Source organism: Clavelina lepadiformis, chromosome 9, assembly GCF_947623445.1.
Source record: "Clavelina lepadiformis chromosome 9, kaClaLepa1.1, whole genome shotgun sequence".
In the NCBI taxonomy this organism is placed as follows: Eukaryota; Metazoa; Chordata; class Ascidiacea; order Aplousobranchia; family Clavelinidae; genus Clavelina; species Clavelina lepadiformis.
In genome coordinates, this window is record NC_135248.1 from 8787729 (window position 1) to 8906873 (window position 119145).

Here is a 119145-nt window from a genome sequence, read left to right on the forward strand (position 1 = left end):
ACGGGTCTCAAAATGTTTATTAGAGTCTAATAAGTAAATAATAAAAGTATAACAGTTAACCAATAAAAGGTTTGTCTGTTATCGTTAAAGGAACTTAACTAAAAAATTTGCACTATACATTAGTTATATAGGTCCTAAAAAGTGCCTTGTCAACTATATGGTGCCAAATGTGCAATTCACATTGCAAAAAGTTCTAACGTGTCTCAAAATGTTTAATAGAATCTAATAAGTAAATAATAAAAGTATAACAGTTAACCAATAAAAGTTTTGTCTGTTATCGTTAAAAGAACTTAACTAAAAAATTTGCACTATACATTAGTTATATAGGTCCTAAAAATTGCCTTGTGAACTATATGGTGCCAAATGTGCAATTCACATTGCAAAAAGTTCTAACGGGTCTCAAAATGTTTATTAGAGTCTAATAAGTAAATAATAAAAGTATAACAGTTAACCAATAAAAGTTTTGTCTGTTATCGATAAAAGAACTTAACAAAAAAATTTGCACTATACATTAGTTATTTAGGTCCTAAAAAGTGCCTTGTGATCTATATGGTGCCAAATGTGCAATTCACATTGCAAAAAGTTCTAACGGGTCTCAAAATGTTTATTAGAGTCTAATAAGTAAATAATAAAAGTATAACAGTTAACCAATAAAAGGTTTGTCTGTTATCGTTAAAAGGACTTAACTAAAAAATTTGCACTATACATTAGTTATATAGGTCCTAAAAAGTGCCTTGTGAACTATATGGTGCCAAATGTGCAATTCACATTGCAAAAAGTTCTAACGGGTTTTAAAATGTTTATTAGAGTCTAATAAGTAAATAATAAAAGTATAACAGTTAACCAATAAAAGGTTTGTCTGTTATCGTTAAAAGAACTTAACTAAAAAATTTGAACTATACATTAGTTATATAGGTCCTAAAAAGTGCCTTGTGAACTATATGGTGCCAAATGTGCAATTCACATTGCAAAAAGTTCTAACGGCTCTCAAATGTTTATTAGAGTCTAATAAGTAAATAATAAAAGTATAACAGTTAACCAATAAAAGGTTTGTCTGTTATCGTTAAAGGAACTTAACTAAAAAATTTGCAGTATACATTAGTTATATAGGTCCTAAAAAGTGCCTTGTGAACTATATGGTGCCAAATGTGCAATTCACATTGCAAAAAGTTCTAACGGGTCTCAAAATGTTTATTAGAGTCTAATAAGTAAATAATAAAAGTATAACAGTTAACCAATAAAAGGTTTGTCTGTTATCGTTAAAAGAACTTAACTAAAAAATTTGCACTATACATTAGTTATATAGGTCCTAAAAAGTGCCTTGTGAACTATATGGTGCCAAATGTGCAATTCACATTGCAAAAAGTTCTAACGGGTCTCAAAACGTTTATTAGAGTCTAATAAGTAAATAATAAAATTATAACAGTTAACCAATAAAAGGTTTGTCTCTTATCGTTAAAAGAACTTAACTAAAAAATTTGCACTATACATTAGTTATATAGGTCCTAAAAAGTGCCTTGTGAACTATATGGTGCCAAATGTGCAATTCACATTGCAAAAAGTTCTAACGGGTCTCAAAATGTTTATTAGAGTCTAATAAGTAAATAATAAAAGTATAACAGTTAACCAATAAAAGGTTTGTCTGTTATCGTTAAAGGAACTTAACTAAAAAATTTGCACTATGCATTAGTTATATAGGTCCTAAAAAGTGCCTTGTGAACTATATGGTGCCTAATGTGCAATTCACATTGCAAAAAGTTCTAACGGGTCTCAAAATGTTTATTAGAGTCTAATAAGTAAATAATAAAAGTATAACAGTTAACCAATAAAAGGTTTGTCTGTTATCGTTAAAAGAACTTAACTAAAAAATTTGCACTATACATTAGTTATATAGGTCCTAAAAATTGCCTTGTGAACTATATGGTGCCAAATGTGCAATTCACATTGCAAAAAGTTCTAGCGGGTCTCAAAATGTTTATTAGAGTCTAATAAGTAAATAATAAAAGTATAACAGTTAACCAATAAAAGGTTTGTCTGTTATCGTTAAAGGAACTTAACTAAAAAATTTGCACTATACATTAGTTATATAGGTCCTAAAAAGTGCCTTGTGAACTATATGGTGCCAAATGTGCAATTCACATTGCAAAAAGTTCTAACGGGTCTCAAATGTTTATTAGAGTCTAATAAGTAAATAATAAAAGTATAACAGTTAACCAATAAAAGGTTTGTTTGTTATCGTTAAAAGAACTTAACTAATAAAATTTGCACTATACTTTAGTTATATAGGTCCTAAAAAGTGCCTTGTGAACTATATGGTGCCAAATGTGCAATTCACATTGCAAAAAGTTCTAACGGGTCTCAAAATGTTTATTAGAGTCTAATAAGTAAATAATAAAAGTATAACAGTTAACCAATAAAAGGTTTGTCTGTTATCGTTAAAAGAACTTAACTAAAAAATTTGCACTATACATTAGTTATATAGGTCCTAAAAAGTGCCTTGTGAACTATATGGTGCCAAATGTGCAATTCACATTGCAAAAAGTTCTAACGGGTCTCAAAATGTTTATTAGAGTCTAATAAGTAAATAATAAAAGTATAACAGTTAACCAATAAAAGGTTTGTCTGTTATCGTTAAAAGAACTTAACTAAAAAATTTGCACTATACATTAGTTATATAGGTCCTAAAAAGTGCCTTGTCAACTATATGGTGCCAAATGTGCAATTCACATTGCAAAAAGTTCTAACGTGTCTCAAAATGTTTAATAGAATCTAATAAGTAAATAATAAAAGTATAACAGTTAACCAATAAAAGTTTTGTCTGTTATCGTTAAAAGAACTTAACTAAAAAATTTGCACTATACATTAGTTATATAGGTCCTAAAAATTGCCTTGTGAACTATATGGTGCCAAATGTGCAATTCACATTGCAAAAAGTTCTAACGGGTCTCAAAATGTTTATTAGAGTCTAATAAGTAAATAATAAAAGTATAACAGTTAACCAATAAAAGTTTTGTCTGTTATCGATAAAAGAACTTAACAAAAAAATTTGCACTATACATTAGTTATTTAGGTCCTAAAAAGTGCCTTGTGATCTATATGGTGCCAAATGTGCAATTCACATTGCAAAAATATCTAACGGGTCTCAAAATGTTTATTAGAGTCTAATAAGTAAATAATAAAAGTATAACAGTTAACCAATAAAAGGTTTGTCTGTTATCGTTAAAAGAACTTAACTAAAACATTTGCACTATGCATTAGTTATATAGGTCCTAAAAAGTGCCTTGTGAACTATATGGTGCCAAATGTGCAATTCACATTGCAAAAAGTTCTAACGGGTCTCAAAATGTTTATTAGAGTCTAATAAGTAAGTAGTAAAAGTATAACAGTTAACCAATAAAAGGTTTGTCTGTTATCGTTAAAAGAACTTAACTAAAAAATTTGCACTATACTTTAGTTATATAGGTCCTAAAAAGTGCCTTGTGAACTATATGGTGCCAAATGTGCAATTCACATTGCAAAAAGTTCTAACGGCTCTCAAAATGTTTATTAGAGTCTAATAAGTAAATAATAAAAGTATAACAGTTAACCAATAAAAGGTTTGTCTGTTATCGTTAAAAGAACTTAACTAAAAAATTTGCACTATACATTAGTTATATAGGTCCTAAAAAGTGCCTTGTGAACTATATGGTGCCAAATGTGCAATTCACATTGCAAAAAGTTCTAACGGGTCTCAAAATGTTTATTAGAGTCTAATAAGTAAATAATAAAAGTATAACAGTTAACCAATAAAAGTTTTGTCTGTTATCGATAAAAGAACTTAACAAAAAATTTGCACTATACATTAGTTATATAGGTCCTAAAAAGTGCCTTGTGAACTATATGGTGCCAAATGTGCAATTCACATTGCAAAAAGTTCTAACGGGTCTCAAAATGTTTATTAGAGTCTAATAAGTAAATAATAAAAGTATAACAGTTAACCAATAAAAGGTTTGTCTGTTATCGTTAAAAGAACTTAACTAAAAAATTTGCACTATACATTAGTTATATAGGTCCTAAAAATTGTCTTGTGAACTATATGGTGCCAAATGTGCAATTCACATTGCAAAAAGTTCTAACGGGTCTCAAAATGTTTATTAGAGTCTAATAAGTAAATAATAAAAGTATAACAGTTAACCAATAAAAGTTTTGTCTGTTATCGTTAAAAGAACTTAAATAAAAAATTTGCACTATACATTAGTTATATAGGTCCTAAAAAGTGCCTTGTGAACTATATGGTGCCAAATGTGCAATTCACATTGCAAAAAGTTCTAACGGGTCTCAAAATGTTTATTAGAGTCTAATAAGTAAATAATAAAAGTATAACAGTTAACCAATAAAAGGTTTGTCTGTTATCGTTAAAAGAACTTAACTAAATAATTTCCACTATACATTAGTTATATAGGTCCTAAAAAGTGCCTTGTCAACTATATGGTGCCAAATGTGCAATTCACATTGCAAAAAGTTCTAACGTGTCTCAAAATGTTTATTAGAGTCTAATAAGTAAATAATAAAAGTATAACAGTTAACCAATAAAAGGTTTGTCTGTTATCGTTAAATGAACTTAACTAAAAAATTTGCACTATACATTAGTTATATAGGTCCTAAAAAGTGCCTTGTGAACTATATGGTGCCAAATGTGCAATTCACATTGCAAAAAGTTCTAACGGGTCTCAAAATGTTTATTAGAGTCTAATAAGTAAATAATATCAGTATAACAGTTAACCAATAAAAGGTTTGTCTGTTATCGTTAAAGGAACTTAACTAAAAAATTTGCACTATACATTAGTTACATAGGTCCTAAAAAGTGCCTTGTGAACTATATGGTGCCAAATGTGCAATTCACATTGCAAAAAGTTCTAACGGGTCTCAAAATGTTTATTAGAGTCTAATAAGTAAATAATAAAAGTATAACAGTTAACCAATAAAAGTTTTGTCTGTTATCGATAAAAGAACTTAACAAAAATTTGCACTATACATTAGTTATATAGGTCCTAAAAAGTGCCTTGTGAACTATATGGTGCCAAATGTGCAATTCACATTGCAAAAAGTTCTAACGGGTCTCAAAATGTTTATTAGAGTCTAATAAGTAAATAATAAAAGTATAACAGTTAACCAATAAAATGTTTGTCTGTTATCGTTAAAGGAACTTAACTAAAAAATTTGCACTATACATTAGTTATATAGGTCCTAAAAATTGTCTTGTGAACTATATGGTGCCAAATGTGCAATTCACATTGCAAAAAGTTCTAACGGGTCTCAAAATGTTTATTAGAGTCTAATAAGTAAATAATAAAAGTATAACAGTTAACCAATAAAAGGTTTGTCTGTTATCGTTAAAGGAACTTAACTAAAAAATTTGCACTATACATTAGTTATATAGGTCCTAAAAAGTGCCTTGTGAACTATATGGTGCCAAATGTGCAATTCACATTGCAAAAAGTTCTAACGGGTCTCAAAATGTTTATTAGAGTCTAATAAGTAAATAATAAAAGTATAACAGTTAACCAATAAAAGGTTTGTCTGTTATCGTTAAAAGAACTTAACTAAAAAATTTGCACTATACATTAGTTATATAGGTCCTAAAAAGTGCCTTGTGAACTATATGGTGCCAAATGTGCAATTCACATTGCAAAAAGTTCTAACGTGTCTCAAAATGTTTATTAGAGTCTAATAAGTAAATAATAAAAGTATAACAGTTAACCAATAAAAGGTTTGTCTGTTATCGTTAAATGAACTTAACTAAAAAATTTGCACTATACATTAGTTATATAGGTCCTAAAAAGTGCCTTGTGAACTATATGGTGCCAAATGTGCAATTCACATTGCAAAAAGTTCTAACGGGTCTCAAAATGTTTATTAGAGTCTAATAAGTAAATAATATCAGTATAACAGTTAACCAATAAAAGGTTTGTCTGTTATCGTTAAAGGAACTTAACTAAAAAATTTGCACTAAACATTAGTTATATAGGTCCTAAAAAGTGCCTTGTGAACTATATGGTGCCAAATGTGCAATTCACATTGCAAAAAGTTCTAACGGGTCTCAAAATGTTTATTAGAGTCTAATAAGTAAATAATAAAAGTATAACAGTTAACCAATAAAAGGTTTGTCTGTTATCGTTAAAAGAACTTAACTAAAAAATTTGCACTATACATTAGTTATATAGGTCCTAAAAATTGCCTTGAGAACTATATGGTGCCAAATGTGCAATTCACATTGCAAAAAGTTCTAACGGGTCTCAAAATGTTTATTAGAGTCTAATAAGTAAATAATAAAAGTATAACAGTTAACCAATAAAAGGTTTGTCTGTTATCGATAAAAAAACTTAACTAAAAAATTTGCACTATACATTAGTTATATAGGTCCTAAAAAGTGCCTTGTGAACTATATGGTGCCAAATGTGCAATTCACATTGCAAAAAGTTCTAACGGGTCTCAAAATGTTTATTAGAGTCTAATAAGTAAATAATAAAAGTATAACAGTTAACCAATAAAAGGTTTGTCTGTTATCGTTAAAAGGACTTAACTAAAAAATTTGCCATATACATTAGTTATATAGGTCCTAAAAAGTGCCTTGTGAACTATATGGTGCCAAATGTGCAATTCACATTGAAAAAAGTTCTAACGGGTCTCAAAATGTTTATTAGAGTCTAATAAGTAAATAATAAAAGTATAACAGTTAACCAATAAAAGGTTTGTCTGTTATCGATAAAAAAACTTAACTAAAAAATTTGCACTATACATTAGTTATATAGGTCCTAAAAAGTGCCTTGTGAACTATATGGTGCCAAATGTGCAATTCACATTGCAAAAAGTTCTAACGGGTCTCAAAATGTTTATTAGAGTCTAATAAGTAAATAATAAAAGTATAACAGTTAACCAATAAAAGGTTTGTCTGTTATCGTTAAAAGGACTTAACTAAAACATTTGCACTATACATTAGTTATATAGGTCCTAAAAAGTGCCTTGTGAACTATATGGTGCCAAATGTGCAATTCACATTGAAAAAAGTTCTAACGGGTCTCAAAATGTTTATTAGAGTCTAATAAGTAAATAATAAAAGTATAACAGTTAACCAATAAAAGTTTTGTCTGTTATCGTTAAAGGAACTTAACTAAAAAATTTGGACTATACATTAGTTATATAGGTCCTAAAAAGTGCCTTGTGAACTATATGGTGCCAAATGTGCAATTCACATTGCAAAAAGTTCTAACGGGTCTCAAAATGTTTATTAGAGTCTAATAAGTAAATAATAAAAGTATAACAGTTAACCAATAAAAGGTTTGTCTGTTATCGTTAAAAGAACTTAACTAAAACATTTGCACTATACATTAGTTATATAGGTCCTAAAAATTGCCTTGTGAACTATATGGTGCCAAATGTGCAATTCACATTGCAAAAAGTTCTAACGGGTTTTAAAATGTTTATTAGAGTCTAATAAGTAAATAATAAAAGTATAACAGTTAACCAATAAAAGGTTTGTCTGTTATCGTTAAAAGAACTTAACTAAAAAATTTGCACTATACATTAGTTATATAGGTCCTAAAAAGTGCCTTGTGAACTATATGGTGCCAAATGTGCAATTCACATTGCAAAAAGTTCTAACGGGTCTCAAATGTTTATTAGAGTCTAATAAGTAAATAATAAAAGTATAACAGTTAACCAATAAAAGGTTTGTCTGTTATCGTTAAAGGAACTTAACTAAAAAATTTGCAGTATACATTAGTTATATAGGTCCTAAAAAGTGCCTTGTGAACTATATGGTGCCAAATGTGCAATTCACATTGCAAAAAGTTCTAACGGGTCTCAAAATGTTTATTAGAGTCTAATAAGTAAATAATAAAAGTATAACAGTTAACCAATAAAAGGTTTGTCTGTTATCGTTAAAAGAACTTAACTAAAAAATTTGCACTATACATTAGTTATATAGGTCCTAAAAAGTGCCTTGTGAACTATATGGTGCCAAATGTGCAATTCACATTGCAAAAAGTTCTAACGGGTCTCAAAACGTTTATTAGAGTCTAATAAGTAAATAATAAAATTATAACAGTTAACCAATAAAAGGTTTGTCTGTTATCGTTAAAAGAACTTAACTAAAAAATTTGCACTATACATTAGTTATATAGGTCCTAAAAAGTGCCTTGTGAACTATATGGTGCCAAATGTGCAATTCACATTGCAAAAAGTTCTAACGGGTCTCAAAATGTTTATTAGAGTCTAATAAGTAAATAATAAAAGTATAACAGTTAACCAATAAAAGGTTTGTCTGTTATCGTTAAAGGAACTTAACTAAAAAATTTGCACTATGCATTAGTTATATAGGTCCTAAAAAGTGCCTTGTGAACTATATGGTGCCTAATGTGCAATTCACATTGCAAAAAGTTCTAACGGGTCTCAAAATGTTTATTAGAGTCTAATAAGTAAATAATAAAAGTATAACAGTTAACCAATAAAAGGTTTGTCTGTTATCGTTAAAAGAACTTAACTAAAAAATTTCCAGTATACATTAGTTATATAGGTCCTAAAAATTGCCTTGTGAACTATATGGTGCCAAATGTGCAATTCACATTGCAAAAAGTTCTAACGGGTCTCAAAATGTTTATTAGAGTCTAATAAGTAAATAATAAAAGTATAACAGTTAACCAATAAAAGGTTTGTCTGTTATCGTTAAAGGAACTTAACTAAAACATTTGCACTATACATTAGTTATATAGGTCCTAAAAAGTGCCTTGTGAACTATATGGTGCCAAATGTGCAATTCACATTGCAAAAAGTTCTAACGGGTCTCAAAATGTTTATTAGAGTCTAATAAGTAAATAATAAAAGTATAACAGTTAACCAATAAAAGGTTTGTCTGTTATCGTTAAAAGAACTTAACTAAAAAATTTGCACTATACATTAGTTATATAGGTCCTAAAAATTGCCTTGTGAACTATATGGTGCCAAATGTGCAATTCACATTGCAAAAAGTTCTAGCGGGTCTCAAAATGTTTATTAGAGTCTAATAAGTAAATAATAAAAGTATAACAGTTAACCAATAAAAGGTTTGTCTGTTATCGTTAAAAGAACTTAACTAAAAAATTTGCACTATACATTAGTTATATAGGTCCTAAAAAGTGCCTTGTGAACTATATGGTGCCAAATGTGCAATTCACATTGCAAAAAGTTCTAACGGGTCTCAAAACGTTTATTAGAGTCTAATAAGTAAATAATAAAAGTATAACAGTTAACCAATAAAAGGTTTGTCTGTTATCGTTAAAAGAACTTAACTAAAAAATTTGCACTATACATTAGTTATATAGGTCCTAAAAAGTGCCTTGTGAACTATATGGTGCCAATGGGCACATCACATTGCAAAAAGTTCTAACGGGTCTCAAAATGTTTATTAGAGTCTAATAAGTAAATAATAAAAGTATAACAGTTAACCAATAAATGGTTTGTCTGTTATCGTTAAAGGAACTTAACTAAAAAATTTGCACAATGCATTAGTTATATAGGTCCTAAAAAGTGCCTTGTGAACTATATGGTGCCAAATGTGCAATTCACATTGCAAAAAGTTCTAACGGCTCTCAAAATGTTTATTAGAGTCTAATAAGTAAATAATAAAAGTATAACAGTTAACCAATAAAAGGTTTGTCTGTTATCGTTAAAAGAACTTAACTAAAAAATTTGCACTATACATTAGTTATATAGGTCCTAAAAATTGCCTTGTGAACTATATGGTGCCAAATGTGCAATTCACATTGCAAAAAGTTCTAGCGGGTCTCAAAATGTTTATTAGAGTCTAATAAGTAAATAATAAAAGTATAACAGTTAACCAATAAAAGGTTTGTCTGTTATCGTAAAAGAACTTAACTAAAAAATTTGCACTATACATTAGTTATATAGGTCCTAAAAAGTGCCTTGTGAACTATATGGTGCCAAATGTGCAATTCACATTGAAAAAAGTTCTAACGGGTCTCAAAATGTTTATTAGAGTCTAATAAGTAAATAATAAAAGTATAACAGTTAACCAATAAAAGGTTTGTCTGTTATCGTTAAAAGAACTTAACTAAAAAATTTGCACAATACATTAGTTATATAGGTCCTAAAAAGTGCCTTGTGAACTATATGGTGCCAAATGTGCAATTCACATAGCAAAAAGTTCTAACGGCTTTCAAAATGTTTATTAGAGTCTAATAAGTAAATAATAAAAGTATACCAGTTAACCAATAAAAGGTTTGTTTGTTATCGTTAAAAGAACTTAACTAAAAAATTTGCACTATACATTAGTTATATAGGTCCTAAAAAGTGCCTTGTGAACTATATGGTGCCAAATGTGCAATTCACATTGCAAAAAGTTCTAACGGGTCTCAAAATGTTTATTAGAGTCTAATAAGTAAATAATAAAAGTATAACAGTTAACCAATAAAAGGTTTGTCTGTTATCGTTAAAAGAACTTAACTAAAAAATTTGCACTATACATTAGTTATATAGGTCCTAAAAAGTGCCTTGTGAACTATATGATGCCAAATGTGCAATTCACATTGCAAAAAGTTCTAACGGGTCTCAAAATGTTTATTAGAGTCTAATAAGTAAATAATAAAAGTATAACAGTTAACCAATAAAAGGTTTGTCTGTTATCGTTAAAAGAACTTAACTAAAAAATTTGCACTATACATTAGTTATATAGGTCCTAAAAAGTGCATTGTGAACTATATGGTGCCAAATGTGCAATTCACATTGCAAAAAGTTCTAACGGGTCTCAAAATGTTTATTAGAGTCTAATAAGTAAATAATAAAAGTATAACAGTTAACCAATAAAAGGTTTGTCTGTTATCGTTAAAAGAAATTAACTAAAAAATTTGCACTATACATTAGTTATATAGGTCCTAAAAAGTGCCTTGTGAACTATATGGTGCCAAATGTGCAATTCACATTGCAAAAAGTTCTAACGGGTCTCAAAATGTTTATTAGAGTCTAATAAGTAAATAATAAAAGTATAACAGTTAACCAATAAAAGGTTTGTCTGTTATCGTTAAAAGAACTTAACTAAAAAATTTGCACTATACATTAGTTATATATGTCCTAAAAAGTGCCTTGTGAACTATATGGTGCCAAATGTGCAATTCACATTGCAAAAAGTTCTAACGGCTCTCAAAATGTTTATTAGAGTCTAATAAGTAAATAATAAAAGTATAACAGTTAACCAATAAAAGGTTTGTCTGTTATCGTTAAAAGAACTTAACTAAAAAATTTGCACTATACATTAGTTATATAGGTCCTAAAAAGTGCCTTGTGAACTATATGGTGCCAAATGTGCAATTCACATTGCAAAAACTTCTAACGGCTCTCAAAATGTTTATTAGAGTCTAATAAGTAAATAATAAAAGTATAACAGTTAACCAATAAAAGGTTTGTCTGTTATCGTAAAAAGAACTTAACTAAAAAATTTGCACTATACATTAGTTATATAGGTCCTAAAAAGTGCCTTGTGAACTATATGATGCCAAATGTGCAATTCACATTGCAAAAAGTTCTAACGGGTCTCAAAATGATTATTAGAGTCTAATAAGTAAATAATAAAAGTATAACAGTTAACCAATAAAAGTTTTGTCTGTTATCGATAAAAGAACTTAACTAAAAAATTTGCACTATACATTAGTTATATAGGTCCTAAAAAGTGCCTTTTCAACTATATGGTGCCAAATGTGCAATTCACATTGCAAAAAGTTCTAACGTGTCTCAAAATGTTTAATAGAGTCTAATAAGTAAATAATAAAAGTATAACAGTTAACCAATAAAAGGTTTGTCTGTTATCGTTAAAAGAACTTAACTAAAAAATTTGCACTATACATTAGTTATATAGGTCCTAAAAATTGCCTTGAGAACTATATGGTGCCAAATGTGCAATTCACATTGCAAAAAGTTCTAACGGGTCTCAAAATGTTTATTAGAGTCTAATAAGTAAATAATAAAAGTATAACAGTTAACCAATAAAAGGTTTGTCTGTTATCGATAAAAAAACTTAACTAAAAAATTTGCACTATACATTAGTTATATAGGTCCTAAAAAGTGCCTTGTGAACTATATGGTGCCAAATGTGCAATTCACATTGCAAAAAGTTCTAACGGGTCTCAAAATGTTTATTAGAGTCTAATAAGTAAATAATAAAAGTATAACAGTTAACCAATAAAAGGTTTGTCTGTTATCGTTAAAAGGACTTAACTAAAAAATTTGCACTATACATTAGTTATATAGGTCCTAAAAAGTGCCTTGTGAACTATATGGTGCCAAATGTGCAATTCACATTGAAAAAAGTTCTAACGGGTCTCAAAATGTTTATTAGAGTCTAATAAGTAAATAATAAAAGTATAACAGTTAACCAATAAAAGGTTTGTCTGTTATCGATAAAAAAACTTAACTAAAAAATTTGCACTATACATTAGTTATATAGGTCCTAAAAAGTGCCTTGTGAACTATATGGTGCCAAATGTGCAATTCACATTGCAAAAAGTTCTAACGGGTCTCAAAATGTTTATTAGAGTCTAATAAGTAAATAATAAAAGTATAACAGTTAACCAATAAAAGGTTTGTCTGTTATCGTTAAAAGGACTTAACTAAAACATTTGCACTATACATTAGTTATATAGGTCCTAAAAAGTGCCTTGTGAACTATATGGTGCCAAATGTGCAATTCACATTGAAAAAAGTTCTAACGGGTCTCAAAATGTTTATTAGAGTCTAATAAGTAAATAATAAAAGTATAACAGTTAACCAATAAAAGTTTTGTCTGTTATCGTTAAAGGAACTTAACTAAAAAATTTGGACTATACATTAGTTATATAGGTCCTAAAAAGTGCCTTGTGAACTATATGGTGCCAAATGTGCAATTCACATTGCAAAAAGTTCTAACGGGTCTCAAAATGTTTATTAGAGTCTAATAAGTAAATAATAAAAGTATAACAGTTAACCAATAAAAGGTTTGTCTGTTATCGTTAAAAGAACTTAACTAAAACATTTGCACTATACATTAGTTATATAGGTCCTAAAAATTGCCTTGTGAACTATATGGTGCCAAATGTGCAATTCACATTGCAAAAAGTTCTAACGGGTTTTAAAATGTTTATTAGAGTCTAATAAGTAAATAATAAAAGTATAACAGTTAACCAATAAAAGGTTTGTCTGTTATCGTTAAAAGAACTTAACTAAAAAATTTGCACTATACATTAGTTATATAGGTCCTAAAAAGTGCCTTGTGAACTATATGGTGCCAAATGTGCAATTCACATTGCAAAAAGTTCTAACGGGTCTCAAATGTTTATTAGAGTCTAATAAGTAAATAATAAAAGTATAACAGTTAACCAATAAAAGGTTTGTCTGTTATCGTTAAAGGAACTTAACTAAAAAATTTGCAGTATACATTAGTTATATAGGTCCTAAAAAGTGCCTTGTGAACTATATGGTGCCAAATGTGCAATTCACATTGCAAAAAGTTCTAACGGGTCTCAAAATGTTTATTAGAGTCTAATAAGTAAATAATAAAAGTATAACAGTTAACCAATAAAAGGTTTGTCTGTTATCGTTAAAAGGACTTAACTAAAAAATTTGCACTATACATTAGTTATATAGGTCCTAAAAAGTGCCTTGTGAACTATATGGTGCCAAATGTGCAATTCACATTGCAAAAAGTTCTAACGGGTCTCAAAACGTTTATTAGAGTCTAATAAGTAAATAATAAAATTATAACAGTTAACCAATAAAAGGTTTGTCTGTTATCGTTAAAAGAACTTAACTAAAAAATTTGCACTATACATTAGTTATATAGGTCCTAAAAAGTGCCTTGTGAACTATATGGTGCCAAATGTGCAATTCACATTGCAAAAAGTTCTAACGGGTCTCAAAATGTTTATTAGAGTCTAATAAGTAAATAATAAAAGTATAACAGTTAACCAATAAAAGGTTTGTCTGTTATCGTTAAAGGAACTTAACTAAAAAATTTGCACTATGCATTAGTTATATAGGTCCTAAAAAGTGCCTTGTGAACTATATGGTGCCTAATGTGCAATTCACATTGCAAAAAGTTCTAACGGGTCTCAAAATGTTTATTAGAGTCTAATAAGTAAATAATAAAAGTATAACAGTTAACCAATAAAAGGTTTGTCTGTTATCGTTAAAAGAACTTAACTAAAAAATTTCCAGTATACATTAGTTATATAGGTCCTAAAAATTGCCTTGTGAACTATATGGTGCCAAATGTGCAATTCACATTGCAAAAAGTTCTAACGGGTCTCAAAATGTTTATTAGAGTCTAATAAGTAAATAATAAAAGTATAACAGTTAACCAATAAAAGGTTTGTCTGTTATCGTTAAAGGAACTTAACTAAAACATTTGCACTATACATTAGTTATATAGGTCCTAAAAAGTGCCTTGTGAACTATATGGTGCCAAATGTGCAATTCACATTGCAAAAAGTTCTAACGGGTCTCAAAATGTTTATTAGAGTCTAATAAGTAAATAATAAAAGTATAACAGTTAACCAATAAAAGGTTTGTCTGTTATCGTTAAAAGAACTTAACTAAAAAATTTGCACTATACATTAGTTATATAGGTCCTAAAAAGTGCCTTGTGAACTATATGGTGCCAATGGGCACATCACATTGCAAAAAGTTCTAACGGCTCTCAAAATGTTTATTAGAGTCTAATAAGTAAATAATAAAAGTATAACAGTTAACCAATAAAAGGTTTGTCTGTTATCGTTAAAAGAACTTAACTAAAAAATTTGCACTATACATTAGTTATATAGGTCCTAAAAATTGCCTTGTGAACTATATGGTGCCAAATGTGCAATTCACATTGCAAAAAGTTCTAGCGGGTCTCAAAATGTTTATTAGAGTCTAATAAGTAAATAATAAAAGTATAACAGTTAACCAATAAAAGGTTTGTCTGTTATCGTAAAAGAACTTAACTAAAAAATTTGCACTATACATTAGTTATATAGGTCCTAAAAAGTGCCTTGTGAACTATATGGTGCCAAATGTGCAATTCACATTGAAAAAAGTTCTAACGGGTCTCAAAATGTTTATTAGAGTCTAATAAGTAAATAATAAAAGTATAACAGTTAACCAATAAAAGGTTTGTCTGTTATCGTTAAAAGAACTTAACTAAAAAATTTGCACAATACATTAGTTATATAGGTCCTAAAAAGTGCCTTGTGAACTATATGGTGCCAAATGTGCAATTCACATAGCAAAAAGTTCTAACGGCTTTCAAAATGTTTATTAGAGTCTAATAAGTAAATAATAAAAGTATACCAGTTAACCAATAAAAGGTTTGTTTGTTATCGTTAAAAGAACTTAACTAAAAAATTTGCACTATACATTAGTTATATAGGTCCTAAAAAGTGCCTTGTGAACTATATGGTGCCAAATGTGCAATTCACATTGCAAAAAGTTCTAACGGGTCTCAAAATGTTTATTAGAGTCTAATAAGTAAATAATAAAAGTATAACAGTTAACCAATAAAAGGTTTGTCTGTTATCGTTAAAAGAACTTAACTAAAAAATTTGCACTATACATTAGTTATATAGGTCCTAAAAAGTGCCTTGTGAACTATATGATGCCAAATGTGCAATTCACATTGCAAAAAGTTCTAACGGGTCTCAAAATGTTTATTAGAGTCTAATAAGTAAATAATAAAAGTATAACAGTTAACCAATAAAAGGTTTGTCTGTTATCGTTAAAAGAACTTAACTAAAAAATTTGCACTATACATTAGTTATATAGGTCCTAAAAAGTGCATTGTGAACTATATGGTGCCAAATGTGCAATTCACATTGCAAAAAGTTCTAACGGGTCTCAAAATGTTTATTAGAGTCTAATAAGTAAATAATAAAAGTATAACAGTTAACCAATAAAAGGTTTGTCTGTTATCGTTAAAAGAAATTAACTAAAAAATTTGCACTATACATTAGTTATATAGGTCCTAAAAAGTGCCTTGTGAACTATATGGTGCCAAATGTGCAATTCACATTGCAAAAAGTTCTAACGGGTCTCAAAATGTTTATTAGAGTCTAATAAGTAAATAATAAAAGTATAACAGTTAACCAATAAAAGGTTTGTCTGTTATCGTTAAAAGAACTTAACTAAAAAATTTGCACTATACATTAGTTATATATGTCCTAAAAAGTGCCTTGTGAACTATATGGTGCCAAATGTGCAATTCACATTGCAAAAAGTTCTAACGGCTCTCAAAATGTTTATTAGAGTCTAATAAGTAAATAATAAAAGTATAACAGTTAACCAATAAAAGGTTTGTCTGTTATCGTTAAAAGAACTTAACTAAAAAATTTGCACTATACATTAGTTATATAGGTCCTAAAAAGTGCCTTGTGAACTATATGGTGCCAAATGTGCAATTCACATTGCAAAAACTTCTAACGGCTCTCAAAATGTTTATTAGAGTCTAATAAGTAAATAATAAAAGTATAACAGTTAACCAATAAAAGGTTTGTCTGTTATCGTAAAAAGAACTTAACTAAAAAATTTGCACTATACATTAGTTATATAGGTCCTAAAAAGTGCCTTGTGAACTATATGATGCCAAATGTGCAATTCACATTGCAAAAAGTTCTAACGGGTCTCAAAATGATTATTAGAGTCTAATAAGTAAATAATAAAAGTATAACAGTTAACCAATAAAAGTTTTGTCTGTTATCGATAAAAGAACTTAACTAAAAAATTTGCACTATACATTAGTTATATAGGTCCTAAAAAGTGCCTTGTGAACTATATGGTGCCAAATGTGCAATTCACATTGCAAAAAGTTCTAACGGGTCTCAAAATGTTTATTAGAGTCTAATAAGTAAATAATAAAAGTATAACAGTTAACCAATAAAAGGTTTGTCTGTTATCGTTAAAAGAACTTAACTAAAAAATTTGCACTATACATTAGTTATATAGGTCCTAAAAAGTGCCTTGTGAACTATATGGTGCAAAATGTGCAATTCACATTGCAAAAAGTTCTAACGGCTCTCAAAATGTTTATTAGAGTCTAATAAGTAAATAATAAAAGTATAACAGTTAACCAATAAAAGGTTTGTCTGTTATCGTTAAAGGAACTTAACTAAAAAATTTGCACTATACATTAGTTATATATGTCCTAAAAATTGCCTTGTGAACTATATGGTGCCAAATGTGCAATTCACATTGCAAAAAGTTCTAGCGGGTCTCAAAATGTTTATTAGAGTCTAATAAGTAAATAATAAAAGTATAACAGTTAACCAATAAAAGGTTTGTCTGTTATCGTTAAAAGAACTTAACTAAAAAATTTGCACTATACATTAGTTATATAGGTCCTAAAAAGTGCCTTGTGAACTATATGGTGCCAAATGTGCAATTCACATTGAAAAAAGTTCTAACGGGTCTCAAAATGTTTATTAGAGTCTAATAAGTAAATAATAAAAGTATAACAGTTAACCAATAAAAGGTTTGTCTGTTATCGTTAAAGGAACTTAACTAAAAAATGTGCACTATACATTAGTTATATAGGTCCTAAAAAGTGCCTTGTGAACTATATGGTGCCAAATGTGCAATTCACATTGCAAAAAGTTCTAACGGGTCTCAAAATGTTTATTAGAGTCTAATAAGTAAATAATAAAAGTATAACAGTTAACCAATAAAAGGTTTGTCTGTTATCGATAAAAGAACTTAACAAAAAAATTTGCACTATACATTAGTTATATAGGTCCTAAAAAGTGCCTTGTGAACTATATGCTGCCAAATGTGCAATTCACATTGCAAAAAGTTCTAACGGGTCTCAAAATGTTTATTGGAGTCTAATAAGTAAATAATAAAAGTATAACAGTTAACCAATAAAAGGTTTGTCTCTTATCGTTAAAAGAACTTAACTAAAACATTTGCACTATACATTAGTTATATAGGTCCTAAAAAGTGCCTTTGTAAACTATATGGTGAAAAATGTTTAATTCACATTGCAAAAAGTTCTAACGGGTCTCAAAATGTTTATTAGAGTCTAATAAGTAAATAATAAAAGTATAACAGTTAACCAATAAAAGGTTTGTCTGTTATCGTTAAAAGAACTTAACTAAAACATTTGCACTATACATTAGTTATATAGGTCCTAAAAAGTGCCTTGTGAACTATATGGTGCAAAATGTTTAATTCACATTGCAAAAAGTTCTAACGGGTCTCAAAATGTTTATTAGAGTCTAATAAGTAAATAAGAAAAGTATAACAGTTAACCAATAAAAGGTTTGTCTGTTATCGTTAAAAGAACTTAACTAAAACATTTGCACTATACATTAGTTATATAGGTCCTAAAAAGTGCCTTGTGAACTATATGGTGCAAAATGTTTAATTCACATTGCAAAAAGTTCTAACGGGTCTCAAAATGTTTATTAGAGTCTAATAAGTAAATAAGAAAAGTATAACAGTTAACCAATAAAAGGTTTGTCTATTATCGTTAAAAGAACTTAACTAAAACCTTTGCACTATACATTAGTTATATAGGTCCTAAAAAGTGCCTTGTGAACTATATAATGCAAAATGTTTAATTCACATTGCAAAAAGTTCTAACGGGTCTCAAAATGTTTATTAGAGTCTAATAAGTAAATAATAAAAGTATAACAGTTAACCAATAAAAGGTTTGTCTGTTATCGTTAAAAGAACTTAACTAAAACATTTGCACTATACATTAGTTATAAAGGTCCTAAAAAGTGCCTTGTGAACTATATGGTGCAAAATGTTTAATTCACATTGCAAAAAGTTCTAACGGGTCTCAAAATGTTTATTGGAGTCTAATAAGTAAATAATAAAAGTATAACAGTTAACCAATAAAAGGTTTGTCTGTTATCGTTAAAAGAACTTAACTAAAACATTTGCACTATACATTAGTTATATAGGTCCTAAAAAGTGCCTTGTGAACTATATGGTGCAAAATGTTTAATTCACATTGCAAAAAGTTCTAACGGGTCTCAAAATGTTTATTAGAGTCTAATAAGTAAATAATAAAAGTATAACAGTTAACCAATAAAAGGTTTGTCTGTTATCGTTAAAAGAACTTAACTAAAACATTTGCACTATACATTAGTTATATAGGTCCTAAAAATTGCCTTGTGAACTACACATTGCAAAATGTTTAATTCACATTGCAAAAAGTTCTAACGGGTCTCAAAATGTTTATAAGAGTCTAATAAGTCAATAATAAAAGTATAACAGTTAACCAATAAAAGGTTTGTCTGTTATCGTTAAAAGAACTTAACTAAAACATTTGCACTATACATTAGTTATATAGGTCTTAAAAAGTGCCTTGTGAACTATATGGTGCAAAATGTTTAATTCACATTGCAAAAAGTTCTAACGGGTCTCAAAATGTTTATTAGAGTCTAATAAGTAAATAATAAAAGTATAACAGTTAACCAATAAAAGGTTTGTCTGTTATCGTTAAAAGAACTTAACTAAAACATTTGCACTATACATTAGTTATATAGGTCCTAAAAAGTGCCTTGTGAACTACACATTGCAAAATGTTTAATTCACATTGCAAAAAGTTCTAACGGGTCTCAAAATGTTTATAAGAGTCTAATAAGTAAATAATAAAAGTATAACAGTTAACCAATAAAAGGTTTGTCTGTTATCGTTAAAAGAACTTAACTAAAACATTTGCACTATACATTAGTTATATAGGTCCTAAAAAGTGCCTTGTGAACTATATGGTGAAAAATGTTTAATTCACATTGAAAAAAGTTCTAACGTGTTTCAAAATGTTTATTAGAGTCTAATAAGTAAATAATAAAAGTATAATAGTTAACCAATAAAAGGTTTGTCTCTTATCGTTAAAAGAACTTAACTAAAACATTTGCACTATACATTAGTTATTTCGGTCCTAAAAAGTGCCTTGTGAACTATATGGTGCAAAATGTTTAATTCACATTGCAAAAAGTTCTAACGGGTCTCAAAATATTTATTAGAGTCTAATAAGTCAATAATAAAAGTATAACAGTTAACCAATAAAAGGTTTGTCTCTTATCGTTAAAAGAACTTAACTAAAACATTTGCACTATACATTAGTTATATAGGTCCTAAAAAGTGCCTTTGTGAACGATATGGTGCAAAATGTTTAATTCACATTGCAAAAAGTTCTAACGGGTCTCAAAATGTTTATTAGAGTCTAATAAGTAAATAATAAAAGTATAACAGTTAACCAATAAAAGGTTTGTCTGTTATCGTTAAAAGAACTTAACTAAAACATTTGCACTATACATTAGTTATATAGGTCCTAAAAAGTGCCTTGTGAACTATATGGTGCAAAATGTTTAATTCACATTGCAAAAAGTTCTAACGGGTCTCAAAATATTTATTAGAGTCTAATAAGTCAATAATAAAAGTATTACAGTTAACCAATAAAAGGTTTGTCTGTTATCGTTAAAAGAACTTAATTAAAACATTTGCACTATACATTAGTTATAGAGGTCCTAAAAATTGACTTGTGAACTACATAGTGCAAAATGTTTAATTCACAGTGCAAAAAGTTCTAACGGGTCTCAAAATGTTTATAAGAGTCTAATAAGTAAATAATAAAAGTATAACAGTTAACCAATAAAAGGTTTGTCTGTTATCGTTAAAAGAACTTAACTAAAAAATTTGCACTATACATTAGTTATATAGGTCCTAAAAAGTGCCTTGTGAACTATATGATGCCAAATGTGCAATTCACATTGCAAAAAGTTCTAACGGGTCTCAAAATGATTATTAGAGTCTAATAAGTAAATAATAAAAGTATAACAGTTAACCAATAAAAGTTTTGTCTGTTATCGATAAAAGAACTTAACTAAAAAATTTGCACTATACATTAGTTATATAGGTCCTAAAAAGTGCCTTGTGAACTATATGGTGCCAAATGTGCAATTCACATTGCAAAAAGTTCTAACGGGTCTCAAAATGTTTATTAGAGTCTAATAAGTAAATAATAAAAGTATAACAGTTAACCAATAAAAGGTTTGTCTGTTATCGTTAAAAGAACTTAACTAAAAAATTTGCACTATACATTAGTTATATAGGTCCTAAAAAGTGCCTTGTGAACTATATGATGCCAAATGTGCAATTCACATTGCAAAAAGTTCTAACGGGTCTCAAAATGTTTATTAGAGTCTAATAAGTAAATAATAAAAGTATAACAGTTAACCAATAAAAGTTTTGTCTGTTATCGATAAAAGAACTTAACTAAAAAATTTGCACTATACATTAGTTATATAGGTCCTAAAAAGTGCCTTGTGAACTATATGGTGCCAAATGTGCAATTCACATTGCAAAAAGTTCTAACGGGTCTCAAAATGTTTATTAGAGTCTAATAAGTAAATAATAAAAGTATAACAGTTAACCAATAAAAGGTTTGTCTGTTATCGTTAAAAGAACTTAACTAAAAAATTTGCACTATACATTAGTTATATAGGTCCTAAAAAGTGCCTTGTGAACTATATGGTGCCAAATGTGCAATTCACATTGCAAAAAGTTCTAACGGGTCTCAAAATGTTTATTAGAGTCTAATAAGTAAATAATAAAAGTATAACAGTTAACCAATAAAAGTTTTGTCTGTTATCGATAAAAGAACTTAACTAAAAAATTTGCACTATACATTAGTTATATAGGTCCTAAAAAGTGCCTTGTGAACTATATGGTGCCAAATGTGCAATTCACATTGCAAAAAGTTCTAACGGGTCTCAAAATGTTTATTAGAGTCTAATAAGTAAATAATAAAAGTATAACAGTTAACTAATAAAAGGTTTGTCTGTTATCGTTAAAAGAACTTAACTAAAAAATTTGCACTATACATTAGTTATATAGGTCCTAAAAAGTGCCTTGTGATCTATATGGTGCCAAATGTGCAATTCACATTGCAAAAAGTTCTAACGGGTCTCAAAATGTTTATTAGAGTCTAATAAGTAAATAATAAAAGTATAACAGTTAACCAATAAAAGGTTTGTCTGTTATCGTTAAAAGAACTTAACTAAAAAATTTGCACTATGCATTAGTTATATAGGTCCTAAAAAGTGCCTTGTGAACTATATGGTGCCAAATGTGCAATTCACATTGCAAAAAGTTCTAACGGGTCTCAAAATGTTTATTAGAGTCTAATAAGTAAATAATAAAAGTATAACAGTTAACCAATAAAAGGTTTGTCTGTTATCGTTAAAAGAACTTAACTAAAAAATTTGCACTATACATTAGTTATATATGTCCTAAAAATTGCCTTGTGAACTATATGGTGCCAAATGTGCAATTCACATTGCAAAAAGTTCTAGCGGGTCTCAAAATGTTTATTAGAGTCTAATAAGTAAATAATAAAAGTATAACAGTTAACCAATAAAAGGTTTGTCTGTTATCGTTAAAAGAACTTAACTAAAAAATTTGCACTATACATTAGTTATATAGGTCCTAAAAAGTGCCTTGTGAACTATATGGTGCCAAATGTGCAATTCACATTGAAAAAAGTTCTAACGGGTCTCAAAATGTTTATTAGAGTCTAATAAGTAAATAATAAAAGTATAACAGTTAACCAATAAAAGGTTTGTCTGTTATCGTTAAAGGAACTTAACTAAAAAATGTGCACTATACATTAGTTATATAGGTCCTAAAAAGTGCCTTGTGAACTATATGGTGCCAAATGTGCAATTCACATTGCAAAAAGTTCTAACGGGTCTCAAAATGTTTATTAGAGTCTAATAAGTAAATAATAAAAGTATAACAGTTAACCAATAAAAGGTTTGTCTGTTATCGATAAAAGAACTTAAAAAAAAAATTTGCACTATACATTAGTTATATAGGTCCTAAAAAGTGCCTTGTGAACTATATGCTGCCAAATGTGCAATTCACATTGCAAAAAGTTCTAACGGATCTCAAAATGTTTATTAGAGTCTAATAAGTAAATAATAAAAGTATAACAGTAAACCAATAAAAGGTTTGTCTGTTATCGTTAAAAGAACTTAACTAAAACATTTGCACTATACATTAGTTATATAGTTCCTAAAAAGTGCCTTGTGAACTATATGGTGCCAAATGTGCAATTCACATTGCAAAAAGTTCTAACGGCTCTCAAAATGTTTATTAGAGTCTAATAAGTAAATAATAAAAGTATAACAGTTAACCAATAAAAGGTTTGTCTGTTATCGTTAAAGGAACTTAACTAAAAAATTTGCAATATACATTAGTTATATAGGTCCTAAAAAGTGCCTTGTGAACTATATGGTGCCAAATGTGCAATTCACATTGAAAAAAGTTCTAACGGGTCTCAAAATGTTTATTAGAGTCTAATAAGTAAATAATAAAAGTATAACAGTTAACCAATAAAAGGTTTGTCTGTTATCGTTAAAAGAACTTAACTAAAACATTTGCACTATGCATTAGTTATATAGGTCCTAAAAAGTGCCTTGTGAACTATATGGTGCCAAATGTGCAATTCACATTGCAAAAAGTTCTAACGGGTCTCAAAATGTTTATTAGAGTCTAATAAGTAAATAATAAAAGTATAACAGTTAACCAATAAAAGGTTTGTCTGTTATCGTTAAAGGAACTTAACTAAAAAATTTGCTCTATACATTAGTTATATATGTCCTAAAAATTGCCTTGTGAACTATATGGTGCCAAATGTGCAATTCACATTGCAAAAAGTTCTAGCGGGTCTCAAAATGTTTATTAGAGTCTAATAAGTAAATAATAAAAGTATAACAGTTAACCAATAAAAGGTTTGTCTGTTATCGTTAAAAGAACTTAACTAAAAAATTTGCACTATACATTAGTTATATAGGTCCTAAAAAGTGCCTTGTGAACTATATGGTGCCAAATGTGCAATTCACACTGAAAAAAGTTCTAACGGGTCTCAAAATGTTTATTAGAGTCTAATAAGTAAATAATAAAAGTATAACAGTTAACCAATAAAAGGTTTGTCTGTTATCGTTAAAGGAACTTAACTAAAAAATGTGCACTATACATTAGTTATATAGGTCCTAAAAAGTGCCTTGTGAACTATATGGTGCCAAATGTGCAATTCACATTGCAAAAAGTTCTAACGGGTCTCAAAATGTTTATTAGAGTCTAATAAGTAAATAATAAAAGTATAACAGTTAACCAATAAAAGGTTTGTCTGTTATCGATAAAAGAACTTAAAAAAAAAATTTGCACTATACATTAGTTATATAGGTCCTAAAAAGTGCCTTGTGAACTATATGCTGCCAAATGTGCAATTCACATTGCAAAAAGTTCTAACGGATCTCAAAATGTTTATTAGAGTCTAATAAGTAAATAATAAAAGTATAACAGTAAACCAATAAAAGGTTTGTCTGTTATCGTTAAAAGAACTTAACTAAAACATTTGCACTATACATTAGTTATATAGTTCCTAAAAAGTGCCTTGTGAACTATATGGTGCCAAATGTGCAATTCACATTGCAAAAAGTTCTAACGGCTCTCAAAATGTTTATTAGAGTCTAATAAGTAAATAATAAAAGTATAACAGTTAACCAATAAAAGGTTTGTCTGTTATCGTTAAAGGAACTTAACTAAAAAATTTGCAATATACATTAGTTATATAGGTCCTAAAAAGTGCCTTGTGAACTATATGGTGCCAAATGTGCAATTCACATTGAAAAAAGTTCTAACGGGTCTCAAAATGTTTATTAGAGTCTAATAAGTAAATAATAAAAGTATAACAGTTAACCAATAAAAGGTTTGTCTGTTATCGTTAAAAGAACTTAACTAAAACATTTGCACTATGCATTAGTTATATAGGTCCTAAAAAGTGCCTTGTGAACTATATGGTGCCAAATGTGCAATTCACATTGCAAAAAGTTCTAACGGGTCTCAAAATGTTTATTAGAGTCTAATAAGTAAATAATAAAAGTATAACAGTTAACCAATAAAAGGTTTGTCTGTTATCGTTAAAGGAACTTAACTAAAAAATTTGCTCTATACATTAGTTATATAGGTCCTAAAAAGTGCCTTGTGAACTATATGGTGCCAAATGTGCAATTCACATTGCAAAAAGTTCTAACGGCTCTCAAAATGTTTATTAGAGTCTAATAAGTAAATAATAAAAGTATAACAGTTAACCAATAAAAGGTTTGTCTGTTATCGTTAAAGGAACTTAACTAAAAAATTTGCACTATACATTAGTTATATATGTTCTAAAAATTGCCTTGTGAACTATATGGTGCCAAATGTGCAATTCACATTGCAAAAAGTTCTAGCGGGTCTCAAAATGTTTATTAGAGTCTAATAAGTAAATAATAAAAGTATAACAGTTAACCAATAAAAGGTTTGTCTGTTATCGTTAAAAGAACTTAACTAAAAAATTTGCACTATACATTAGTTATATAGGTCCTAAAAAGTGCCTTGTGAACTATATGGTGCCAAATGTGCAATTCACATTGAAAAAAGTTCTAACGGGTCTCAAAATGTTTATTAGAGTCTAATAAGTAAATAATAAAAGTATAACAGTTAACCAATAAAAGGTTTGTCTCTTATCGTTAAAAGAACTTAACTAAAACATTTGCACTATACATTAGTTATATAGGTCCTAAAAAGTGCCTTTGTAAACTATATGGTGAAAAATGTTTAATTCACATTGCAAAAAGTTCTAACGGGTCTCAAAATGTTTATTAGAGTCTAATAAGTAAATAATAAAAGTATAACAGTTAACCAATAAAAGGTTTGTCTGTTATCGTTAAAAGAACTTAACTAAAACATTTGCACTATACATTAGTTATATAGGTCCTAAAAAGTGCCTTGTGAACTATATGGTGCAAAATGTTTAATTCACATTGCAAAAAGTTCTAACGGGTCTCAAAATGTTTATTAGAATCTAATAAGTAAATAAGAAAAGTATAACAGTTAACCAATAAAAGGTTTGTCTGTTATCGTTAAAAGAACTTAACTAAAACATTTGCACTATACATTAGTTATATAGGTCCTAAAAAGTGCCTTGTGAACTATATGGTGCAAAATGTTTAATTCACATTGCAAAAAGTTCTAACGGGTCTCAAAATGTTTATTAGAGTCTAATAAGTAAATAATAAAAGTATAACAGTTAACCAATAAAAGGTTTGTCTATTATCGTTAAAAGAACTTAACTAAAACCTTTGCACTATACATTAGTTATATAGGTCCTAAAAAGTGCCTTGTGAACTATATAATGCAAAATGTTTAATTCACATTGCAAAAAGTTCTAACGGGTCTCAAAATGTTTATTGGAGTCTAATAAGTAAATAATAAAAGTATAACAGTTAACCAATAAAAGGTTTGTCTGTTATCGTTAAAAGAACTTAACTAAAACATTTGCACTATACATTAGTTATATAGGTCCTAAAAAGTGCCTTGTGAACTATATGGTGCAAAATGTTTAATTCACATTGCAAAAAGTTCTAACGGGTCTCAAAATGTTTATTAGAGTCTAATAAGTAAATAATAAAAGTATAACAGTTAACCAATAAAAGGTTTGTCTGTTATCGTTAAAAGAACTTAACTAAAACATTTGCACTATACATTAGTTATATAGGTCCTAAAAATTGCCTTGTGAACTACACATTGCAAAATGTTTAATTCACATTGCAAAAAGTTCTAACGGGTCTCAAAATGTTTATAAGAGTCTAATAAGTCAATAATAAAAGTATAACAGTTAACCAATAAAAGGTTTGTCTGTTATCGTTAAAAGAACTTAACTAAAACATTTGCACTATACATTAGTTATATAGGTCTTAAAAAGTGCCTTGTGAACTATATGGTGCAAAATGTTTAATTCACATTGCAAAAAGTTCTAACGGGTCTCAAAATGTTTATTAGAGTCTAATAAGTAAATAATAAAAGTATAACAGTTAACCAATAAAAGGTTTGTCTGTTATCGTTAAAAGAACTTAACTAAAACATTTGCACTATACATTAGTTATATAGGTCCTAAAAATTGCCTTGTGAACTACACATTGCAAAATGTTTAATTCACATTGCAAAAAGTTCTAACGGGTCTCAAAATGTTTATAAGAGTCTAATAAGTAAATAATAAAAGTATAACAGTTAACCAATAAAAGGTTTGTCTGTTATCGTTAAAAGAACTTAACTAAAACATTTGCACTATACATTAGTTATATAGGTCCTAAAAAGTGCCTTGTGAACTATATGGTGAAAAATGTTTAATTCACATTGAAAAAAGTTCTAACGTGTTTCAAAATGTTTATTAGAGTCTAATAAGTAAATAATAAAAGTATAATAGTTAACCAATAAAAGGTTTGTCTCTTATCGTTAAAAGAACTTAACTAAAACATTTGCACTATACATTAGTTATTTCGGTCCTAAAAAGTGCCTTGTGAACTATATGGTGCAAAATGTTTAATTCACATTGCAAAAAGTTCTAACGGGTCTCAAAATATTTATTAGAGTCTAATAAGTCAATAATAAAAGTATAACAGTTAACCAATAAAAGGTTTGTCTCTTATCGTTAAAAGAACTTAACTAAAACATTTGCACTATACATTAGTTATATAGGTCCTAAAAAGTGCCTTGTGAACTATATGGTGCAAAATGTTTAATTCACATTGCAAAAAGTTCTAACGGGTCTCAAAATATTTATTAGAGTCTAATAAGTCAATAATAAAAGTATTACAGTTAACCAATAAAAGGTTTGTCTGTTATCGTTAAAAGAACTTAACTAAAACATTTGCACTATACATTAGTTATAGAGGTCCTAAAAATTGACTTGTGAACTACATAGTGCAAAATGTTTAATTCACAGTGCAAAAAGTTCTAACGGGTCTCAAAATGTTTATAAGAGTCTAATAAGTAAATAATAAAAGTATAACAGTTAACCAATAAAAGGTTTGTCTGTTATCGTTAAAAGAACTTAACTAAAACATTTGCACTATACATTAGTTATATAGGTCCTAAAAAGTGCCTTGTGAACTATATGGTGCAAAATGTTTAATTCACATTGCAAAAAGATCTAACGGGTCTCAAAATGTTTCTTGGAGTCTAATAAGTAAATGATAAAAGTATAACAGTTAACAAATAAAAAGTTTGTCTCTTATCGTTAAAAGAACTTAACTAAAACATTTGCACTATACATTAGTTATATAGGTCCTAAAAAGTGCCTTGTGAACTATATGGTGCAAAATGTTTAATTCACATTGAAAAAAGTTCTAACGGGTCTCAAAATGTTTATTAGAGTCTAATAAGTAAATAATAAAAGTATAATAGTTAACCAATAAAAGGTTTGTCTCTTATCGTTAAAAGAACTTAACTAAAACATTTGCACTATACATTAGTTATATAGGTCCTAAAAAGTGCCTTGTGAACTATCTGGTGCAAAATGTTTAATTCACATTGCAAAAAGTTCTAACGGGTCTCAAAATGTTTATTAGAGTCTAATAAGTAAATAATAAAAGTATAACAGTTAACCAATAAAAGGTTTGTCTCTTATCGTTAAAAGAACTTAACTAAAACATTTGCACTATACATTAGTTATATAGGTCCTAAAAAGTGCCTTTGTGAACTATATGGTGCAAAATGTTTAATTCACATTGCAAAAAGTTCTAACGGGTCTCAAAATGTTTATTAGAGTCTAATAAGTAAATAAGAAAATTATAACAGTTAACCAATAAAAGGTTTTTCTCTTATCGTTAAAAGAACTTAACTAAAACATTTGCACTATACATTAGTTATATAGGTCCTAAAAAGTGCCTTGTGAACTATATGGTTCAAAATGTTTAATTCACATTGCAAAAAGTTCTAACGGGTCTCAAAATGTTTATTAGAGTCTAATAAGTAAATGATAAAAGTATAACAGTTAACCAATAAAAGGTTTGTCTCTTATCGTTAAAAGAACTTAACTAAAACATTTGCACTATACATTAGTTATATAGGTCCTAAAAAGTGCCTTGTGAACTATATGGTGCAAAATGTTTAATTCACATTGCAAAAAGTTCTAACGGGTCTCAAAATGTTTATTAGAGTCTAATAAGTCAATAATAAAAGTATAACAGTTAACAAATAAAAGGTTTGTCTGTTATCGTTAAAAGAACTTAACTAAAACATTTGCACTATACATTAGTTATATAGGTCCTAAAAAGTGCCTTGTGAACTATATGGTGCAAAATGTTTAATTCACATTGCAAAAAGTTCTAACGGGTCTCAAAATGTTTATTAGAGTCTAATAAGTAAATAATAAAAGTATAACAGTTAACCAATAAAAGGTTTGTCTGTTATCGTTAAAAGAACTTAACTAAAACATTTGCACTATACATTAGTTATATAGGTCTTAAAAAGTGCCTTGTGAACTATATGGTGCAAAATGTTTAATTCACATTGCAAAAAGATCTAACGGGTCTCAAAATGTTTATTAGAGTCTAATAAGTAAATGATAAAAGTATAACAGTTAACAAATAAAAGGTTTGTCACTTATCGTTAAAAGAACTTAACTAAAACATTTGCACTATACATTAGTTATATAGGTCCTAAAAAGTGCCTTGTGAACTATATGGTGCAAAATGTTTAATTCACATTGCAAAAAGTTCTAACGGGTCTCAAAATGTTTATTAGAGTCTAATAAGTAAATGATAAAAGTATAACAGTTAACCAATAAAAGGTTTGTCTCTTATCGTTAAAAGAACTTAACTAAAACATTTGCACTATACATTAGTTATATAGGTCCTAAAAAGTGCCTTGTGAACTATATGGTGCAAAATGTTTAATTCACATTGCAAAAAGTTCTAACGGGTCTCAAAATGTTTATTAGAGTCTAATAAGTAAATGATAAAAGTATAACAGTTAACCAATAAAAGGTTTGTCTGTTATCGTTAAAAGAACTTAACTAAAACATTTGCACTATACATTAGTTATATAGGTCCTAAAAAGTGCCTTGTGAACTATATGGTGCAAAATGTTTAATTCACATTGCAAAAAGTTCTAACGGGTCTCAAAATGTTTATTAGAGTCTAATAAGTAAATAATAAAAGTATAACAGTTAACCAATAAAAGGTTTGTCTATTATCGTTAAAAGAACTTAACTAAAACCTTTGCACTATACATTAGTTATATAGGTCCTAAAAAGTGCCTTGTGAACTATATGGTGCAAAATGTTTAATTCACATTGCAAAAAGTTCTAACGGGTCTCAAAATGTTTATTAGAGTCTAATAAGTAAATAAGAAAAGTATAACAGTTAACCAATAAAAGGTTTGTCTGTTATCGTCAAAAGAACTTAACTAAAACATTTGCACTATACATTAGTTATAAAGGTCCTAAAAAGTGCCTTGTGAACTATATGGTGCAAAATGTTTAATTCACATTGCAAAAAGTTCTAACGGGTCTCAAAATGTTTATTGGAGTCTAATAAGTAAATAATAAAAGTATAACAGTTAACCAATAAAAGGTTTGTCTGTTATCGTTAAAAGAACTTAACTAAAACATTTGCACTATACATTAGTTATATAGGTCCTAAAAAGTGCCTTGTGAACTATATGGTGCAAAATGTTTAATTCACATTGCAAAAAGTTCTAACGGGTCTCAAAATGTTTATTAGAGTCTAATAAGTAAATAATAAAAGTATAACAGTTAACCAATAAAAGGTTTGTCTGTTATCGTTAAAAGAACTTAACTAAAACATTTGCACTATACATTAGTTATATAGGTCTTAAAAAGTGCCTTGTGAACTATATGGTGCAAAATGTTTAATTCACATTGCAAAAACATCTAACGGGTCTCAAAATGTTTATTGGAGTCTAATAAGTAAATGATAAAAGTATAACAGTTAACAAATAAAAGGTTTGTCTCTTATCGTTAAAAGAACTTAACTAAAACATTTGCACTATACATTAGTTATATAGGTCCTAAAAAGTGCCTTGTGAACTATATGGTGCAAAATGTTTAATTCACATTGCAAAAAGTTCTAACGGGTCTCAAAATATTTATTAGAGTCTAATAAGTCAATAATAAAAGTATAACAGTTAACCAATAAAAGGTTTGTCTCTTATCGTTAAAAGAACTTAACTAAAACATTTGCACTATACATTAGTTATATAGGTCTTAAAAAGTGCCTTGTGAACTATATGGTGCAAAATGTGCAATTCACATTGCAAAAATATCTAACGGGTCTCAAAATGTTTATTGGAGTCTAATAAGTAAATGATAAAAGTATAACAGTTAACAAATAAAAGGATTGTCACTTATCGTTAAAAGAACTTAACTAAAACATTTGCACTATACATTAGTTATATAGGTCCTAAAAAGTGCCTTGTGAACTATATGGTGCAAAATGTTTAATTCACATTGCAAAAAGTTCTAACGGGTCTCAAAATGTTTATTAGAGTCTAATAAGTAAATAATAAAAGTATAACAGTTAACCAATAAAAGGTTTGTCTGTTATCGTTAAAAGAACTTAACTAAAACATTTGCACTATACATTAGTTATATAGGTCTTAAAAAGTGCCTTTGTGAACTATATGGTGAAAAATGTTTAATTCACATTGCAAAAAGTTCTAACAGGTCTCAAAATGTTTATTAGAGTCTAATAAGTAAATAATAAAAGTATAACAGTTAACCAATAAAAGGTTTGTCTGTTATCGTTAAAAGAACTTAACTAAAACATTTGCACTATACATTAGTTATATAGGTCCTAAAAAGTGCCTTGTGAACTATATGGTGCAAAATGTTTAATTCACATTGCAAAAAGTTCTAACGGGTCTCAAAATGTTTATTAGAGTCTAATAAGTAAATGATAAAAGTATAACAGTTAACCAATAAAAGGTTTGTCTGTTATCGTTAAAAGAACTTAACTAAAACATTTGCACTATACATTAGTTATATAGGTCCTAAAAAGTGCCTTGTGAACCATATGGTGCAAAATGTTTAATTCACATTGCAAAAAGTTCTAACGGGTCTCAAAATGTTTATTAGAGTCTAATAAGTAAATAAGAAAATTATAACAGTTAACCAATAAAAGGTTTGTCTCTTATCGTTAAAAGAACTTAACTAAAACATTTGCACTATACATTAGTTATATAGGTCTTAAAAAGTGCCTTGTGAACTATATGGTGCAAAATGTTTAATTCACATTGCAAAAAGATCTAACGGGTCTCAAAATGTTTATTGGAGTCTAATAAGTAAATGATAAAAGTATAACAGTTAACAAATAAAAGGTTTGTCTCTTATCGTTAAAAGAACTTAACTAAAACATTTGCACTATACATTAGTTATATAGGTCCTAAAAAGTGCCTTGTGAACTATATGGTGCAAAATGTTTAATTCACATTGCAAAAAGTTCTAACGGGTCTCAAAATGTTTATTAGAGTCAAATAAGTAAATAAGAAAATTATAACAGTTAACCAATAAAAGGTTTGTCTCTTATCGTTAAAAGAACTTAACTAAAACATTTGCACTATACATTAGTTATATAGGTCTTAAAAAGTGCCTTGTGAACTATATGGTGCAAAATGTTTAATTCACATTGCAAAAAGATCTAACGGGTCTCAAAATGTTTATTGGAGTCTAATAAGTAAATGATAAAAGTATAACAGTTAACAAATAAAAGGTTTGTCTCTTATCGTTAAAAGAACTTAACTAAAACATTTGCACTATACATTAGTTATATAGGTCCTAAAAAGTGCCTTGTGAACTATATGGTGCAAAATGTTTAATTCACATTGCAAAAAGTTCTAACGGGTCTCAAAATATTTATTAGAGTCTAATAAGTCAATAATAAAAGTATAACAGTTAACCAATAAAAGGTTTGTCTCTTATCGTTAAAAGAACTTAACTAAAACATTTGCACTATACATTAGTTATATAGGTCTTAAAAAGTGCCTTGTGAACTATATGGTGCAAAATGTTTAATTCACATTGCAAAAATATCTAACGGGTCTCAAAATGTTTATTGGAGTCTAATAAGTAAATGATAAAAGTATAACAGTTAACAAATAAAAGGTTTGTCACTTATCGTTAAAAGAACTTAACTAAAACATTTGCACTATACATTAGTTATATAGGTCCTAAAAAGTGCCTTGTGAACTATATGGTGCAAAATGTTTAATTCACATTGCAAAAAGTTCTAACGGGTCTCAAAATGTTTATTAGAGTCTAATAAGTAAATAATAAAAGTATAACAGTTAACCAATAAAAGGTTTGTCTGTTATCGTTAAAAGAACTTAACTAAAACATTTGCACTATACATTAGTTATATAGGTCTTAAAAAGTGCCTTTGTGAACTATATGGTGAAAAATGTTTAATTCACATTGCAAAAAGTTCTAACAGGTCTCAAAATGTTTATTAGAGTCTAATAAGTAAATAATAAAAGTATAACAGTTAACCAATAAAAGGTTTGTCTGTTATCGTTAAAAGAACTTAACTAAAACATTTGCACTATACATTAGTTATATAGGTCCTAAAAAGTGCCTTGTGAACCATATGGTGCAAAATGTTTAATTCACATTGCAAAAAGTTCTAACGGGTCTCAAAATGTTTATTAGAGTCAAATAAGTAAATAAGAAAATTATAACAGTTAACCAATAAAAGGTTTGTCTCTTATCGTTAAAAGAACTTAACTAAAACATTTGCACTATACATTAGTTATATAGGTCCTAAAAAGTGCCTTGTGAACTATATGGTGCAAAATGTTTAATTCACATTGCAAAAAGTTCTAACGGGTCTCAAAATGTTTATTAGAGTCTAATAAGTAAATGATAAAAGTATAACAGTTAACCAATAAAAGGTTTGTCTCTTATCGTTAAAAGAACTTAACTAAAACATTTGCACTATACATTAGTTATATAGGTCCTAAAAAGTGCCTTGTGAACTATATGGTGCAAAATGTTTAATTCACATTGCAAAAAGTTCTAACGGGTCTCAAAATGTTTATTAGAGTCTAATAAGTAAATGATAAAAGTATAACAGTTAACCAATAAAAGGTTTGTCTGTTATCGTTAAAAGAACTTAACTAAAACATTTGCACTATACATTAGTTATATAGGTCCTAAAAAGTGCCTTGTGAACTATATGGTGCCAAATGTTTAATTCACATTGCAAAAAGTTCTAACGGGTCTCAAAATGTTTATTAGAGTCTAATAAGTAAATAATAAAAGTATAACAGTTAACCAATAAAAGGTTTGTCTATTATCGTTAAAAGAACTTAACTAAAACCTTTGCACTATACATTAGTTATATAGGTCCTAAAAAGTGCCTTGTGAACTATATGGTGCAAAATGTTTAATTCACATTGCAAAAAGTTCTAACGGGTCTCAAAATGTTTATTAGAGTCTAATAAGTAAATAAGAAAAGTATAACAGTTAACCAATAAAAGGTTTGTCTGTTATCGTCAAAAGAACTTAACTAAAACATTTGCACTATACATTAGTTATAAAGGTCCTAAAAAGTGCCTTGTGAACTATATGGTGCAAAATGTTTAATTCACATTGCAAAAAGTTCTAACGGGTCTCAAAATGTTTATTGGAGTCTAATAAGTAAATAATAAAAGTATAACAGTTAACCAATAAAAGGTTTGTCTGTTATCGTTAAAAGAACTTAACTAAAACCTTTGCACTATACATTAGTTATATAGGTCCTAAAAAGTGCCTTGTGAACTATATGGTGCAAAATGTTTAATTCACATTGCAAAAAGTTCTAACGGGTCTCAAAATGTTTATTAGAGTCTAATAAGTAAATAATAAAAGTATAACAGTTAACCAATAAAAGGTTTGTCTGTTATCGTTAAAAGAACTTAACTAAAACATTTGCACTATACATTAGTTATATAGGTCCTAAAAATTGCCTTGTGAACTACACATTGCAAAATGTTTAATTCACATTGCAAAAAGTTCTAACGGGTCTCAAAATGTTTATAAGAGTCTAATAAGTCAATAATAAAAGTATAACAGTTAACCAATAAAAGGTTTGTCTGTTATCGTTAAAAGAACTTAACTAAAACATTTGCACTATACATTAGTTATATAGGTCTTAAAAAGTGCCTTGTGAACTATATGGTGCAAAATGTTTAATTCACATTGCAAAAAGTTCTAACGGGTCTCAAAATGTTTATTAGAGTCTAATAAGTAAATGATAAAAGTATAACAGTTAACCAATAAAAGGTTTGTCTCTTATCGTTAAAAGAACTTAACTAAAACATTTGCACTATACATTAGTTATATAGGTCCTAAAAAGTGCCTTGTGAACTATATGGTGCAAAATGTTTAATTCACATTGCAAAAAGTTCTAACGGGTCTCAAAATGTTTATTAGAGTCTAATAAGTAAATAATAAAAGTATAACAGTTAACCAATAAAAGGTTTGTCTGTTATCGTTAAAAGAACTTAACTAAAACATTTGCACTATACATTAGTTATATAGGTCTTAAAAAGTGCCTTGTGAACTATATGGTGCAAAATGTTTAATTCACATTGCAAAAAGATCTAACGGGTCTCAAAATGTTTATTGGAGTCTAATAAGTAAATGATAAAAGTAAAACAGTTAACCAATAAAAGGTTTGTCTCTTATCGTTAAAAGAACTTAACTAAAACATTTGCACTATACATTAGTTATATAGGTCCTAAAAAGTGCCTTGTGAACTATATGGTGCAAAATGTTTAATTCACATTGCAAAAAGTTCTAACGGGTCTCAAAATATTTATTAGAGTCTAATAAGTCAATAATAAAAGTATAACAGTTAACCAATAAAAGGTTTGTCTCTTATCGTTAAAAGAACTTAACTAAAACATTTGCACTATACATTAGTTATATAGGTCCTAAAAAATGCCTTTGTGAACTATATGGTGAAAAATGTTTAATTCACATTGCAAAAAGTTCTAACGGGTCTCAAAATGTTTATTAGATTCTAATAAGTATATAATAAAAGTATAACAGTTAACAAATAAAAGGTTTGTCTGTTATCGTTAAAAGAACTTAACTAAAACATTTGCACTATACATTAGTTATATGGGTCCTAAAAAGTGCCTTGTGAACTATATGGTGCAAAATGTTTAATTCACATTGCAAAAAGTTCTAACGGGTCTCAAAATGTTTATTAGAGTCTAATAAGTAAATAATAAAAGTATAACAGTTAACCAATAAAAGGTTTGTCTCTTATCGTTAAAAGAACTTAACTAAAACATTTGCACTATACATTAGTTATTAAGGTCCTAAAAAGTGCCTTTGTAAACTATATGGTGAAAAATGTTTAATTCACATTGCAAAAAGTTCTAACGGGTCTCAAAATGTTTATTAGAGTCTAATAAGTAAATAATAAAAGTATAACAGTTAACCAATAAAAGGTTTGTCTGTTATCGTTAAAAGAACTTAACTAAAACATTTGCACTATACATTAGTTATATAGGTCCTAAAAAGTGCCTTGTGAACTATATGGTGCAAAATGTTTAATTCACATTGCAAAAAGTTCTAACGGGTCTCAAAATGTTTATTAGAGTCTAATAAGTAAATAAGAAAAGTATAACAGTTAACCAATAAAAGGTTTGTCTGTTATCGTTAAAAGAACTTAACTAAAACATTTGCACTATACATTAGTTATATAGGTCCTAAAAAGTGCCTTGTGAACTATATGGTGCAAAATGTTTAATTCACATTGCAAAAAGTTCTAACGGGTCTCAAAATGTTTATTAGAGTCTAATAAGTAAATAATAAAAGTATAACAGTTAACCAATAAAAGGTTTGTCTATTATCGTTAAAAGAACTTAACTAAAACCTTTGCACTATACATTAGTTATATAGGTCCTAAAAAGTGCCTTGTGAACTATATGGTGCAAAATGTTTAATTCACATTGCAAAAAATTCTAACGGGTCTCAAAATGTTTATTAGAGTCTAATAAGTAAATAAGAAAAGTATAACAGTTAACCAATAAAAGGTTTGTCTGTTATCGTCAAAAGAACTTAACTAAAACATTTGCACTATACATTAGTTATGAAGGTCCTAAAAAGTGCCTTGTGAACTATATGGTGCAAAATGTTTAATTCACATTGCAAAAAGTTCTAACGGGTCTCAAAATGTTTATTGGAGTCTAATAAGTAAATAATAAAAGTATAACAGTTAACCAATAAAAGGTTTGTCTGTTATCGTTAAAAGAACTTAACTAAAACATTTGCACTATACATTAGTTATATAGGTCCTAAAAAGTGCCTTGTGAACTATATGGTGCAAAATGTTTAATTCACATTGCAAAAAGTTCTAACGGGTCTCAAATTGTTTATTAGAGTCTAATAAGTAAATAATAAAAGTATAACAGTTAACCAATAAAAGGTTTGTCTGTTATCGTTAAAAGAACTTAACTAAAACATTTGCACTATACATTAGTTATATAGGTCCTAAAAATTGCCTTGTGAACTACACATTGCAAAATGTTTAATTCACATTGCAAAAAGTTCTAACGGGTCTCAAAATGTTTATAAGAGTCTAATAAGTCAATAATAAAAGTATAACAGTTAACCAATAAAAGGTTTGTCTGTTATCGTTAAAAGAACTTAACTAAAACATTTGCACTATACATTAGTTATATAGGTCCTAAAAAGTGCCTTGTGAACTATATGGTGAAAAATGTTTAATTCACATTGAAAAAAGTTCTAACGTGTCTCAAAATGTTTATTAGAGTCTAATAAGTAAATAATAAAAGTATATTAGTTAACCAATGAAAGGTTTGTCTCTTATCGTTAAAAGAACTTAACTAAAACATTTGCACTATACATTAGTTATATAGGTCCTAAAAAGTGCCTTGTGAACTATATGGTGCAAAATGTTTAATTCACATTGCAAAAAGTTCTAACGGGTCTCAAAATGTTTATTAGAGTCTAATAAGTAAATAATAAAAGTATAACAGTTAACCAATAAAAGGTTTGTCTGTTATCGTTAAAAGAACTTAACTAAAACATTTGCACTATACATTAGTTATATAGGTCCTAAAAAGTGCCTTGTGAACTATATGGTGCAAAATGTTTAATTCACATTGCAAAAAGATCTAACGGGTCTCAAAATGTTTATTGGAGTCTAATAAGTAAATGATAAAAGTATAACAGTTAACCAATAAAAGGTTTGTCACTTATCGTTAAAAGAACTTAACTAAAACATTTGCACTATACATTAGTTATATAGGTCCTAAAAAGTGCCTTGTGAACTATATGGTGCAAAATGTTTAATTCACATTGCAAAAAGTTCTAACGGGTCTCAAAATATTTATTAGAGTCTAATAAGTCAATAATAAAAGTATAACAGTTAACCAATAAAAGGTTTGTCTGTTATCGTTAAAATAACTTAACTAAAACATTTGCACTATACATTAGTTATATAGGTCCTAAAAAGTGCCTTTGTGAACTATATGGTGAAAAATGTTTAATTCACATTGCAAAAAGTTCTAACGGGTCTCAAAATGTTTATTAGATTCTAATAAGTATATAATAAAAGTATAACAGTTAACAAATAAAAGGTTTGTCTCTTATCGTTAAAAGAACTTAACTAAAACATTTGCACTATACATTAGTTATATAGGTCCTAAAAAGTGCCTTGTGAACTATATGGTGCAAAATGTTTAATTCACATTGCAAAAAGTTCTAACGGGTCTCAAAATATTTATTAGAGTCTAATAACTACATAAGAAAAATATAACAGTTAACCAATAAAAGGTTTGTCTGTTTTCGTTAAAAGAACTTAACTAAAACATTTGCACTATACATTAGTTATATAGGTCCTAAAAATTGACTTGTGAACTACATAGTGCAAAATGTTTAATTCACAGTGCAAAAAGTTCTAACGGGTCTCAAAATGTTTATAAGAGTCTAATAAGTAAATAATAAAAGTATAACAGTTAACCAATAAAAGGTTTGTCTCTTATCGTTAAAAGAACTTAACTAAAACATTTGCACTATACATTAGTTATATAGGTCCTAAAAAGTGCCTTGTGAACTATATGGTGCAAAATGTTTAATTCACATTGAAAAAAGTTCTAACGGGTCTCAAAATGTTTATTAGAGTCTAATAAGTAAATAATAAAAGTATAATAGTTAACCAATAAAAGGTTTGTCTCTTATCGTTAAAAGAACTTAACTAAAACATTTGCACTATACATTAGTTATATAGGTCCTAAAAAGTGCCTTGTGAACTATATGGTGCAAAATGTTTAATTCACATTGCAAAAAGATCTAACGTGTCTCAAAATGTTTATTAGAGTCTAATAAGTAAATTATAAAATTATAAAAGTTAACAAATAAAAGGTTTGTCTGTTATCGTTAAAAGAACTTAACTAAAACATTTGCACTATACATTAGTTATATAGGTCCTAAAAAGTGCCTTGTGAACCATATGGTGCAAAATGTTTAATTCACATTGCAAAAAGTTCTAACGGGTCTCAAAATGTTTATTAGAGTCTAATAAGTAAATAATAAAATTATAACAGTTAACCAATAAAAGGTTTTTCTCTTATCGTTAAAAGAACTTAACTAAAACATTTGCACTATACATTAGTTATATAGGTCCTAAAAAGTGCCTTGTGAACTATATGGTGCAAAATGTTTAATTCACATTGAAAAAGTTCTAACGGGTCTCAAAATGTTTATTAGAGTCTAATAAGTAAATGATAAAAGTATAACAGTTAACCAATAAAAGGTTTGTCTCTTATCGTTAAAAGAACTTAACTAAAACATTTGCACTATACATTAGTTATATAGGTCCTAAAAAGTGCCTTGTGAACTATATGGTGCAAAATGTTTAATTCACATTGCAAAAAGTTCTAACGGGTCTCAAAATGTTTATTAGAGTCTAATAAGTAAATAATAAAAGTATAACAGTTAACAAATAAAAGGTTTGTCTGTTATCGTTAAAAGAACTTAACTAAAACATTTGCACTATACATTAGTTATATAGGTCCTAAAAAGTGCCTTGTGAACTATATGGTGCAAAATGTTTAATTCACATTGCAAAAAGTTCTAACGGGTCTCAAAATGTTTATTAGAGTCTAATAAGTAAATAATAAAAGTATAACAGTTAACCAATAAAAGGTTTGTCTATTATCGTTAAAAGAACTTAACTAAAACATTTGCACTATACATTAGTTATATAGGTCTTAAAAAGTGCCTTGTGAACTATATGGTGCAAAATGTTTAATTCACATTGCAAAAAGATCTAACGGGTCTCAAAATGTTTATTGGAGTCTAATAAGTAAATGATAAAAGTATAACAGTTAACAAATAAAAGGTTTGTCACTTATCGTTAAAAGAACTTAACTAAAACATTTGCACTATACATTAGTTATATAGGTCCTAAAAAGTGCCTTGTGAACTATATGGTGCAAAATGTTTAATTCACATTGCAAAAAGTTCTAACGGGTCTCAAAATATTTATTAGAGTCTAATAAGTCAATAATAAAAGTATAACAGTTAACCAATAAAAGGTTTGTCTCTTATCGTTAAAAGAACTTAACTAAAACATTTGCACTATACATTAGTTATATAGGTCCTAAAAAGTGCCTTTGTGAACTATATGGTTAAAAATGTTTAATTCACATTGCAAAAAGTTCTAACGGGTCTCAAAATGTTTATTAGATTCTAATAAGTATATAATAAAAGTATAACAGTTAACAAATAAAAGGTTTGTCTCTTATCGTTAAAAGAACTTAACTAAAACATTTGCACTATACATTAGTTATATAGGTCCTAAAAAGTGCCTTGTGAACTATATGGTGCAAAATGTTTAATTCACATTGCAAAAAGTTCTAACGGGTCTCAAAATATTTATTAGAGTCTAATAAATACATAAGAAAAGTATCACAGTTAACCAATAAAAGGTTTGTCTGTTATCGTTAAAAGAACTTAACTAAAACATTTGCACTATACATTAGTTATATAGGTCCTAAAAATTGACTTGTGAACTACATAGTGCAAAATGTTTAATTCACAGTGAAAAAGTTCTAACGGGTCTCAAAATGTTTATAAGAGTCTAATAAGTAAATAATAAAAGTATAACAGTTAACCAATAAAAGGTTTGTCTGTTATCGTTAAAAGAACTTAACTAAAACATTTGCACTATACATTAGTTATATAGGTCCTAAAAAGTGCCTTGTGAACTATATGGTGCAAAATGTTTAATTCACATTGCAAAAAGTTCTAACGTGTCTCAAAATGTTTATTAGAGTCTAATAAGTAAATGATAAAATTATAACAGTTAACAAATAAAAGGTTTGTCTGTTATCGTTAAAAGAACTTAACTAAAACATTTGCACTATACATTAGTTATATAGGTCCTAAAAAGTGCCTTGTGAACTATATGGTGCAAAATGTTTAATTCACATTGCAAAAAGTTCTAACGGGTCTCAAAATGTTTATTAGAGTCTAATAAGTAAATAATAAAAGTATAACAGTTAACCAATAAAAGGTTTGTCTGTTATCGTTAAAAGAACTTAACTAAAACATTTGCACTATACATTAGTTATATAGGTCCTAAAAAGTGCCTTGTGAACTATATGGTGCAAAATGTTTAATTCACATTGCAAAAAGTTCTAACGGGTCTCAAAATGTTTATTGGAGTCTAATAAGTAAATGATAAAAGTATAACAGTTAACCAATAAAAGGTTTGTCACTTATCGTTAAAAGAACTTAACTAAAACATTTGCACTATACATTAGTTATAAAGGTCCTAAAAAGTGCCTTGTGAACTATATGGTGCAAAATGTTTAATTCACATTGCAAAAAGTTCTAACGGGTCTCAAAATGTTTATTAGAGTCTAATAAGTAAATAATAAAAGTATAACAGTTAACCAATAAAAGGTTTGTCTGTTATCGTTAAAAGAACTTAACTAAAACATTTGCACTATACATTAGTTATATAGGTCCTAAAAAGTGCCTTGTGAACTATATGGTGCAAAATGTTTAATTCACATTGCAAAAAGTTCTAACGGGTCTCAAAATGTTTATTAGAGTCTAATAAGTAAATAATAAAAGTATAACAGTTAACCAATAAAAGGTTTGTCTGTTATCGTTAAAAGAACTTAACTAAAACATTTGCACTATACATTAGTTATATAGGTCCTAAAAAGTGCCTTTGTGAACTATATGGTGAAAAATGTTTAATTCACATTGCAAAAAGTTCTAACGGGTCTCAAAATGTTTATTAGAGTCTAATAAGTAAATAATAAAAGTATAACAGTTAACCAATAAAAGGTTTGTCTGTTATCGTTAAAAGAACTTAACTAAAACATTTGCACTATACATTAGTTATATAGGTCCTAAAAAGTGCCTTGTGAACTATATGGTGCAAAATGTTTAATTCACATTGCAAAAAGTTCTAACGAGTTTCAAAATGTTTATTAGAGTCAAATAAGTAAATAAGAAAATTATAACAGTTAACCAATAAAAGGTTTGTCTCTTATCGTTAAAAGAACTTAACTAAAACATTTGCACTATACATTAGTTATATAGGTCCTAAAAAGTGCCTTGTGAGCTATATGGTGCAAAATGTTTAATTCACATTGCAAAAAGTTCTAACGGGTCTCAAAATGTTTATTAGAGTCTAATAAGTAAATGATAAAAGTATAACAGTTAACCAATAAAAGGTTTGTCTCTTATCGTTAAAAGAACTTAACTAAAACATTTGCACTATACATTAGTTATATAGGTCCTAAAAAGTGCCTTGTGAACTATATGGTGCAAAATGTTTAATTCACATTGCAAAAAGTTCTAACGGGTCTCAAAATGTTTATTAGAGTCTAATAAGTAAATAATAAAAGTATAACAGTTAACCAATAAAAGGTTTGTCTGTTATCGTTAAAAGAACTTAACTAAAACATTTGCACTATACATTAGTTATATAGGTCTTAAAAAGTGCCTTGTGAACTATATGGTGCAAAATGTTTAATTCACATTGCAAAAAGATCTAACGGGTCTCAAAATGTTTATTGGAGTCTAATAAGTAAATGATAAAAGTATAACAGTTAACAAATAAAAGGTTTGTCTCTTATCGTTAAAAGAACTTAACTAAAACATTTGCACTATACATTAGTTATATAGGTCCTAAAAAGTGCCTTGTGAACTATATGGTGCAAAATGTTTAATTCACATTGCAAAAAGTTCTAACGGGTCTCAAAATATTTATTAGAGTCTAATAAGTCAATAATAAAAGTATAACAGTTAACCAATAAAAGGTTTGTCTCTTATCGTTAAAAGAACTTAACTAAAACATTTGCACTATACATTAGTTATATAAGTCCTAAAAAGTGCCTTTGTGAACTATATGGTGAAAAATGTTTAATTCACATTGCAAAAAGTTCTAACGGGTCTCAAAATGTTTATTAGATTCTAATAAGTATATAATAAAAGTATAACAGTTAACAAATAAAAGGTTTGTCTCTTATCGTTAAAAGAACTTAACTAAAACATTTGCACTATACATTTGTTATATGGGTCCTAAAAAGTGCCTTGTGAACTATATGGTGCAAAATGTTTAATTCACATTGCAAAAAGTTCTAACGGGTCTCAAAATGTTTATTAGAGTCTAATAAGTAAATGATAAAAGTATAACAGTTAACCAATAAAAGGTTTGTCTGTTATCGTTAAAAGAACTTAACTAAAACATTTGCACTATACATTAGTTATATAGGTCCTAAAAAGTGCCTTGTGAACCATATGGTGCCAAATGTTTAATTCACATTGAAAAAAGTTCTAACGGGTCTCAAAATGTTTATTAGAGTCAAATAAGTAAATAAGAAAATTATAACAGTTAACCAATAAAAGGTTTGTCTGTTATCGTTAAAAGAACTTAACTAAAACATTTGCACTATACATTAGTTATATAGGTCCTAAAAAGTGCCTTGTGAGCTATATGGTGCAAAATGTTTAATTCACATTGCAAAAAGTTCTAACGGGTCTCAAAATGTTTATTAGAGTCTAATAAGTAAATGATAAAAGTATAACAGTTAACCAATAAAAGGTTTGTCTCTTATCGTTAAAAGAACTTAACTAAAACATTTGCACTATACATTAGTTATATAGGTCCTAAAAAGTGCCTTGTGAACTATATGGTGCAAAATGTTAAATTCACATTGGAAAAAGTTCTAACGGGTCTCAAAATGTTTATTAGAGTCTAATAAGTAAATAATAAAAGTATAACAGTTAACCAATAAAAGGTTTGTCTGTTATCGTTAAAAGAACTTAACTAAAACATTTGCACTATACATTAGTTATATAGGTCCTAAAAAGTGCCTTGTGAACTATATGGTGCAAAATGTTTAATTCACATTGCAAAAAGTTCTAACGGGTCTCAAAATGTTTATTAGAGTCTAATAAGTAAATAATAAAAGTATAACAGTTAACCAATAAAAGGTTTGTCTGTTATCGTTAAAAGAACTTAACTAAAACATTTGCACTATACATTAGTTATATAGGTCTTAAAAAGTGCCTTGTGAACTATATGGTGCAAAATGTTTAATTCACATTGCAAAAAGATCTAACGGGTCTCAAAATGTTTATTGGAGTCTAATAAGTAAATGATAAAAGTATAACAGTTAACAAATAAAAGGTTTGTCTCTTATCGTTAAAAGAACTTAACTAAAACATTTGCACTATACATTAGTTATATAGGTCCTAAAAAGTGCCTTGTGAACTATATGGTGCAAAATGTTTAATTCACATTGCAAAAAGTTCTAACGGGTCTCAAAATATTTATTAGAGTCTAATAAGTCAATAATAAAAGTATAACAGTTAACCAATAAAAGGTTTGTCTCTTATCGTTAAAAGAACTTAACTAAAACATTTGCACTATACATTAGTTATATAGGTCCTAAAAAGTGCCTTTGTGAACTATATGGTGAAAAATGTTTAATTCACATTGCAAAAAGTTCTAACGGGTCTCAAAATGTTTATTAGATTCTAATAAGTATATAATAAAAGTATAACAGTTAACAAATAAAAGGTTTGTCTCTTATCGTTAAAAGAACTTAACTAAAACATTTGCACTATACATTAGTTATATGGGTCCTAAAAAGTGCCTTGTGAACTATATGGTGCAAAATGTTTAATTCACATTGCAAAAAGTTCTAACGGGTCTCAAAATGTTTATTAGAGTCTAATAAGTAAATAATAAAAGTATAACAGTTAACCAATAAAAGGTTTGTCTCTTATCGTTAAAAGAACTTAACTAAAACATTTGCACTATACATTAGTTATATAGGTCCTAAAAAGTGCCTTTGTAAACTATATGGTGAAAAATGTTTAATTCACATTGCAAAAAGTTCTAACGGGTCTCAAAATTTTTATTAGATTCTAATAAGTAAATAATAAAAGTATAACAGTTAACCAATAAAAGGTTTGTCTGTTATCGTTAAAAGAACTTAACTAAAACATTTGCACTATACATTAGTTATATAGGTCCTAAAAAGTGCCTTGTGAACTATATGGTGCAAAATGTTTAATTCACATTGCAAAAAGTTCTAACGGGTCTCAAAATGTTTATTAGAGTCTAATAAGTAAATAAGAAAAGTATAACAGTTATTCAATAAAAGGTTTGTTTGTTATCGTTAAAAGAACTTAACTAAAACATTTGCACTATACATTAGTTATATAGGTCCTAAAAAGTGCCTTGTGAACTATATGGTGAAAAATATTTAATTCATATTGCAAAAAGTTTTAACGGGTCTCAAAATGTTTATTAGAGTCTAATAAGTAAATGATAAAAGTATAATAGTTAACCAATAAAAGGTTTGTCTGTTATCGTTAAAAGAACTTAACTAAAACATTTGCACTATACATTAGTTATATAGGTCCTAAAAAGTGCCTTGTGAACTATATGGTGCAAAATGTGCAATTCACATTGCAAAAAGTTCTAACGGGTCTCAAAATGTTTATTAGAGTCTAATAAGTAAATAATAAAAGTATAACAGTTAACCAATAAAAGGTTTGTCTGTTATCGTCAAAAGAACTTAACTAAAACATTTGCACTATACATTAGTTATAAAGGTCCTAAAAAGTGCCTTGTGAACTATATGGTGCAAAATGTTTAATTCACATTGCAAAAAGTTCTAACGGGTCTCAAAATGTTTATTGGAGTCTAATAAGTAAATAATAAAAGTATAACAGTTAACCAATAAATGGTTTGTCTGTTATCGTTAAAAGAACTTAACTAAAACATTTGCACTATACATTAGTTATATAGGTCCTAAAAAGTGCCTTGTGAACTATATGGTGCAAAATGTTTAATTCACATTGCAAAAAGTTCTAACGGGTCTCAAAATGTTTATTAGAGTCTAATAAGTAAATAATAAAAGTATAACAGTTAACCAATAAAAGGTTTGTCTGTTATCGTTAAAAGAACTTAACTAAAACATTTGCACTATACATTAGTTATATAGGTCCTAAAAATTGCCTTGTGAACTACACATTGCAAAATGTTTAATTCACATTGCAAAAAGTTCTAACGGGTCTCAAAATGTTTATAAGAGTCTAATAAGTAAATAATAAAAGTATAACAGTTAACCAATAAAAGGTTTGTCTGTTATCGTTAAAAGAACTTAACTAAAACATTTGCACTATACATTAGTTATATAGGTCCTAAAAAGTGCCTTGTGAACTATATGGTGCAAAATGTTTAATTCACATTGCAAAAAGTTCTAACGGGTCTCAAAATGTTTATTAGAGTCTAATAAGTAAATAATAAAAGTATAACAGTTAACCAATAAAAGGTTTGTCTGTTATCGTTAAAAGAACTTAACTAAAACATTTGCACTATATATTAGTTATATAGGTCCTAAAAAGTGCCTTGTGAACTATATGGTGCAAAATGTTTAATTCACATTGCAAAAAGATCTAACGGGTCTCAAAATGTTTATTGGAGTCTAATAAGTAAATGATAAAAGTATAACAGTTAACAAATAAAAGGTTTGTCTCTTGTCGTTAAAAGAACTTAACTAAAATATTTGCACTATACATTAGTTATATAGGTCCTAAAAAGTGCCTTGTGAACTATATGGTGAAAAATGTTTAATTCACATTGCAAAAAGTTCTAACGGGTCTCAAAATGTTTATTAGAGTCTAATAAGTAAATAATAAAAGTATAACAGTTAACCAATAAAAGGTTTGTCTGTTATCGTTAAAAGAACTTAACTAAAACATTTGCACTATACATTAGTTATATAGGTCCTAAAAAGTGCCTTTGTGAACTATATGGTGAAAAATGTTTAATTCACATTGCAAAAAGTTCTAACGGGTCTCAAAATGTTTATTAGATTCTAATAAGTATATAATAAAAGTATAACAGTTAACAAATAAAAGGTTTGTCTCTTATCGTTAAAAGAACTTAACTAAAACATTTGCACTATACATTAGTTATATGGGTCCTAAAAAGTGCCTTGTGAACTATATGGTGCAAAATGTTTAATTCACATTGCAAAAAGTTCTAACGGGTCTCAAAATGTTTATTAGAGTCTAATAAGTAAATAATAAAAGTATAACAGTTAACCAATAAAAGGTTTGTCTCTGATCGTTAAAAGAACTTAACTAAAACATTTGCACTATACATTAGTTATATAGGTCCTAAAAAGTGCCTTTGTAAACTATATGGTGAAAAATGTTTAATTCACATTGCAAAAAGTTCTAACGGGTCTCAAAATTTTTATTAGATTCTAATAAGTAAATAATAAAAGTATAACAGTTAACCAATAAAAGGTTTGTCTGTTATCGTTAAAAAACTTAACTAAAACATTTGCACTATACATTAGTTATATAGGTCCTAAAAAGTGCCTTGTGAACTATATGGTGCAAAATGTTTAATTCACATTGCAAAAAGTTCTAACGAGTCTCAAAATGTTTATTAGAGTCTAATAAGTAAATAAGAAAAGTATAACAGTTATTCAATAAAAGGTTTGTCTGTTATCGTTAAAAGAACTTAACTAAAACATTTGCACTATACATTAGTTATATAGGTCCTAAAAAGTGCCTTGTGAACTATATGGTGAAAAATATTTAATTCACATTGCAAAAAGTTCTAACGGGTCTCAAAATGTTTATTAGAGTCTAATAAGTAAATGATAAAAGTATAATAGTTAACCAATAAAAGGTTTGTCTGTTATCGTTAAAAGAACTTAACTAAAACATTTGCACTATACATTAGTTATATAGGTCCTAAAAAGTGCCTTGTGAACTATATGGTGCAAAATGTTTAATTCACATTGAAAAAAGTTCTAACGGGTCTCAAAATGTTTATTAGAGTCTAATAAGTAAATAAGAAAAGTATAACAGTTAACCAATAAAAGGTTTGTCTGTTATCGTCAAAAGAACTTAACTAAAACATTTGCACTATACATTAGTTATAAAGGTCCTAAAAAGTGCCTTGTGAACTATATGGTGCAAAATGTTTAATTCACATTGCAAAAAGTTCTAACGGGTCTCAAAATGTTTATTGGAGTCTAATAAGTAAATAATAAAAGTATAACAGTTAACCAATAAAAGGTTTGTCTGTTATCGTTAAAAGAACTTAACTAAAACATTTGCACTATACATTAGTTATATAGGTCCTAAAAAGTGCCTTGTGAACTATATGGTGCCAAATGTTTAATTCACATTGCAAAAAGTTCTAACGGGTCTCAAAATGTTTATTAGAGTCTAATAAGTAAATAATAAAAGTATAACAGTTAACCAATAAAAGGTTTGTCTGTTATCGTTAAAAGAACTTAACTAAAACATTTGCACTATACATTAGTTATATAGGTCCTAAAAAGTGCCTTGTGAACTACACATTGCAAAATGTTTAATTCACATTGCAAAAAGTTCTAACGGGTCTCAAAATGTTTATAAGAGTCTAATAAGTAAATAATAAAAGTATAACAGTTAACCAATAAAAGGTTTGTCTGTTATCGTTAAAAGAACTTAACTAAAACATTTGCACTATACATTAGTTATATAGGTCCTAAAAAGTGCCTTGTGAACTATATGGTGAAAAATGTTTAATTCACATTGCAAAAAGTTCTAACGTGTCTCAAAATGTTTATTAGAGTCTAATAAGTAAATAATAAAGGTATAATAGTTAACCAATAAAAGGTTTGTCTCTTATCGTTAAAAGAACTTAACTAAAACATTTGCACTATACATTAGTTATTTCGGTCCTAAAAAGTGCCTTGTGAACTATATGGTGCAAAATGTTTAATTCACATTGCAAAAAGTTCTAACGGGTCTCAAAATGTTTATTAGAGTCTAATAAGTAAATAATAAAAGTATAACAGTTAACCAATAAAAGGTTTGTCTGTTATCGTTAAAAGAACTTAACTAAAACATTTGCACTATATATTAGTTATATAGGTCCTAAAAAGTGCCTTGTGAACTATATGGTGCAAAATGTTTAATTCACATTGCAAAAAGATCTAACGGGTCTCAAAATGTTTATTGGAGTCTAATAAGTAAATGATAAAAGTATAACAGTTTACAAATAAAAGGTTTGTCTCTTGTCGTTAAAAGAACTTAACTAAAACATTTGCACTATACATTAGTTATATAGGTCCTAAAAAGTACCTTGTGAACTATATGGTGAAAAATGTTTAATTCACATTGCAAAAAGTTCTAACGGGTCTCAAAATGTTTATTAGAGTCTAATAAGTAAATAATAAAAGTATAACAGTTAACCAATAAAAGGTTTGTCTGTTATCGTTAAAAGAACTTAACTAAAACATTTGCACTATACATTAGTTATATAGGTCCTAAAAAGTGCCTTTGTGAACTATATGGTGAAAAATGTTTAATTCACATTGCAAAAAGTTCTAACGGGTCTCAAAATGTTTATTAGAGTCTAATAAGTAAATAAGAAAAGTATAACAGTTAACCAATAAAAGGTTTGTCTCTTATCGTTAAAAGAACTTAACTAAAACATTTGCACTATACATTAGTTATATAGGTCCTAAAAAGTGCCTTGTGAACTATATGGTAAAAAATATTTAGATCACATTGCAAAAAGTTCTAACGGGTCTCAAAATGTTTATTAGATTCTAATAAGTAAATAATAAAAGTATAACAGTTAACCAATAAAAGGTTTGTCTGTTATCGTTAAAAGAACTTAACTAAAACATTTGCACTATACATTAGTTATATAGGTCCTAAAAAGTGCCTTGTGAACTATATGGTGAAAAATATTTAATTCACATTGCAAAAAGTTCTAACGGGTCTCAAAATGTTTATTAGAGTCTAATAAGTAAATAAGAAAAGTATAACAGTTAACCAATAAAAGGTTTGTCTCTTATCGTTAAAAGAACTTAACTAAAACATTTGCACTATACATTAGTTATATAGGTCCTAAAAAGTGCCTTGTGAACGATATGGTGCAAAATGTTTAATTCACATTGCAAAAAGATCTAACGGGTCTCAAAATGTTTATTAGAGTCTAATAAGTAAATGATAAAAGTATAACAGTTAACAAATAAAAGGTTTGTCTGTTATCGTTAAAAGAACTTAACTAAAACATTTGCACTATACATTAGTTATATAGGTCCTAAAAAGTGCCTTGTGAACTATATGGTGCAAAATGTTTAATTCACATTGCAAAAAGTTCTAACGGGTCTCAAAATGTTTATTAGAGTCTAATAAGTAAATGATAAAAGTATAACAGTTAACAAATAAAAGGTTTGTCTCTTATCGTTAAAAGAACTTAACTAAAACATTTGCACTATACATTAGTTATGTAGGTCCTAAAAAGTGCCTTGTGAACTATATGGTGCAAAATGTTTAATTCACATTGCAAAAAGTTCTAACCGGTCTCAAAATGTTTATTAGAGTCTAATAAGTAAATAATAAAAGTATAACAGTTAACCAATAAAAGGTTTGTCTGTTATCGTTAAAAGAACTTAACTAAAACATTTGCACTATACATTAGTTATATAGGTCCTAAAAAGTGCCTTGTGAACTATATGGTGCAAAATGTTTAATTCACATTGCAAAAAGATCTAACGGGTCTCAAAATGTTTCTTGGAGTCTAATAAGTAAATGATAAAAGTATAACAGTTAACAAATAAAAAGTTTGTCTCTTATCGTTAAAAGAACTTAACTAAAACATTTGCACTATACATTAGTTATATAGGTCCTAAAAAGTGCCTTTGTGAACTATATGGTGAAAAATGTTTAATTCACATTGCAAAAAGTTCTAACGGGTCTCAAAATGTTTATTAGAGTCTAATAAGTAAATAATAAAAGTATAACAGTTTACAAATAAAGGGTTTGTCTCTTATCGTTAAAAGAACTTAACTAAAACATTTGCACTATACATTAGTTATATAGGTCCTAAAAAGTGCCTTGTGAACTATATGGTGCAAAATGTTTAATTCACATTGCAAAAAGTTCTAACGGGTCTCAAAATGTTTATTAGAGTCTAATAAGTAAATAAGAAAAGTATAACAGTTAACCAATAAAAGGTTTGTCTCTTATCGTTAAAAGAACTTAACTAAAACATTTGCATTATACATTAGTTATATAGGTCCTAAAAAGTGCCTTGTGAACTATATGGTGAAAAATATTTAATTCACATTGCAAAAAGTTCTAACGGGTCTCAAAATGTTTATTAGATTCTAATAAGTAAATAATAAAAGTATAACAGTTAACCAATAAAAGGTTTGTCTGTTATCGTTAAAAGAACTTAACTAAAACATTTGCACTATACATTAGTTATATAGGTCCTAAAAAGTGCCTTTGTGAACTATATGGTACAAAATGTTTAATTCACATTGCAAAAAGTTCTAACGGGTCTCAAAATGTTTATTAGAGTCTAATAAGTAAATAAGAAAAGTATAACAGTTAACCAATAAAAGGTTTGTCTCTTATCGTTAAAAGAACTTAACTAAATCATTTGCACTATACATTAGTTATATAGGTCCTAAAAAGTGCCTTGTGAACTATATGGTGAAAAATATTTAATTCACATTGCAAAAAGTTCTAACGGGTCTCAAAATGTTTATTAGAGTCTAATAAGTAAATAAGAAAAGTATAACAGTTAACCAATAAAAGGTTTGTCTCTTATCGTTAAAAGAACTTAACTAAAACATTTGCACTATACATTAGTTATATAGGTCCTAAAAAGTGCCTTGTGAACGATATGGTGCAAAATGTTTAATTCACATTGCAAAAAGTTCTAACGGGTCTCAAAATGTTTATTAGAGTCTAATAAGTAAATGATAAAAGTATAACAGTTAACAAATAAAAGGTGTGTCTGTTATCGTTAAAAGAACTTAACTAAAACATTTGCACTATACATTAGTTATATAGGTCCTAAAAAGTGCCTTGTGAACTATATGGTGCAAAATGTTTAATTCACATTGCAAAAAGTTCTAACGGGTCTCAAAATGTTTATTAGAGTCTAATAAGTAAATGATAAAAGTATAACAGTTAACAAATAAAAGGTTTGTCTCTTATCGTTAAAAGAACTTAACTAAAACATTTGCACTATACATTAGTTATTTCGGTCCTAAAAAGTGCCTTGTGAACTATATGGTGCAAAATGTTTAATTCACATTGCAAAAAGTTCTAACGGGTCTCAAAATGTTTATTAGGGTCTAATAAGTAAATAATAAAAGTATAACAGTTAACCAATAAAAGGTTTGTCTCTTATCGTTAAAAGAACTTAACTAAAACATTTGCACTATACATTAGTTATATAGGTCCTAAAAAGTGCCTTGTGAACTATATGGTGCAAAATGTTTAATTCACATTGCAAAAAGTTCTAACGGGTCTCAAAATGTTTATTAGAGTCTAATAAGTAAATAATAAAAGTATAATAGTTAACCAATAAATGGTTTGTCTGTTATCGTTAAAAGAACTTAACTAAAACCTTTGCACTATACATTAGTTATATAGGTCCTCAAAAGTGCCTTGTGAACTATATGGTGCAAAATGTTTAATTCACATTGCAAAAAGTTCTAACGGGTCTCAAAATGTTTATTAGAGTCTAATAAGTAAATAATAAAATTATAACAGTTAACCAATAAAAGGTTTGTCTGTTATCGTTAAAAGAACTTAACTAAAACATTTGCACTATACATTAGTTATATAGGTCCTAAAAAGTGCCTTGTGAACTATATGGTGCCAAATGTGCAATTCACATTGCAAAAAGTTCTAACGGGTCTCAAAATGTTTATTAGAGTCTAATAAATACATAAGAAAAGTATAACAGTTAACCAATAAAAGGTTTGTCTGTTATCGTTAAAAGAACTTAACTAAAACATTTGCACTATACATTAGTTATATAGGTCCTAAAAAGTGCCTTGTGAACTATATGGTGCAAAATGTTTAATTCACATTGCAAAAAGTTCTAACGGGTCTCAAAATGTTTATTAGAGTCTAATAAGTAAATGATAAAAGTATAACAGTTAACCATTAAAAGGTTTGTCTGTTATCGTTAAAATAACTTAACTAAAACATTTGCACTATACATTAGTTATATAGGTCCTAAAAAGTGCCTTGTGAAATCTATGGTGCAAAATGACTAATTCACATTCCTAAAAGTTCTAACGCGTCTCAAAATGTTTATTAGAGTCTAATAAGTAAATAAGAAAAGTATAACAGTTAACCAATAAAAGGTTTGTCTCTTATCGTTAAAAGAACTTAACTACAACATATGGACTATACAATCAGTTTTATATGTTATAAGAAAACCCTTGCGAACTATATGGTGCAAAAATTTTAGTTCACGTTCCTAAACGTTCTTACGCGTCTCTAAAGGTTTATTAGAGTCTAATAAGTAAATAATAAAAGTATAACAGTTAACCAATAAAAGGTTTGTCTCTTATCGTTAAAAGAACTTAACTACAACATATGGACTATACAATCAGTTTTATATGTTATAAGAAAACCCTTGCGAACTATATGGTGCAAAAAGTTTAGTTCACGTTCCTAAATGTTCTTTCCCGTCTCTAAAGGTTTATTAGAGTCTAATAAGTATAGAACGGGAGTACAACAGTTAACCAATAAAAGGTTTGTCTGTTAGCGTTAAAAAAACCTAACTAAATGATTGGTACTATACTTTATAACAGTTAACTAGTTACAAAGACGACCCTTGTGAACTAACTGGTACAATCTGTTTAATTGACGTTCCCAAAGGTTCTAACGCACGTGTAATTTTTTATTAGAACTTAACAAGTTGGCAAAAGGAGTAAATCTGCTAAACAATGAAAGAATCGTTTAGGAACTTCAAAACATCTTAATTTCAAGTTATTCACTGTGTAACAGACAAACATCTATAAAATTGTGAACTAATTGGTGCAAAATGTTTAACTGATGTTCGTTAAAGATATTACCTGTCTGGAAATGATTAGAGGAATCTAACAAATAAGCAACATTAGGAACTTTAAAACAACTTTATTTCAACTTATGCGCTTTGTATTCGTTAAGTTGCTACAAAAAAGAACCTTGGTCTAATTGGTGCTTATTGTTTAAGTGATGGTCGTTAAAGATGTAACCGGTCTCCAAATGATTAGAATTGCCTAACAAGTTACTAACTGGAGTATGGTTTACAGTTTCGTTGTATATCAGAATTAACTTAATAAATTGCCATCTAAATTTTAAGAATTATGAGAAGGATGCGAATCCTGTCTAGATTTGTCTTAGACTTCAGTTAATATGTTACAGTATTATTAAATACTGAAAATCTGATGAATTTCGCTTTTAATGCTTTTTATTATTATTAGTTAAGACAACATGAGAAAATACAACAATACTATTGTCCAAGGAAAGGATTGTAAGAACCAAATTGTCAACAAGCACATCTCTTTACATTACACGAACAATTTAAGGGAACAACCAAATCGTTCTTGACGATACATATTCGTTTACATTTTCCAACTTTATTATAGTGTCTAAGAGCATTGCATGCAAGGGTACATATATACAATGAAGGAGAAATTAAAGAATCAGAATACCAACTTGAGGCAGAATACATTTATCAAAACAGGAAATAATTTAGAATTTTAGATTCGATGATTTATAATTTAGGTGACCATTCTATTGATTAATGATTTATGAAAGAAACTAAGTTTTAATAAACGCTGTCTATTTTTACAATAATAATGCGATTAATTATCAGCTGCGACCAGGGGTGTACATAGTGCCGGAAAATATTCAGAACGCAGTTCAGAATAACAGTTTAGTAACCGATGATGTTTTACATTCTCCAAACCGTCCACAACGCATTAAACGTAGACCTTGTTTTTACCCAGATGTTGAAAGGTAGAATACGATAATAGACGCATCTTTTCACTTCACTCGCGCACGTATATGTAAAGTTATTAATAGCAAATTTTTGTGTTTTTGTGTTCGTGTTTTTATACGTGTTTTTATATTGAGATCAAATATTTTTATATTGTTATATTCTTTTGTTTATACTAAAATTTTACAGTTTAAGTGTGTCACTATTTGTGGTTTGAGTGTCTATTTAAGTGATCGTTTGTTGCACGTCATTTTTGCATTATTCACTTGCTAGTTTTTACTTCGTTGGTTTCTGTAAGACATGCGTTATACTCCTGGGTAAAACATTTATTGATTGTCTACAGTTATGTGGGAAGGAGGAGAGTGTTACACTTGTTTTGTCCTGTATCTGTTACATTTCTCCCTTGCGGCCGATTGCGCGTTTCCGTGGTTAATTAAGCACATGTGTCTTTTTATCGAGGTGTGTCCGACAAGTAGTTACACTGACAGTTTTGTATTGGAGCTCCTGAAATGAGCTGTGTGAACAGGAACTTGACTTAACTGATTTTAAATAAAAGATGTGCCTGTAATTCTAAGAGTGAGAACAACAAAACGTAACACAATCAAAGAATTGACCAGAAACTTCAAAACAACTTAATTACAACTCATGCACTTCGTAACTGTCAAATAGCAACAAAAAACAACTTGTGAAGTAATTAGTACAATCTGTTTAGATGATGGTCGTTAAAGATGTAACCGGTCTCGAAATGATTAGAAGAATATAACAAGTAACCAACAAGTGTACAACTGGTAACCACTAAAAAGAATTTGCTAGGATCTCCAAAACAACTTAATTACATTTTATGCACTTTACAACTTTGTTTAAGTGACGTTCGTTAAAGAAGTAAAGCTTCTCTAAAGGTTTGAAAGGAATTAACAAGTACGAAAAATAAGTACAATTGAAAAACAAATAAAATAATTGGCTAGGAACTGCAAAACAACTTTATTTCATTTTATGCACTTTAAAATAGTTAAATTGCTATCCAAAAAGAACTTGTGATCTTTTTACGTTCTTATTTAACTGACGTTCATTAAAATAGCAAAGATTTTCTAAACCTTTAAAAGGGTTTAACAAGCTAGAAACAAGGGTACAGCTGACATTCATTCAAAAAATTTGCTCGGAACTTCAAGACAACTTAATTACAACTTATGCACTTTATAACAGTTGTTTGATTTCCTGGCCCTCTTCCTAGGTTGTTTGTTTTCAAAGTCAATAACATTAACACCAATAACTTTTTAGTATTCAATTGTTGGCTTTTTCTTTATAGAAGTTGAGAATGTTATGTCGTTGTAGTTTAAAGTATCAATTTCTTCATAGTGTCTTATCTTTTGACCATTTTTCAGTTTGTGTCGGTTTCAAATGCCAAGTCTAATTATGGACATTTCATCAATATCGTCCAATGTAAAGCATTGAACCCAGGGAATTGTTTTATTTCATTACCGAAGGAACTCAAAAAGTCTAAAAAAATCTGATTAACATTAAAATGGAAAACAACAAATGCTTTTAGTGGTGTATGGTCGATTCTGAGCCTTCACTAAGACATGTTTCATTTTTTATTATTATTTGACTAATTGCGTTGTGGCGGTCGTGATAATAAATTTAAATAAGTTACATAATTGGCATTTTATAAGCGATTGTGTGTTCTCCAGTTAGATGCAATTGAATATTTAAACAGGTGTATTATTCTTGCTTAATCTGTTAATCAAAACATTGTAGCGCCAAATCGACATACTGACCTAGAATGTTGAAGTGTTTCAAGTAGCATTGTATTTTACGGCGTAACGTTTGATGATACTTTGGTGAAAAGGTTAGATGACGTTGAATAATAGGTATTACATATGTTACACGTGGTGTGAGGCAAGCAACTTGTATTTCGCTGATTGGATGGTATGTTTCGATATAAAAGCTTAGGCTTGGTTAAAATGAGATGGCTAGTTTCTTCAGTCGCTTCGTTTCCAGTTTGTCTTTTGTGACCTTCTGGCTTATTCAATTGAAGTGAATGCTCTATTCGAATGTGAAATGGTGATGAAATTGTTTTTGATGTGACTACGACTATATTTTCGGACAATATAACAATTTAGACTTTATGAATGTTGTGCTGATTTAAAGAAACAATTAGAGAAAGCATACGCAACGGAGTCAAAGACAAAATAGTCTAGGAGTCCTAAAAGAAGCCTTTGGCTTTAGGCCAACCTTAAAGCAATCCACATTACCATCCCCACAGCGTCTCGCAACCTTTCGTCAGCATCTTCTTCGTTGAATACGACAGATGCTTTACTATTAAAGTATGCTTGTTTCGTAATGAATTTGTCGTTCGTCAATAATTTTTCTTGTACAACTGCATTTGTTTTCATCAGCTGTTGGAATGAATATTTATCATCAACAATATCTAATTAGTAAGACTTCGCAAAGTTATTTATCGATGTGAGCAATAAACTTGCTTTGATAATTATTTTTTGAGAATAGAGTCTCTTGATTAGGTCAAAAGATTTAGAAGTTTTAATGCTTTGTAGTACGCAATCCATAACCAATTTGCAAAATCATTTATTTTTCTCTGGACAGCAGATGCGACTTTTCTAACTTCCTTTGCAGCCTCGGACGCTATTGTTTTAAGCGTGATGCTTATCTTTTAAATGGTGTATGTTTCAATACTGGTGTTTGTTTGAATACCTAGTAAGCTACTGGTTTATCTAAAATATTAGTTTTTTTATTGGTCCAGTACCATATGAATCAGTTCAAATTTGTTGCGACTCTATTTATAGTTAAGCTGCTTTGATCTATAAGGTGCATTTTTTCTTCAAAGAAAATTAACCATAGACCCATAACTTACAACGTTTAACGTAAGCATCATGTCTTTCATCAAAATAACATTCTTCAGGGTTTGGTTCAATTGGATTGTAAATTTGATTAAAACAACGTAATTCTTTATGATTCATTTTATAAAATTGTTTGTTAATTTTTGTTTTTAATTGATATGATATGTTTCCATACCATTGAATCTTCGATAACTGCACTTTTTTTGGATTTTTAACCATATATTCTTTTATTGTGATAAGATAATTATTATGAGTGGAAGGAATTAAGGAATCACATTAAACATCCGTCATTTTATGTCTAATAGCCTACTTTTATTATGAAATTTCCAAAATTCTTTCCTAGTCCTTGGGTTTTCTTTTAAAAATACAATATAATCTTGATATATTTTCTGCTCTATCTGTGATTTTAGTTTTAATTTCTTCTTCATACCCAACATCTGGTTCTTTTCGTTTTAGAAAATTTAAAAGTTCTCTGTTCTTACGACTGTCATCATAACTTGTAACAGTTTCTGGTTTAACGTTATCGTAACTTTTACCGTTAGTTCATATTTCAATTCTTTCTTGTTCCGTAAAATAAATTAAATCTAGTTTCAAAAGATTTTTCAATTTGTCTTCATATTCTTGTTTTGACTTAATTAATTGTTTTTTCGCTGTATGTTTGTCAATATTTGCTTTTTTTCTCCAAAGAACTGATTTATATTCATCAATTTTCCTCGTTGTTGATATTACATGTAGGCTAGCCTAATCTGTGATCAATTAAAGCAAGGTTTTTCTGTAAAGGATTCACGCGTGCCGTCCCATCTTGGTTCACCATGTTTATTCAAAATGGGACAAAAAAGTCAGTTATTTTGTAAAAGGCTAAATAAATAAGAAAATTAATTAAAAAAACTCACGTGCTTAATTTCAAGCAATGCCATATCTAATAAAATATAAAAAAAAATTTGAGCTAGAGTAGCTTCGCTAAAAGTGTCCCATTATCGGCGACTTTCCCTAGTCCTTATTTATGCTTAAAAAGAAAACAAATTTAATAATTGACATAAGATGCCACTCATTTGCAAACAAAGGTTACCAACTCACGGAAAGTTAAAATTTTTATCTGCCGAATTTGGAATAGTGTTAACTGATGATATCATAGTAAAAAAGATTCAGATTTTTCTTCATTTTTCTGGCTGTTGCCTAAGAAAAATAGATCTTGTTGGGCAATCTTGGACGCGGTGAGCTCAGAAAAGGTGTCCAACCTGTTTGTGCTTACATTTCACCTTTGAAAGCTGTTGAGACTGTACTATACTGACTATACAGGATGAACGTTTTCTCATGCATTGACATAAAAAATTATTTTCGTATAATGATAGATGAGGAACACCACAAATATACGAGATTTTACAAACCAAGTACTGGGAAGAGATAATGCTTTAAGCGTACGTATTTGGAGCTGAAGAACGCTTCTTCAATTTTTTGCAAAATAATTCATAAAATCGCCCCACTTGGGTACTGTAGGGAACTGTTGGATAATTTGCTGATTCTCAAAAACAGAAGCAGAGCACTTAAAAAGCCTTATTGAAGCACTTAAGGAGAACGGTTTAACTTTGCAGGTGCAAAAATTTCAGCGTGGTATGGCAGAAGCTAAGTATGTGGGAAACACTTTGTCCAAAAAGGAAGGAGTAGAATTGATTTTAAACCGGAAATTGCCAAACTACGTCGTGGACTGCAAAGTTTTCTTGGAGTTTACAATTACTACTTTCAATATTGGCAGACTGCGCTCTGAACTTTGGACCATTAGATGACCTGGTTAAATAATATTTATACCAATGTGCCTACATTATAACAATCTTATCATTTTGCAAATCCACAAATAGCTAAACAATTGTGTTACTTTGTTCAATATATTTGTGAACACGATATTTATAACAATGGAACATGATTCATTGATTCAAAGCATTAGGTTGTGATCATTGCCTTTAGTGCTTAAAAGAAAAAAAAGTAACTTCAAGAAAAATTTGTCGTTTCAGGCAAAACAACATTTTCGGCATAAAGCAGCGTTGAATTCAAGCCAATTGTTTTTGCCATGAAATATTTTGAAACAACAAAACGCAACAGTTCTAAATCAACTTCAAAAATACTGTGAACTAAAGCTAAAAACCTGCTTTCAACTTTTTGATACATATGTGCTATTCGATTACTAATTATAGGCCGTTGACACATCTTGTTGTAGCCAACATTTATAACAACGTGCTCAATAAAAATAAATGTAGTCAAAAAAATCAGAAAACGCTAAAGTACACTACATGGAATAATTCACACAAACTGCATGCTGTTCTGTTTTTGCGATATCCTTTTGAAATTCCTTCGTTTCAAATTTCATATTGCTTTGTTAATTATCCAGGCCACACTTAAAAGCGTTATAAAGTAGCCAATCAACAGGTATTTTTTATATAACAGAAGTGGGTGTTTTGAAACACGGCAGTAGTAGTTTAATGTAGAAGTGATGTCAATGATCACATTTCTGCAACATTCTCTGCAGGACAATTATGCAAACACAAGGCCTAATATTTTCTCCAGGTGCCTGGATGAATATTTTCGGTCCAACCTTGTGCAATCAATCATGAGGATGTGGTTCAGCAATAGGCATTGTATGAAGCACTTCATCCAATAGCTGAAGGGCCCTGCAAAAAAGTTAAGGTATTAACTACAAAGACACGATAGCAAATGTTTTCATGGGTGTTTCGGACATGCATACACAAGATACTTATAAATTCAGTACTACAAATATTAAAACGTACACCGTTTATGAAGTTAAAACAATAAAAACTCTCCATCCATACTATTCAAACACCTGTGTAGTTGTATCTCAATCCAGCAAGGAGTCTGTTTTATATCCTGCCTTGGATAATCTGGACCCCATCCTTTAACAAAACTCATTCGCAGAATACATAAACGACGTAAATCATCCACACCAATTCCAGCAGCCGCAGACAAACCGGGAAGACCTGAAGTTTTTTAGGTAATAGCACTTGGCTGAACCGTGTTAACCCGGTATAGAGTAAAATAAAAAAGCATAGTGAGTATGGCTGATGCAGCAAACTAATGGTTGCTAAATCTTGCGTAGAAAAGATTTAACTAAAAGTTAACCCTAGAGTGCCATTCAATATTTCTTTTTTACCACAGGCTAAAATTTTTGGTGATGTTAAACGTAATTAACAGCGGTGGACACAAGTGTGCTTCTTTTTTATAGAAGCGATCACTAGAGAGAGGCTCTTTTTTGAAATTAAGTAGGAACGGCACCACGATATGCGTCCTTTGTGTGGCTTATTCACTCATCACTCTTTTATGTGCACAAACAACACTGTGAACGCATAAAATGAATAAAAATGGTTGAATAAAAAAATTGTTTTTGAACTGTCAAAAGACTATAATTTAATGTGTAGTGAATAAAAAAGTCACTGCTTTGAGACTAATTTCACGCAAAATTCTCGCTTTGCAAAGTTAGTGGCATAAAATAAACAATATAATACCCAACACAAAGCATGTCAGAACTATGTAATGGAGGTCCGATATAAATACTTTTGTTTTTTAAGTTGACAATGAGCCGAGTGGTCATCATAGTGACATAATTTGTTTCAGGTTGACGTTATTTACATAATTTGACTGATATACGCTTTGAAACTAAAAGTGGAGAATATTAAATTGTTGAACGTCGGCAACTACAGTTTAGGTGCTTAAAGAACAGTAGCGTGAGCTACAAAACGAGCATGTTCTTTTCTTTATAAAATAGTAAAATCACAAGTGGTTCTTTTCTTCATTGATGTGCGAGAACGTGAGCAATGCTTTTTTCAAATGAGCGGTTACCCAGGTTTCATAATTAATTTATGGCAATTTTTGAGTGTTTCTTCTGATAAAACATATTAAAAAATGTTGCAAAGACACATTACTACCACTAACTGCTGTGATTAAATATAACACCACAAATTTACCAATAGCTGGAGCGATCCCTCCTACTGACCCTGGTCCAGGAATATTTCCTGAAACAGCTGCAGCCTGTGCATTTGCAGCAGCTGAGGCAGTATTGGCCTGTTGTTGCATTTGCCTGTGACACTGACGAAGATCAAAAACCTACATCAAAATTAAATTATTATCCAACATGTCATGTAACAAACCCTTATGTGACTGTCATTAAATATTTTATGTTTGACAAAACAAAAAATGAAGAAACATTTATAGGTACATAGGTATTAGAACATTTCAATATGATACAGTAATGATGAAATCCACCCAATACCACTAACAGCGGCTATCAATTATTTATGATATAATTATGTAACCAACTCTCGATGAGGTAGCCACAAACATTGAAATTGTCATTTACATAAAAAGCTTAACTTCCTCTTGTTAAACCAATCAGAGGCCAGTGTTGTTTTAAAATAGGAATTACCATAGCAGATAGCGCATTTAAATTTGCGAGTCGGATGCATACGTTAGATATTAATTGGTGAAATGCGATGTTTTATTCAAAATTTTCTTGAAATTTTACAAGCCAATGTAGGGATTGACTTTTTCCTGCATTAATCTAAAAACCTTGGTCACAGGGTTTCTAATTAATGAACCTGATTACATACCATGTCACTGCCATCCTTGCTTACCAAGTTCTATTCCATTCAATGCTTGTTCTGAAAGTGAACTGTTAAGCTCTGTCTAGCCCCTAACATTTGAAATGAAATATATTCCTCACCTGAATTAGATCAAATTTTTTATTTAAAAAATGGTGTTAAGAATGAAAATGATGATCAATATATTCTTTCCCGTAATATACACAATCTGGTAAAAACTACTAATACCAATAACATTTTCACAACTACAAATGAGAATACAAGATTACTGGCGAACACAGACCACTTAAAAAAATTGGAAACACTTGTACGAAATTCCAGCATGCAACCTAGCATTATATCAGTAAATGAAAATTGGTTTGTCAAAAACCAAATCAAAGAATTCCAAAATCTTGATGGTTAAGTTTTTGTTTCAAATCCCAGAACTGGTTCTATTGGTGGTGGTATGGGCCTATACGAGGTCTGTCCAAAAAGTATCCGACCTTTTGGCATAAAGCACACAACACAATATATTTCACAAATTTTATTTAATCTCCTTCAAAATAATCCCCTTGGCGGTCCACACACTTTTGCCAGCGATTCTTCCACTTCTGGAAACATGTCTTGAATTGCTCGTCCAGAATGGTCCATAGATCCTCCGTAGATTTTTCTATAATGTCTTCTCGTGATTGAAATTCCTTTTAGAGTGGTTTTAAACTTGGGAAAAAACCAGAAATCACATGGCGCCAAGTCTGGAGAGTAAGGAACCTGGTGAACGAGTGGCTCATTTTTGGCCGGAAAAGATTGGATCACATGGGCGGAATGAGTGGGTGCATTGTCGTGGTGAAGCCGAAAATTCTTTGCTGCCCACATCTCTAGCCGCTTTCTTTGAATAGCTTCACGAAGGTGGTGTAGAACTTTCAAATAGTACTCTGATACGATTTGTACCGTATTTTACGGACCATAAGGCGCAATTTAAATCCTTTTTTCCCTCATAAATTGATTGTGCGCCTTATAAGCCGGTGCGCCTAATTTATGGATCAAGTAGTGCTTTATTGCCTACACTCAAAACCAGTACCGATACTATTATTATATAAATAAACCACCGTCTTACACAATAAACTACGGTAAAAGCAACGAGCAACTGTGATATTCACTAGGCTCATTTTTTCTTTTGCTCATTGTACTATTGTGATTTGCTTACATTTGTTACGTAACAAGTAAACTTTTATTTCTCTTGCCCCTCATAATTGTATAATGCGAATACTGCTTATATCACCATTTTTTTACAGTACCTGCTGTCCTCAAAATGGCGCCAAGGAGACATGCTTACGAAGCGAGTTTACAGCTTAAACCATACGGTAACCCATACTCCTTAAAATACGTTGCGTTCTATAGCCCGGTGCGCCTTATGTATGAACAAAAAACTAATCAAAGCAATTTATTGACAGTGCGCCTTATAATCGGGTGCGCTTTATGGTCCGTAAAATACGGTAATTTGTAATCAGTTTGCTCCATCGGGCGTCTGTGTTTGCTAATAACGTGTACATGCCTCTAGTAGTGATTAGCGATTTTCTGTTTGGTATTTGTCCATTGCGCAAGGAACGTGTCTGAGTTGTGTGACTTCGAGATCAATTTTAGTTTTTCCATGTTGGCGGTAACATTGTTTTACAGTCTTCTGAATCAGTAAAAATATAACAGTGGTGGCAGCGGGATTCGTTAAAAAAGAAATTAGCCATAGATGAAAATCTGCAAGCGATGTTAACGCCCATGAAAGAACAGCAAGAGAGCTTCATATCTGTGTTTAGCAGTATGCAATAGGTGAAACCTGCAGAAAAAGACACAGCTGTTCCAGTGTGCCTTCAACAAAACAAAAGAAAAATGGCACAACTACTTGCATAGGCTCGAGCATCACATGAACATTTACAATGTCACGCCTGACGACAAAAAGAAAGCTTTTTTGCTAGCATGGGTTGGTTGAGAAACCTATGCGCTTCTTGAAAATTCATTGGGTGATGAAAACGTTGCAGATAAGTCCTTTGGAGAAGTACCTGGAAAACTATCTTTACACTTCAAGGATACTGTCCACGTTTAAGCTGCAAGATTTGCATTTTAAAACTGTCATATGCAACCAGGGCAGTCATATGCAGATTGGACAGCGACACTCCGCGGAATCGCCAGAGATTGTCGATTTGCTTGCAAAAGTGATCAATGCAATCATCTGAGCTATGCTGATGAACAAATTAGAATTGTCATCATCCAACACACTCCTAATGCTGACGTTCGACATCAATATTTTTTGGATCCAAACACTTTCTTGCAAGACTTTCTCAAGAAAGCCGAAACCTATGTCAGAACAATGTGTAGGGATCAAGTGTTGAAAGGCGAAGGAATTGGTAAAAAAACGAGAAGAATTGAAATCTTGTCGAAATTGTTTCTCAAAGCATTCAAAGAAGGATTGTCCTTTCAAAGATTATTCCTGTTACAAATGTGGGAAGGAAGGGCATCTGAAAGCGATATGTCGGTCGAAAGTAACCATGCAAGAAAAGATTCGACAAGTAAGCAAAGATGGCGTCGGCAGCATTTGTTCGACTGATTGTCAAGTTCAAGCTATACTCAACTGCGACAACAATCAATCAACAATCAGCGGCAAGGGAATCTTATGTCAGTGGGACACAGGATTGACATGTTCCATGGTAGGACTGGATGGATATTGCCAACTGGGTCCAATGCATTATCATGCGATGGAAACAACATTATAAGCCTACGATGGAAGAAAGCTAAAAAATCAAAGGTCAGTGTTTCGTTGATGTAAAGCTTGTCAGAGAAACTCGTCAAAAGTTAAAGCTAGTCGTAGTTAACGAAGAACGGGGTACTAACCTATTTGGGTTAGATTGGAGTGATGCGTTTAATGTACAAGGGTACGGCAGCTCTAGAAGGTACTTCAGATGGTCTGGAAGTTGATATCATTGCTACCCAACGCGTTCCGAACAAGCCTTGTCAGAGAAAGTCAACGACATGAAAAACTCACAAGATGGTCGGATTGAGCAACTACGCCGAAGGTATCCGGAAGTTTTCAGCTCGAAGCTAGAGAAATGCTCACAAGTGAAGGTGTCAATTCACTTAAAGCATGGTGCCAACTCTGTGTTTTTCTAGCCCAGGCACATCCCAATCGCAATGAAGGAAGAGCTTCGCAATGAAGGAACTTGACAGGTTAGTTGAAAACAACGTTTTACAACCTGTAGCTTACAGTGATTGGTTTGCGTCCATAGTTGTTGTCTCCAAGCCAAGTGGAGCCATTAGGACCTGTGGTGTCTTCAAAATGCTTAATCGAAGCATCGAAGTTGATCAACACCCTTTACCGACATTGGACTCGTTACGCGGTGGAAGATTCTACACCAAAATCGATTTAGCGGACGCATATCTGCAGTTGCCACTCGAGGGCGACACAAGAAAGTTATGCGTAATTAACACACCTTTTGGTCTTTACCGTTATAACCACATGTGTTTTGGCGCAGTATCCAGCCCAGCACAGTTTCGACGCTGCATGGACACTATGACTACTGGACTGGCTGAAGTAGTAGCATATCTTGATGACTTGATTGTGACTCAAGGGGCAGCAGCAGAACATTGGGAAAATTTGGAGAAACTTATGCATCGTTTAGGCGAGTATGGCTTCTGCATTAAATTAGTTAAATGTAAATTTTTCAAAGATTCTCATCGACAAGGACGGGAAACGACCTTCCAATACGTCAGTCGAAGCAATTCAACAATTACCCGAGCCCCAGAATCTTCAGGAGGTGCAAGCATTTTTGGGAAAAATCAATTACTACAGTCGCTTCATCAAGAACTTAAATGACAAAGCAAACCCATTTTACGAATTGTTCAAGAAGGCAGCTAAATTCAAGTGGTCTGAAGCCTGTGAAACTGCCTTTCTACAACTCAAAGAGGATTTTATAGTTGCGACTAAGCTAAGTCACTGTGATGAAATCAAGCCTCTTATTCTGGCTATAGATGCCTCGCAATATTGAATTGGAGCAGCGCTGATACAAGAACAGAACCGTGTAAAATGACCGATTGCACATGCTTCCAAAACTCCGACTGAAACGCAAAAAAGATATTTGCAGATTGAAAAGGAAGCGCTGTCAATTATTTATGGCAAGAACAAGTTTAATCAGTACTTAAATGGTAGAAAATTCATCTTAGTCACAGATCACAAACCACTGGTGTCAATTTTCTCACCCACAAAGAAGCTTAATGCGTTGACTGCACATCGATTACAACGGTGTGAGATCACACTGATGGCGTACCAGTTCGAAATTCAGTACAAGAAGACGTCAAAACATGGTAACGCAGATGGACTTTCCAGGTTACCAGTTGGTTTCGACCCATCGTTTGATTGAATCGAGCAACAGTAGAATGCCGAAATTTCACACACTGTAGAAGAGGCATTCGATGGATTACTACTAACATCCCAAAAAATATGAGCGCAAACTTTGCGAGATCCAGAGTTGAAGACAATTCGTGATTATGTTGAGCAAACTAGTTGGCCAAAAAACTCCCGACAGATGAGTAGGCTCCATATTGGAACCACAGGGACTCAATCCGAATGGAGAAGGGTATTCTGTTACTACAACGTGATGGGCATTGTCGTGTTGTAATACCTAAGTCTTTGCAGTCTCGTGTTTTAAAGCTACTTCACGAAGCGCACTGGGGAATCACCCGAATGACGCAGATGTCACAAAGATACGTATGGTGGCCTGGTGTCAAAAAGGATATCGAAGCTGTTGCCAAATTATGTAAGGCTTACCGAGAAGTGGCAAAAGCATCCGAACAGAAATACCAGGCTTGGCCGAAAACAACGAAACCTTGGCAACGCATTCATTTAGACTATGCTAGTGCTTTTTTGATTAAGATGTGGATGACTTGCGTTGATGCACACTCAAAATATCCTTACGTTTCAATGCAGGATGTCGGAAACACGATTTCCAGTGCGACAATCCGTGCGCTGAGGCAGATTTTCGCAATTGAAGATCTTTCGGATACAATAGTCACAGACAACAGAACCCAGTTCTCGTCAAAAGAGTTTGAAGAATTCCGAAAGCAGCTAGATATCAGTCACATTATGTCACCAGTTTTCCACCCAGCCTCATCTCCAAAAACCTGCTAAATCTTTCGAATTGTTTCAGTTTGATTAATTATCACCAAGCTTTTGGCAAAACTTGATGCAATACCTCCATTCGGTGAGTTCTGTCATTAAAGTGCAATTTTGTGTGAAAAAAATCGCCAGGCATGTAATATATACCTGCATTTAATATTTAACACAGAGAGAATGACATGGTCGATCGACTTGCAACAATTCCCACATACTAAGTGATAGTGACGTAACAATGCCCGAAAAAAATTGGTGCAGGTGGCACTACTTATGCCGGAAAGAGAAAAGGTCAGATACTTTTTGAATAGACTTCGAATACAAAAAAACAAATTCTCTTATCTGACAAGGCATGGCCTAACATCCATGCACGAAAAGGTTTATGAGTCCTTTTTTATCGACATTAATGCAACAGTAACAATTGGCATCATTTATAGGGCTCCAAACCAAGAATCTGAATCAAACTCTGAATTTAAAAGCTATCTAATCCGCTAACTGCACATCATTAATAAATTTAAAAAAACCTTGCATTAGATATTTTAGGGATATTTAACTTATGACTTTCTTAATGAGTCCAATCCCAACATAAGCTCGTTTGTAGATATAATGTTCGAAAATTCCTTCTTCCGGTAAGCAATAAATCTATATGAAATACGAAGTCATCTGCAACTGTCTTAGATATGAGCAAATGTTTTTGATTCATAAATAAAAAGTGCAATAATAATGAAAGGGATATCTGACCACTTCCCAGTAATACAATGTTCTACAATACAATACAATGTTTGATCTTGATAAGCCTGAAAGCCCAGAAGAAAATAGTAACAGTAGATTTTTTTCAATGACAAAATCATAAATAGCTTTATTCAAAGGTTACAAGAAATTGACATAATTATAGTTCATTTGAGTGACACATTGATAAGTACTGTTTAATTCATTTGAGTGACACATTGATAAGGACTGTGTAATTCATTTGAGTGACAGATTGACATTTGTTGTTTAAGTTGCAGTTGCTGTTAATTAGTAAGTGCACAGATGACAACACACACAAGACAAATTTTAGAGTACTATCTACAAAAAAAACAACAAAGAATCCTCAACCATCTCGTCCATTTCTTCTGATAGTTCCGTAGTTGGTCCGATCTTCAAATTACGTGCAATTCGGCGGAGGAATACTTCCTGTGGAAGGTCTTCTTGCTGGGAAAACAAATTTCTAATGCGGGTTTCTTTTTGCCTTGTCATACGCGATCGGCGCAATGGTGTCGATGCACCAAATTCAAGGCGAAAGAGTTCTTGGGAAACTGTATGATGCTCGCTTTGAAACTCTTCAATTATTTTGAAAATGCTTTGGTGGTATCTGTTGACAATTGCATTGATGCGGCGATGCCAGGCCTCCTGGATGTTATTTGTACGAGCAAGACCCGATTGTTGCAGTTGGCTGATACTCCAAAAATCAGGTGGGAAGAGGGGTGGGTGTCGAGTTGTAGGGTGACGGTTGATTGGTCGTCTTCCTCGGCGCGTTGCAGTTTGGACTGGGCGGCCTAAGACGTACACTTCTTTGAAATATCTGAAAATTTCTGCCTCCTTTGGTGAAGCGTCTTGGGAAAGAACTGCAAATGCAGATGGTATTGCGTCAGCCTCTAAGAAGCTTAGCGCAACCAATGTTCTGATCTTTAAATTGAAATCATCATCATCATGGAATTCCGTTGCCAATCCCTTCTTCTGGACTCTTCGATATATGCTTTGCCCAAGACGGAAAAGACATCCGTGGCAGTACGAATTGGGAAACACTTCCTTTAAAGCATTGACAGCAGCATTCTCGAAGTCTATCATTAGATGCTGTGGGTTAAGCTGAATTCCATGACATTCAGCTGTGGTCTTTAATTCCGAAAATAACATTAAATAATTTTTCTCGGTTTTTCCTGGCAGCAACGCGTAGACAGCCTGTAAGGGTATCCCCTCGAAGAGAGCATTGATGGTATAAAATTGGTAAAACAAAGTGGGACATATCTTGAACGTTCCGCCCAAGAACCACATATCGCAATCAGCAAGCTTCCGGAGCAACGTGATGGATCCGACTACAATGATTCTGTTTTCCCCATCTGTATCAGCTGTATCAACCAAAATAAAGTCCTCGCCGCTCCTTGTCTTTTTCAAAAACTCAGGAATCACCAACTCTTTCAAATTATCCGGTTCCTTCGGCAGATGCTTCCGCTGCGATCGTTGTGCCACTTGCCAAAGTGTTGATTCACTAGGCAAAAACTCTGCAGCTTGAGCATCGACATTTTGCCGATGTTGTTGTACAATCGTCATCGGCAGGAGACTGGATGTTGCTGCTTCTTTCCAAATATTTCCAATCATTTGTAGCACCTGGTCCCTTCGATCATCTGCCTCGTGGACATGGGACTTTCCGACATCTACTTTTCCATTTGTATCGTTGTAGTTCACCGCCCTCAGTGTCGCTGTTCCAGGACAATCATTCCGTTCGCAACGAAAATAATGATTCTCTCCACGGCTCCGCTGGTGTCTATAAAGAAATCCATTGAGGGCGAGCTTCGACTTTCCACTGATGGAGGGAACAAAGCTGAAGTCATCCATTGTTATTAGTCGCCGAATTGGAGTAACACAACTGATCTGTTATTCTGAGATGCTCTGCTTTCTACTTATAATAATATGGATTCCGTTGCTTTTTATACAAATGCAATGGAAACCATGCGTTGGTTTTTCTATTGCGTTGGTGCGATGTTGTGTGAAATGCAACAGATAAGACAAGATAAGAGCAACGGAAACCATGATTTCTATTGCGTTGGTGTGATGTTATGCAAAATGCAACAGATCGTGACGCGACACCTAATCGAAAGACACTTTATCGAAAGACACTTTATCGAACGACAGTTTATCGAACGACAGTTTATCGAACGACAGCTGATCGAAACGACAGCTGATCGAAACGACAGTTGATCGAACGACACTTTATCGAACCGACAGTTGATCAAACGACACTTTATCGAACCGACAACTGATCAAAGCGACAGTTGATCGAATCGACTGTTGCTTCTCCCGCACACAGTCATAGCAAAACGTGGCGTACAGTTGCATTGTTTGTTGTAGAAAATTAAAATTTGGTGACTTTTCATAAAAAATGTTCAGCTATCTGTCCATGTTTGTTTGATAAAGTTGGATTTTGTAATTTTTGAGATATTGTGATATTTATATAATTTTGCTCTCTCCGCATTGAAGCGTAACGTTTTCGTTTACTCATTTACGCACCAATAACTTGACTAACTATTCTCTTTCGTTCTCTTCTCACAGCGGGGGCGCGGCGTAACAAGAAGAATTTCTAGAAATGTGTCACTTTTAGAAATACCTAATTTACACTAAATTCACGTTCTTTAGTTTTACAATTATGATGTATACAGGAAGCCAGATGATGTTTCTACTAACCTCTAAAAATCTCATCAGTCTACGACGCATAGTTTTCTAGTAATTAACGATTGCAAATGTGTGTAAGGGGTTGGCCACACCTAGTTTTTTTAGTAAACTCGCGAGCCTGGTTAGGATAGGGTTAAAAGATCCACAATTTATCGAAACAACTGACGATATGCACTGTTAAAAGCACGACAACTGACGAAGTGCACATTTCAATCGCATTCATTTAATTACAAGTTGTGTGCAATTGCTCGAAGATAACTTTTTATGTCAATATTCGTTGAGTCATAATTTTCGACTATGCTCTTTAGCCGTTGGTTGACAGCGTCGTAGCGCTTCTTCCGAGGTGGGCCAGCAATTCCAGCACTCAATTGCTCAATTAACATTTCGTTGGAACCTTGTTCCCGCTTAATTTTTTTGACGAGTCTGCGAAGCGTCGGATGGGATATTGAGACACGCTTGCTGAACGCATTGTGCCATCCTTCAATACTATTATTCGTTCGTGGAAGGTCATCTTGAACCCGGTGGAAGACATTCCAACACCGGATAGGAAATAGAGGTTGACGACGATTCCTGCGACACAATCGTCCAAACCAAGTAGTTTCGAAATAGTCAATGTATTCAGACAAGTGCTGCTCATCGTCGTCACTGAACGTGGCCAGGAAGTCCTCGAACCTTTGTACAACGTCTTCAGGCGGAACGAATGCCAGTGCCTGGAAACATTTTATGCGAAGTTCTCGGTAACGGTGTATACGAGTGGCACCGTGCGATTTTCATCGACCAGCGCGTGTATCGTGTACAGCTGGTATCCAAGTGGGGCAACATCAAATGTACCGTCACAAAACCAATTAGCGCAGTTGTTCAGTATATCCAGATTCTTTTGAGACGCAAACATATAGAATTCATTCTCATCGTCTTCCTCGACAACGAAGGCTTCTCCCCTCGGTGTCACGCGGAGTTCATCCATCAAGTCGTTTCCTTCTGGACATACGCGCTTTCGCTGTATCATCCGCTTTAATTATGTTGCTTTAGGGAGAGCACCAGCGGTATATACATCATAATTCATTAATGTACACCATTACAAAGACCGCACATCACAATGGCTTATTGTCTCAATGTTTGAGAAACACGTAAAAATCTTGCTTGAACTGTCGGTTCGATAAAGTGTCGTTCGATCAACTGTCGGTTTGATCAACTGTCGGTTCGATAAAGTGTCGTTCGATCAGCTGTCGGTTCGATAAAGTGTCGTTCGATCAACTGTCGGTTCGATTAACTGTCGTTCGATAAAGAGTCGTTCGATCAGCTGTCGTTTCGATCAGCTGTCGTTCGATAAAGTGTTGTTCGATAAAGTGTCTTTCGATAAAGTGTCATAGTACCGCAACAGATAACATGGTTTCCGTTGTATTTGTGTGAAGAGCAACGGAAACCATGTTATCTGTTGCATTTATATCGTATGTGCCACTCATTTCTCAACCATTACTGTAGTTTGAACAGTAATCACCAATGTGTCACTCAAATGAACTGTCACCCAGTTGAGCATGAATTATTTGTCACTCAAATGAACGTTAAAAGAATGTTTCACTCAAATGAGCTGTCACTCAAATGAAGTGTCACTCAGTTGATCAACTACCGTCAATAACATATATGAAGCATTCATATATAATTATACGAAGTGCTTTGACACCAGCTTTCCAAAACAAATCAGCTACAAAAAAGAAAGGCAAACCTTGGTTTTCAAACAATTTTCAGGACTTACTGAAAAAGAAACAATTGGCTGAAAGGTAAATGTTTCACAAGCCTACTATTACCTACAATGATCTTTGAAACCACACCCAGTCATAAATCTAACACTATTAAACTCCACTTGGAAAGAAAGCCAATTTAGCCTGTCAACAGTGCTAAATTTTTAGGTCTGCGTCTCCAGGAAAATTTTTCTTGGAAAATCCACATGACCACCCTGCTGCAAAAACTACGAATAAATCTCAGCAATGTCAGAAAAATAAAACCCTATTTAAACAAAGACAACCTAACTATCCTTACCACTCTTTAATGGAAAGTTACACTCAATATTGCATACCTGTGTGGAAGCATGGTCAGAAATCTTTAATAAACAAGTTACAAAAACCTGTAATAAATTTGAAGAAATAATAACAGGAAGCAAAAAGAACTACAGAACAGCAAGAAGGACTACAAATGAGAGTTTATTTAGCTTAAATATGCATACTTTGATCCATTAATTAAGGCAACATAAGTTACCCTCTTGTTATAACGACTTGTTTAATAAAAAACCATACATAATTACTAGAAATAGTTGTAAATCTTATACTTCACCTTGTTTCAGCAAGCAGGTTATCAACAGTATTTACAATATCGTGGACCAAAACAATGGAATAATTTACCAGACTCTTTAAATGAACTTACATCAACTACTCTTTTTAGTAACAAATTAAAAGCATATTTACTACAGAGACAGTCTAAGAACATGTACTTCGAATGGTAGCTACTCGACTAACTCACCTTTATCTTTATTTTATGCACTTTTAAATTTACACTTATTTTTAAATAACTGTAATCAAATTGTACTTATGAGCACTTATACACCTATTAATTTTACAGCTTCCTGTAATCAATATGGTTAAATCTTACTTATCAACACTTATTTACGTTCACATGCTCAGAAGTTTATTAACTTGCACTTTTTCTGCCTTCTGTTCACATTGCTGTGAGTGTGCTTTTATACACAAATGTTTTTGCTGTCTATTGCACCTTGTGTATCTATGACATAGATTGATTTTGTATAAAGGATAGCCTACTTTACACACCCTAATTAGCCCTTACTCCTTTGGAATTCTCATATCTAAGGTCTGATGATATTATAATATTATTATTTGTGTTTTATTTCATGCGTTCAACAATAAGCGCTGTGCTATATTTTAGTTGTGTTCAGTATACACAACCCAGTTTTGATTACTTCCAAATTACGTCATTGGTACTATACCGCACAATGTGCTAGTTCTCAATTGTTCAGTCTAGTAATTTACAGTCTACTGAATGTAAGTTCTATTCTGTGCTCTGAAAACAAACCGTTTCATTGAGAATAAATAATTATATATCAAGATTCAAAACCTTAACAGTTTTGATTTGGTACTGTGATGCTCAACTAGGCTATCAGTAGTTAATGAATGTGTTTATCAATGGCGTCAGACAAACAAATAATGGATCGCGCTATAATTAACAACAATCCACCCTAACAAGAACATGTTTAGTTGACACAGTGGCACAGCCTATCTAAGATTGTGTTAAAGGGGGAAAGGGCAAAAGTTTTAAAAAACTGGTTCTTCTACATTTATCCACCTTGCCCAAAATGAGGGGCACAGAAATTTGTTGTTTTTATGCTTGAAAAAGCGCTTCAAAAATGAAATGTATTCTTTATTTTAAATAAAATAGCTGCCAATTTATGGTTTACACTTTTGAAACGTTGTACAAAACAATTTTTAATGTTATGTACCTGCCTATTGCAGGTTTTTGTTAAGGATAAAAGTGAAAAAGTTGCAGCATGCTAACAAGGAAATGTTATGAACAAATAAAAATGAAAACGAAAAAGGCCCATGGCCGCAAAAATTGGGTTCATGAAAGGGGCCATGGGCCAATGAACCCCTAAACGCTACTATTTTAAATAATTATGTCTTACCATGCAATAAATACTTGACTGAATTGCTGCCGTTTGCCACTTACAAGGTATAATATGTTGAATACAATATACAACGTAGATACTATTATTGTAATATGTTATTAGCTATTAATCATGAAGACTCAGACGTTAGTACGGCAATCATTCCTTATGTCTTATATAATCATAAATTGCATACTTCTGACAATTTTTAGTAACAGTTAGTTATCATAACTATATTGTCACAGCATGGTAAAAAGAATAAATCAAAAAAGGTTGAGAACCAGCAACCTTATTAGACTAACTTTGATATATGCGTTTGGATAGATTTTATGTACAGCATCACCAGGAGAACGTCCAGCTTCGCGATCTAGATAATAGCTTTGCACAAAGACTGCATGGTCACTTAAGCACCTAACCCACACATCACCTTCACCATGGCAAACAAGTTGAACTCCTTTACCAATGTGTAACCTAGAAAAAAAGAACAGACAGTAGCAAAGGAATTGATGGCAAATTCTGGGATTTAATTACACTGGGTTAAGAATCCATTTGTACATAAGATGAATTAAAATGACATTAATTAGTTTGCCAAGATACACAGTTTCACATTCTTCCCACTCTTGCAAAATAATGATATGAAGAAATAATTAAAAATCAGGTGGCCGTTTAACCATTCACATTGTTTGTTGATCTGGAGAAGGCCTTTGACCGTGTTCTCAGAGAAGTGATTTGGTGGGCATTGAGGAAGAAGGGTGTGATGGAACCAGAAGTTAGAGTGGTGATGGAGATGTATAAAGAAGCTGAGACATCCGTGAAACTCGAAGGCGAAATGTCAGAATGGTTCAAGGTAGAAGTGTGGGTCCACCAGGGTTCAGTGCTAAGCCCATTGCTTTTCGTAATTGTTATGGATGTTATGGACACTGGAAAGTAAAGGTTTGAAGGTGAACATCAATAAAACCAAAGCGATGAGAATTGGTAGAAAATCGTCAAGGGGAGTAGTCAGTACTGTTGATCCATGCGCAATTTGTGGGAAGAGAGTAGGGAGAAATTCCATTCGATGCAGAAAGTGCAAATATTGGGTGCATAAGAGATGTTCAGGTATCAATGGAAGGCTGATGAGTGGAATGAATTACGAATGTGGCAGATGTAAAGGTTGTATTAGTGATGAAGAAGAGGAGAAATATGTGAAATTGGGAAGTGATGAGATCGAGCTTGTTAAGGAGTTTCGTTATTTGGGGGATATGATAGGGGAAAATGACAGTACTGGCAGGGCAGTGACGGCAAGAATATGCGCTAGTTGGAAAAAGTTTAAGGAATTGTCTGGTACACTCTGTGGCAGACTACTCTCTACCAATCTGAAAGGAAGGCTGTATAAAGCATGTGTAATAAGTGTGATGTGTTATGGAGCTGAATGCTGGGCGATGAAGAAGGCTGATATCAGGCGAATGCAGACGACAGAAATGAGGATGATTCGAATGATGTGTGGTAAGACACTACGAGATGAGATTACCAATGATGTGATAAGAGGGTGGACAGGTGTTGAAGATATTGAAGAACATCTGAGAGGACATCGTCTGAGATGGCTGGGGCACGTTGAGCGAGTGAGTGAGGAGAGCTTAACGAGAAGAGTACAGCATAAGATGATTGAGGGAAAGGTGAAAAGAGGAAGACCAAAGAAAACATGGGAAGAGACGGTGAAGGATGATATGAGAAGGAGAGGCTTGAAGATCGAGGATGCCATCGACAGGGGAAAGTGGAGGCGTCGCTGCAGACAACTGGTTGACCCTGAATTTGTTTCGGGATGAAGACCAGGCCTGAACAACAGGCGAATGGAAGATGATGATTGATAACAAAGATCCTTACTGAAATGTCAATGTGTAAGCTGAACAAAGTAAGATAACAGTTTCCAAAAAACAAACAATTATTTCCTGGTCAATGGAAAAGAATCTGAACGTTTCCATCCAAAGTGTCTATTAAGACTTTTGATGGTAATCAGTATCACTGTAGTATGTGGAAAGCCACAAAAAATGATAGAAGACTTGTGAAAACACAATGGGTAATGATAAAATGTGAGCATAGTGTTAGTTTGAATATTGTAAACAAATTACATACAGGTAATGATGGAGTGTAATTAATAAAAAACATGTGCCATTATCAAAACTTTATTCTTCATAAAAGTTAAATTTTTGAAAACTAAGAACTATTCCATTATATTCGGAACAGACATTGCATTCTATAATAACTTCACAATTTACAGCTTGTGAAACTGAATCTGCTAACTTTGTTCATTTTTCTTAATATAAGTGTTTGATTAGCAAGAAAATCATGCTAAAACTCGTTAGTTTGGTTAATGAACAAAAGAAAACAATATGTTACTGCAAAAAACATGTTTTGGTATTCCCTTTTCTAAATTTAATAACTGTGTTAACTCACTGGTTGGTTACTACAACAAGTGCAGTTGTACCTGGTAAATTTATGTTTTTGCCATTCGTCGGTGCAGATCAACTACACCAGGGCTTCCCAAACTTTTTTGCTCGCGACCCCTTTCAAACTTCTGAAGTTTTCCGCGACCCTTCACGTTTAAATTGATTAGCAGTGCGAAATATACCTTTGTCATTAGTGACATTTATTGAGATGCAAAGACTGAATTCAAGCAACCAGTACTCAAAGCCTACTTACTACTTTACACATATGTAGGCCACTGGAAACAAAAAAAGCACACACATTTATTCAGTGTGATTGGTGCGACTGCTTTCTGCTACAAAGCAAGTCCAGCCGTGGCTCAACATCTGCTAATGCTGGTCTCAAGGCGGTTTTAATGTTGATTAGGCTGGAACGATATTTTGTTTTGATTGTATTTTGTACTTCGTGTAAAATTGGTATACGCTCTGCGACCCCTGACGTTCGTTACGCGACCCCTTGTGGGGTCGCGACCCCCAGTTTGGGAAGCTCTGAACTACACAACGGTTAGGGAATGTTTAATTCATTTTCATTATTGTAAAATTTGCCGTTCTGTCAAGCAATGGTTGGTGCTTGTGGTGAATCTATGGAAATGCTTAAGTTGTCTTATACGCGGCTCATCCTTTCTCGCCTTTGTTGTGCACACTAATAAAACCGAAGCGTATTGCAGCCAATATCAATGACAAAGTAGAAAACAACACCCAAATGCAAACTGGGCGAGCAAAAGCAGGACGGTTTTACAACTATGCTTCTTGCAGTTGTCAAACTCAGAAATAGCATATGAAATGATAATGAACCACGAAAATGAACATAATTATTTTCATGAATTAGTGGCGCTCTTAAAGGCGATTTGCCCAAACTAACACACTAGTATATAAAATTAATTATTAAACATTTGGTGGTGAATTGAACTGGTGGCTAGAATATTGCAATTATGTTTATGTATCTAAAAATATCATGGGATACTAAATTGTTTACGGTGCATGCTGAACTGTTTAAGTACTAAAACTTCATGATATTGGGCCAAGAATTCTTCAGTAAGTATTTCTTAGTATTGCTGTAATTGTGCCACTTTGTATATTCATCTGTTAGTAATCAAATTTATTTATTTTTTAGTAGAAAAATTCATTGCTGTCAACACTGTAACCTGTCAAATTTATTTTCAAAATCATCAGGTCTGCAACACGAAGACAGAATTACTACCGAGCCATTCGTTGGGAAAGTCAGCAAGCATCTCAGTTTAGCTGCAGTTATATTTTAAAGTTTTTCAACAATTCCTGTAACTACAACCTGCAACTACAATGAGCGAAAGTGCAAGCATTCCACCTGACATAGCGTCCGATCCTGGTGATGATGGGCAAATTTCAGATGATGATAAACCAGCACTCAGAAGTATCAAGAAACTACCAGCTTTCAATCAAGTTTAGATCTACTAGAGCAAGTTCACGCTCTTCTACTTACATGAAAACCAAAAATTCAATTTTACAAGTAAGATTGGCTGCACAATGAAAAATCAACGCAATTAAAGAACAACAAATTATGACTTAAATACCTTAAATTGAATCGCCAACAACAAAGCGACGTGGAACGTATCAGAAAACAACGTATTGAATAAGAAAGATTGAACAAAAGAAGCTGTTTGAAAAACAGGAGCTCAAGTATCAAAACCATCTGTTGGAGCTCGAAATACAACCGCAATTATATAAAAATGAAGCTGAGCTGCAAGCAAGAGAAGAATCTGCATCAGTCCAAACTAGAAAATGTGAAAAACTTAAAACCTGCTTAACCAAGTCAACTAAACTGAAATCTATCCAAACAGTACAAGTGATTCTGTCATTTTTTCTGAAATTTGTGCAGAAGATCGTCATCATTCGAAAGGAAAGCTAGAATATATTTTTAACTTTTGATCTAGAAACCAAACCTTTTCTACAATTAGACACTGCACTAGCTAAGCAGATCCCAAAACAGCTTAGTGTGTGCATGTACTATTCGTTTATGCCACTATTATATTGTACTGTAGTCCTATGTGTGTGTGGTCAAAATCTGTTTTTATTGGCACTGTCCATTGCTTCATTTGTGTGTATATTTACCCGATTTCATAACTGCTCTCGCACTGCCGAATTTCTTTACAATTACATGTGCATGGTTTTTAGCTTAGTTCTGGTGATGTGTTACTCCACTACTCCTGAAAGCTGATCTGGCAATTAATGCCCTAGGCCAGGAGTGTTCAAATGATTTCTGCCATGATCCACCACGGCCAAACCTAAGAACATGATGATCCACTAAATACGAATAGTAAACATATTGGACATGCTTTAATTTTTATGGTGCTTTATTTATGTAATGATACCCTACATTGTAGGGCCTACAACATATTAATAACTTTGTAACAGTCAAAAGTGAAGTGTGCTACAGCTGCAAGATTGTTTCAAGACTACATTGGAAGATCCACACAAAAATTTGAACCAAAGCATCATCGACAACCCATGCCATTCACAAGGGACCTAATGCAGAAATTAGGTTGTAGTTACTGTTTCAACAAAGTCGACCGAGCTAATCCCTATAATAATCAAGTTTGCCTTTCTTCTGAAAGTCAAAGTAGACTTGCACTTAATACACATAAAGAGGTTTCGTTATAGAAACGGTTACCATTTGGCATCAAATCTGCACCTCTGGATATTTTTTGGAAATCATGGAACAGCTCACTCGAGACTTTAGAGGAACAGCTTTGTACCTTGACAATATCTTGACAACCACTTGCATTATTGTTTTTCCTGTCTGTGTTCACAATTAGAAATTATTTGTTGTCATTATTATAGTGCGTTTTTAGTACACACTGAATTCTTTGTGCACATTTTCATAATTTTATTGAGTGTCACGAATCATTTCTTATTGCTGCTTAACGCTTCACTGCTTTGGTACGGTTGAACGTTTAACTATAATGCATAGCACTTTCCGATTGGCAGCCTGCATTTATTCATTTGCGATTGGTTTTCTTATGAAAAACATCGCATTACCAGCATTCTACACAAGCGAGTTTAGAGTAAGGACATTTCTTGATGATGATGATGATTGCACTGCTTGGGTCCACTATACTGAAACTTTTGTTCGGTTTTATCAAAACGTTATACGTTACAAATGCGTTGGCGAGTTATGTCTTTAATTGAAAAACAAATTTTAATTAATTTTATCAAATAAATAGTACACTACAAGCGAGCTGCTTCTATACAATAACGTCTGCCTTTTAGTGGGCATTTAAAGCGGTAAAAAAAATGACAGACATATTTTGTAACACTACAAAGAAGGAATGTAGACATGAATACAAATCCCAAAAAGTGTTTGTGTTTAGAATCCTTAAAAAAAATTAATAACAAAACATTGTTTAAATCAACAAATGCACATAAGTTGCGCAAGACTATCAACTCCTGCAAAAAAATGCATGGAAACAATGATAAATGACATAGGATTAAACAACTCCTACCTTGCTTTTTCAGACGCTTCAGTTCGATGAACATTTGACAGCTGACCCAAACAAAATCTATTTCCACCTACAACAATATCGGATGTTCATTATTCAATTAGTATTTTTCACAACTAGTTTAAGGCATCAATGCAAAAACATGATAAAAAACACAAAATTCTAATAATGTTGAATTCAGTCCAGCCATATTTCACATATGAAACAACTACTAAGAATTGCAGCAGACTGCGAGTACAGTTTAAAAATTGATGAAAACCGACAATTTGTAACATCATTAGTCACTCATCTCAAATAAACAGGATTGGATGATATACAGCTGCTCAATGCTCACACTACAAACACATTAGCACAACAAATTTTAAAACGGCCTATTGTAATCTGGGGTGGGCAATGTGATATTTGGAATGCAAATGCCATTTGCTTACCTGATGGATCAACATATCCATCAACGGTAACAGTAGGGCAAGAGGATGGGACTTTGAAGGTCTCCCCAACTTGAACATCCATTTCGTAAGAGGTAATGGAGCACCAAAACTCTGGACCTGATGTAAAATTTATAAAATACCAATGAATATTATCTATGGAAATACTTCAGTGCACAAGTTTGCTCATAACTAAAATAATAGACAAAGTCGTTTAAATAAGTTGTCAGATCAAGCTAAAGTAGTTCTATATACTGTACACTTAAAACAGCAACTGAGGGGATACGATAGATAAGAAATTTAAAAAAAAACTGTTCCAATTAGTCAATACGTAGCGGTAATAGCATAGACTATACAAGATATAGTACATGACGACTAGGTTGCCGAGTAGCAGTTGCATGACCAACCCATTTGTTTACGTCTTTATGCAGTATGCACTATCCAATTTTGTTTATTTAATACTGTGACTAACACTGGCCTAAGTTACATTTTCTAAAAGAGTGGTCACTCCTGAGTTGTATTAGACCAAGCAGCTCAGTAAATTTTATCCTTTACTTTTCAGCTCATTTCAAACAATTTCACAGCCCAGGAGTCTCAGTTCCAGTCACTTTTGGAGTAATCCTTGACATTCTCAACTGGAACAAAATTAAGGCCATTAAAAAGATCTTTGAATTAATTAGTGCATGAGTGGAATAGAAATTTGTTTTGCAAACAATGGACATCTGTTGTATCAGGTCAAGTAGCTCAGTGTATTTTAATCTTATAGCCATTTGAGCTCATTCGAAGTGATTTCATGTGGGGAATCCCAGTTCCAGTCACCTTTGGAGTGAAAAACGAACAAAGATCCAGTTTTAACTGAGAATGAGGGTAAAATCTTCCTAGATAATTTATCATACCAAGAATCTTTGTACAACATTTTTGTTTGAAGGCCTTTGCATGTTAGTGACTGCCTCAGCCATACCTAGATAGGGTTTCAATCCTTCACTACTTAAATCACCATTTTATTTGTCATTTTATTTATTTGTATGCATTTGTTTTTATTTAGTCTAAGATTGACATCACATGTCACTTGCAGTGCGTTTCGAAGTATCTATCATGTTCTTGGTTGTAGCATCTCATACAATAATGTCGTACATTGAAGTTTCGACACCAGGGAGATGTGCAAATGTTAGGTAGATGGCCTTGTGAAATATGGGTTTAATGGCTTTATTAATATTTCGATTTAATACCAGCTCACATAAAGTGTGTGTACATGACTCACTAGTGCAACGGTTCGAAAACGTTTCTGAGCACGACCCAAATCTGAGTTTGCTGAACATCTCGCAACCCAAGTCTTAAACAGCGTATTTTAACATGAAAAAAAATGATTGTTTGGATGATTTCTTGCAGTAAGTTGCAAGTTCATTTGTAATTTCAGCAATCTACTCTTTTCACTGTAGACAGGCATACCAAGCAGTGACAGCGTGGTCCACTTACTATGAAACAATGTATTTTATTACAAACATAGGTTTTCCATGCCTCGCCGCGACCCATACTTTTGTAACCACTGGTCTAGTGGAATGATCTCAGTCAGCAATCAACACAGAAGGGTACAACACAAGATTAAAGGGAACGGTTCCCAAGCAACGACATGAATTACTTCTGGACATTTTAAGTTAAGCATAGCAGTTTAACCATTAGGTGGTGTTATATTTTTACTGAAGTGATGGCTGAGCTAGGTCAAAGCAAAAGGTGCAAAAGCAATAGATCAAAGGTGGCAAGCTTAACGCAGTGGTCGGCAAACTTTTATTACGATGGCCCACATTTTCACTTGATTAGTAAATGAAGGCCCAACATTACATGCAAAATATACTTAATGCAGTAAATATTACTAGCTCACTAACAATTTTAATATGCTATTCTCTTTTTCGCAGTAGACATTATATTGTGAAGCTATTAGGATAAGTTCAGTTAAATTTTAATCTAGTTAAGTGCTTTCCACAAGTTTTAGCGATATAGCAGTTGTTACAAGCATTCATTCCCATTTTATAACTCTCAGCGGCTCATTCATTATTTCTAGTATTTTGTGCAGTATAACTTCCGTTGGAATAGGACTCGTGTTTCATAAAATAAGTAACTTAAAATGTTTGGAAATATACTTCTTACAGTAAAGTTAAATTTGTGTTGATTTAATTTCTGTTATCTATGTATACGATTTTGTTGATTAATTTAACCATGAGTATTACATATAATACAGCACCATAAAATATATGGTGTAAGGTATTTTTATGGAATATCATGAACATGAATGGTACAAGACAGCAGTTGGATGAAATAGTTTTGTTCGTAGACATATGCCAAACGCCAGAAAAATTTAAAATTAGTTTTGTTTACATTACCGGGACTTTTTATTCTCTTCTTTATTTTTTGACAATCTATCTATATATCAGAAATAATAGTAATTCATTGAAATTTATTGTTGCTAACAGCAGATGCGTGCATGAAGAGATGGAGAAGCCTTAGTTATAGATTTTTCTAAAGAAAAAAACATACATGAAGGCATGAAACCCAGTGGCGCTGGAGCAATTTCTGTGCCTGCATGGGAGCATTATGAGCAGTTGCAGTTTCTCAATGACCATCCGCACCATCGACTAAGTTTGATACAAATCAGGGATGAAGGTAATACTGTGGTTAATCAATCAGTTTCAGTAGTGCGTAATAAATCATTTTCATTTTCCAGAATTGTGGGAAATGTGCAAAATAGCTTTCTCAGGGAGCTAAATCCGACAGAAACTGCCTCTCTACCAACTAGTAATGGAAATTTTTCCTAAGGTACAGTTTATATAATCTTGAGTTGTGGTAACCATTGTGGCGTACACATACATACGTATGTAAACAGATTTTCTGTGTCATGTGCATCACATATGCAATGGACTGCATCATTGTGAAGTGTGTTGTGATAATGCTGAACAGAATTTTTGGTTCTGCAACCTTTGACTCAGAAAGAAATTGTGTATAGCTCTGGACAATACACAGAAACTTGAATACTGATATTTCAGACCATTTTGAAGGACTGAGTTCTGCAAGTCCAGTGGCACAGCAATACAAGAAAAGAAAGTTACATTCAAGAGCTAATATGTAGGTTTGCTTATGGCAGTAATATTTCTACAACTTGGATTAGTAGGCAATGTTTTTATCATGGAATATTTCATTACCAGGAAAGCTTGCTTGGTATATTCCAGAAAAACCTAAAAGCAATACAAAATGTTGCAAAAGCCGGCAAACCTTCATCGGATGACGTGTATGACAGTTGTGGAAAAGTTGTTCCTGCTAAACTTAGAAATTTGGCTTCTACTAAGGAGATGAGGCCATGAGTGCAATCATGCAATATTTCACTCAACAGTGAAATTTGATATTACAATATCATTTTTGTATCATGAGACACTATTTTACTAACATGCATGAAAACTTAGTTCATTTCTATATGTTATCACTGTATATTGTCATCTCATGCTTTTCTATAAACCCATACGCAGTTTCTTTTCTGCATTTTCTTTTTGTATGTACTTTGTATGCAGTTTTCTACATTTTATGTTCAGTGTTCTTGCCTGCTTCAAGAAAAATTTTAATTGGTACTTTTACCTAACTGTGTTGTGAATATAAAAATTGTTCGAAACCGTTTGAATTTATTGATTTTTAATATTCATTATTGAAATGCCTAAGAAATCATACTGTGTGACCGTATAATTGCTTAACATACTGAGCACCATTGACCACTGAAAACTAGTGAGATGACCAGTTTCTTAACATAACATGGATAGTAGTACAGTTGTAAAATACAAGCTAGTGAATGTTTTAGAGCTGTCACAAAGCTAAACAAATTATTACTGGTAATAACTACATTTTTGTGCAACAGTGATTGTCTGGCAGCTGATAGAAAATAACTTTTAAATGTTTACTGATGGCAGCAGCAGCTTGACCGTACATGTTAGAGGTACAGTCAAGCTGCTGGACCCCAATAGGTCTGAAGTTATTGGATGCTTGGCAACTTCTCCAAGCACCAGATATGACATTTCCCATACGGTCTTCACAGTCCACATAAAAAGGAGTACAACATGTTTGCTTCTGTGGAAATTTTGTTCTATTTTTCATTTGCAAAAAGTTGTGAAGTTGTGAAGTTGTGAAGACAGCAACCAGCCTTGGTGATTGCAACAGCAGTTTCAGTTTGTGCTTTAATCGGCCTTTTAAAAATTCTCCAACGTGTAACCAAAATACCTAAAGTGTTCTCAATTACTCTTCTTGCTCGTGAAAGTCTGTAATTGAATATATTCTTACCTGCTGGCAAATATCGCCCCGGTTAAGGTCTCAATAAATTGAACTTTAGTGGAAATGTAGCATCTCCGATAAGGCAATAAGGAACTTGTGTATTGGTTCCCGGCAAACATTCTGGAGGTGGAATATTTAGTTCATCTGACAAAAGCTTCCTTCCAAAATTTAAACTCGCAAATGTGCCATTCCATCATTGTGTCTTTCACTGTGTCTTTCGCTGTTTCCAATGTCAAGGAATGTAAAACAATATTGTGCATCACATAAGTCAAGCAGGATTATGCTGTTGTATCTCTTGTAACCCTCAAATTCTGACCCAGAGTATGTTGAAGCTTGGATCATCACATGTTTCCCATCAATTGATGCATTGATTGATGCATGCATTAATGAAGATGTTATAGTAATCTGAAGCAATTTTGTTCCACTCTGCATGTGACATGGGGGGACTTCAAATAATCTGGATTAACGAACTGTTCAAATTGCAAGTCCGTTCAATAACTAAATGCAATGGCATTTTGTGAGTCCCCAGTTGCCAAATACCTGTTTCATATTATATTAAAGTTATTTTCACAGGCAATACACTGTAAAGTGCTTTTTGTGCTACAAAGCGTTATGAATAATGATCTATAAATAGCTTTGCATGTTATGATGTAGGCTACCTATAACCTTGTATTGTTAACCTATTTGACACGTGCAGAAAACTTAACGTGTTCAGTAATTTCACCAACCACAAAGTAATTGCAAATCTTTCTGACACACTTGTTGGTTTCCTCCAGTGTGTAAAGTTCTTGCTAATCAAAGGTTTCAACTTTTGACAAAAGCTCATCAAAAGTTAGCGAATCCATCTGAAAATATTGTCGAAAATATTGCTCATCCGACTTCATCTATTTAACTAAACTGTATCCTCCTATCTTATCTCATTCACGAAAAATTTCATGTATACATTCCCTACAAACATAGCATGAGACACACCAGCTAAAATATTTTTAAGTAATTTGGGTGGGCAGGAAATGCTTTTCTACCAGTAGGCTGCTAGAAAATAATAATTATCTAGAAGCCTTGTTTTTAAATTATGCTCACCATTCAATAAAGCAATCAGTTAATTTTTGTCATTTTGCCGCCTTTTTGCTATTTTGAACACACACACTGCTGGTTCTGGGTGATATCCTAATCCGCGTTGCGTAATCACCTACGGTATTTGTGTGTACACGATGTACCACAAGGGTGTATCGTCATATGTTATCGCAAAGCGCACATCAAACGTACTACGCTTTTGTATAACGTTAAATGCTGTATGTGTGCAGCGAACGATATCAATGTTGTTACAACGTTTGCAGCTATCGGTGTTACAATTGTTTCTTTCCCACAATTACATCAAAAAAAAAACAAATAAATGAAGTTTCAAGTCACACTTAAAAATTAGACCTACCATAAAAAGTATACTGTGTATAGAACTACCTACTAAAAATTTAAAACATAAAAAACTTACTAAACAGAAACCTCTAACATAAAACAATACAAAAACTGAACTGAAGTGAAGTTAACAAGCATACCAGGATGAGTGGACACAGGTAAGTATGGAACATCGTTATTTGGAGAATAGTAAGCTGCACTAACTGATGCATTCATATCAGCAGTGTATTGTGCAGTACTGCTTGCCTGCCATGACATATTCTGTTGGGCTAAAAAAGCAAAGTACATTTCAATAACTTCAGTGAAGTATACTATTTTCAATTGGTAAAAGGGCAAGTAAAAAAAAACACAAAAAGTTAAGTTTTCTGGTAAATCATATTAGTATATTTATTGGTAGAGCAATGGTTCTCAACAAGACCAAATTTTTCCTGTTTTAACTCTAAGGCAGATTATACAAATTTTACAATAGTAGAAAACTAAACTTTTTTGCACATGCATGCACTGCTCCCTGGTGGTTGATTAGCAAAAATCCCGCCTTGAAGTGCAACCACTTGAATAACAAATTTTAAAACAGCTGGTAATTGGCTGAGCTATAGTTTTCTACCTTAGTTTCCTACGATGCTTGTCTACTTACCACAGAACTATTTACAATTAGTTTGCATGCACCTAGGTTTCCTTTTGCACTGAGATTATATATAGAAAGTAGGAAAGCAAGAAAGCCATGCTCTGTAGTTATAAACTAATGTTTTCAAAGGGTCTTGTCAACGGAAAGCGTATTATCAGTTGGAGTTAAACTGGCATGTCTCCAAATATACCATTTTCACAAAGTTAGTGTTATAATCCATAACCCAACATTAATTTTAAAGTATATTGGTCCCGATTTCATGGAATGAGCTTGCTGAAGATTTGTTATCAATATTTGACGTCAACAGAGATTATCAGATCAACACCCCGCAGAGCACAGTTATCATTCCCTCTTCCAGCAGAGGCAGCAACGATGAAATTCTTGACAATACATAACACAGTTTACAAAGATATAACCTCATTTTAAGACTGAGTTTTTCTTCACATTATTTACCTTCTACCCCTTACCCGTAGAGCTAACAACCTCGTATTACAATCCAATGATAAACTTCTCCACCATTCCCGAGAGACAATATCCAGGCTTGGTTTGGAACAACCAAGTGATCTGTGTGATTGATTGTGGTTGTGATCTACTGATGACTCACCAGTTATGGACGATGTTTTAAAGCAACAATTATCATAAGGATGTGTTGTCGTCTGCATCATTTTTTGCCTACCTTGAAATTCCATTACCCTCATTAGTCCAATGTTATTTTACAAAATATAATGTTCTCAAAGTAGAGTTGGATGAAATTGTGAGGAAAATGTTTTACCTTCAGTTACCTCCTGACAGTTTGAGCTTCATCAAATCACCGGAGCATTTATGTTAATCGGAGCAGGAATCTATTTCCTAATGTAATTCATAAGAAAGACACCTGCGATTCCATGGAATGCCTGATATCCTTCTTGGACGAGCAAGTTGCTCACACACATAATCACAAAATTTTTCAAGTCGTTCAAAGTCCCAGGTTCCAGACCTTGTCAAGCAGATAGTGAATTTAGTCAATGATGGAAAAAACTCAAAACATAAGTCTTACAAAAACAGCAAATATTACTTCGGTTCCTGATTACAACAATACAATGATTGTGAGTGCTGTCAGTAACGCAAGAACCGAGGCAGTCAATCAGGCTCAAGCTGGTATCATTTAATATCACTTCAAACCTCGGGCATGAAAGTGTAAACATCCATGTTTTTCAGTTTTCCCGTTCAAAAAATAACAAGCAGGATTTGACTCCTTTTAAAGAAGAGTATTGCATAAAGATTACAGGCAGCCCAACTAGAATTAAAACTCATCAATGTTGGTAAAATAAAGTGGGTTCAAGAAGAGGTGGGAGGAGCAAGAAATGGTGATGTGCTGCTTCACTTTGGTCTAGCCCAGTAGTTCTTAAACTTGAGCAAATTTACAGTACTTCTGCCATTTTTGAAATACATTTTGGGAATAGCTGCTTAACCAGCAATAACTGCTTACATTTATTGTATGCTACAGATATCGAATTTACATTTTTCATTGCATATAATCTGTTCAGGGCCCAAAAAGTGATCTAACTCTTGCAACAGAAATTGGACTCCTGATCCTGGGCCAATGAAGTTTTTACAGTTCCGATTTTAAGTGAAACGTATCTGGATGCGTTCAACAAGCCATGAATAATAAACAACTACATCTCAATAACAGTGATGTGCTATTTTGCTGGAAGTTAGAAATAAGTCAACAAATTTTTTTTAGCACTTGATAACCAAGTGACAAGCAACTAGCTGTGTTTCACGACTAGCCTCATTGTATTAAAATAATATTTTCTAAACCTTCTTAGCAGTTACTTTTGTATTGGTTATAGTACGTACTTAGCAATTATGTAAAACAAACAAGAAAATATGAAAAGAAAAAAGGAATGAAGACATGTTAAAGTAATCTATTTTTCACTTTCAGGCATGCCTTACAGACTCACGCACCTCCAAGAGGTTCATGCACCCCAGTAAGGAAACTTGTATGGTAGAGTATTAAGTTACTTTGACATGCTTTAGGTCAACATGGATTCTCCAGATGCCTAAATTGACTGTGGACGATGCCAAGAGTACACAAAATTGAAAAAATATAATATGCAAAAAAATTTGAAGTTACAATGTTCTATATAAAATCAAGCAAACACAAACACTCAGTTACATAATAATTAATACACACTCAAAACTGACTTCGTAAATTTTGAAGTTAAACATGCGTGGTCATAATAACTACATAATACAAGTACTGTACAATATTATTGATAATAATGCAAAGTACACCACACACCTGCAAACTTGAAAATTTGACAAATTATAATGTGCAAAAAAATCTTAGTTACTATTAGGGATGTGATGAACTCAAAATTATTCGTGTTTGTGCGAATCCGAATATCTTGCTTCAATATTTGACGAACCCGAACCTAATGGTTTCATAAATTATTTTTCCTCTTCCTCTGGGTGCGTCAGCTTTGTTTGTTATGATAGAAAACCTGTTTGTCTGCCAGTAACTTGGCTAACAATATCATACATTTTTCAGAAGTAAATTTCCATTCTATCTCATAATGCGTACCTGGTTAGATCTGACATAAAGTTATATTATTATGTCTGACATTCAACATTGTAACAAGTAAAGCAATAAACTCGATTAGTGTTGCTTAAATTGTTTTTGTAGAAGTTTATCCTTAAAAGCACAAGGTTTCTAGAAATCAAACATAATGACATTTTTTTACTTACATCTATGAGTAAATTGGTTTAGTTGTGAAGGACCACTGCTTTGATTCGAAGTAATGGATGCACTGCCACTTGGTTGAGAAAACTGATTAACGTTTGCAGAGTAAGGTATTGAACTTGACCCAGTGGTACTTTCTTTATTAATGCCACTGTTAACTGAATGAGACAAAAAAAACAGTATTTATTCTGAAAGAAAATATTGCAGGACTCACAAACTTTTCAGACAACAAACATAATTAACTCATTGGTATGGTACAAAAAGTGGCATTGATGACATTTTGCGTATAGATCGTTAAAAGTAGTGAAGCAGGCAAATGCTTGCCTTTACTACAGGGTTCTTCATATACATGCCATGTTCAAAAAATTCAAGTTAAATAGATTAATCCAATTCTGTATCAACCAAAACGTAATTTGCAAAAAATATTTGAAAATTTTAACTTTCTGACCCTACTCACTAACAATGTATACAGTATACTTGTATACAGTACAATAACTCTTTCCAATTTATCGACTTTGTTCAAATATGATGATATATTTTCCTGGATAACTTAAACTAGAGTCAACATTTCTTAATGTAGGTCATTTACTTAAGGATTTTGCTTTTCAATTGGTTTTTGATCATTAATGTTTAGCAATTATGTCATGCTACAAGCAAGACTTGGCAACTTTTTGATAAAATTTTATCATCTAGTGCTGATACAAATATATCCGGGATTCACTCGTGTCAAGCATTGTGATATTTGGATTCGTGTGAGCCCAAATATTTGTCCGCGTGAGACATTCTTGAAAAATAAACTGTATTATGTTGTCGTGATATGTTTGTTGCAAAAGTTTGTTAATCATTTTCTTATCATCCTGTGTTCTTGTGTTCATTGTGTACGGTAGTGTATATACAATTTTTTAGTATTACGAAAGTAACAAATTGGTCTAGAGAAACGTACATTTATGATTTACATAGCAGTTATGTTACTTTATCAGTACTTAATGGTGATCCCCTTATGGGGCAGCTCCATAACCAAGTATATTGAGACCTTGCAGGTTTATGATAGCAATAGCGTTCATGAATGTTACTACATCAAAGATGGCAGAGAATGCAAATGCGCTGGTCTGTCGCAAATAAGAACTGTTTAATCAATTTGAACTTGCCGAAGTCACACAAAATTCCAGTTACCGCCTACCAATGCTCCATCACTGCCACCACAACCCACCATATCACATGGTTTCAAAGCGAAAAGGAAACCACAGTGCAGCAGTCCTCCATAGCTCCATACCTGTGTCGCAAGTGGAGCAGAAGCTTGGACGCTGGAAACCCTTATGGACAATTACACCCCTTTGGCACGCCCGGAGTCTGGACAACAAGAAAACTCAAATGATGATATAGAATACCAATGGACAGGAGACATCCAAGTAACTGTTTACAATGTACGATTGGCGTGATTGGACAATTTGTACAACCACACCCATTGAAAATTGATCAGAACAGACTTTCCCTATTTTAATTGCTCATACGAAGACCTGTTTTGCTAAACCCTGCTTTAAGACATTCGTTTTCCCACCCATTGTTGAACGCAATTGACCATATGTCGAACTAACTGGAAATAACAGTAAGCTCCAGTTCCCTAATGAAGTCGAACAGATCTATCAGCTAGAACTTTTACAATCTGCGATCACACCGCACACGTGCACAGCTTTTCATCAGCCTGCATAGACAATTCGACACTGTATGATGAGTTTTCAAAGATTGTAATCAAAGTGCAAGGTTGCCACAACCTTACCACCAATTCTGCTAAGTAGAATCATGCATGAAAAGGCCTTTCCACCGTTAACGGTCTTCTCTTACAAAACTTAGAGGACGTTTTTTGACATTCACAAACACTACCCCTGATCACCTCAAGTTGAGTGGACAAGAAAGACGCTGCATACGAGCAACGAACTATGATGATGTCACTACAACCATCCCAAAACAGGAAACAAGAAACGACCACCAACACCTAGAGACATTGGATTTCTCTTGTTACTACTCAATGGCGTCCTCAACAAAATAACGTGTTATCCATGAATTCATGAAGAAATCAATTTCAATGACAATACACCAACAAGAAGAACGGCTTTCACATATAAAGCACTAGCCAAATTAAATCCAACCAAAGTCGGATCGGACATCGTTGGAAAGAAGACAGCCACCATTTTTAGATATAATTAAAATAATTTACCAATCTGCTCTACAGAGTATAAATTTCATTATGTTTGCGCATACAAGGTGATAACGAATATAACTGCTGACAATATATATAATATACAGTTGAATTCGATTAAGTGCATAGTCAATTTGCCAAGCCTTTTTATGCGATTAAACGAATTATGCGTTTATACGAAAGTGCAAATACCACTTAGTCTAACTTGACCTGCAAAGCTGGTCACATGTGAAAACGTTAATACGCAAAACACTCTAACATTTATTGTTTAATGAAGAAAATACTGTATGGTTGTTATTTGTTTAATTTTATTTTGCATGCTTTCTTGCATTTGTGTTTCTAAACCAACAAATGTGGCCATGTCCGCCCCTTCAAACTGTAGTCGTCAGCAAATTGTATCAAGTGCATGCAGAACTTCTTTATTTATGGTGTAGTCGCAGCAATTTCGTTAGCAGAGTTTTCTTCGTTGATGTCGTCTTTTTTAACTTGTTTGTTTCGTAAAACTTCTTCACAAATTACGGCATTATCTTAACGCAATGCTTTAACGCTTTCTTTACGCAACGCTTAAATGAAAGTAAAACAGTGCGAATGTAAATGTCTGCGTATTGACAGCCACGTGTTAACGCTTAAATTCGGCACTGTCTGTTTCATTGTTTTGTAACAAAGCGCAGTAAAGTCGCAAGGCTTACACATTGCGTGTGCGTTCCCAGTGCACGTTGTTTTCAATTTTATCTTTTGAAAATTTTTAATAATCGAATAAATCACCTTCATTTTTGTTCAATTAAGTGGATTATACAATAAACCGAAGTATTACCTTTACAAATGATAGACTATGGTTTGGGATTTGCGCTCTTTATGCGATAAAACGAATTATGAGATTATCCAGAATGCAATTAACCGGATTTGACTGTAGTCTCTTTTTAACAAGTTAATCTTGTCTAAACCGTGTTAACCAAGTTTTAAAGTAAAATAAGAAACAGGATATAGTTTGGCACTCTAAAGCTTAACTTTATATTTTTCGACAAGAGCTTTCGCAAGCATAAGCTTGCTTTTTCAGGAGTACTGTGAAAATTTGATTTTTCTTAACTTTAAGAGCGCCACACTATATCCTGTTTCTTATTTTACTCTATTTAACAGGTGGTCGTTTAGTCACTGAAGGAGTAAGATTCAAAATTGGATGAACGCCAGAGACCGACACCCACTGTAAGTGAACAAATTTCAGTTTGTTGTCCTCACTGCCAGGTTGGCCCACCACACTGACCTCACCTTTCCAGAAAGCCAAATAGTATCATTTTTGTTTTATTTTACTTATCATTATCTTATGTAGTGCTAGTAAATGTTGTTGTAAAGTTCTTTCCTAATGACTCGGCTGCAAACGAATCAAAACCTGATGAGTCGAGGATTGTCCGCAGAAAACAAATTTTTGGCCGACTTCAATCTTATAAATAACTTCTCTCCTTAGGGTAATGCAATCTGAGTAATTTCTTTGTGCAATGTATCTTATAGTTCTTCTATGTATCTTATGTAACGTAATTGTACCATATACTTATTTTCTTTGCAAACGTAACTGTAGCTAAGTTGTAATCGCAGTCGTAACTTATTTGTAGCACAATCATAGTTATATTTCTTAAAATTTCCCCTATGTACCTGTAATTTTTTTGGGTGTAATTTCTGTTAAATCGTAACCTTTTGCTCAACTTTTCTATCTCCATGCAACAAAGGAGTTACAAAATCTTTATAACAACCATAAAAAACCTTTTATGTATTTCTTCCTATTGTCATTATTTGATTTGTAATATAACCCCTTTTTCATGGTAATCAAACCTCCACTAATACCCACATTTTTGGGGGGTTTTCTGTCCCGACAACGTGGTAGTTAAGGGATGTCATAAGTCTCGGGATTATGGCATTTGACAGCACTATTAAAATGAAATCAATTCAAACATTATATGATGGCTATAGTTCTGTCACATAAGGTTTTACCACGAGCATACTTTTTTTGAAATGCCCGAGGGGTGAGATAGTGTGCTAACTGTCATAATTAGCCCTTAACCTTACAGAATTCTTGTGTAGATCTGATGATATTATAATGTTAATTGTTTTCACTTGTATTTAACAGTAAGCACTGGGCTATATTTTGGTCGTGTTTAGTATACACGACCCATTTTTGATTACTTCCGAATTACGTCATTCGTACTACAGCGCACAATGTGCTAGTTCTCAATTGTTCATTCTAGTATTAACAGTCTACTGAATGCAACTCTATTCTGAGTTCTGAAAACAGTAATCGTTTCGTTGATAATCAACAATATATCAATATTGAAAACATTGACAGTTTGGTTTTGGTACTGTGATTTTTTCCAGTTAAGGGGTCACTTCCCAATAGAAAGACAATTTTGAGCCGGCAACACAGCAACTGTTAGGGTATCGCACTCAAGGCGTCATATTAAAAAAACTAAGACATTTTCCAGTCCAATGCGCATGTGACGTCTACGTGGAGTAGTTTGTTATTATTTTGGCGAAAGCTGGTTGCAGGTCTAGGCTAAGTTGTAATTTTGGTGTGGGTTTGAATTTTTGGTATTTTGGAGTACAGTATTTGTCCTGAAATTTTAAGCTAAAAACTTGTTGAGTACATGGATTCTGTCCAAATTAAGACTGTAGGCAGTCATAACCTAGGTCTCGTTGCAAGCCAAAATTCAGGGTAGGTTTATGATGTAGCTTTGCGATGGTAGCTTCTTGATTTAATGTAGTTTGCATTGAAAAGTCTATCTCTTTGAATTGGGAAATGACCCCTTAAGCTAGTTATTATTCCTGATACCTCAAATACGATAGTGCAAAAAACTAATTTAATACAACAATATTCTATACAACAGTATGATACGGTATAATCTCGGATTAAGGCAAGTCTTTGGATGACTTAAGTTGGTGATGACTCGTCACCGCTCGAGACCTGGTTACGAAGCTAGCTGTTTTTTTACTTTTCATATTATTCCATCCAAGGTTAAAACTGAGCAAACATGGGAAGACAGGAACATGAGCAAGAGTCATTAATTTCTTGCCGAAGGGCATTACAACAGTAACGATGCTGGGAGTCCAGCACTTTAACCACTTGGTCACTGAGTCGAATAGCACGATATAAAAATAAAGGTGTGAGTTCAAACAACCTACCATAAGAAGTTATAAAGTCTAGGATATGGCAACACTTAATACCTTCATACTTAGTTAGAATTGAGTATATACTATATAGTAAATTAAATAGTATAGTATAGTAAATTAAAACTGGACTTAATTTTGTTTTTAGTTGACAAAATAAATAAAGAAACCTATAGCGAGAGTGGTTCAAACCTTTTCTAATGGCCGGCAAGAGAGAACATTCTGGATTGTCTTAATACTCCATATTATCCAATTGAATTTTACCTATGGCCAACGCGAACCCAACATGCCGATTTTATATGTAGTATTCACAGAAAAAAAATAATAGTAATACTAACTAAATATGGCAGGTGTTGGACAAAGCACTGGGTGCAGTACATTCCCTCCTGAATTACTAAACTATCAAACACCAAAGAATGATTGGTTTCTGTTTGTTTGTTTATTGTAAACTTTTAATAATTACTTTTTATTATGCTTGAACATTTACTATAGTTATCTTAATTTATTTGTTGATTGATTAATTGATTGATTGATTGTTTGTCTGTTTGTATGTTTGTTTGCTTGCATATTTTTGTTACAATTTATAAAAAAAAGTGGTAAACAGCATAGAAATAATGTGATTTCAGTTATTACAATGCCAAAGTCATATGTTTGACAACATCAAGTTTTACTGTCATTTTCAAAAACGGAAAATTGTACTAAACAAATTAATGGTAGTATGTTTTCTTCTAAATCTCTAGTCATTCCAGCTATAATGAGAATAATTCATGAGCACTGTGAGATAAGTTAGCCAAATTAAATTACCAATAAAAATCATTTACCTGAAGTAGCAGAAGATCTGAAGTCATCTGGTGCAAGATGCTGAACTGTTTGCACAGCATTTTGAGCTGTAGATTCTGCTTTGTTTGGATTAACCCAGTTGTTGCGAATGTTATTCATTTTCATTTCACCATATTCATTATTGACCAATGGAGCAGCAGGAGCTTAACAACAAAAACAAAAATGTTAAAAATGCAAGATACACAATAACACACAACCTACATCAAAGACTGCCAATTTATAAAAAATGCCTACAGATTTCATTTCTATCAGCAGCATTAGGAAATAGTTTTAAAGAAGAAAAATGTCAGGAATGATTAACATGCTCACTGAAACCAATCACCAAATCTACAAGACAGGGTCCTAGTGTTGATAAACATTCATTACTATGTGAAGACTAAAATTTCCAAGGCAAACCAAGCAGTGAAAAATTTAAACGTTGTTTCTACAACGTGATAGTACAACATAATACATATTAATAAGAAGTAGTGATTCTCAATTCGAACCATTACTGGTATTGCAACTTAATAGCATTAGGTCTACTAGGTAATAAACAAGGACAATTTCAGATTTACCAGAATGACTAATGAATTTTTGAGCTAGTCAAGTGCCGAGAATAGTCATAAAGTACGGTTGTACGTTATTGTGTTTAGTTGTACACCTTTTTTCCCGTTTATTTGGCATGTGCCTCATGAAACATATCGAATGAATTATTTTTGTTAACATCTATACTAACCAAGTCTATTTTTGGCCCGCATTAAAATCGCAGTGCAAATTGCTAATAGCACGAAAAGGAGTTGCTGTTATTTAAAACCGTTCTCATTAAAAGGTGGAGGTAGGTACCACCTTTCACCCAAGTATGACTTATTGTAAGTTGATGCACAAGCAAACTTGTAATTGGAAAGTTTCCAAAAAAGTGTTTCCTAATTAGGACGTTTGTCCATATTTGTGTACCTTCAAGTTACTAAGAAAAGATTGTATCTTTAAAGTAGTTAAAGCAAGTACATACCACAATGGACTTAAAGGGGATTACTTAAATGACATAGTGAGTGCCCATACACCAACATCTGATAGGGGAAAGAATATCTTCATCTCTAGCGAGTGATTGAATTAAACGACGCGTTTGACTGTTAGAGCTATCTCATTTGCAATCAAGTTTTATATGTCTAATTGCCTGCAGACTTCATCTTGTGGCAACTGCCAGATCAACGATACGCAAATCACTGATGCAGAAAAACACTCCATAAACTGCAGATTGACTAGCTGCTGCTTCGCTCTAGGATGGTAGTGTGAAATTAGTGTTAAGTTTCCTCTAAACTCAACTTCACGGTTTTAATCAAAGTGGAAAATTGCTTTTGCAAATTCTGATTTCACAGAAATTGTATAAAAAGTGCAATACAGAAACATTTAACAATGCTATGGATTAATGCTATAGATTTGTGACAAATATGTCATATTCAGGAATAAATTATTCACAGTAAATATATGACACTGTGAACCAATTGAATACTGTGACACTTCTCACTCACATTGTCTTAATCTGTATTGCATTCTGAGCAGTCACACATAAAACATACCTGTATGCTGAAGTGTCAAGCCTGATAAATCAATTCCAGGAGACACAACTCTGTCGTAATGATATGGATTGATGCACACTGAATCACACTTCAAGTCAAAAGCATACTTGCAAATCTTGAGATGCTTCAACTCATTTTTATGAAGATCAGGCCACCTCCACAATCTTGCATAAATCACATGGGGGAAGCCTTTTCGCCCTGCAACCTTCACCAAAAAGAATTAATGCAAACATTAGATTGTATCAGAGGCAAATCTAGAAATTTTTAAGGAGGGTTTTTAAAACAGTTTCCTATCGAGGAACTCCCCTGTATGGGGAAATACCCTGAAGTTTACAAAGTGTTGTAGGTCATTGCATAGTCATGCAAACAACTTACGGTGTCTATTATCTGGTCACAGTGACCGATCCATATAATTAATCAATTAAGGCAACATTAGCGTGTTAAATAAGAGTGCATCAATGGTAATTAATCATAAAATTAAAGTAATGGATAAAGAATTAAATCCTGGTAATAGTATTACCATCAGAAAATGAAAGATATTTTTACAAAAAGTCAAGCTAATGAAAAAAAAGTCTGGCGACTTGACAGTGTATATGACATTATTTAACATCAAAATTCTAATGTAATGACATCTCAACAAAAAAAGACCATAGATAAACCAACATCCAAAATGCTTATTATTAGAAGGCTAGACTACACCTTTGTAACATGTTATCTAATAAATGCAACTAGAAAAGCATAGTCAAATTCTAGTGTTTTTTCAATAAAACATTGAAATGATATAAATGCTACAAAATTATCGCTTTCTCATCTCCGGCAGGAATACCCAACAAAATGAGCAAAAATAACCTGATGTGCAAAAACTACAGAGTAACTTGCACATGACGCATGTTAAGGAATGAAAAGTGAGAAGCTTAAATTAAAAAAGGTCAAGTAATTTTTACAAAAAAAAACAGTCAAAAAAATCTGAAGGCAACTTATTGCAAGACACCATTAAGGTGTCCAGGTGTACCAGGCATATGGGTGAAAAATTAAAATTTCTCTGATTTTGACAGAATTTGACAGGCTAGCAACCGTTGTATTTTAAATTTTTGGGTCGCTTGCAGAATGTAGTTAAAACTTGGCATGAAAATGATTGAAAAATGTATTTTTAACCTAAAAAATCTACTTACGAATTTGGGTAAATTTAACGGGAGCTTGAGATATTTCTTTAAGGCAGTGGTTTTCAACCTGGCGGTCGCGACCCCCGGATGGGTCGTTTGCCTTTTCTCTTGGGGTCGCGAAGACGATAATTAAATACCAATCACTATTACGAGAATACCAATTAATTACCATAAAAAATTAACTGTAATGATATTAGTAATCAAAAGTTTTGGAAGGGGGTCGTTAGTTACATTGGGTTGTTAAATGGGTTGCGGTACGAAAAAGGTTGAAAACCACTGCTTTAAGGTCATATTCCAATATATGAAACAGCCTCTGCCATGCGTATTTTATATGGAAATTTCCGCAAGCACCATGCATCAGTTTGAGAAATCATATTCTGGGTAATTTCATTGCATAGCAAAACAGACGAAGTAATTGGTCCTTCTTTTAAACCCGTATGCCTAATTTAATTTCATTATGGTACAAAGCATGAAAAACAAGTTATAGCGATAAATGGAATATTTCACACTAAGAATGGGATCTGTGTTTCTGATCATGGTAAATAATCATAAATCAATTTTAATATTTGATCAATCCTCCATGGCAATGAGTCATCACAGATTTTTCTTGTTCAATACACATGTTTTTTGTTATGTTTTCAGGCAAAAAAGCACACATTAATCAATACATAGTTATAAATTTGTGTCGCTGATCCACTGATTCAGGGTTGCATTGTAGATAACTAATCTGCTGTCATCCATAGACCTATTATGGACAGTTGAACTTTGTTCGGATAAAACGATTGTACAGTGGTTATAAAACTCATCAACTAGCAAATGTAAGTGCAAGCAGCATTGGGATTAGGTAAAAATATACATCCCAAAGATCAATTATTAGCAAAGGTAATATTAACCACTGATTAGCACTACTACTACTATTACTGATCGACTGTGTCAGTTTAAAACATACCACAGTAAGGTAGAATAGTACCTCATTACCAAACCATTAGTTTAGTTGAAGCACAATCAGTTTTGCTGTAGTTCTGGTTTATTGTTTCGTCGTAACTATGGTCATTGTTGGAAATATTCGGGTACGAAGCTCAAATGCATACCAACATTATCTTTCTGGGCTAGGTATTGCTGCCTGAGCTGGCAAAAAATGGTCGCAAGGTCTATTCTAAATGCAAGAACATGTCATGGTAATCATGGTCAGAATATTTTAGGTCTGGCACACAGTAATGCATTTTAAACTAGCAATCATGTATAACCCAAAATACATTTTACATGCACATCTAAAACACTAGTTAGCTTGTTAGTGCTGCCACATTCTTTTGTATAATGAACTTCAGTGCATCGGTATTCATGTTGCACTAGTTTTGGAAAAACAACCCTATTACAGCATTGCCTTAGAAGGTACTGTTTCAAGATATTTGCACCTATTTTGTCAATATAACACACGAGTAGAACATTTTAACTCAACTCTTAGCTAACACATAGTTTTGGTGAAAATGTCCAGTGCTTGCATGAAGGCCTTTCCCTATCAGTTGCTTTTATCAAATAGTTATCATGATCGTAAATATTGTAATATAACCAACCTTGTCACCAATCTCCAAACGAGCACAAAGTTGTGAGAAAACTGTCTAGTTCTTTACAGACACCAACAATTTTGCATGCCTCATGCTTGATGAACAAGATGACTTTATTCTTAGCAATAAAAATACCTACAGCGATAAGTGCTCACTTTTATTTTTGTACGGAATGGCAGTGGCATGGCAACCTACTGGCATTAACACAAAAAATTGAGCCGAGTTTGAATGTGATTGTTCACTCGATCGTACATAATTGTCATCTTCTCCAGACCTGGCTGTTTCAAGCAGCTCATCTCATCTGTGCTCACCTTCATAATTTGAGGTGAGCAAGTAATCACTCCCATTGAGGAGGCAAGATGGGTAGTTTTTACACCACGAAAATGTTGGTAGCCGAATATTCAGAAAACTTTATGATAACACATCTAGCAGTTTCATTTCGTTTTCGATTTGTTTGCCTATTTTCTCGATTATGAAATCTTCAAATGGACTTGGCGTTTAAATATGGGTTAACCCGGCATATCAGCCACCTCACATTTATTTCATCCAAATCCCATTCATTCAACTTCACAGTTGTTGAAGAGTTATAGCAAAACAAATGCTAATGACATGTGTAAATTTATTGATCCTTTATCTTAATACCTTATGAAACTTAAAAGATAATAACTTTAGATTGCAGGTGGTTTACATTAGCGCTGAAAACATCGCGCAAAGTTTGTGGTCGATAAAAACAAATAAACTTTTGCACATGTATCCACCAGCTATCAATCAATTGCAAGCAATAAACCAAAGTTGCAAGTCTTTAGATTTTATGGTACTTTTTTGGCAAAAGAAGTAACATAATCAACTGCTGGAATAACCATGTGGCAAAATATGACTTCTAGCATCACATATATTCCCTGTTCTTTTAAAGTCATATTTATTTGGCACAGTTACAAATTATTATGCTGCACAGTGATACGTTTGCACCCAAATCTGATACGTTTCTACATAAATGGATCACATGGTTACAGTCACATATATGGTCTTCCATTACCGTTATGCCTTGCATTGTGTCTGTCTTTTTTCCTGAATTTTTTAGCAATGAAACAATCCAATGCTTAGTAGCGTTGTGTCAGAGGAAACTTCATTGTATCTCACTGAGGCCTTGTTTATATTAAAATGACCGTATTATAAGGAACATTCAACCAAGCATGACAATTTAAAACCTCATGAACTATGATAAAATTAAATAACATTTTATCTTAACTTTTTTGCAAAGAAAATTGTTGAAACAATCACAATGACTTTCATTAGCATTGAGAACATGCCAAACCTAAACATAAATAGATTACGATTTCTACGATGTGAGTAACCGAAGTTAATGTCCGCCTAGCCCTAAAGCATTTCAATTATGTCAAAGGTCATAGGACAACAATTTTCAACAACACATCAAACAGACTTTTGCCGAACAGAGCGATTCACATTTCGCCTGCCAAAAATTATGTTGCTTGGCTTAAATAAAATACTTCTAGTCATTTGTTGCATAATCTTGTTTAAGGACCTAATCTTGGGATAATTGTTTACTGATGCCAGACAAGATGTGTTTGTGGCAAAATTGGTGAACCGCTTTGATCTTCACTTCATGTTGTATTGTGGCAAGCAATATCTTTACTCCTGTGAGCAATGGGGTGGCTGCCACCCTGAAGTAGCGACCATAGAGTGACATGGCCACCCTGTAACCATGTAAGTCGGCACCTATGCCAATAGCAGAACTAGCAATAGGCGTCAAATTCAGAGGGCAAGGGGAAAACCAAAGAAGTAGGTAGCTCTAGACATAACATGGGTAAAATATATATTCCATTTAATCATTATTTCAGTAAACAGCCTTGTGTTTAATAGAAATATTAAAAAAGAAAATAATTCTATACAAATTTTGTAGTACTCAATCACAGCAATCACAAGAAGGGTTGCGTGGCATTGTTATTAAATGGGATCAGTTGAACTGGAATGCAAAATCGACAGAAAAAGTTGTTAAAATATGCCAATAAATTAACCAATAGAAAATTTGCAAAATGTTTTTAGAAACTTGACACCTATGTAAACAGCAGTGTATAGTTTTTCATTAGTTTTCTGTAGTTAATTGTGTCTGAAGCGGATAGCACAAAATCTAATAGTAAGTATAGCACTCGTGCTCCTGCTACTTTTTAAAGAGTTCTAAAAAAGATTTGACAGATTATCAAATTTGCTTGAGTAAAAGGCACTTTTGATTAGAAGATGCATGAAAAGATGTAAAAAAATCAACGATTTAATTGGGGCATATGACTTAGACGTGTAAAATTGTTGTCTTGTCAACAAAAAAGACTGGGAAACTACAGTTCCATATATAACTACAAATAAACAGGATTAGCGGTCACAGTAATTTTAGCGGATACATTACTGGTCAAACAGTTTTATTATGGCAAACAATAGAAGCCAAATTCAATAACAAGCTGCAAAAAAGAACAGAACAGAACACGAATAAATTAAATAATTAAAAAGAAATTTTTTCACTTACAGAGAGTTTATTGAAAGATATAACGGAGCTTGTTTTTAATAATAAAATGGATAAGTATAAAAACCAGCAACAGGTAAAGAAACATTTAACACTAGAACGGCCGATGCGGTCATTTTAACCGTTTTGGAATTTGAAAGTGCGATATATTTTTTTACAGAAATCGCATGACTGTGAAATTTTTTAAGTTTTCCTAAGTATTAAGCAGAAATGCTCATGCCAAGTATCAAGCGGAATACTTCTTTCAAAAAAATTTTAGAGGGTGGTTTACCTCCAACGGCCGTTAGCGGTCATTTTGACCGCTAAACAAAAATGTCGTTTTTAAGCCTTTTGTTGTACTCAAACTTTGTCTTTATACTTACCGATGAATCAATTTTATTTATGACGTCATAGTCTCACTTATGAAAAAGAAATTCAAAATTCAGAAAAAATTTATAATAAATTTTCCCAGTTATCAGTTAGCACAGGAAAGAGGTTGATTTCAGATTATGAAAGGCTTTGTGAAACACACATGCAGTTATTTTACCAAGTCTTGTAGGTATACTTTTACAACACCTTAGCATAAGTTAGCTAGAATCTAAAAAAAAATAGAATACCTTTGCAGCCTTACTCAAGTATATTTTAGACAACTGTGAGTTTTAGTGGACATACAGCCGCTCTCTCAGACAGAAAACGCAGCGGAGCACACAGGCAATTTGCCTTTATCCTAAGTTAGTCGATCATTACTTTTTTTAATAAAAGAGTTGTGGATATGTCCAGTTAGTGCTGATCTATTTTGGTTCCACAGTTGAAATAAGCTTCTTGAGTAAAAAAAAACATAGTCAAATTTATTACATCATGTCTGATAGACGAAAGCGCTTCACTGCACAACAAGCTTCTGCTATGCTCAGATCAATAGCCGAGGATGATTCTGGAGGGGAAAGTGAATTTGATGAAGGCGACGTGTTAGATCGGGAACTCTGCTCCTCAGATGAGATGGACGACGATGAAGAAACTGAGCAACTTAGTGATACACAACAACCCATTGTTCATGCAGGTGATTCACAATCTGCTAATACTAACGTTGAATCCCATTCCACTACATGTTGTGATGGTGATTCTTGTTTGGGTGCTGCTGAAAGTTTGATCAAAAACGAGACAGCAAGAGATGGCACACAATGGGAATTTATGGAATTCGGCGTGGAAGCACGAGGAAAGCGTGCAGCTCAAATGTTCTAACGGAGCAATCAGGTCTATCACGCTTTGCCGTTAGAATGGCAGACCTCCCCATTGGTGCTTTTCAAGCTCTATTTGATAACCATATGCTCAAACACATTCAACAGTGTACCAATGTGGAAGCTCGAAGGGTCCTAGGAAATGAAGACTGGGAGGTATCACTTTTTGAGCTGAATGCATTTATAGCATTGCTGTATGTACGAGGAGCGTATGGTGGCAAAAACTTTCCTCTTTATAATTTTTGGAATAAAGAATGGGGCGTATCATTTTTTCAACAAACCATGTCGAGAAATCGTTGTTGTGAGATTATGCGTTTTCTACGCTTCGACTTGCGCAGCACAAGGTCAGCACGCTTGCAAACTGACAAATTTGCTCTTATCTCAGATATTTGGAATAGGTTTGTAAACAATAGTATCAGTTGTTACAAACCTGCAGAAAATATTATGATTGATGAACAGCTGTTTCCAACTAAAGCTCGTTGTTGATTCACCCAGTATATGCCAAACAAACCAGACAAGTTTGGCATAAAGTTCTGGCTGGCGGTTGATGTGGAATCGAAGTACATCCTAAATGTCATTCCATATCTGGGCAAAGATGACTCACGTCCACCCACCCAAAGGCTTAGTGATAACGTTGTCATGAATCTCATGCAACCATTTATGGGTAAAGGCAGAAATGTTAAAACCGACAACTTTTTCACGTTGTTTTTACTTGCCAAAGAGGTGAAAAAGAAGAAAACCAGTCTTGTTGGAACTATGAACAAGGTTAGACGTGAGCTGCCTGCATCTGCAAAATGCTTGCAGCTCAACGCTATTCTAGTAAGCTCATGAAGTCAGGCGATGTGGCAACTCTGACTGTGTATCAGTGTAAGCCCAAGAAAAGCGTTTGCATTCTTAGTTCTCTGCACCAGTCTGTTGAACTTGGCACATCTGACAAAAAAAAAACCGGAGACAGTTGAATTTTATTTATTTTATTTAATTTACAAGACGAGTTGACGTGGCTGATCAAATGGCCAGGCAGTATTCAGTCAAAGCAGGCACACGTCGGTGGCCCGTTGCTGTTTTCTATAACATGTTGGATTTAGCAGGCATCAATGCTTATGTGCTGTATAAAAAACGAACAGGTGACAAGGTTTCAAGACGAGATTTCATCTTTAAGCTTGCTACAGAACTACGTGAAGACTACATCGCTGAAAGATCAAGCATCAACGTTACGATTGCAAGACCCCACACACTGCCGAGTGCTCGTGAAAACAGAATTTCCAAGAAGCGAAAACAGTGTGAAATAGCTGCAAACTGCACAAAAAACAAAACCAAGAAGCGTTGTTTGAAATGTAACAAAACCGTATGTGGCAAGTGTACCGCAACGGAGCTTTTTGAATGTATTAGATGTGCGACAATGCAAATGTGAAAAATTTTCCAATTTCGTGTCCAGATTTTTGCCCATACCTTGAAATAAAAATATTCTTGGTGGATATATTGATGAAGTTATGTGACTTAAATCTTAGTTCAATAATTAGGCTGCAAACACGCAAAGCACAGGCCTGATTTGGCGAACTAGTCCTAAGTGTTAAGCAATATTCACACAGATTACTATAGTATTTTCGTTTGTGTGTCCCAAATTTTCAATAGTACATTTCCCGTTAAAAAAGTTCGTTTCTGTGCATCCAAAAACACAAAAAAATCCTCTAGTGACAACTAAAAAACTCCACAATAAAGATTTATCTTTAGTGACAAGATGATTAATACAAGATAAATAGTGGTTGGAAGCGAAGACCAGAATTCCAACCACGAGTTATCTCATCATTGGCAGTCAATCGGTTAAATTCAAATCAAACTCTTAGCTTATGGAAGACTTATACTTTTCATTCACTTATCACCTGAAGACGACCATCCAATGTTCTTTGTATCGTGACACATTTTGAAGGATGTGCACCACTTGTTGTTATAGCTGATATCAGACTATCTAGCTCATCTTTTTTTTCTTTTAACTTCTTGACCAAGCTTTCAATGGCCCTTTTTGCAAATGTCTCACTTTCACCGCCTTGCCTGTATTATACAAAGAACAGAAATTGGTTGGTTAAATAGCATAAATAAAACCATCACAAAACAACTCTAGGTTTCTACAAAAGCCAAGTTCCAACATCTATTTAATAATACAAATAGGATACAATTGATAAAGAAACTGCTTTAGCCGGGGAAAGCTTATCAGTTAGTTTTGAAGAAAATTAAGAACTTTGAACCATGTTTTTTCTCACATTAAATATCAGATTTTTTTTAAACTTTTCAATTGTCCCACATATTCGTTTCATATGGGTCGAAGGGCGACGGTGGAATAATTTTGAATACAAGGTTAATTGCGGAACTGACTTGACTAGTTAGTGGTCGAAAACGTTGCACTACAAGTTGTCAACCGTCTGAGAACAACAAGGTGAAAAGAAATATTAAAACAACTGTACAAATGATAAGAAACTACATGCAACGAGATCCAAAAATGTGGGAAAAAGCTTCAACAACCAACTTAAAAGTACTTCTTATTTTAAAAGGTAAACTGCACATGTCCCTAGCGTCAATTCCACCACAAGCCAGAGCGAAGTGGGATTTTACTAGGTTGATCAGATATCGGCTAACCTGGGGCCCACAAACTTGTTTCAAACTGGGGTGTGGTACAGGCGGGGTGTGGTCCACAACATCACATAACTTTGCTTTTCTGAGCGTCATCTCCACTGTGGGACAATTTGAAATTGGCACTGAGCACAATGCCATAAGACAAGAAAAAGGCCACTTTCACTTTGCAAAACAAATCCAGAAAATCAGTTTTTTACAGTTTGAAGTGAAAATGAAAGCATACACATTACCGTATTTTACGGACCATAAGGCGCAATTGAAATCCTTTTTTTTCCTCATAAATTGATTGTGCGCCTTATAAGCCGGTGCGCCTAATGTATGGATCAAGTAGTGCTTTATTGCCTACACTCAAAACCAGTACCGATACTATTATTATACAAATAAACCACCGTCCTACACAATAAACTACGGTAAAAGCAACTAGCAACTGTGATATTCACTAGGCTCATTTTTTCTTTTGCTCATTGTACTATTGTGACTTGCTTACATTTATTACGTAACAAGTAAACTTTTATTTCTCAGTTTCCGGTTGTCATCGGCAACTCGTTTTACATAAATTGATAAAATAAACTCGTCTAGATAAATTGATCGTGCGCCTTATGTATGAACAAAAAACTAATCAAAGCAATTTATTGACAGTGCGCCTTATAATCGGGTGCGCTTTATGGTCCGTAAAATACGGTGCACAGTCCATAACTTCTAAACATGCTGAAAATTCTTTAAACACTTTCCAGGTCATTTCCTTTTGTTTGACATGTTTTTGCTGAAATAAATTTTAAAACTTTTGTTGTACGAGTGTAAGAAAAATCCCTGTCGGCATGCTAGAATAAACTAAGCCGCATGCAGGCAATAAATGGCTTGTCAGGCAATCTAATGCAGCTGCTCTGTCGATCTACATGACAAATCAAAACCTTGCTGAGAGAATTTATTGCTAGTAAAGGATATGCGCTCATATTTTAATCTTCTTGGAGAAAGTGGGCAAAGTACTATTTCTTTTTCTTTAACAAGCTTTCCCTTTTGAAGATGTAAGGTAAAATATTAGAGAAACTTAGAAAATCTTTAAAAAATCACATGATCTTGCCAAACATATTTTTGCGCAAAAAATGTTTCTTGCAATTTTGTGAATTGACTTTTGCTGACAGTGGTTATCATAAAAAAGTTTGAAATTGATCACATGGTCACAACTTCGGGAAACACTTGCAGTTTTTGGATTTAAATGCAAATATAAAACTGTTTAAGATGGAAATATCAAACTTTGATCAAGTATGCATCAGTTAATTCCAAATCAGCATGTCAAAAAGTTAGGACATGAAGTTATGTGATCTAAGCAAAGTAACCTAAATTGGGCATGAGTACAAATATTCAGGTTCCAATAATTCCAAATAATTCCAATTATATTTGATTTTAGTAGATGCACATCATAATTATGTAATAATTGCACATCATAATTAGGAAAATGCAGCAAATCTTCTTTATGTCTTTTTGGAATTTGCCCAATCTTATACGACAATTTGCCCAACTCATCCCAACCGGTACTACAACAGTTTATCGAACGACAGTTTATCGAACGACAATTTATTGAACGATAAATCCTAACAATAACCCTAATCGAACCGACAGTTGATCGAACGACTATTTATCGAACGATAAATCCTAACCCTAACCCAGTCGATTCGATCAACTGTCGGTTCGATCAACTGTCGGTTCGATCAGCTGTCGTTCGATAAACTGTCGTTCGATAAACTGTCGTTCGATTAACTGTCGAGTCACGTCCCAACCATATGTCACTAATGCAAAGGCAGAAGGACACCAGAGGCCTACAGTGAAACTCAATATTTGTCAATGATGAAAATAACTCTGGAGTATTTTTTTCTTATCTTCACAGATGAACTTTGACAGAAAGCGGTAAAAAAACAAATCGGAATGTTTATCATAGCAACATGTTGAGATCTCCCAGCATGCTATCCGCCAAACAGACTTTGTGAAAACTTTCAGCTTTAATGGGATTTCCATGTGGCAAGCTATGGAAAAATGTTATTCTCACAAAGAGCTTGCAGGGCATGCCTGAAGCATGGCACTTGAAATGACCTTTGCTCACACCGTGGTGGGCCCTTGTGCATGATTGCATGCTTCAAAAAATAACTTAGTATTCATGATTTAATAGCAAGGTCTAAAATAGAAATTCAGCTTCTAACATTTACTAGAAATTATTGTCTTGCAGATGTTGATAACATAAACAAGGAATCTCTTTTGTACAGTACATTTGTTTGCTAACTATAACTTGACTTGCGATATGTGTCGCTGGCTATCTTTCCAACCAGAGGCAGATATAGAAAATTTTTAACGGGGCTGTCCTGTTCATTTTAACTTTTCAAAATGGGGATTCCCAAAAAACGAGAACTCTGTCAAGTTAACAGTACATTGGTTTATTTGCTTTCATATCCCTATTGATAGTGTGTCGGTTTGTAAGCTAAAAATATATGCGCTTTTTCAAAAAACTAAATCGTTCTTAGTCTAGCTCAATTAGCTACTTACTTTCCCTGATAAATTATCCAAAGTATAAAGCTACATGCAAATTTACAAGAGTTGGTAGTCATCAGGATTAATGCGTTCGTTAACAATACTTGGCAACGTTATCCAAAAAGCAACTGCTACAGCACAACACAAACACTGTTTCGGTGCACACAGAGGCACTTAAATGCAAGGCTATATTTGTATTGCGCCTTTGATAAACTTTTGATAATATAACCTTTGATAAAACGTGTTTAAAGAAAACGCAACAAATAAAGAAGTACACTTATAGTATTAAAAATTGATCAGTTTTTGCCTGTATATTTATTTAATTATTTTTAGCTTAACCATAAGAACATGCGTAATGCCGAACAATGATGCCAACTGTGTACGTTGCTGCTCTCAATTATTAACTCAAATAAAAACATTCCTTCATAGAGCAGAACAATATGCTCTAGATGTGTTTTTTGTCTTTTTTAATGGTTACTAGAAAAGAGATGACCGCTTTGGCTACCATCGATTGAAGTATGCAAGGGAGAAAAAATGAACTTTCATGCAAGTATCTCCCACCTGCCAATCAAATACGGGCATTGAGCTAGAGTTGGAGGTATATCAAATTACCATGGTGCACTTAGTATCATCATTTAGATCAGAGCTTCTCAAACCGTGGGTCGCGACCCTGTTTGATGCATTTGTAATCAGTGCAATAAGTGCAGAAATAAATATATTTATTTATTTATTGAATGAAATGAAGAAAATCATGATGATAACCACTAACCAAAAGGTAAAATGCAACCTGTCGCATCTATTTTGCTTTGCTTTTAATGATGCTTTAGTTTAGCACACTTGCAAATCTTCATGCAGCACGGTATTTTTTAGTTTAAGCAAGCGCATTATAATCTTGCCCTACAACAGTTTTGCACAATCATTATCGCAGTTGGCCTTTGCAAGGAAAAGCATTGACAGATTGATGGTTTTTTTAAAATAAGAGCAGAACTGAATACAATGCGCACCTTGTTTTTGTATGAAAATTTGAAACAAAATTAATTGCTACCAAATTCGAACGTGATTCAACCAGTCAAAGAAAACAACATTACAATGTCTGTTGTCGTCGCTATAGCAACAGTAAACACTTGATGTACAGGTAAATGACACAAATCGATCAAGTTATCCGACATAATAACCGTTAGGAATCTTACAAGAATGAGCGTCTCATGCACAATATACACTAAGGAGACACAAAGAAAGAGAAGTTGGCATTTTAGAGAAGAGAAAAACGGAATGAAAAAGGAACACTGTTTCATTGCAAGGTTAAAATTAAGGCATTTTTTCACATGTGTGTTGTAAACCAGGCCAGCTATGTGAACGCGAATACTGTTTTGCAAGACACGAGTGAACACAAATGCAATGAAAACAAAATTTCCAACACATGGTTTTGGTGATGCAACTTCAATTTTGACCCCCAAAGAGTCCTCTTTTTCAAAGCGCTTGCACTGTGTTCTTTGTTTGCAACACGTTTGGAAAGCTGGATTTCACAAAATCTCATACTAAACTTAACATAAACAAAATAACATTACCTTGCAAAAAAGGGGGGTGTCTTGACAACCTGACACCGCCCCTAGATTTGCCACTGCTTCCGACAGTTGGTACGAATACTTTCGTCCCAGTCAAAACTATCAAAGATAAGATCGAGTAATTAACTAGCCCTATAGATGAACATATGCTTACATTCTCACTAAATATGTAAGAATTGGCTAGCTGGACTGCAGAGTATGGCACCTGCACACCCCAGATTGTTTTCCATATCGTGTTGCTCACCGGAATAACAGCATTACAAAACTATTTTCCCATTTTTTGATGGGGGAAGCTTGGCTTTTAAAAAAATTGCATTTTTGTTCCTTCAATTCTTTAAAAAAAAGTAAATTGAAAACCAAACTGTTGAGGGAAGCATTTTCCCCACACCGGAGTTTTGCTTCTGCACACGCGAGATCTTGCCAAAAACTGCTAAACTTTACAGTGAAGTTAACACAGGGAAATTTAAATATTTTTTTTGCTGTTTGCCACTATGGCAGTAGTTAATCACAAAAACTGATGTGGAAAAAACAAATCATGTGGCCAAGTAGTGGTCAAAGTTAACCAAGTTTCAAATGAGTGGTTTGAGCTAAGTAATTGGGTCGTGTGACACCTGGTGTTTTTTCCAATCTGAGTCCAGGGAGCGGCTATCACAATCAGTTCATTGTAGAATATAATATTTCGATTGTAATTTGCTGTAAGGTCCAAAATCGGGTTGCGGCTTACAATTTGCCGACCACTACCCAATCACATACCTATGACACATAAGGCTGTGAACAATGCTTAAACAAGCATCATTTGATGTGGCTTGATTCTGCATATTTATCAGCACAAATTCAAACAGATCAGTACACTTTTAGTCAGACTTCTATTCCTAATTACAGCTGCACAAATGATAAATTTTGTAATTCCCTTTATGCGGTTATAACTTCCAATAAATAGAATCTTTACTTTTGCTTCTGAAAATAAACATTTTAACCATTCACAACTAGGGATTTTGTCGTTTTGCATGCATTTTATAATTACTTTACATAGCTGTATTGATATAGCAAAGGTAGCCAATATTTTTGTTTAAATCGTACACACATTGATATTATATAAATTAGCATACAAAGCTGCAAGTCCTTTGTATTTCAAGCATAATCCTAAAATTAAAAGAAATTCATGAAATACCTACCACTACTGGGACAATAAGAAAACAACCACAGAATAGCTCAGAGCAATAACCTTTTATGTTATATAAATATTGGCCATACCAGTGAAGCCAATAAAATATTAATTTTGAAACACAGGCGCCAACTTTTGGGTGTGCGGCAAGATTTGACATCATCAAGTTAGTGACGTTGTTGTGATAACTTACTTTGTTCTTGGGCTTGCCGCATCTTGTTTATGTTCTATGTTAATATTTTATTACCTAGCCCCGACATGGAAATGCGATTATTTTGAACTTCTCACATCACACAGGTTACAGGCAAAAATTCAAGTAAGTGATATGCACAATTCCCAAATCTGTACACATCATAGCCACTGACCTCGGCGTCACAAAACTACGGGACATGTAGTCACGCTCCTTCACAAAACCTAACTCACGCTTAAAGCCAAACATGTTTGCAAATTGTGATTTAACATAGTTATCATACATTTAAAGTTAGGTTAACCCAGCGTAAAAACATAGTTGTAAGTGCAACAGGTTTTTTTAATAAAGGCGAGTAGTATTCTTCAGTTAAAACTTGGGGAATTATAAGCAAGTCATACTTCTTTGTGCGGTAAATTAGTATAAAGCTATTCGGTCAAATATGATTATGATTACCCAGTCACTTCAAAGTAGGCTATTAGTACATATTAGAACGTCAATTGAGAAGGTAAAGAGATGTAACCACGTACCAAGCGCATATAGCCTAGCATTTCACATGGAATTAAGTTGGCGAAAATCATCACAGCACATTTGTCATTGTTTTGGTAGATGACGATGGATACACTAATCATGCTAACTACCTTTTTCCAACACATATTTTCAAAGCGGTATATTTAATTCCAATGCAAGTATATTTTAGCAATTAATTCTTCGATTAATTTATTCATCTATTCAACGATGTTCAAGGCAAAACCGATCTTGTACAACGGCTTTAGCTGGTTTTGTGCACCAGTTCCATTTTAAACATATCAGTAAATTTACCAGGTACAACTAATAATACCACCTAATATAGGTTTACCATATCTGTAAAAGCTAAATTCCTGGTTGGTCTGGAAGACCAACTTTCGCAACACCAAAGAGGCACTATACGGCATTTTGCAGTATGTTCTTACTTCCTAATGATCCAAATGCCTATTTTTTCTGCAAGACAGCATCACTGTCACACAGGAAAAAAATTGCAGAATTGCTACATTTTTTTGGTACAACAACTTTTTGTTTTCTTAAAATTAGACCTTTTTTCTGCTTAACGAAAATAACACCAATTTTGCTACATTCACTGCCTAAAAATTACAAAATACGAAAATAGGTCCGGTTTCTATAAAACAGCAAAACTGATCCATAAAATAAACTAGCTTAGTGACTTAAAAAAAAGACAATTTGCATAATTACAAAATAATGAAAATTTCCATGTCACCAGGCAAAGTTAACTAAAAATAACACTAAACTGGCGTTAGGGCGATACCTTGTAGGTGATAGGCCTAGAAGAAGCTAGGCCTACATGTCGGCCTGCTCCGAGGAAGAGCTTGGCTGCATCTCGTCAGTAAATTTACATTCTCGCTTAGCCACTTTTCAATAGCAAAACAATAACAAAGTTTCATCTTTAGCATTAAAAATATTCTTACTGTCAAAATATTGCCAGTTAGGTTTCATAAAATGCACTAGCCTATTTCAAAATCCAAGGACATTTAAGCACTTTTCAACATTTCTCCCTGACGCAGATTTGAACACTAAAATCCCGGAGTTGTCTGCAAAAATCCTGACGTATGGCAAAACTAACCTTTTTTGTCTAAACGAAAAAGAAAAATGCCGTGTTGTCTGAGAGCGCAGGGCCTATTTGTAACATAGATATCTTATATATAATAACAATGTTGTAGATAGCACACAATGTTTAGGATGTTGTTATATACAGCATTTTGGCCGAATAAAGCGGTTGTCCGGGTGATCCGGTGTCCGAATTAAGCGGATTCGACTGGTCGGACAACCGCTTTATTCGGCCAAAATGCTCGGGAACGGAACAAAAGTAAAAATTGAACGTAAAAAAATGCTGTTAATTCGGACAATTTTCCGCTTAATTCGGACACAGGTTCGCAATTCCTATCGTTAGGTTATGACACAATAAACAGTACTTCGTTCGTTTTAAGACAAGATGCAATTGCATTATGAGTGATTATGGTGAAACAATGACGATCCATGCAGTAACAATCGACAATGAACTCATATAACGCCGTGCCAGCTTCATAGTCGCTTTTACTTGGGTACAATTGCGTCCATCTTGTAGGACAAAATTGTACAGAAAAGTTTAGCACGAAAATTGAAATTGCTCACTAAAGTAAACGAAGACGTTTTATGCGATCAGTGCCAGTTACTGCAGTATAGGGCAGCTGCAATTCATTTATTACGCAACACTACAGTATTTTAAATGCGTTTTTTGCCTTTATGCATGACCATGAAACGAACAATTGATGTTCCGCTTAATTCGGACAAAGCCGTTTCTCCGCTTAATTCGGCCAAAAGTGAGCTGAACCAAAGTGTCCGAATTAAGCGGAGTCGACTGTATTAGATATCTATGATTTATACAGACAACCAAATCTTTGCCACATATAGGACAGGACATAGCGTAGATCAGAGCGTTGTACCGATTTCGCTGCAAAAACATCTTTGCCGAGAATCGTGTATATTGCTTTCACATGAGGACTCGGCCTATACAATAGGGATGGGCCGATACGAACCCAAACCCGAATAGATTCGCCGAATATCGCCTTTATGGAAGATTCGGGCGAACACGAATACCAACAATGGCGAACCCGAATAGAATATTACTTATAAACTTACTGACTTTCATAAAAATGATTATCTACTTTCCCGACAATGCTAAACCAGAGTCAGCAGTACTTACAATGAAGGTCGTTTTCCTGACGATTTTGCTTTTTCGATCGTTTTAAACACTATTTTTTGAAAGAAAACGATTTGTTTATCGATTACGTCATTTTAGAAGCAAGACTTGACAACTTTTGGAGGAAATTTTATTGTTTGGTTCTAATACGAATAGATTCGGGATTCGTTCGTGTAGCCTTCCATGATATTCGCACGAACCCGAATAATCTTCCTCACGGCACATCCCTACTATACTAGGGCTACCATATGTCCTCTTTTAGGAGGATTTGTCCTCTTTTCTAAAGAAAAATGAATTGTCCTCCGAGGACATTGAAAAATGCCCAAATGTCCTCCTTTTTTGTATTTTGCGCTTTCTTGCTTATAACTTATTTTCAACAGAATTATATGTTTAAGCTTATATGACTTTTCGGCATGAGGCCTAAGTCAAGTCAAATGACTTTTCAGCGACAGCATGAGGTCTAATCACTTTTATTATCATTGTTTTAATTTAGACAAACATGAAATCTAAATAAAGTTAAGCAATAATGCCAAAGAGGAACTCCGTGTTTTCTGATGAACTGCGGCAAAAGTATCCTTGTTTCAGAAAAGGACGTAATGATTTTGAAGCTGAATGCATTACTTATGCATATGCGTATAATTATCAACAAACATGTGATAAATTCTTTAAACGTAAAACTTTATTTGCATTGTACTTGCTAGCGAAATTGTCCCCTTTTTGGCGATGAAAATATGGTGGGCCTATAGCCTACTATACAATACATAGCTATGTGTACTTTATTTAAGCCTGGCCATTTTTGTTGGTGTCGGGCGGGCGATTGTATCAATTGTGCACTGCTTAAAATGTGAACAAAGCAATTAAGGTAATAATTGCTGGTAACTGAGTCAAGCCAGCAGACACTGTCTGCTAGCAAACAGATTTTTTTAAGGGCACTATGAAGTGAAATTTTAACTTCCGGTGGGGAACGATGTCGGAAATTGTGGTCAAACTTCGTAAAAAGATCGAAAATTAACCCCAAAATTCTATAAGCGTTAACTACGATCGTGACTGCCTGCACAAATTAGTGATTTCTACAACGGTAGTCGACTTTCAACTTAACGAATATGAATTCAAGTTGAACATGATAAAGTTTAATTTTAACTTTCCATGGGAAACGACATACGAAATCGCGGTTAAACACCGACAACAATTTTTTTTATTTATTTCATGTTCCTGGGTATGACGCTGTAGCGATAGCTGAGGCTTTATTAATGTTTCTGAAAGATATAGCTTAAAGGCCAAGGCTTTAATTGTTCCTTTAGAACTCCTTTTGTTTATTTTACTTTTAACTCCGTAGCATATGCTATTTCTTATTACTTCTTATAAGTCAGCACAACATTCATAAAGTCCAAATTCTTGTATTCCGAAATGTCGTCGCAATTACATTAGACGAAATTATCATGTATCATTTCCACAAACACACTTTTCAGGCAGATAAGTTCATAAGACCGACATTTTCCAGAAGAGAGATTTTATAATACTGTAATAATGATAATTAAACCAAGATCGATTCTATTTATCGCTTTTGCTATAGCCAATTAGCTAAGGCCACCCGTTATACATATCGATGTGTCCAGAATATATCCTTTCTAACCACTCACAGTTTGATAACACTATTTGCGTCACAGAACTATGTCAACAAGAACACTTCTAAATTCGTAACACTCTAATCCGGCAACTAGTTACGTTTTTAAGAATTAAATGTTTGACTGAGTTAACTAACGAAGGACAGTACAACTTTCTTAATAATATGCACCACTTGTAATTTGGTATGTTGATGCAAATGCCACAATGCTATGGCGATTGTAATAGACTAATAGTGAATTACAATAATTTAGATAATTTGCGTTTTAGTAAGCGATTGTTTGTTCTCTGACTAGAGAAAAATGTGATATTTAAAAAGGCGCGTGTTAAGTTGGGTGGCTATAGGCCTACATAGCTGTCCCGTTTAATTATAACACCTATTCATATGGAAATTAAACTGTTTTTCAAGTGCTTGTAGTAGGCTACGTAGAGTGTTACAAATTTAGAAATGTTCTAGTTTTGTGAAGTAAATACTGTTGTCAAATTGTTACTGGTCAGAAAGAAGATATTCTGTGACACGATTGATGTGTAGAACATGCAGCTTTGGTTTTCCTTTATTATTGTGCGATAACAAATATCACGTTTCATTACATTTGCAATCGTATCAATGTAATTAAAATGATCCTTTCCAGGTAAAGGATTATATATCATTTGCATCAAGTTGTTTATCAAGGGGATTATAAGGTCCAGTATTTTTATGACTTGGTAGAGTAAATCCATATTTTGGTCAAGGTAATTTTCCAATTAAGTTATGCATATCAGGCAAAGCTCCTCCGGTAAGAGAAGCTCTAGACTTACTCCCTAGAAAACTATGTTTCATTATACCACAACTAACACATTTACATTTTAATAGTTTTCTATTTCCTTTTGTTTTATAACTTACTTCAGTTCCAGGAATATATTTAGTTTTTCTTTTTTTCACACAATACGTTTCCATCTTTATTCCATGAGTATATACTAATTAGTACTAAAGACAGATTTCGACTGTGCCGAAGGCGGACTTTGCCGTACCAGAATGGCTGACAACGTTTGTGAAAAATCTCGCAAACATTTTCCATTAAAGATTACAGGTAATTCATGAAAATCCGATAAAACTTCATCTGGTTTTCTGAATTTGTGAATAATTATAAATGATATTTTTATGTATAGTTTTCATATATTTTGTAATTTAATTTGAAAGAATAAGTCCAAAACTATCAAAATATTCGGCATTTTAACAACAAACCCAATGAGTTCCATTTATTTTAAAATAATCTTGTTGATTAATAATATAATTGTATCATTTTCATGCATTTTCAGGTAACATGTTTTTACTAACTGTTCCTCAATGTCATTCATTGGGGATCACGACATATGGCCGTGAACAAACTCACCGGCGACAACTGGTAGTGGACAACTGACCGGCAACAAATTGGCCGGCGATCAAATTAACCGTGACGTAAATTGGCCGGCAATGAAATTAACCGTCGATAAATTGGCCGGCGATCAAATTAACCGTCGACAAATTGGCCGTCAAAAGGTCAAAATTCTAATTCACTATCTAGTCGCGCATCAGCTTTAATCTCAGCCAATTAAGTATGTGTATTGCAGTCAAGGTTGACTGATTTGTCAAATAACAGTTTGTGTAAATTTTAGTGCCCTTATTATGTAGTGTCATATGTGTTTTGCAGTGAACTTCTTTTAATGTTGTTACTCGTATTTCTCGTATTTCCGGAAATATTTCTGTTTATTTCAATAAATGTTTCAATGTGTATTGAAATAAAAAAAAAAATTTTGTTAAAAACAAAGGAAATAGTTACAAACAAATATTTACTTTACATATCATATACTACCATCAACTTAAACACAATAATTCAGCACTTGCACGGTCAATTTACCTCCCGGTCAATTTTCATTCCGGTAAGTCTGTTCCCGGTTAGTTTGTTCGCGGTCAATTTACATCACAGTCAGTTTGTTCGCGGTCAATTTAAGTCACGTTCAGTTGTCCCCGGTGAGTTTGTTCGTGGTCATTTTCCCGCGGCCATATGTCGTGGAACCCATTCATTGTTTTTCATAATTTCATCAATATCTAAATTTGATAGAGGTTTCATTTATTATTATGCTTAACAAACGAATTTCATTTGCATACATCAGGGGTGTCAAACTCAATCGCACCAGGGGCCAAATCTTAAAAC

The 119145-nt window shown here is 32.3% G+C and overlaps 2 protein-coding genes and 1 pseudogene across 8 annotated transcripts; all 3 read right to left on the reverse strand.

Annotated features, from left to right (window-relative positions):
- Positions 1–59927: 59927 nt before the first annotated feature.
- On the reverse strand, positions 59928–112165 carry LOC143470544 (mothers against decapentaplegic homolog 4-like). Of its 4 annotated transcripts, none has more exons than XM_076968752.1 (12): positions 112016–112164; positions 106430–106598; positions 98075–98279; positions 96500–96661; positions 90334–90486; positions 87119–87247; positions 81264–81380; positions 80839–80905; positions 75200–75368; positions 62035–62173; positions 60897–61050; positions 59928–60726 (listed from the first exon to the last, which is right to left on the reverse strand). In XM_076968752.1, the coding sequence occupies exons 1-12, from the start codon at positions 112078–112080 to the stop codon at positions 60660–60662; spliced, it is 1596 nt and encodes a 531-aa protein (XP_076824867.1). In that variant the 5' UTR covers positions 112081–112164; the 3' UTR covers positions 59928–60659. The 4 variants fall into 4 exon arrangements, with proteins under 4 accessions (XP_076824867.1, XP_076824868.1, XP_076824869.1 ...); XM_076968753.1 differs by lacking the exon at positions 112016–112164 and adding an exon at positions 109713–110429; XM_076968754.1 differs by lacking the exon at positions 112016–112164 and adding an exon at positions 106808–106950.
- Positions 85337–86349, reverse strand: LOC143470545 (uncharacterized; annotated as a pseudogene). The gene is made up of 2 exons (XR_013119376.1): positions 86294–86349; positions 85337–86105 (listed from the first exon to the last, which is right to left on the reverse strand). The product of XR_013119376.1 is annotated as an uncharacterized LOC143470545 (transcript).
- Positions 87254–90324, reverse strand: LOC143470546 (uncharacterized). Of its 3 annotated transcripts, XM_076968759.1 has the most exons (3): positions 88376–90324; positions 88071–88279; positions 87254–87983 (listed from the first exon to the last, which is right to left on the reverse strand). In XM_076968759.1, exons 2-3 carry the CDS (start codon positions 88266–88268, stop codon positions 87891–87893), a joined length of 291 nt encoding a protein of 96 aa, XP_076824874.1. In that variant the 5' UTR covers positions 88269–88279; positions 88376–90324; the 3' UTR covers positions 87254–87890. The 3 variants fall into 3 exon arrangements, with proteins under 3 accessions (XP_076824874.1, XP_076824872.1, XP_076824873.1); XM_076968757.1 differs by having other exon boundaries at positions 88071–90324; XM_076968758.1 differs by having other exon boundaries at positions 88057–90324.
- Positions 112166–119145: the final 6980 nt, after the last annotated feature.

What these genes read in the sequence shown, in the direction of transcription:
- LOC143470546 (XM_076968757.1), bottom strand. Translation starts at nt 88,301, where the DNA reads ATGAGGGTAATGGAATTTCAAGGTAGGCAAAAAATGATGCAGACGACA. An exon ending in CGAGGTTGTTAGCTCTACGG is followed by an intron (nt 87,984 to 88,070) that starts GTAAGGGGTAGA and finishes TGTATTGTCAAG; the next exon opens with AATTTCATCGTTGCTGCCTC.
- LOC143470544 (XM_076968752.1), bottom strand. Translation starts at nt 112,080, where the DNA reads ATGCAGAATCAAGCCACATCAAATGATGCTTGTTTAAGCATTGTTCAC. An exon ending in AGGGATCGCTCCAGCTATTG is followed by an intron (nt 61,051 to 62,034) that starts GTAAATTTGTGG and finishes AAAAAACTTCAG; the next exon opens with GTCTTCCCGGTTTGTCTGCG. An exon ending in ATTGAGATACAACTACACAG is followed by an intron (nt 60,727 to 60,896) that starts GTGTTTGAATAG and finishes ACTTTTTTGCAG; the next exon opens with GGCCCTTCAGCTATTGGATG.